The sequence below is a fragment of the Callospermophilus lateralis genome, unplaced genomic scaffold (genome assembly GCF_048772815.1).
Source record: "Callospermophilus lateralis isolate mCalLat2 unplaced genomic scaffold, mCalLat2.hap1 Scaffold_109, whole genome shotgun sequence".
Lineage (NCBI taxonomy): Eukaryota > Metazoa > Chordata > Mammalia > Rodentia > Sciuridae > Callospermophilus > Callospermophilus lateralis.
In genome coordinates, this window is record NW_027511135.1 from 2,686,103 (window position 1) to 2,830,281 (window position 144,179).

Consider the following 144,179-nt stretch of genomic DNA (forward strand, 5'->3'; position numbering starts at 1 on the left):
TTCCTTTTGAGTTCTTTCATAACCCCTATAGCTTGCACTCTGTGTTGCCATTATTGAATTGCTTTCTTGTCTCAATATGAGAATCCTTAATTTGAAAACTCAAAATCCAAAGTGTTCCAAATCCAAAAAATTTTGAGCATTGACATGATACCACCAGGGAAAATTCCACACCTGACTTCCTATGACAGGTTACATTCAAAACACAAGCACATTAAAAATATTAAATTACTTCCAGAAAGTATATGAAGTATATGTAAAATGTAAATTAATTTTTTGTTTAAATTTGGAGCCCATCCTGAAGCTCTTTCATTTATGTATATGCAAATATTCCAAAATCTGAAGAAAAACTGAATTCTGAAATACTGTTCCCAACCATTTTATAAAATATTCAACTTGTACTCAAAGTACTGATGGGCAGGGATTCCAGCCTATTCATCTTTGTATCCCCAGAGTCTACCATTGAGATAGGCACATGATGGTACCCAGGGAGTTTTTGTGAAAGGACAGAAAAGAGGGAGGGAAAAGAACAAAACACACCGATAACATAAATTTTTGAAGTGCTCACTACTCACATGTGAGTTAGTCCTCATCCCTGAGCCCTGTTTTTCACTTCATGGTCTCTCCTATTAATAACTTAATTATCTGGTTTGTATTGTTTTGTCAAGAATTTTCATGATGCAAGTCCAGATTTAAATGATTCATTTTCTTCTTAAATATACCCAAAAGGAATTTCTAGCCTTAGAGTATTAGAATATTGTAGTAAAAAATAGGAAAACATCTTTATGGGTCAGGTTTTTGGTCCCATAATTAAGGGTACAGATACTGAGAAAATTGTTGGAATGCAAGGTAAAGCTATTTAAAGTTGACTCAGGAGACCTGTGAGAACAGAGAAATTGAATGTCATATATTAGAAATTCCCTATTCTTCATATGTAGAAATCAGAGAATTAAAATTGATGTGACATAGATCATAACATCATAACCACCAATCTACTTAATTCAGTAACCAAAAAAAGTGATAAATTGAAGTCAAACCACAGAATGTTTTTCCAGAGAAATGTGCAAATACAAAATTTTAAAGTATGTGAGATTTAATGTATGGTGTTTTGGGGTTAGGCACTAAAAGGTCACATGACTTAGGATTCAGAACTCATTTTTACTGACTCATCTCTAGAAGAGATTATAACAAGTTTATCCATCTCACCTTAATCAGAAACTAGAAAAGGTAAAGAAATCAAGATAGCATTTATGTAAAATGCCATGCTGTTTTTAGAGGGTTGGAGGACACTTTGCAGTTGTTTATATCCCATAAGACTGTGTTTAACTCAGTTACAATAAGGTCGGGGCCTTCCAATATCAGAAAGGCTTTAAATCATCTCACATTTAGATCCCTTGGTACTACACTTCTATATACAAAAGAAATTCTCTGCTATCTCAGTTTATGAAGGGCTTTCTTGATAGGAAAAGATACATAATTGGTTATTAGTTGATTTTTACACATCTCTAGAGGAATAATTGAGAGTAAACTTGAAATATTTTCAATAATTGACCTCAATAATATGGTAGCATTCTTAGAGGTGCAGTGTACCTTGAGTGTGAGAACTATTTTTTTTTTTATCACTTTAGGTAAAAACATGATAATGATTATGGTTATAAAAGATAATAGATAATGTTTATTTGAATAATTGTGCTCCTGTGCTGTTTTAAATATGTAATCTAATCCTCTCAGTAACCCACCAAAGGAGTTACTGTTATTATTTCCAAATTTTAGAGGAGGAAAATGAGGTTTAGAGAACTTAGAAATACCTTACCCAGATGACAAAGCTAGTCAGTTAAGGATCTGAGATTTAATAAGCAATAAGTATGCGTTCAATTGACAGTATTCCAGTGGAATGAATCTGGAATACTGTCAATTTAATGCATACTCATTGCTTACTAAATTCTAGTTCAGTCATTTATGTTCTTTGGCTTTCCTATGTACATATATGTATATACCACAGTGAACCTCAGCAACCTGTATATCCATGACTGGGATCCTAATTAGAATATGATATATTGCATGCTTATATAAATATTTTAAAAATAGATTATAGATTATACTGTCATGTTCAACTAAAGAACAAATATTTTTTTAAAAAATTGACAGTATTTTTTTACAATGAAGTTTACTTAGTAAGATTTTATTTTCTCAAAGATGTCAATTACTGACTCAGCCATTTATATCTCTGTTGAGAGTCTTTGTCCATATTTTTGTCAACAAATGCAGATCATGATCTCCTTTCTGTGACTCTTGCCCAAATTCTTCTTGACCATAGGCCATCTTACTCAGTCTACTTGTTTTGCTATCATTTTGTCCTATAAATTCAGCTCCAAGAAGCAGATTTAAGAAAGCAGGTACTTAATGCTTTTGTCCAGAAAAATATGGCACAAAGGAAACTGAGCTAATGGTATATTATAATCAGTGAACATATAATTTAACATTTAGATCATGTGGCTATACTCTTTGACTTAATTTTCTCCTCTGTAACATTCTAATTTTTGCCTTCTCCTCTTGCTTTTGGAGCAAAAAGGAAAATGTGTATCTGCTCCTTCCACAGCAGCAAGCTTATTTCTTAACAGGCCAGACTCCACCTCTGCATGCCCTTGGCTTGCATGCATAAGTTATTAAATCATTGGTTTAATACATCTCCGTATCTTATAGCATGAAATATAAACATCCCAATTAAAAACTAAACCTCAAATTTATAGTACCTTTTGTTACATTTTCTGCTGACAAAGAATGTGACATTTTTTTTGTCCCTTTAGATATCTCTTATCTATTTTATGTCAGAAATAGCCTAAGGAGGCACCTTTTAAAGGCTAAAGTACTTTAAAAAATCTCTTCTGTGTCTGGATGAACTCTCATGGTTCCCATTTCAGCAGAACAAAATGGAAGAGGGGAACACTGACATGGAAGAAGATGCAAGCATCCCTGTTGGGTATATTGAGCTGCATAGTGCCCTTCAGAATATGACCCTTTATATCTATGGGTGAACCAGATTGCTTCTCTGATGATGGCTGTTGTAACTCCATGTACTGAGTCTACATTTCCAAATAAGAACAGTGATGGAGAGAGAAAAATGTTCATTTCAACATTTTTGTCTTACCACTAATTAACTTTTCCAGGAGCCCCACCCTGTTACTTGCACCATAAAATCAGCCCAAAAGGTGACTGGAGAATGCGAAAATTTTGCTTCATCCATTCTTACCTTGAACAAAAGTGGGGTTGTATTGATGAAGAAGAAAAAATGGTTATGGCTTAAGCAATTAGCACTGTTTCCTTCAAGGATAGTAAGTCTCCACTAAAATTTCAAGTTAACATTCACTGAATTACAATTAGAACAATAATGAGGAATTAGTATCATCTGTCTATAGCTGAACTTAAGAATTTACATTTTGAAGTATAATTTAACATATAAAGAAAAATTAATATTTTACACCCTCTAAAAAATATTTGGACATTTTTACTTTCCAAAGCACGACTTAAGAACAACAACAATAAAAACATTTTTGATTTTGAAAATGTTCTTTGAAAATTTTAGTGTTTTGTTTTGTTTACCACTAAAGCATTTCCTCATCTGAAGACTCCCATTATTTAAAATGGGATCAGATAAGGAGAAGTAGCCATGGCACTATAGAAGCTTTCACTCAAAACTCATTCATAATGAAATACTTAGGTGGAAGATGTACGGACAGTATTGTTCTCTCTCATTTAGTTCTCTGGCAGAGTGTTCAGGCAGAACACCTGGGTGTGTTCCAGGTAAGTCTGTTACACATGTATTGGGAATTTTCTGACATACATATTATTAACTCCATTTTGACACTAAAGATGTAAAAGTTATAACAAAATTCAGTGGAGTGTCAGCCATCTTCCTAAAACCATTTATTCTAGCTTTCATTCTGCTTATGTCACAATTCAGCAAATGTGAGGGCACATGATTAAACAGAAGAGGCAGCTGCCAGAATAAAGAAATTTGGGAACTAGAGGAATGATCTCCCCCGCAGACATGCCATTTTAGACTTGTTGAGAGGGAGGACTGCTAAGACATGTATGTTAAGTGCCTCCTCTTTTGTTCATAAAAAATGGAGTTAGGAATGGAGTTAGTTTCAAATTAATATTCTGTAAGCTGCTGATATCTTGAAGCCAAAAAGTTAATCAACTTACTTATAATAATAGGCATTTTAGGATATATTTGGAACCCAATACAGATAAATTCTGGTAAGAGAAAAAAGTATGGAAGAGCATAGAGAAATGGGACACTGCAGCTTGAACCCCAATCCACTTGCTACGTATGCTCAAATTGGGATCCTCAAAGCAAATGGCAAGAGGCTAAGACCCATTCTACCTACTAAACACCTTGTTTTAAAATAAACTGGGATGCGCTGTCTTAATCAAAATGGAAATCAGTTCTTATTTTTTGATTGGTATAGATTAGGAATTCTTTACTATTTATGAAATTGTGTTATACATAAGAATCATTATCAACTAGAAATAACCTAAATAACTTTGAAAAGAGTAATCTTTTGATTCACAAAACTCCACTGTAACTTAAAGCCCTAAGAAATTTAGGTACATAATATATATATAGTTGTTAACTGTAGTTACCATGATGTGCAATAGAAGTCTTTAACTTGTTCTTCTTATCTAACTGAAATTGTGTCTTGTAGCTAATGTAACCCCAATCTTCCCATCTAAAAGCCTCTGAAAATCAATGTTTTATTCTGTTTCTATGAGTTTAGCTTTTTTTTTTTTAAGATTACGCATGTAAGTGAGAACATTCAGTATCTGTCTTTAAGTAAGTGACATGACGTATTTCGGTTAACATGTTGTCCATCAGCTTCATTCACGTTGTCTCAAATGACAAAAATTCCTTTTGTTTTAGAACTGACTAGTGGTCCTTGAAATACATTTCACATTTACTTTATTAGTTCATCCATTGTTGGACATACAGGTTGATTCCCTATCTTGACTATAATGAATAATGCTGCACTGAACATAAGTACAGGGGTCCCGTCAACATCCTGATTGCATTTCCTCTGTGCATATATATATACACACCCAGTGGTGGCATTGCTGGTTTATATGTTGGTTCTATTTTTAAATTTTTGAGGAACTTTTCCACAAATGGCTGCACTAATCTGCTTGTCCACCAATAATGTACAAGGGTTACCTTCCTTTCAAACTCTAATCAACACTTATTATCTCTAGACTTTTTCATTAAAAAGGTAGCAAACCTAACAGTTGTGAGGTAATATCTCGTAGTAGTTTTAATTTGCAGTTCCTTGATGATTACACCTTTTGGCCATTTATGTATCTTCCTTTAAGAAATTACTATTTTAAAATCACTTTATATTTTCTTAACCTTTGAGTTATTTGTGTTCCTTACATATTTTGGATACTTACCCCTTATTAAGTACTTTGTTTGCAGATATGTTTTCCCATTCTGTAAGTTGACTCTTCACTCTTTTGGTGATTAAATAGATAATGTAGAGGCTTTTTAGTTAGACACAATCCATTTGACTATTTTTCTCTTCTGGCCTATGATTTTGGGGATATATCTAAAAAGAATCATTGCACAGACCAGTGTTACGGATCTTTGTTCCTATGTTTTATTCTAGCAGTTTTTAGTTTCAAGTCTGACACTTAAATCTCTTACCATTTTGAGTTGAATTTTGTAAATGGTGGAAGATAAGGGTCTAAATTCATTCTTCCACGTGTGGATACCTAGTTTTCCCAGCACTGCTTATTAAAGAGACTGCTGTTTCTCCATTATGTGCTCTTGGCAACTTTGTGGAAAATTAATTGATCATAGATGAGTGGGCTTTATTCTAGGGTCTCTATTATATTCCACTGATCAGTTGTCTATATTCTAGTGCCATACTATTTTGATTACTGTGGCTTCATAGTGTATTTTGAAAACATGTAGTGTAAGACCTCCTGCTTTGTTCTTTTTGTTCAAGATGGCTTTGGCATTCAGAGTCTTTTATGATTTCATTAAAATTTTAGATGTTTTTTTCTATTTCTGTGAAAAGTATCCCTGAAATTTTTATTTGAATTGCACTGAATTTGTAGATTGGTTTCAGTGTTATGGACATTTTAATGTTAATTCTTTCAATCCATAAATATAGTATATTTTTCCATTTGTTTCTGTCTATAATTTCTTTCATGAACGTTTTATAAAATTAAATCTAAAGAGTTTTTGCCTCCTTCATTAAATTTATTTCTAAGTACTTTGGGAAGTTTTATAGTTATTATGAATGATGTTTTCTTTTTTATTAGTACATTATGGTTTTACATAATGTTAGGGTTCATTTTTACAAAATCATGCAAGCATAAAATATAATTTGCTCTACCTCAGTACCTGGTACTTTCCCTTTTCCTCCCTTCTTTCTTTCCCTTGTTTCTCTTACTCTATTCTACTGGTCTTCCTTTAATTTATTTATACTTTTTTTTAAAAAATTAGTGCTTTATAGATATAAAGGTGAAGTTCACTGTGGTATATTCATATATGTACAGAGCAAAAATTGGTGAATTTCATTCCACTGTTCCTCTCTTTTCCCCTCCTTTGTCCCTTCCACTTATATCCTTCCTATGTTCCACTGATCTCCCTTCAATATTCATGGGACCCTCCTACCCGTTTTTCTCCCATCATTTTGATCTATATTCTGTAAATAAAATTATTCCACCCTTAACTTCCTGAATGATTTCACTTAGGTATAATGTTCTCCAGTTTCATCCATTCAGCAGCAGATACCATAATTTAATTTTTTATAGCTGAGTAAAACTCTACTGTGAATATATATCACATTTCCTTTGTCCATTTATCTGTCAATGGATACCTGGACTGGCTATTATGAGTTATGCTGCTATAAACATTGATGTGACTACATCACTATAACATACAGAATAAATACCGAGGTGTGGAATAGCTGAGTCACATGGTGGTTTGATTCCTCCTAGTTTGATAAATTGCCACACTGATTTCCAAAGTGGTTGTACTAATTTGCAGTCCTACCAACAATATATTAATGTACCTTTTATCCCACAACCTTGTCAGCATTTATTATTATTTGTATTTTTGATAACTGCCATTCTTACTGTAGTGAGGTAAACTCACAATATAGTTTTAATCTGCATTTCCCTGATTACTAGGGATGTTGAACATTTATATATATATAAATTTATATATATATATATATATATATATATATATATATATATATATATATATTATATATATATAATAATTTGTATTTCTTTTTTTGAGAAATCTATGTTGTATTCTTTTTCCCATTTATTTATTGGAACTTTATTTGGAGGGGTGTTAATATTTTGAGTTCTCTATATATTCTGATTATTAGTTTCCTGAGGAGCAGCTGGCAAAGACCTTCTTCCACCCTTTAGGTTCTCTCATTACCTTCTTAATTGTTTCCTTTTTTGTGCAAAACCTTTTCAATATGATGCCATCCAACTTATTGATTCTTGATTTTTATGTCTTGAACTCAAGGGATCCTGTTAAGGAAGTCATTGTCTGTGTCTCTATGATGGAATGTTGACCCTGTAAGTTTTCTAGCAGTTGCATAGTTTCTGGTCTAACTCCTATGTCTTTGATCCACTTTCAGTTCACTTTTGTGCAGGATGAGAGACAGAGGTCAACTTTAATTCTTCTACATATGTATATCCAGTTTTCCAAGAACTGTTTGTTTAAAAAGGCTATCTTTTCTCCAGTGTATGTTTTGGGCAACTTTATTAAGTATCAGAAGTCTGTAATTATGTGGAATTGTTTCTGTGTTTACTTTTCCATTGGTATTCATGTCTGCTTTGGTGCTGATACCATGCTTTTTTTGTTACTATAGCTCTGTAGTATAATTTGAGATGTGGTATTGTGATGCCTCCAGCATCACTCTACCTGCTGAGGATTGCTTTGGCTATTCTGTGTCTATACCTCATCCAAATACATTTTAGAACTTTTTTTTTCCTGCAAAGAATGTCATTGGTATTTTGATGGTGATTGCATTGAATCTGTATAATGCTTTTGGTATTATGGCCATTTTGACAATTTTAATTCTATCTAAGAAAATGGGAGGTCTTTCCATCTTTTGAGATAATTAGTTTCTTTCTTCAGTATTTAATAATTTTCATTGTAGAAGTATTCCATTTTTTTAATTTGGTAGAATTCAGCAGTGAAGAAATCAGCTTCTGGAATGATTTTTGATGGGAAACTTACCTAGTTTAGTCTCCCTATTTATTATTAGCCTATTCTGATTTTTTTTATTTCTTCATAAAAATTCATTCTTAGTGTTTTTTTGTGTCTGGGGATTTATCTGTTTCTTCTAGATTAAAAAATTTGTTGGTGTATAAATGTTCATGTAATTTCTTATGATTCTTTGTATTTTTGTGGTATTAGTTATAATGTTTCCTCTTTCATTTTTTTTAATTTATTTGAGTTTTTACTCTTTTTTTCTTAGCCTGCCAAAAGGTTTGTTGTTTTTATTTTATAAAAATATGAATTCTTAATTTCATTGATCTTTTCTGTTGTTTTTTTGTCTTTGTTTCTTTTATGTTCATTTTGATACTTATGTTTTTCTTCCTTTTACTGTGGGTTTAGTTTATTCTTTTTATGAGTCTTTGAGGTATGAAGTTATCTTGTATATTTGAAATATTTTTTAATAAAAACATTAATTGCTACATACTTTCTCTTAGAGCTTTTAATACATCCCATTTTTTGTTTATTGTGTTTTCATTTTATTTGCCTAAAGATATATTTTAATGTCTTCTTTTTAGATTTATAATTAAGGAACCTCCTTAATTTCCATTATGATGAATTTTCTAGTTTCTTACCATTCTAGTGGGAAAATATACTTGATATGATTTTAATCTTAAATTTGTTACAACTTGTTTTGTTGGCTAAAGTATGATCTTTCCTAGAGAAAGCTTTGTATTCACTTCAGAAGAATGAATGTTCTGTTGCTGTTGGATTGAATGTTTTAAGTCAGTCTGTTAGGTACATTTACTGTATAGTTCAAGTCCAGTGTTTTCATATTTATTTTGAATTTGGATTATTTATCCATTGTTTAAAGTTGGATATTGATATCTCTTACTAATACTATATTTGATTCTATCTCTTTACAACTCTTAAATTTGCTTTATATATATATATATATACTTAGGTGCTTCAATGGTGGATGCAAATGTACTTACAGTTCTGAATAACTTACCCTTTATCTTTATGTAATGACCTTCTTTGTCTAATTTTACAGGTTTGATTTAAAATATTTTTGGTTGAGTTTTTATGTAGCCATATTATCCATCTTTTGGTTTCCATTTGGATGTTATATCTTTTACATCCCTTCACTTTCTGTGTATATATGTACTTAAAGGTAAAGTCAGTCTCCTCTAGACAGCATTTACTTGGTCTTTGTTTGTTTGTTTGTTGTTTGTTTTATTTATGTAGTCTGTCTGACTTCTGATTGGAGACTTTAATGTATTTATATTCAGCATAATTACTGATAGTAAGAACTTAGTGCTTCCATTTTGTTCTTATCTGGTTGTTTTATAGGTCCTTTGTTCCTTTCTTCCTCTCTTACTGTCTCTTGTGTGATTAGATATGAGGTGGTTATAAAAAGTCATACAGTATTATAGTTTATAAAATAAGCTGTTTTAACCTGAAAATAACTTATCTTTGGTCTTATAAAAATTCTGAAATTTTATTCCAATTTCCACAATTTGTATTTTTGGTGTCATAGTTTATATTTTCTATACTCTGTATCCATTAACAAGTTATTGTAGATATTATTATTTTAAATATTCTTCTCTTAACCTTTATATTGAACATATAATCAATTCACATGTCACCTTTATAGCATTAGAATATTCTGAATTTGACTGTGTACTTTTATACCACTGAGTTTTATACTTTCATATTACTAGATAACATCCTTTTCTTTTAGCTTAAAGAATTTCCTTTAGCATTGATTGTAAGAAAATTCAGATGATGATGAACTCTTTTCTTTGCCAAATAAAGTGTTCTTGGTTGGAATTTGTTTTTTTTTCCTTTAGTACATTGAATATACTCCTGGCTTATATTGGTTCTGCATATATGTGATAAGCTTCTCTTGCAGCTTTCAAAATCCTCTTTGTCTTTATTTTTAACCGTTTGATTAAAGTTTGTCTTGGTGCACTTTTGTTTGGAATCAGTGAGAATGCAGACTTGTCCTTCCTGCACCTGGATGTTTATATACTTGCCTAAATTTGGAGAGATTTTTAGCTATTAATTATTTGCATATGCTTTCTGTTTATTTGTCCTTCTCTTCCTCTTTTCTCACTCCTTTGACTTGATTTACTCTGTTGATAATATCCCATAATCATACTCAACTTCTTCATTTATTTGCTTTCTCTTTTTATATTTACAGTAAATTTTTCTTTTGTCTGATGAGTTCTATTAACATTATCAACTGCATTTTTATTTCATTCATTTTATTTTTCAGCTTCAATTTTTCTTTATTTTTTAAAAAACAATTTCAGTTTATCTGCTTGATTTTTCATTTTGGTCATTCATTGTTTCTTGATTTTGTTGAACTATTTATCTGAGCTTCTTTAAAATAATTATCTTGAATTCTTCATCACACATCTTGTAAATCTTCACTTCTTTGGGATAAGCTACTGGGACATTATTATGTCTTTTTTTAGGGATATGTCTCCTTAATTTTTCACATTTTTATTGCCTTACATTGTTATCTGTGCATTTGATAGAACAGTCATCTCTAACTTTAACAGCCAATTTTGGTGTGGGAAGGCCTTCCCCTTTGTGATATGGAGTAGGAGGATACTTATTGGGTGGGGCAGTGGTTCCAACACCAGTGACAGCACAGCTTTGTAGTCTTGCAGCTCTGCTGATGAGATCAGTCTTCATGAATATTCTGAGATCCTTATTGAGTGGCATCTTTTGTGGTGATGTCTACTATGGTAATTCCAAACACTTTTCTTCCACCAGGAAAGTCTGCTGAGGTTTTCTCAAGGTTTTCTCAGCACAAGAATGAGGAGTAGAAAGCATCCATAGACCTGAGCCTTGAAACATAGGGACATATTGAGAGACTGTTACTGAACCTCAGCCAGTGATGGCACTGGTTCTTGGTACACACTGCTGCATTGGTAACAGTATGCAAGGCATGAATAGTTGTGAAACAGGAAACTGAGAATGGGAGCACAGTCATGGTCAGAGTTGTAGTGTTCCAGGGTTAATGCAGGGCATAGTTCTGTATGCTATCTGAGCTAATATCCAAAACATAGGCACATTCAAAGACCATGGCTCTGGATCCCAGAGTGCAAACTCTCTTGCTATAGGAGGGACTTTGTCTAAGATGTGAGAGATTGCATTGTAGCTACAGAGAACATATCTGGAGTATCCATACTCACAGGTAGTCTGCGGATTGTAGTTGGAATAGGTGATGGCTCAGTTCTGAAGTGGCATAATAGTGGCTACTTTTATGGGAAGATGTGTGTGCAGAGGGGAGTTAGGTCCTATTATAAGCTTTAAAGAAACTATTTATTTTCAATGATAAAGGTATATTTGTTTATCAGACCACCTTGTTGAAGTGTAAATTCCCCTGAATCTAAAAGAATGTTCTTTCATTTCTGTACTATCAGAGTGAATATATTTGGTAAATGTTTCTAACACATTTCTTTCTTTTATCCCATTGGTAATGGACTTTTAATGAACAAATGAAATGCATAAGAAAACAATGTCCCTGGTTATGATCAGTAGACTCGATGTTCTAATTAGTCTACTTCTCAGAAGCCCAGTTTTCTTGCCTGTAGAATGTTGATAAGCATTCTGTTTACCTCACAGGGCTTCTGGCATATTTCTTAATTAGTAAGCAAATAATAAAGCTACCTTCTGCTTTTGCACTGATACTGCTATTGTTTCATGTTATGCTTACCATTGTCCACTTTTTTAGGCCTTCCTTTTATTTTCCTTATATTTAGGCCAAATAAATTTTATAAGGTGCAATTATGTTTCTTTTCATGTCTATGTACCTGATTTGGTATAATGCTCCTCCTCTAGGCCTTGCATACACTTAGCATGAGACCACATCTAGTCACTTAATGATCATAACTCTACCTGCTCTGGAAGTGAATTTTTCATCCAAACATGGCCCTAAAATCCTACTCCCAAATATTCTCATATTACCATTGGCAGAAGAATCATGTATTGGAAATCTTTGAGAAAATATTGACTTCAACATTCAATATTGTTATGTATAATGCTCTATGCCAAGTATTCTCAGATAATCTGAGTAATTAATTACAAGTTGAGTATTCCTTATCCAAAATTCTTGGGACCAGAAATATTTCCTATTTCAGATGTTTTCAGATTTCCAAGTATTTGCATATACTCAATGAGATATCTTCGGGATGGAACCCAAGTCTAAACACAGAATCGATTTGTTTCATATATACCCTATGCAATTATAAAAGTAATTTTACACAGTATTTGTGGTGCACCTACATTTTGAGTACAACAAGAAATAAAGTCAGGTATGGAATTTTCTACTTGTGGTTATTATGTGGACACTCAAAAGTTCTGGATTTTAGAACATTTTGGATTAAGGGATTTGGGGTTTTAGGGATGCTCAATGTGTTTGGCAGTTCAGAGAAAAACTTGAAGCTTTATAAATTGTCAAGGGAATAATAAGTCATCAGTCATTCATTATGATTATAAAATCTTTGAAAATAAGAAATTTTATTCTTTGTTCTCCTCTCCTCCACCAATCAAAGGGAGAAGAAGACAGAAAATGTTAAATAAATCTGAAACTTGTACTTTTTCTCAAAATATTTTTTTGGCATCTTAATGAGCTATTCTACACTCACATTTTTTTTTGTGGACCACGATAAATTTAATTAAGCCAGAACTTCTCAAAATACCAATTTTGAAAATTACATATGTTATAAGACTATCAACTGGACTTGAATTAATGATTTTATTTTCCTTTAGAATGCTTTTTTTAATTTATTTTTATTAATAGTGAATTATACATAGTATTGGGGTACATTTTTACTTAATCTTGTAAGCAGAGAATATAATTTTCTCAACTTCAGTCCCCAATACGTTCCTTTTCCTTTCCTTCCTTTCTCCCCATTTTCCTTCTGGTCTTTGTTCTGTTTATATTTTTTAAAATTAGTGATTCATAGATATAAATCAATGTGGAATTCACTGTGGTGTATTCATGTATGTACATAGCATAATTTCATTCCACCCTTCCTCTTTTTCCTGTCCCTTCTCCTTCCCCATCAATACCTATTTTTTAATATATTTTGTTATTTATTTGTAGGTACAAGCCAGTTACGATGTGACACGCTATGAAAATATTTTCTCCTTGTTCTGGGTTCTGGAGCAGCTTCTTCAAATGGAAACCAAAGACCACACTGCCAATATAAGGCATGATGACCCGGAAGTCAAGAGATTTCTTCAGATCCATGATGAAACTATCTTCCAGCTCTCTGATGCATTTCCTCTGTTTACTTTTTATTTATGGAGACTGGGCATTCTCTTGAACTCAGCAGAGATAGAAATTGTTGAAAATAACTCAATTCCCTAATGAATTGAGTTATTTTCAACAATTTACAAATATCAGAATATCTTGTGCATAAATATTTTCAAGAATATTTTAAATGAATGTTTTTAAATTGTTATCTAAATGTAATCATTAATTCAATTTAAAGGTTCGTCTTCAATTGTGGCTAAATAGATTATGAGTCATCTTTCTATATTAAAATCAGTCTGTTCAGGTGAGACTACTTGCCTCATTCCCATGTAATTGTATCTTATGTCACTCAATATTGTCTAGCTATATTATTCTCAAAAATGGACCTTTAATTATCTTTCTCATAACAAATATTTAAATTGCGAAAGATTTTCATGTAATAGATTCTAAAAGATAATGAAGGAGATCTTAGAATTTTGTGGCTTTATCAATACAAAGTGTTTAAAACAGTTGGTTATAAATGCAGTTTTTAAAACATATTTTTTTACATAACTGTGCTTACATCTCTTGTGTCACCATAGAGGGTACTTAAAAAGAAGGAGGAAATTTTTTAATATTTGGAAAACTCGGAGCATTTAATTTTATATAATGAACATATTCGTCAAGTCTTTTTGAAAGTATTATTTAGTTCCTTAAAATATGCATTGTTTTTTTCTCAAAAAATACATGCTTTGATTGTTGATTGTATTACAAAATTTCTATGATTATTTAAATGTAGTTAATTGTATATAATTGTTATCGATGCTTCTATAAATTCTAATATCCAACCAGAAAATACACTTTATACTTTTATATAAGTGTTGGTTGAATTTTTCAGTTATGCAATTTAATTGACTTCATTTCAATTATTAAAAGTACAACCACCAAGCTTAATAGCACACATTATATACTTTCTTATTGTGCAATTTGAAGTACACCAAATATAAACTTGCTTTATTAATTATATGTGATTTTTATTTTAATTGTCATTTTTAAATGCCATGAGTACTAAAAAAAACCTTGCTAATTCCTTCTACAATATATATAAAATATCATCTGCCAGAGTTATAGGGGGAGATGGGTTCTAGATTTCTTAACAAAATAAAGACTTGGACAGAGGCTATGGCTCAGTGGTAGTCCACTTGCCTAGCATGCACAAAGCCCTAACACACTGTGTTAGATTTCTTGCTACAAGTCAAGCTTTGGTCTCTTCCACATGTGCTTATTCTCAGATCTAGGCTGACAGAGAAGCAGCTATTTAGAGGAAGCTCTTCTTATGGCAGTGACAGTTGAGCAAGATGAAAAAGGCTGGGCTGAGAAATATCACATTGTCACTTGCACCCACACTTGTTGGCCCAAGTACATCAAATAACCAAGCCCAAAGAAAAGGAATAGCAAAGTACACTCCACATGTAGTGGGAGAAAAAGCAAAGCTATGTGGCTAAAGGCATGAATACAGAGAGAGTGGAGATTAGAGACCGATAATTTATTCTAACACAAGTACCAGTTGAACACAAAAATTCTAAATCCTGGATGAGGTCTTTCTATATTTGGATCCTACAAAAACCTCTTAAGGTTTCCATCAGTCACTTCATTTGGTAAAATTACACAAAACCCACTTCCTGTGACGTGTCCATCTTCTCTCTTCCATATTTATTTAACAAGATTCCTAAGTAGCTGTGCATCATAGTGGCCCTTTTCCCACTGCACCCAACCAACATAATGATCAGCTATGAAACTATGAAACTTTTGTGACTAGAATAAATTTTTAATTCCAGTAGGATTCAAGCTTTCAAGGTCTGAAAGTTAAACTACAAATCTTATTTATTATAGAAGATTCGAGATGTTAGGATCATTTTTTTTAAAGAGAGAGAGAGAGAGGGAGAGAATTTTAATATTTATTTTTTAGTTATTGGCATACACAACATCTTTGTTTGTATGTGGTGCTGAGGATGGAACCCGGGCTGCACGCATGCCAGGCGAGTGAGCTACCGCTTGAGCCACATCCTCAGCCCCAAGGATCATTTTTACTATATAAAATAGAATGATATTTTATCACCATTTTGATTTCTTTTTATGTAAGCACTTAACTTCAGGCAAGAATATGATACCCAACCTTTCATTATCTTCTGTTTCAATCAATTTCAGAGTTAAATGTGCAATAAATTTAGTGTTGAGGTCTAAATATGCTGTTAAAAAAGAAAATAAAATGAGATATTTGTTTTTGAATGTTTCAGTAAAGGAGAGAAAAATGAAAGAAAGAAGGGAGGGAGGGAAAGAGAAGAAAGGTAAGTAAGGCAACCTAGAATTATAGTAGTTAATAATATTATAGTAATTTAGATTTGGCTAATTTCTAATTTTAGAATTAAGGTTTGGGGGATATAAAGAATGGAGACAGTAGGAATTAGGCAGTATTGAGACTGGATAAGGCTGGGAAATAAAGACCATAAAATAATACTAAAAATGGAGGAAATGATAAAAAATGATAATAATTGCTAATACTAACAGTTTTTCTTATATATGATAATAAATTAATAGTACATGATTAATTAAATTATGAGGTATTTACATTAAATAAATATGTAATAAAATTTTTATAAATGAATAATAATAATAAATGATACATATATAATAATAATATATAATACTAGTGAGGCACTAACTTAAGCATTTTATTTTACTTGTTCTTTTTAGATATGCATATAGTAGAGTATATTTTAGCATATTATATATACATGGAGTATAACTTATTCTACTTAGGGTCCCATTCTTGTGGTTGTTCATGATACAGTTTCACTGGTCATATATTCATATATGAACATAAGAAAGTTATGTCCGTTTCATTCTACTAACTTTCCCATTCCCATCCCCACCTCCCTTCCTTTCATTCCCTTTGTCTAATCCAATGAGCTTTTATTTTCCACATCCCCCTTATTGTGTGATAACATCCAATTATCATTTTACATATAACAATTTATTTAGTCCTCCCAACAACCATATGAGGTAGATATTATTATTTCCATTTAAGATATGAGGAATTCAAATAAAAGAATGTTAAACAACTTGGTCAAGTCCACACAAACAGAAAGTAGCAGAGTTAATTTTTATCCTCAGGAATTCCATCTTCCTAGTCCAAAGTCCTACTAAGCTACACTGCTTGTTAGGTGCAAAATATCCTGGTACTTCATGAAATTTTTTTCACAAATGAAATTTCTTTGCAGTTGTGCTTATAGTAGTATATGCCCTCAAGTATGACTCTTATGGCACAACAGTTGAAATTCCTAGCTTATTATTAGTTTATTTTGTTATCTTCAAACCCTGTAGACCAGCTATCCTATCTAACACTGTTTTGAGGAACAGCAAATTTGGCTTCTTCTGAGTTGTAGTTTCTTGTTAATCAAGATTCTAGCTAAGTTACAGATAGTTTCCAAACAATAATGTTCTAAATGAGTGTGAAAGTGTAGAACATAGCCTCAATGCTCAGTGAAACAGGAAAATAAAACAAAAATGATTGTTTTCTTCTTGAGTCTATAAGTAGATGCAATTATTTCACAAACTGTTAAAATTTTAAGTGTATTTTTTGGTGTTATATAGCAAAAGGAAGTATGTTTCTATAAAGGAGGGGAAAAGCCATACTCATTTCTAAATTTTCAAGTATATGTATATATTCTATGAAGGCCATGTTGTAGGGGAAAAATATTAATGGCTCTGGCTTATGGTAACTAGTTTCATTTATTTCTCAAATATTAGGCACCAACTTTTTGTGCAAACCAATTATTTACATAAATTTTTAAAAATGCCAAGCTTTATCTTTTGTCAGGTTCCTAAAATTGTTTTAACAGTCAATATACAAAGCAAACATCCAAATTTGCTAAATGAGAAAATTGTGGTGATGTTTAACTAGTAATAAAAAAAGTGTAGAAAATTGTGATTATTATTAAAATTGAATTCATTTCTTTTCAAATTTTTGTAGAATTAGACAATACTAAATGTATTTGGGCAGTGAATAGGCTAGTCTTTTAAGTATATTCTAAGTAGACAGACACAGAAAATTGCCAGAGGAAATGTCATGAGCCCCTGTTTTGCATATAAAAGGAGTTTTAAGGATGTATTACTAATAAGAAACAAAGCTTGTGAGAAGAAAATGTTGTAACATTTAGACATTGAAATAACTCAGTTTTATAATTGATATGTATATACACTGAATTTGTAAAATTTTCTTTTGATATTTTAACATAAATTTGAACCAGCTGCTTATATGGTTTGTGAACTTTTACTTTATTTCAGTTAGTATTTGTAAGTATTCCATAGCCAGCCCAGGGGGCAAGAATATTACCTGGCAATTATACTAACCGTAGTTGTCTCTGAGCAAGTGTGATCTCCAGGCCAGCAGTATTAGCATAATTTGGGAACTTCTACGATACATATTTTAAACCTTCACCAAGACATACTGCATAATCAGAAATGCTGTTGTTCAGTGATCTGTTTTATCAAATCTTACAGGTGCTTCCAATGTCTACCAATGTGTTCTCATTGTTTTTGCTAAACAGAAGGATTGAATATACATGTAAAATTATTCAGAAAATGGAAATTCAATCACCTCAAGTTACTTAACTGGATTGTTTAACCTTCCCTGGGTATGCCTAAAAAAAGGATTTTTTAGAAACTGATTATTCATGATTCACTTAAAAATAAGTGAATTTATAAATTTGTAAATATATCAGTTGACTGTAATAGCACTTTAAAAAATTAACAAGTTTGTACTTAGATATTAATTCCCTTATTGAAATACATAATGATTTCCCATCAGTAGTACTTCTAAAAATTATTGTAATCTGTGTTTAAGAGATGTTATAGCTTTTTCATAGACCTGGCATAGAGTACTGAACATGAAGAGACATTCAGACTTGATGTTACTTTACCCTAATAATATCAAATTCCTCTTATTCTAGGAAATAATTATATATATGGTAATTTTAACTTAGTTGTAAACATATTTCTCAACCCTACAGATGAAATTCTAGCTTTCTTAAATCTTTCTGGAACATAGTAAGATAGAAATAATTAATAAATGATGCTTAATTTAATTTTACTCCTGTGTTTAACTTAACTCTCCTACTTTGGGCCTTTGCCATGCCATGTGAACTTCAGAGTTTAAGCATAGCACCCCTGACACCTTATGAGGGGACAGGGCTGCTGTTAGATTTAACAACTGCTAAGACATGATCATGAATGATTAATCACTCAGGGACATGAGAAATGCTAGACACTCAACCATCAAGGAAAGGGATAGACTTCTCTCACTCAACATTCAGAATTCATTTTGTAAGAGCACCAAATCCCCTGAAACAAAGTTTAAAATTTTTGGGAAAAGTCTCCTTTCTTCTGTTTTACCTGTGTTTCCTTTGGAGGGCTTGGGGGTTTTTGTTGTTTTTATTTTTAATGAGAATACTATTATTTTTATTTTATTATTTTTTTAAATTTATTCTCTTTAGTTGTGATACATCAGGATACACCCTGACATAATCACAAAGGCAGGGAACCAAGCCATTCCACTTCAGGTTCCTGTTTGACTTTTAAGAGATGGCATCATAAGCAGCATTGGCACTGTTGTGCTTTTTTGCCCTCACCTGCCTGGAGGACATAGAGCAGACCCTGGAGTTACCCGGCACAGTGTTCCCTCCAGGAGAGCTCCAGAACCCGACTCTCCTGGGAAGATGACCTTTACAATGTGGAAGTGAAGTCTGCCACTGCAGATTACACATTTATCTTTCAACTTAATAAAATCTAGAAGAAGACATGAGCATATCTGAGAGAATGCAGCCCTCCAATTGTAAAAACACAAAACAAAAAATAGAACTGGAAATATCTAGAAATGCAAGAATGGCTCCAATTCCAAATGAATATGAGGATACTATTCCCAATGGAAACACAAAAAATAAAACTCTGGTCACTATGATCTTGGCATTTTCCTTTTAATTCGAATGTCTTTTCATATATGCCACAAGCTATGCACCTTTGCACCCTCTCTTGATTAAGGCAGATAGATAGTAACACCTAACATTTATTGAGTATGTGCTTGGAGCTCTACTAAGTAATATTGATTACTTAATCCATCTAACAACCTGACAAGTATATTATTATCTCCAAATAGATGAGGATGCAAGCACAGAGCCATTCAAGTAATTTGCCTAAGGTCATGGAACTGGTCAGAGCCAGGATTGAGTTAGGCAGTAAGCAACAATGTCAACAAGCTCTCTGCACTCCTGACACTCAGCTACAAACAGCTTATCTTAATTTGGCAGTAGAAACAGTATAAAAAATAAAATAATCTGACAGTAAAACTCCAGTTTGCACTCTTCACAAAATGTTCTTTTTAGATATACGCAGCATGTGCTTGCAATAATTATAGTGGTGGGAAATTTGCACAAGATTAAGTAAAATTGAATAATGGAAACATTCCTTTACATTTGGGAAAATAAAATAAGTGCAGTTAAGATGCAAAGATTTCCAACTGGTGGCATGTATTTAAATGAAATAGCTGTAAGTTTACTCTAGTGTTTGATTGTTTTTCAAGTCAGTGTAACACTTTCTGAGGATAAAGCAAGTTAAATCTTTCAAAATGCAAGGATCAAAATCAGACATCCATACGTGGATTAGAGTTAATTCCCAATTCTTAGACATGAAAATAAATAATACATTTGAAGCGTAGCTTCTCTAAACTGGCCCCAAAATCATACCTTTTTTCTTACAAGAAAATTTATCTCTATTTCATGATTAGAACTGATCAGCATGATCCTATTGACATTACTTGATATTTTAAACCATCTTATGAAATAAGAAAATGTCTTCATATCTCCTTGGACCATCAGGAAAAACATATAAAGAAGTGATTAATTAAAAACATATCTACGATACGTTCCCAAAAGTTTCATTTAAGTAGCCCTTGTTTACTCCAGTTCTTTAAATCTGAAAAAAAGAGATATGAACACCTTTACTTGTTCTCTGCCTTGTCAACTGGCAATATATTACACAATCTTTGGGAAACCTGTGCTTACCACTAAAACAATGGTGAATCCTAAAAGAGAGCATGTTGTAGAAGGTACAAATAAAATAATGCAGGTGGGGGTATAGCAGAAGACAGAGGGCCATTATTGACTAGGTAATCTTGTATCTTAGGACAAGGAACTCAATACCATTGTTATCTCATTATAATAACATCTATCTTTCACTTTTAAAGTGTGAAGAACAAAAAGTATCTGTACTTCTGCTAAGAGAATGTGTTTCTTTTGAATACATGCATAAATGATTAGACTAAAATTGTAAAATGTAACTATGCATTTTTATTAAATATCCTTAGCCAACATTAAAAGTCAACATTTTTTGGTCTCTTTCCTAATTTATCTTTATGGAGGTATTTCAGAGAAAATGTCTATACACCTAATAAGATCTAAAAGAAAATAGTAACAGGATTTAAAAATGAAGAAATGAGTCTCTCATATGAGTAAACCCTCCACTTTGTCATCATTAAAATTTTTAAAAAGGCTAATCTTATCATAGGATTCTTTATGTAAGTGAAATCAAGTGATATATGTGAAAAGCACTTGTGAACTTTAAACATACCACTAAGAAAAAGAGCTGACATATAGTGTTTTTCTGTGCAAGGGACCATTTCAAGACCTTTAAATATATTACCTCATTTGAGCCTCATGATACTCTATACAGTAGGCCATGTTATTATTTCTATTAGTCATACTTTATCAATGAAGAACAGTTTCAGAGAGGTTATGTGACTTGTCCAGAGTCACAGAGATAATTACAGATGTAGTAGTAAATTTGTTTATTCATATTCTATTCTACTCCAAATATTCTACATTAAGTCTAAATTAACTTAGAGCTAAACCAAACTGAAATTCCATTTCTGCCTGAAGCTCTTCCCATTCAGCTTATATTTAATAGTGAGAATGATGATTATGATAATAAATGTTAGCTATAATTTTTAATTAAACATAATTGTTAGCAAATTTCATAACTTCCAATGTCATTTAACTCTGCTAATATGCCATAGATATATCAGTCTTTCAGGGGTCTGGAGTGAGATCTGAAATCAGTAATCTTTAGGAGACCCCTTTCCTACCAATTAAGAAGCTGTGAAGTAGATTCTGGGTGTTCAGCTGAAGAGTGGATATTAGTTTCTCTTCTTTGGGAAATAATAACCTAATATTCTTTTATTAATTTCATTCACCTACTATATAAAGTCATTTCTTATGGCTGAAAAAAAATCAAGATGCTGTTTTGGATAATATAGAGTTGAGAGCTGAGGAAAATTCTTGTCTGGAATTTGAATTCTGTACAGAATCAATGAAATCAGTTATGGCTCATTTATTATGAAGACAACATACTGATGAGACCATTGAGCAATCCTTGCTGCTAGACTCTATTTATGCCTTTTCCTAAACCTGATCCTCCAGCTTCCAGTAAAACCTATGATCTACCACATGCTCTTTAAGCAATAACATCACTTTTCTGCTTATGTTAACTACAGTTTCTTTAGCTTAGGATTGCTGATCCCTAAAATACCTAAAATTAAATTTTAGTACTCTTGCCATTGTTTGTTCCTATGAGTGCCTTCCAGAACATAGCTAGAACAAATTTTCAAGTATTTTCTCCTCTAGAGCTCCCAGACGTCCAGTGACACCCCAGCCACTTGCTAACAACTGCATTAATCAGAATAGATCTCCTGTGAACCATAATATTGTTAATAACCTTGTATTAAACATCACTACTCCTTGAAGCATAAGCTACCATGCACTAACTATCTCCCAATCTCGGCTGCCTAAACTGAACTTGAATTCTTTATACCCTTGGACCCTGTGAATTTTAAATACTGAAAGCATCACTAGCCATTCAGTAATGGGAAGACCAAGATACACCACCTCTGTCCCTTGGATTTGAAATCCAAGAATATATAAGAACTCTTAAAAGAAATCTTCCAATTTCTCCAGTAAGCTATTACCTATAATACTATTTGTATGTTTGAAAATTTCAAATTATTAACTGAAAAAAACCCTGGTACCATTCAGTTCATTGCCTGCATTTTATAGATGACAGACAAATACAGGAAAGATTAAGCAATGAGCCCAAGTCATACTTTTAGCTAATTGACTGATCAAGAGCTGCTTAAAAAATAATAATGTGAGGCTGTACATGGTGGCATATGTCTATAAACCCCAGCAACTCAAGAGGCTGAGACAGATATTGCAAGTTTCAAACTAGTCTCACACTGGTAAGTCCTGTGTTTCTGGCACATATAAGTGGCTGTGTTGACTGTGTTACTATACTAATTTGTAAACATTATTGGTTTCTCACATGGGAGTTAGAAATGTTGGAGCATATTCTCAATGGTGATCCACTTTGCACACTGTAAATGATCTGCACAAAAGTAAGTTGGTGGGTGTAACTCTGAAGCACCCACCACCACTTCCATTCTAGGACCTCTGCTTTCCTTTCCTTCACAGAATCCATACTGAACACAATATCCATATCTAGAAATGTAACCATTGTGTTTTCTTATTTAGCTGGCTTATTTCCTGATTTCCTTGGTGAAGAATGAGCTGAAATTCTGAAAGTGTTTTTCCTTGGGAAAAAAATAACTGAGTTGTGAGTAATTACAAGTAAAATAACAGCACAAAGTGCATTAAGTTCATCATACATTAGGCTGAGTTTGTGTCCTGATATAAAAACCTCATTTCCATGTATAAAATAAATTTTTGTACTAAAGCACATTCTATTTTTTATTTATTCTCTTTAAAATTAGCTTTGTGTTTCAATTCATTTTTATATATAGACTATCAATACAATATATAGACTGCAGGACTTCCAATCTTTTCCACCCTTGACAATTTGCTGTTGTTTTAATTTTTAATTAGGTCACTAAAGGACAGCTCTGCATCAGGAGTTGTACAGCTATCTGTGACAAAAGTGTCATGTTATTTCTTTTTCTTTTGTACCTAAAAGGAAGTACTGTTTTGAGAAAAGAATGGTTGAGATTTTATGTATTGTTCAGACATAAAGGGAAGAAGGACATAAGATTTTTATATTGGGTATATATAATTTTGAATGTTGTGTAAGGAAATAAATGAAAACATATTACTTTCATATTTTATTTTCTATGAGATGCATTTAGTTGTAAGAGAGAAGGATCAGGTAGTGATGAGCATAATATTGATTGCTCCATATTCTAGTATTCTATACACAGGGAACTACATTAGGTTCCCACTTCCATTTATTACTCAAGAGAAGTTAAAAAGGGAATTATGAAAATACAGAGTAATAATACTTTATATCTCTTTTCACAGTCACTGTTTTCTGTGGCTGTTACAAACTTGGTATCATTCAAAGAACAGATGACTCCTTTCTGCTCATGAATACTTCTGCTGATAGCATAGAGGGTAGTTCATAGCAACTTTAAATGTCATCACAAAGGGATTACATGCAAATATTTTTTTTTACCTATACTTTCTTCTCATAATGAGGCAAATGACGCACAGGAGAAATTTGATCAATTATGGAAGAATGATGCCAGAACTTATTAGTAGTCTGAAGAACTACCATCAAGTCAGGCTGCTACTCAAAGAGAATGCAGAAAATCCATTAGAATGTCAAAAGACATAAATCATAGAGGTTAGCTTACAAGCAGAGTACACTTCTGAACAGATGATTACATAACAACAACTACCCTTGACTCCTGATGCCAGAAAGTGTAACATGATTTCACTTTCACCAGCGTCATCCTTGGAAATAAAATTACTGACATGCTAATAATTATGAAAATAATGAAATGGACAGAGATAATGCAAAAACAAAAGTATATTACAATGCAAAAATTAATGCCTAAAAAGTTAAATGGTAAGAAGGCAAGAAGTGATGTAGTTGGTAATACAGAGGTCTTCCCTGAAACTTTTACTTTATAGTGGAGTAAACATTTTAAATATTTCCAGATATAACTGACCTTTATTCATCTTCTTGTAGCACCATGTACCTGCCAAATATTATGTTATAACTCTGTCAGTATGAAAATTTATTTATAATTAAAATTATTTACTTCTAAGTGAGTACAGGGAAATGATTCTCCAGTTAATCCAGGTATCACTGGCAAGAAAGCAATACAATATACCTAAATAAATTGAATTTGCAATCATATTTTAATATTTATTTTATGAGCAATATCTAGAAACCATTTTCAACTACCTTATTCAGAATTTACAGAGAGTGGATTATCAAGTCTAAGATATTTTCACAGATCTGTGCCTTTATCCTGAATATTTCTCCCCCTCACACACACACAGTCACCAAGGCTTTTATACACTCAATGGTCATCTTCTTTACAAAATACCCCTCCTTAGTATAAATCACGTCTTCCTCCTTGCTTACATTGTGCTCACACTGATTTTTATCTTAGCATGTGCATGTCTACATTCCTCTGACAAAGTGACAGATATTGTATGTCTCTGGTTTTCCATCTCAGAATGTGTACAGATATTTGTCTTCTGCATGCTTAACTTATCCAATGAACATTCCTGCAGAAAATCACATAAGAAAACCTAACTGAATGATTAAAATTCATTGTTATCAATTTCAATTTAGCCACAACACTGAATCTCTTCTGTTCTTCTCATTACTTTGGTTTCATCACTTCAAGGCATCTCTCAAACTACCTCTTCTTTCCTCAGACCTCTGACTTCTCACTTTCCTCTTTCTTAGAAGATAACCTTTCCCCTGCCATCTTAGTCCGTTTGTGCTTCTGTAACAGAATACCACAGACTGGGTAATTTATAATGAGCTTATTATTCTTCAGGCTAGGAAATCCATGATCAAGGGACCACATCTGGTAGAGCCTTCTTGCTGTGTCATAACACAGTAGAAGTCATCGTGCAGGTGAGACAGAAAGGACTGAACTCACCTTCATAACAAACCCATTCTTGTGACAACATGAACTCAATTCTGTGATAATAATATGAATCTATTAATGAGGACAGAGCCCTTATGACCTAACCATCTCTTAAAGATACCACCTCTCAACATTTTCATATTAGGGATTAAGTTTCAAACATAGAAACATTGGGGGACACATTCAAGCCATGACATCCCACCCCTAGGCCCTACATTTGTGTTTCCACATACAAAATATATTAATTCCATCCCATAATTCTCAGAAGTCTTAACTTCTTCCTGCATCAACTCAAATTTTTTAACTCCAGAAAAATTTAAACTCATCTGAACAAGATATGGTTAAGACTCAAGCCATGATTCCTCCTGCAGCAAATTGCCCCCCAGATAGAGTCTGTGAAATTAAAGAAGATAGAGACTTCCAAAGTACAATGGTGGGAGAGACATAGGATAGACATTGCAATTCCCAAAGAGAGAAACAGGCAAGAAGAAAGGGATAACTTGTTCCAAGTAAGTCCGAAACCCAAGAAGAAAAAGATTTATAAATCTTAAGATGCCAGAATAGTCTCTAACTCCATGTCCTGTATCTTGGACACACTGGGGTGGGGGTTGGACTTCCAAAGGTCTCAGATTGCCCCTCTGCCATGGCTTTGCTGGGCCTATCCACAGAGCAGCTATCATGAGTTGGAGTTTTGTGCCTGCAACTCTCCCAAGCTAGGGTTTCACACGGAGAGCATGACTGTAAGTTTTGGAGTCTCAAGGGCTACCCCAAACCCAGAGCTCCACTAGGCATTGCCCTAATGTGGACTCTCTGCAGTGACTCCAACCCTGTGATAAGTCTCTGCCTAGGGTCTCATACTGTCTGTGACATCCTCTGAAAAACAGGAAGAGGTTGGTATGAACCCATAAATCTTACATTTTGCCTGTTTTCAGAATTAACATCAAATAGACATGACCATGGTTTACAGATTGTACCTCCTGGAAGCAGTGGGTCAAGCCACAACTGGGCCTGCTTGAGCCATGGCTGAAGTGACTGAAACGCACTGCACTAGCAGTGGGCAGAACCCTGAGGCTTAGGTCAGTGAATGCTGAGGTCCTACAAGCATTTATCCAGAAACCTTGCTTTCAAGGTCCTGGCCTACCTTGAGAATCTCTGAAATGCCTTTAAGTTCATTTCTTTTGCCTTGATGAACATAGCCTAGCTTCCTTCTATCCATATTAACCTCTTTAGCAAGTAGTTAGTATTCTCACCTAAACATGCTTTTTTATTCCTTACATAGCAATAATGAGAGTTTTCCAAAAATTATTGTTCTATTTCCCTTTTAATTATGAATTCCAACCTTAAATCATTTTTCTCTTCTCTTGTTTTACTATAAGAGGTTAAAAGAAGCCATTCAGCACCTTGACTATTTTGATACTTGGATATTTCTTCTGCATATATCCTAATCTATAGCTCTTAAGTTCTCCTTTTCTCAAAGTCTGAGGTTACAGACACAGTTCTGTAAAATATTTTGCTGCTGTAAAACAAACTTGGCCTTTTCTCTAGTTTCAAACACCTGTAACTCATTTCTGCAAGAGACCTCTTCACAATTAATAGCTATATTTCTACTCAAAGTCTTTTCACAATCAACTAAGTAATCCATAAGAAGATCAGGCTCTATCTAAGGCTCTTCTCTTCTGGATACTCACCACAGTTGCTCCCCATGTTCCATTCATGACAATCGAGGTTTTTTTGTAGCCTATTCATCCAGAATCTTCCTACTGATCACACAGTTCCACAACTGCTTCCACAATCTCAGATGTCTGTTATATAACAACAGCTATACTTCTTGAAACCAATTTTCTGTCTTAGTACTTTTTTGTGCTTGTATAATGGAATACCACAGACTTGGGGATTTAAATTGAACAGAAAATTATTTGGCTTATGATTCTGGAGGCTGAGAAGTCTAAGACTGAGGGGTTGCATCTGATGGGATCTTCTTACTATGTCAAAACATGGCAAAAAGTATTAAAAGGGGAAGAAAAGGCCAAAATCACTTTTATGTGTAATTCAATCTCATGATAATGAAACCACTCCAGAGATAATATTAATCCACTCTTCAGAATTCACATGAGCAGAGCCTTCATGAGTTAATTACCTCTTGAAGGTCTCACTTCTAAATATTTTTGCAATAAGGATTAAGTTTTAACACATACTCTTTGGGGGACATGTTCAAATCAGCACCAACTTTATATACACATTAGAAAAAATTAGAATTCTATTAATTTTCTGTTACCAAACATATACCTGCATACTATATACAACTATGTTCACCTCTTTATCAATTTTACCATAAAAAATATGTGCCTTCCTTCTATCAAAGTGATGAATTTACCTATATTTTGGGTCATATCCTCTCTACATCAAAAAAAGTGGCTCATCAGTCTTTTTTTAAACTGTCCCAACCTTCCATACTACAAACAGATAAGCAAACAAAATATTTTCTTGAAACCCACATCTTCTTCCAGATGATAATTTCAATTTTGTCTTTTTCATCATAATTATCTATTTATTTCATAATAGTTATCTGTTTAATTATCTTTTCCCCACATTCTCTTTAATTTATTCTGGTAAATGTTAACTCTCTTATAGGGTTCTTATGGTAATAAAATGAGGAAATGAGATCAATATCACAATTAGATTATTATTATTCACCAATTGCTCTTTGGGAGCATTTAACAGACTGACCATCTTCCTCTTGAAACTCTCATTTTGGATACATGATCTGTGTTCTTTGGATTGGCCCCCTCCCTCTCTGACACATCTTTCTCTTCTTAAATTCACCTGCTCACCTGATAGTTCAATGTGAAATTCTTTGCTCTAAAACTCTAGGTGCCTGAGGAATGATTCTCTTATTAAGACTTTACACAGGTTCTGTATAACATCTCTTTTGCTACGGATACTTTGGAAATTATTGGATTCACTGTAATAAAGGCCAATATAGGTTTGCTCTCATGTAGTCTGATCCAGCTGAAAAGCCTTCTTTTGCTGAGGTGCCATTTTAAAAATAACATCCTAAAAGCCAACAGAAATGTATTGCTTATTTTCCCCCACATTTAAAAATACTAACTGTGCTTCTTCCTTCCTGATTAAGGGGACAAAGTATAAGAACTTGCCTTGCAATTGAATATGAATCCTACTGTGTACTATGTTTTAGTATATTCAGAAAGTTCTCCAAGGTGGAAAATCCTTGTATGAAACAGGCTGTGCACTGGTTACCAATTTCTCTGAGTCCTATGAAACCCAGCATACACAAACTCAAAAAGTTACGTGAAATAAGTTTAATCACTTAAAGATAAGCAGTAAGGGACAACAAAACCCTACAATTCATCATGAGCTGGTCCCGAAGACTCAAAATTCCACCTGGGGCAGGTGGAGTCTCAACCATAAATCCCACTTGTGCAACAGAGGAGAGATCCCACAAAAAAAGACCACCATGAACTTTGTACTCCATGACATTGTGATAGCTTGGCTAAGAATTCAAAGACAATCTATTTCCAAAGGGCACTGAAAAAGACTTAGGTCATCTGGTCAGATTCTCACTATCTCAGGTTATTATATTCCTTGTGTATTTTACAGTTATTCTTGAGAACTACAAGAAAGAAAGGGGGAAAGGCTAGGGAACTGGGTTGGACCAAGAGAATTATCCTAAACTCAGTATTTTTATGGAATGTATTGCATACATGTAATACATGCATACATGAATTGTTAAAAGAATCTAGAATACCTATCTCCAATTTCTTTTCTCATGAGGTCATCAATATATTGAATCTGCATAATGCTCTAAAAAATTGTGAGTAAATCAAGTTCTCTCTAGAATAAATAATGACACAGATTTATATACTTAATACAGCTCTAAGACAAAATAATAAAGATGCACCACTGTTAATACCAGGTGAAAGCCGTTTCTGTTAGTCTCTGGTTATTAATGTAAGAAAAAGGCATATATAATAGGAATAGCTACACTCCATGTACTATGCCAAGCTCTGTAGATTTATTTTATTAATTGGGTTGGAATCAGGGAACTTGTTTCAATCCCTGTAGCTTCAAAAGCCTACTCTCATCTCCCCATCAACAAAACAAAACAAAACAAAACAAAACAAACAAAAAATCTCAGTAACTTATCACTGTGCTTTGTGTGCTTGTGTTTTTCACTAAGACTCAGATAAGACTCTTCTTCCCAGTATATTTCTACCAATAATTGCATTTCAATCATCTGGATCCTTTTAGGAAATTGATTTAGAGTTAGAAATCAATTTTATAAATTCATGATAAATTCAATGCCATAATTTTCATAATTTATTGGACTTATCTATTCTAATTAAAGGAATTTAATGACATCTTTACTTCTTTCATCATAAGCCATCTTTGTACACAAGTTTCAGTCAGATTACTGAGCAAACAATTAAAATATTTGGATCATTCTAGCTATAGGGCAACAAGCACTGATGATAATAGGAAAGGACATAAAAAATTTTGTTTCCCTTGAAAAGAACATATTATAAGGATGTAGAAGCAAGGCATCATTGGCTTGAATAGACTGGTAAAAAAAGTTCTGTTTTGCAGGCAAAACAGTCCATGAGGTTTTAGTGTTTGAGGTTCTCTGGAATGAATCTCTTTTGATTCTATGGTGCTTCTCTTTTCTATGCAATCTGTTGTTACAAAGAAATCTGACAAAGATTTGGATTCAATCTAAGCTGAGATTCAGCAACCCAGAACAGATAGGATGTCTTATTATTTGCTATGACAATTCTGCTGTAGTAACAATAGCAACAACAAGAAGTGCTTTGGTCACTAGCATATTAAGATCTGGAGTCTCTTACTATACCTCAAACTAGGAATTTAAGTCTGAACTCTTACCATTTTCTGTCATCAAGCTCTCTAGTGCAGTTGGAAGCAGCAAGCCTTCCTTCTTTTCCTATAATCCTTGGTTCTTCCTATTTATTTTATATAAATAGGTACATGCTTCCCCATGACTTGACTACAAATCCTATTTCACTTTATAGAATTTAAATAACTGATTCATATGCAAAGCCTTTAACCACTAGAGTTCCCAATTCTGCAGTAACTAGATCTTCAATGCCTTCAAGCCCAATCAACTTAAATGACCCATCTACTGATTTTCATTTCCTTAAGAGCCTAGTACCTCTCCAAGAGCCAAATATTATATTAGTCAGGATCCTTAGTTGCAAACATTAGAAACTATTCTAGCTTATTTAAGGAGAAAATAATTTTAAGGGCTATTATGGAACTTATATAAATTGGAAAGGGCTAGAGGGCATGATTCTGAAACTAACCTCTCAGAAGCAATGACAACATATTGCAGGAGCTACTCTGGAAGAGATACTAGCTAGTTTAGTGTTACTACAACAAAATACTTGAATCTGGATACTTTATGAAGTAGAGAAGTTTATCTAGCTCAAGATTATAATAGCTAGAAGGTTCAAACAGCATGTGTGTCCTGGCAAAGGTCCTATGTCTGAGTCTTGACATGACAGAGAAGCAGAAAGGGAACCAGCCACATGCAGATTGGGCACATATACAAAACAGTGAGTCAATACAGCCAAACTCACTTTATAAGGATTCAATCTCTTGGGAACTCATCTGATCTAATCACAGCTTTAGTAATCTCTTCATGAGGGCAGTGCCCCTGTGATCTAATCATCTCCCACCAGACCTCACCTCATAAAGATCCACCACCTTGAAAAACTGTCACACCAAGACCATATTTCCAGCACGTGGGTCTTTAGGTGAATGGTGGTTAGTGCAAGATGTGGGTGGGTTGGAGAGCAATCATATCTAAACCATATTTCATACCCACTTACTAATGCAAATCTTATGTGGGTTCCAGTGACTAAAAAAAATCTAGGTCACATTCTATCATCTAAAACTGCAAAAAAAGTCTGGCATAAATTTATTGGACATTGCCTTAAGAAGACAGACTAATGTGAAGAATCACAAGGGAAAACAGTTAACTACCACTAGTGATGAGTGTCACTACATGATGAGTGTCACTACATGTTAAGAACACCTGATTAATATTACCCAACTTGAGATAGTCATTATTAGCATTCACCAATTATTTTTTGATTTCCTTCTTCTCCTAGATAGTAATGGAAAACTTTTTTTCTTTTTAGAAGTCAACAGAGGTCATATGACTTCCCTCCACTGATGGAATGGAAATGGAAATGACAGGTGTCATTATAGGACAGGAGAGTTTTTGAGCTGATATGTATTTCCAAGTCTCTCTTTTCCTGCTGCAGTGAACACTGAAACCCCAAAGGGAGATGGCAGCATCATAACTGGGAGGATCTCTAGCTGCCCAGGAACCTGAATATGTACTTTGAAAAGGAGCTCTTTGCTAAAGCAATGGACATACAGAAGAAGCAAAAGAAAATACCTTTGATTCTAACTCCTTCAACTTTGTCTGTGGCATAATCTAGCCAATGCTGACAGGCATATACCTCTCTCCTGACTGTACATTTTATACTGTATGTACCTAACAGCTTGCAAGGCATGGCATTGGGAAGTCACAAAAACACTCCAAATTCAGTGTTCTAAAATTGATTCTGCACTTGTTCACGAATTGTTCTCCCATTGTTTCTTTCTTCAGAAAAGCATCCAACAGATGAGTCTATTTAATCTAAGAACCTAAGGATCTTTCCTGATTCTTCCTATTTTCTTGTTACCCATCTGCTGTCAATATACAAGTGTTATGGCTTTTATTTTCTTTCTACTTCTATAGTCCCAGCTTGGTCCCATAGCTTAGTCCAAAAAACTATCCATTGTATGATTTATTGACATAGTCTCATACCTAGTCACACACATTTATCTCTGCCGTCCAACAAGCCTCTACATTACAAACAGCATGGTCCTTGGGGGTTTTATTCGTTTTGTTCTTTTTTTTTTAAATGTAGGGTCATTCCATAACTTTCATCTTTAAAATTCACTAATTGCTTTTCATTTCTCTTAGTGTAAAGCTAATATTGCTGAGTGACACTTTAAGACTCTACATATTGTAACTTTTTGTTCATCTTATCTTCATGCTCATCTCCAAAAACGCTGCCGTCCAGTTCTTAGGACAAGCCATCCTCTTTTCTACCTCAGAGCTTGTGTTCCTGCTATTCTTTCTGCTACCTGGAGCCTCTTCTTTAATCCACCGCTACATTCACAGCAACCACACTCACCTCTATATTGCTCCACACACCTACTCTGCTTTCTACTGCCCATGCATTCTTTATATCTCTGGTTACAGTTTAAAGTCATCATCTCAGGACACATGCCTTAATTCCTCAGTCATCTGACCTGTTATAGACTCCCAACATACTTCATTCTCACCCTCTTCTTTTTGTAACTTTTATGGTGTTCATCTTCCCAGATTATGTTTAAATTTCATGATGAAGAAAATATTGAGTTTTCCTCCATAGTTTCTTCAATCCTAGCACATAATAGGTAATAAGTCACATTTTTTTTCAAAGAGGGCTTGAAGATGAATGAATGAATGAATGGCTCCTGCAAGAAATGCACATCTTTAAAATACTTCCATTTTTTTTTAAATTTCTTCTGCTAACTTAATTCCACATTCAGCTGCCATTGCTGCTGCTGCTGCTCCTCCTCCTCCTCTTCCTCCTCCTTCTCCTTCTACTCCTCCTCCTCCTTCTACTCCTCCTTCTCCTCCTCCACCTCCTTCTTTTCTAATGTAGATTTTAAAATTATCTTCTTTTCTGGAAGTAGTGAAACGTTCCTGTAATCCCAGCTACTTGGGAGGCTGTGGTAGGAGGATCACAGTTTCAAGGCCAGCCAGGATTCCTTAGTGAGAATGGAGACCCTGTCTCAATAAAAATTTAAAAGTTTGTGAATGTAGCTCAGAGGTAGAGCACTTGCTTATAATGTGTGAGGCTCTGGGTTCAATCCCCAGAATGGCAGAAAGAAAAGCAAAATTATCACATTTGTTGTTTACATCATGCTATCTGTCCATCTGTTCTTTATTGTGTTTGATTGTCGTACTTATGTTCAGCTTCCATATTGCATTGAATTGTTTTAGTGTCAGTCTTCTCAATTGTTTGGAAACTAGGGATTAGTTTGTTTATTTCTCATAACCCATACTGGCATGGACTACAGGCACTGTTTTTGGAGTCTAGCATTTGCAGAAATGTCCCCCATCTCTGGGACAGTACAGAAAGAAAAAGAAATATAATAATCTAGTTTTTCCCCCTCCAAATGGAAGGAAATTCTATTTTGGAATACAAATGTTTATAGCTTGTTCTATGTAAATATTTTAATTCCTATCCAGAAAGCACTTCAGTAAATTACTGAAATATTAAAACTTGGGTTCTAAATAACATCTCTTTAAAAATGTCTAATATTTAATATGACTAATAATATTTCATAACAAATATTCTGTTATTTAAATCTATTCCAGTAGCATAATAATGTTATAAAAACAATCCAAGTAATGAACTAGAAAGAACAGAACAATTTTCATATAGATTAAGTCATGAACAAATGTATCTGAAGTATAGTTCATTGGTAGGATCTGGGAAAGGATGTTTAAAATCACATTCCAAGAGTAATTTATGAGTGTTCCAGGATATTTGGTCTCTAATCAATAAATCATGAGCCAATGGGGTTTCTTAATGAGCACCATGTCTGGAATAGATAGTAGCAATTTGGCAGGTCCCACAGGTGATTTTTTAAAGTGAATCAAAATTCTCCACAGGTCTTGTCTACTTTCCATCAGTTTCTTTGAAGGGTGCATGGTAGCTGTCATAATGTGTTCTCCTGTACTATGTTGAAAAATTGAAAAAACTGCTATAAAAATGCAAATTTGGGCACATTAGTGAATTTTCTCTTGAAGCTGCCTGGATATCATTCATTTGTGGTAAAAAGGTAGAAAGAGGAGTTCAAAAGCAGTAGCAGTATGGTCTTCCAGCACACTTTTAAATAGCAACTTTGTTTTAATTAAAGTTTGACCTGAACTGAACTTTTTTTTTCCTATGTGAAGAGATTTTTAGAAGACACATAGTATTTCAGGGCAAATATATGATTCAGAATTACTTGCATTACTGTGAAAATCAAAACTTGTCTACCATCATTGCCTAAGTCAAAGATCTCTCCAAGTAGAACTATTTACTGTTTGGCAAATTCTTACTCATTCTAATATAAACTAGAGGCTCTTTAAATCTCTCTTTAAGTGAGAGAAATGGGAACCTCATCAGCACGTATGTGTGCATGTGTGTTTGTGTGTGTGTGTGTGTGTGTGTGTGTGTGTTATTGTAGTTCACACTGGGGAAGATCCATTGTATATTTCTCCTGTTGGAAACTATGGGGTATGTGTCACAGTGCTCAGGAAGCATACTCTTCTAGATGGGATATAAGCTTCAACATCTGTTTTGGACCATAGGTCCTGGATGTTTTAAAACTTGGGCTTGCTGGTCCTGAAGGGACTACTTCTCTTAGAGCTAGCCAGTGCCTAGAGATTGTAAAGGACTGGTTTACAAGTCCAAGCACATCTTTTATCCCCAAACCAAGACATCCAGACCCTAAATCCCACCCACTCTTTTTATGTACTTTCTCAAGGCTCTCACACCATGGACCACCATCCACTCACCCTAATCGCCTCAGGACCAAGTACTAGACAACTTCTGGGGCCCCTGAAGTTATTCACATTAGCTAACCCTTACCCTGTTGGCCCTTGCTTGCCCATTCCTTCCTGTAGAAACCATAGTAAAGCCTGTTGCCCATGTTTTCCCAATGTTCCTGCTGTCTCCTAACTTACCCTGATGCCTCCTGTGTGTCCCACACATGCCCATGATGAACTGTGCACTGGATCCTCTTGAGATCTGTGAGTTTGAGAAACCGTCCTTTCAGTGGTAAATGTCTCCAAGGGCCTCAATACACCTACATCCAAAGAAAACCTAATTTTAAAATAATATCCCAGCTTGTACAATATTCCCAGGAATTCTAATTATTATCTTTTGGTCAAAGAAGGCATTTTCTCCCTTGGGATTTGAAAATGCCAACAAGTTTCCAAAGTATTTTTATTTGTCGTTCAAAACATTACAAAGCTCTTGACATATCATATTTCATACATTAGATTCAAGTGGGTTATGAACTCCCATTTTTACCCCAAATACAGATTGCAGAATCACATCGGTTACACATCCACATTTTTTTTATTGATTGTTCAAAACATTATAGAGCTCATGATATATCATCTTTCATACATTTGACTCAATTGGGTTATGAACTCCCATTTTTACCCCAAATACAAATTGCAGAATCACATCGGTTACACACTCACATTTTTAACATAATGGCATATTAGTGACTGTTGTATTCTGCTACCATTCCTATCCCCTACTATCCCCCCCTCCCCTCCCCTCCCCTCCCATCTTCTCTCTCTACCTCCTCTGCTGTTGTTCAATTCTCTCCCTTTTTCCCCTCCCCCTTGCCCCTCACAACCTCTTATAATTTTGACACATCCACATTTTTACATAATGCCCTATTAGTAACTGTTGTATTCTGCTACCTTTCCTATCCTCTACTATCCCTCCTCCTCTCCCCTCCCAATAAGTACCTATGCCCAAACCTCTCAAAGTTCTTTTAAATTCTCTCTCTCTCTCTCTTTTTCTTCCTTCCTTCCTTTCTTTCCTGTTTTTCCTTGGCTGAAATATTTTAACTTCATTGAGGTATAATTGATATAGAAACACTACACATACTATTGTGCAGAATTCAATGGGATGGGACATGTATGAACAATCTATTGTACCATTACCACATTCATGGTGATGAACACATCCAGCATCTCCCAAAGACTTTTTGTGCTTCTTTGCTTTTGTTTCATTGCATTTTAATAGATTTACTTTGTTTTTTAATAAGACCACATCACATGAGATCTACCTTTTTAAATTTTGAAGTTTGCAATACTGTATTGTTAATTACAGGCACTATGTTTGCAACATATTTGTAATTAAAAAGGATGCAATGATATTTTCAAAATAAAATAATTGAGAGATGTGACCTCCCAGTAGAAACTTTGAAAGAGAAACAGCATGTTTTCCTGAATAAAGATCTAAGATTCAAAATAAACTGGTAAAAGAAAAACTTATAAATATAAAAATACCATTGTTATAGAAACTCAACTAAAGAAATCAAAAGCCCCCTAGCAGAATAAGCTCATAAAGGCTTTAGATGTATTGAAAGTTTAATTTCATTCTTACTTATTAAATCAGATAGTAAACCCTATGATACTTTTATAATTTAACTGATGGCAGAATAAGTATGGGATTTTTAATTGAGACATAATATTTGTACATGATTACAAGATACAGTAAAATAATTTAATATATGTATAAAATGTATGATGATCAAATCAGGGTAATATGCACTTTCATCTCCTAAAACATTAATCATTTCTATGCATTAGGAAATTTCATATTCTAGTTATTTTGAAATAACTACTTGAAATTACTATAATATCACAGATAGTTGTAGATTACAGTTACCCAAACATGATATTGAAATCCAGAACTAATTTCTACTAATTTTTACTCTCTAATTTTATTTTGTTACTCATTGTGTAACCTCAGTACATCTCCCTTCCTTTCTGCCCTTCCCAGTCTCTAGTGACCACTATTCCATTCTGAGATTGATTTTACAGATTCCACAAGAATAAACACATGTGGTATTTGTCTTTCTGTGTCTGACTTATTTCATTTAACACAGTGACTTCCAGTTCCATCCATTTTGCTTCACATGATAGAATCTCATTCAATACTGAGGCTGAATTGTATTCCATTATGAAATGTACAGCATTTTTAATACATGCATTCATTGATTGACAGCTCACTTGATTCCATATCATGTGTATTGTGAATTGTGCTGCAATAAACTCAGAATGCAGACATTTCTTTGACATAATGGTTACATTTTCTTTCAATATATACGCAGTGTTGTGGTTTAGATACGTGGTATCTCCCCAAAAGCTCATGTATGAGACAATGCAAGAATGCTTGGAGGTACAATGATTGGATTGGAAGAGCTGAAGCTAATCAGTGGGTTAATCCTCTGATAGGGAATAACTGAGTGGTAACTGTGGGCAGGCAAGGTGTGGCTAGAAGTAGGTTTCTAGGAGTATGTGCATTTGGGGTTATACTTTGTCTCTGATTAGAAGAGCTCTCTCTGCTTCCTGAAAGCCATGTCCTAAGCTGCTTTCCTCTTCCACACCCTTCCACCATGATCTGCCTCACCTTGGGCCCAGAATAACACAGTCAGTTGTTTATGGACGGAGACCTCTGGAACTGTGAGACAAGTAATTTTTTTTCTCCTCTAAAATTGTTCTTGTTAGAAATTTTGGTCACAGCAGTGAAAAAACTGGCTAAAACACCCAGTGGTGAGACTGCTGGATCATATGGTAGCTCTATTCTTAGCTTGTTAGAAAATCACCTTACACCACAATGGCTGTGCTAATTTACATTCCCACCAGCAGTTTCTATTTCTGCTTTATCCATATCCTCCCAGCATTTATTTATTTATTTGTTTATATTTTGTCATTTGATAAGTCACTGACCTTTTTAACTGATTTAAGAATGACATTAGAGAGCAGCATCATCGATATCTTTCACTTGGTCACAGCTCAGAAGAAAACCATCTCAACTCTTGAGCACCTAGCAGCAAATAAGATGTAGAGAAGAAGGAATTGTAACATATGAGTTTACAAAAGGATGGAGAAGTTGAAATACACTGGAAGGTGAGCCCCAGGCAGTCAGGGGTCTCATGGGAGGTTAGATGAAATTTTAAAAAAATAAAAGAAAGTAAAAGAGTGCTAAGGAACTTTTGATAGCTTTGCCATTTTAAGTCCTAACCTTGTCATTAAATTATGCTTACACGTTTCTTAATTCATCATTTGAATTTTTCTTTTTTCATTATACAACCATCTGCTTTTGTTAAAAGACACATGTACCAATTAGTACATTTTGGTTTGCTAATCTAATGTACGTTGCCTCCACTTAAAGGAAAAAAAATAGTAAAGTCAAAATATGATTTATGATAAAAAAATCTTTCCAGAATTATCTCTAAGATAGATTAAAGACGCTGGTGATCTGAAAGGAGCAGGAAACTCAGTACCCAGAAGACTAATCTCAAGAGCTCTTGAATGCAGACGTCCATAGCAGTGTCTACCCTCATGTAGACTCCTTTTCCAATTCCTTGGTGAAGATCTGACTTGATTAGTACCTCATAAGCACTTGATATTCTACATCTGATCTGCCCCACTGCTTTGGTTTGAATATATGTGATTTTCCAAATTTGTATTGAAACTTAATCCCCAATGTGATGGTGTTAAGAGATGATTAGACCATGAGTTCTCTGCCTTCATGAATGGGATTAGTATCTTTATGAAAGAAATATGAGGGAGCTATTTGATCCCTCTGACATGTGAAGACACATAGAAGACACGAGCTATGAGAAATAGGCACTCTCCAGATGCCAAATCTGCTGGCATCCCATCTCAGACTTCCCAGCCTACAGAACTGACCTGTTGTTTCTTAATTTCCCAGTATATGTTATTTTGCTATAGCGGCCTAAATGGATTAATATACTCGCCTGAACTTTACTGTCAACACATAAACTGGAGGAACCCATAAGTCAGATTATGTCACGCCTCTGCTCACTGTCTTCCAGGGGCCCATATGCACTAGAATAAAAGCATAATCTTTATATTGTCTGCAGAGTGCTCTACTATCTGGATGTCCATTGTCTGTCTGACCTTATCTCTTTTACTCTTTTTTTCACTGCTCTGCTGCACTGACCTGCTTACTGCTCTAGAACTTAACCAGACATATTTCTATGCAGGGCTGCTCTTCTTGTTGCTTACTCCCCTGAAGATGCTCCTCACTGGTCCTCTCTGATCACCGAAGGATGCCAAAGATGCATAGGTATTACTATGTGACACACAATCAAAAATTCAAATGGGTAAAGTGAGTTTACTCATGTTACAAAAATTTTGCAGCATTTCCCTAAAAAGTGTGTTTAATTCATTTAATGTGTTTGGATATAAGACTTAAAATTTTAAATTTCTGCACTAGTTATCATTTATTAAGCATCAAAATTACCAGGCACCGTGCTTGGAACTGAGAGAGATAAAAAGACAAAGGGGACCTAATCTCACATCTTGTACCTTCCTGCTCATGTTCATGTGAAATGACAAAATGTCTTATTCCTTAAAACTACTTAATTATCACAAGTTGATTAAAATTAAATGCAAATGCTTCGTGAAGATATTTGCCAACATTAAGAAATTTAGGAGGAAGCAGGATTGTTTAAAACAGAATTAACCTGCATTAGAATGGCTCTTGGTTTTTCCCTTTTTAGTTAGCTGCAAAGAAACTCCACTGCCCCAGCTGCCTTCTCTAACCTTAGTGATTTCCTTGAGGGCACATTGAACTTCTTTATTTTCCCAGTCACGTTCTGTGCTAGGTTAATTTAATTCATCATAGTATCGGGTACCTACCTGGCACATGTGCATCATTTATGAAATTTTGTTTCTCCCCCGTCAGTCAAATCCACACTTACTTTTTAACATCCGATTCACATTTCCTCATTGAATTATTTCCTGAATTCCTCTGCTTGTCATTCATTCAGCTTGCCTTTACATGTTTTAGTACTCTGTGAAATCAATTAACTAGGTATTAGTTGGGCACTTCCTCTGTGGCAGGCCCATTTCTAGAGGCTGAGAATGCAAATGTAAATGAAACAGAAAGGAAAAAAAAATACCTTCCTGCATAAAATGTACAGCCTGGCCAGTGAATGTGTGCAATAAATAAATAAATGTGCTGTTCTAAAAGCTTTGAAAAATAAAGTTGTGCATTGCTTTAGTGTCCACCCCTGACTCCCCACTTCCTATAGAAAGGATAGGCACTTGGGAAGGGTTCTGGGTTGAACATTTGAACTGAGACTGGATGGATACTCATTTCAGAGAGAGAGAAGGCACTTGCAAAGTCCCTGAAGCAGGGACATGTTTAGAAGCTCTAAGGATAGCAAAGAAGGTTAACATATCATGAACACCAAGATGAGGGAGAGCAACTGGGCTGACAGAGTAAAATCCTGCAGTCTTCTATACTAGGACCTTACTCTGGGAAGGATTCTGGAATCTAAATATGTTGGGAAGCCATCCAAGGATTTGGGACATGATAATTGTGTGATCTAAATGTCCATTTGCAATGCACCTGGCTGTTTTGTAGAGACTAGACTGTAGGGGTCAGGAATGGAAACAGAGAAGTGTTAGGAGTGTATCAGTCCTGCTGAGAGATGATGGTAGCACTCATTCTCTGTATAGTCACTTAGAGTTTTTTACTGTAAGCTGATTCATGACAGAACTTGATTTATTCATTTCCTACTGCCAATATCTAGCAAATGCCTGACATGGTAGATAAATGTCTGTACAGTAAGTGCTTATTGAGAAAAGGAAGGAAGGAAGAAAACACATAGAAGAAAGGATTATAAAATAAATAAATAATGAGTTTTAAGATCCTTGAAACTAGTGAAAAGAATCTCAGATGAGGAAGCTCTCTTTCCAAATAGAATTTTAAAGAGAGAGGAGAGAAAAAGCTTCATCATGCTTTCAGTGAAAGGCACAGATGTGTTTTTCTATTTAAAAACTGAAAATGCTGGAACCTACTCATGCCAACATTAAATGAATTGTCAGCCATAGAGAAGACTTAATTTGCAGACTGACCAACAGGTTTTAAAGGTTATGGGAAGTAGGAAGAATGGCTTACATTTAGGGGGAAGTGAAAATGTCTTTAAACAGGAAAGAAGTAATTATCTCTGCCATCTCTCTTCATGAGTGGCACTGTGCTCTCCTAGAAAGTCAAGGTCATTGAGCAGATGGTTTTATTATTGGGATAGAGGAAAGCAAAATAAACCTCTTTTGTGAAATCAGTTTTATTTGGAAAGAAAATTTTCATTTTCACAGATGTACTTAAAGTTGGCATAAAAAATGAGAACATGTTGAATTTGAATCAATTGCTCTGATTCCTTATGTTTTCTACTAACTGTTAGTCAAATGATCTTCTGCTGTATTTGGCAAAATAACAATAAAGAATAAGCTTTAATCTTAAATTCAATGATTAATCACCCAAGAAGCTTCTGAAAAGAGATTGTGTTTGGAACTTAATTTAATGACGTTAATTCAATTCCTGTTAAGAAATTGAACATTTGAATAATCATGTTCACTCACAAACCAATGCTTTTGATAGGAAATCAGTCAAAATCAAGTATCACTGTGTCTGACTGGCTTGACCATATTGTAAAATTACAAAACAAACCATGTAAATTATCTTGCCTAGAAAAATTGTAAAAATGTCCTGTTCTAGACAGCTATTACGTCTCTTAGAAATTTGGGCTACCACCAGCCACATTGAGGGAGAGGCTTAAAGTACACAGAGATGTCTTAGTGTGCAATAAATATCAAGGAAACTTCTGCTTGGAACATCCTTTACTTCTGACACCCATACCACAGTATTATTTTTGCAGAGCCTATGGGATTGGATTTAATCTTAGGGCATTCATTGGTAAATAGTAAATCCATTTTTTAGTCCTTCAGAAGAAAAATATTGGAAGTCGTGGTGATTCCTAATTATATACTCCACATCCAATTTGTTCATTAATTGTCATGAGCTTTATCTACAAGGTATATTCAGAATCTTTCTCTTCTCATCCTTCATTGCCAGCATTATCTCTTTCCTAGATGACTGCAAAGGCTTCCTAACTACCTCCCTGCTCACTCCTAAGCCCCCTCAGCAGCCCGGGGAAAGACTGTGCTAAATTGTTGAGAGCCACAGCCGAAGGGGCCCCAGCAAACTTTCAGACTGCCAGCTGATGATTGGCTCACAGCGGCCCCAGCAACATCTAGCTGATTGGCTCCTCTGCGGTGATGCTCATTGGAGATGCTCATTGAGCTGTTTCCCCGCCCTTTCAGACTACCAGCTAATAATTGGCTCACAGCGGCCCCAGCAACATCTAGTTGATTGGCTCCTTTGCGGTGATGCTCATTTTGCTGTTTCCCTGCCCTTTCAGGCCATGGAGCTGCTCATTGGGGGACTTTTTTGGCCCCGCCCACACAACCCAGCCAATTGGCCTCAAGAGCAGGAGGATTGTGGGAGGTAGAGAGGCTGGTGGTTGAGGGAGTGGCTTGTGGGAAGCCTGTGGTGGCAGTTGGGCTCTGAGGGTTTTTCCTGAGGAGCGGTTTTGTTTGGCATGTGTGTTTCTAAAAATAAAGTTAGTTTCTTTTGACAAGTGGCTCCTGAATTGTGCCCAGCCAGACTATGGCAATAAATCATAAGTTCAATGACATCTTTACTCTCCTTAAATTCCCAGGTTTTACATTAAAGTCAAAGTCAAAGTCAATAGAATGTAAACATTATATGATCTCTGTTCTTTCTGGCCTCATCTATAGCTTTCCCTTTAATTCCTCTACAACTTAGTTTTATGACTCAAAAATGTCTTTGTGTATGGTATATTTTGCTCAGACTCCACATTAAGTAGAATCCTATTCTGTCAATTTATTGGTCATGAATCAGCCAATACAATTTTCCTAGACATAATAAATAGATTTTGGCTTATTTTAATACTTATGTCACAATAATATTTTATGTCCTGTTGTTTTAAGATAAATTGTGGGGGGCATTGGTATTCTTTAATCATACTTGCCTCACCATCCAAATAATGTATAAAATTTATTGCAGTTCTTTGTGAACTTTGGGACAGATTTTGAATTCCTCAAAGAATGGCTTGTTCTTGCCATTCTTCTGCCAAATTAATTTGTAAATTAAAGTAAAAGAGATCATGTAAGGCTATTTTTGAGAGTAATATTTCTATTCTGAAATCCATGAACCAGAAATTTTGCCATCTCTGTAGGCTTAGTACTTGTTTTAGTTTCTAAGTTTCTTCTATTGATATATTTTTCCCCAGTTAACATTGGTGGAAATTAAATGGTTCATTGCTTTGGGGAAAATTTTGTCTTTGCTCAGTAGTTTAAATTTAAGGCACTTTTACCATTTCTCTTTGCTTTGCTTCCATTTGACAAGCTTCAGGCAGAATTTAAACTAGGAATCCAATATTCCTAAATATTTTAGTAACAATATAGAAAGGGACTTTATGTGAAAAATTTCCCTGAAACATACAGCTCAGTTTAGTTCTGAGTTCCCAGCACATTCATAAAAATTTTAAGTAGACTTTTCACAACATAAGACTTCAAAAAATTAGGAAATTTTCTAGGATAAGTTGTGGAAACTTGGAATTCTATTAGAGTGTAAACTGAACACCAATAGGCAATCACTGATTCAAAAAATGGTGAAATTTAATACACTATTACCATGTTTTACAAAGGAATAATATGTAAAGATTGTTAATGATTTTTGCCACGATCAAGTAAAGCCTCTTCTTATTTAAATTATTACTTCAACTTTCAAGAAATTTGTTATAAGAATTTCTCATGAAGATTACAGAAATACTGAAAAGGATAGATAGGCTTCCAAGAGGTGAGAAAGAGGCACTAGCATTAGCTCAGAGAGCCTGAGGTGTCGATTTGCTTTGGAACACTTGGAGGACTGTTTCAGCATGCCAGTGACCAGCTGTCCACATTGTCACAAAGGGTAAACCTAGAGACAGGGTTTGGGCTAAAATCCCAATTAAACCTGAGAATATGTGTCCAAATGTATCAGCCTGTGAGTGATTCACAGTTATAAAGTTTATACTAGTTCACCTGTGAGATAAAAAAAAAAAAGTTAATTCCCAGAAAAGTTAAATTGGTTTGAGCATTGGGATGTTGTAAAAGTTCTTAGGATGCTTCTATTACACGGTCCAGCCTGAGAATCACCTGTGTGAGGCAAAAGGAGTCTATGAACTATGCTTTGTTGGGCCATCTTAAGAATTGAGAAAATAAGTTATGGACATAGAAAGCATGCCTTCTTTTCTCTAATGATGCTTGTTTCCAAACCTCTATTTTGTGATTCTAGAAGAATAAATGTGTTATTTGGGTTCAGAATTTAGACATGGATTTGAGGCAGTGATCACTGCTCTCCTTAAAGGATTGCTAATTATAAAACCAAACCCAGCCTCCTAAAACAACAGTAGAACAGAAACAGGATGATCTTTAGATTTCTAAATAGCTCTGACTACCATAAGAATAATCATATTTTTATTGTAAAGCCAACAGCCCCTGGTTGAGCCCTCAGAGCACACTTCTTTATTTTCACTTGCCTTTGGAAGTGAACTAGAAGTATCAGAAGTGAAAAATGGGACAGCAAGAGATAATTACAAAAGCATAAAACCACAAATATCAACAAAGTTAAATTTTTTGCTTATGCAATAGCCAGCTTATTTCCAAAGCCTATTCCATTCAACCCACTGCTTTGAACACCAACATTTTACTTCTCCTGCACAAGTTGCAACACCTGGCTAGTTTTTGCATTTCCTAATCTTGAGAGTCAACTGCATAGTCTATTCACACAGGCATCTCTTCCAGTTTTACTTTACATCTCTAGTTAAGTTACAGATCAGAAGTTTCTACCCTTTAATTTACAGATAAAGAAGAATAGCAGGGGGGGAGGGGCAAGAGAAGGAAAAGGGGAAGAAGAAAGGGGAAGGAGAAAAAAAATCCTAATTTATTTTTTTAAAACTATGCATTATATATGGTTTGTCTATATATTAACAATATCTTTAAAACAACTATAAATCTTGAATATTATATTCTAGATGATGAGACTACAGCTCAGGGACATGAAGTACCCTCCCAAGGATGTACAGATATAAGACTCAGGCTAAAATTCCCATGTAAGTCTATCCTACTTCACAGAGTTACTTTCTTTGCCCGCCTTTCTAAGTCTTGTTTCTGGGCAAAAGAACTCATATTACTCCAGAGTTAAACTCAATCCAGTGCATACTAGTATCATGGAAATGCAGACAGCTACCTGTCCTAATAGTGCAATGTACAGTTTCCACAAGCCTAACTCCTCAAAGATTTATTCCATAAATGACCTATTTTGTAGGTGAGAACTTATATCCCCAGTTGCAATCATTGCAATATGAACAGTAATTATAGCCAATATCCACTAATTCATTATGAGCTAAGCACTGATCTGATCCATTTTTGTAAATTAACATATTCAATCTTTACAGTGTTCTATCAGGTCAGTAATTATTTTCCTATTACAGATGATATAACTAAAACAGACAAAATTGCCAAAGGTCACATAAATGACAATTTATAAAACAGGAATTTGAGCCCAGACAATCAATAACCATTACAATGGAAAGAAGTAACAATAGCCTTAGTGTAATAAAGATTACATATGCTAGTGAATAGCTTTTCCCTAACACTTGCCATATGCCTGCCTGTGGAAGGAATGATCTAAATGATTTAAGATAGAGAAAAAAATTATCTTGAAATTTCAAGAAAATGACTCACCTAGAAATTTGGAATATATAAGAAGTGTATGAGTAAGTGCTTCAAAAAACTAAATATCTGCATATCTTTAACAAGGATGGATTAGTATGGTGGTTTAGATGTGAGGTTTCCACAAAAGCTCATGTGTGAGACAAGTTTAGAGATGAAATGATTGGTTTATGAGCCTTAACCTAATCAGTGCATTAATGCACTTTAATGAGTATTAACTGTAGGTGGGTAGGGTGTGTTTGAATGGGGTAGGTCCCTGGGGCTTGCCTTTAGGGTATATGTCTCTAGTGAATAGGGATCTCTCTGCTTCCTGATTGGTAAGTACTGATCTGCTTTCCTCCTCCATACTATTCTGCCCTGATATTCTGACTGGTGTTAGGCCCAGAACAATGGAGTAAATCATATATGGATTGAGACATGTGAAACCCTGAGCCCCAAATAAACTTTTCTTCTTCTATATTGTTCTTGTCAGATCTTTTGATCACAGTAATAATCAAGTTGACTAAAACAACTTGAGAAAGGGATGTTAAGATTACAATATCTGCTTGGGTTGTGGCTCAGAGGTAGAGTGCTCACCTAGCATGCATGAGACACTGGGTTCTATTCTCAACACCATATAAAATAAAATAAATATTTTGTGTCCACCTATAACCAAAAAAATAAATATTAAAGGAAACAGTGCCAAAAGGTTAAAAAATTACAATATCACTGTAACTACTGTTATGCCTTTCAATTTGACATGAGTTAAACTGAACACTTAGTTGTGCCTTTAATGAATAAAAGGCAGATTGAACCACTTATTTCTTCCAGTTTTGAAAATGGTGTATGTATTTGGTTACAGAGAAAACAAGCTAGCTCCCCAGATGGTTGAAGAGAACAACCTGAAAACTTAAAATAGAAAAAAAAATGAGATATTAGTTTTACAATTCTTATAATATAATGTTATAAATAATATGCTTCCAGAGTATTTTGAATAGAAAGAACCTCTTAAAATTATTCTTTCAATTAAGTCCCCATTCTCACCTATTCCTCTTTCCATGGAAACTTTGTTTCAATTTTCTAGTTCACTTAATACACTATGACTTTCATTATTCATTGATAAAACTGAAACTGAAACTGAAAACCTTAACTGTTTTAGAGTATCTAGAAATATCCAAGAAATGCCAAGCAATTTTAGGGAAAGAGAGAATAAAAAAGCATGATATGAGTGTCTATGTCTTTTAGATAAGTAAATTATCTGGATTTAGAAGGAAAAGAGAGAATCATGAATATAAGGAGAAAATAAATTAATTTTAAAAATAAATCTATGTTATTATTTTTAGGAACTGCTGTATGTAATATCTTCCTTACCAGAGGCTAAAGAGAGGTAGAGAAAAGGATGGGAAAAGAGAAGATGAAGATCAAAGTGTACAAAGTTTCAGTTAGACTGAAGGAATAAGTTTTAGTGATATATTCCACTGTATGGTGACAATAATAATGTGTAATGTATTTGATAATTGCTGAAATCAAATTTTAAGATTTTCACCACCAAAAAAAAATAGGTGAGGTGATGGATATGTTAATTAGCTTGAGTGACTCTGTACATATGTAGATCAAAACATCAGAATGTATCCCCCCAAAAAAACCAATATTGTCAGTTTACAAAAAGGTTCATTCGCCATAGCATGCCTGTAATCTCAGCATGTCTGGAGTCTGAGGCAGGAAGATTGCAAGTCGGAGGTCTGCCTGGGCAATTTTTTTACTTAGTAAGGCCTTGTTTCAAAATAAAAGTTAAAAAGAGGTTGGAAGTGTAGTTTTGTGGTAGATACCTCTGGGTTAAATCCCGAGCATGCCCTCTACACACACACCCACCCACCCACCCACACACACATACACACATTAATATTGCAAAAGTAATCACCATAATTATTTTTATTCTTTGAGAACTGATTTCCATTCAATACTTTGCAGGAAAACAATTGGTGCAAATGATTTTCTTATATAATAATTTATTTTCATTAGGAGACTAGTGCCAATTCAGTTTGTATGTGTCAACAATATCCAAACCGTTTCTCACTATGTTACCCTTTAGGATCTCTAAAGTGATGATAGAAACTTTTTCAAGCAAGGACTGAGATATAATTGGAAAATTATAAAACTCTCCTTACCTAAAACATACTGAGACTAGGTCAAAGAACAGATAGTCAGCATAGATAATAAATGATCAGACTAGAAAGAAGGAGGATAATTGAAAGAAATTAGAGCACTCCCCATGCCCCTCTCAAGGTTAAAAAGAAACCCTGGGGAATCTCCTTCCAACTCAAGGAGCTGCTAATAAGTACCTCCTGGGCAGCCTTTTCATGACTTTTGGTCACATAGGTAAGATAGGAAGAAACCTGACATCTATAAAGGAATAAGATGCACCCCCTCCCATGGACACCAGCTTTGTGTTGACAGCTTTTCTTAGGAGACATATTCTCTCTCTCTCTCTCTCTCTCTCTCTCTCTCTCTCTCTCTCTCTCTCTCTCTCCCCTCCCTTCCTCCCTCCCTCCCTCTCTGTTTTCTTAAATAAAATTTGATTTCTATGATTGCCTCAGTGTTTCTCCAGTGTTTAATCTTCAACACCAAGGAACTAGGACCCCATCCTGATTTCCAAGATCAGTATCAATATTATCACACCAAAAGAGTTGTGGTGTCATAAGTAGATCATGATTGAAAAAGCTGCAGACAGAGACCCTGCTCAGAGAAGCAATAGAGGGAAGCTCAAAGTCAACAGGGGATTAAAAAACATGGACACAAGATATATCCAAAATAATCCTCTAGTTCCCATAGTAATAACAAACATTTAACAGTTCAGCAACTAATCCAAATAGATAAATCACCATACTCAATACCTCTTTAACTCAGATCTTATTAACCAATATTTTGTATCTAAATTTAAACAATGACAAAGAGTAAGGCTAATATAAGTCTAATATAATTCTAAATAAATCCTAGTGAAAAAAATCCCCTCAATGGGCATGTGAGACATGACATGACTGAGCAGAGAATCAGTGAACTCGAGGACAGGTCAATAAAAACTTCTCCCTAAATAATGCAAAGACAAAGAATTTTAAAAGGAAGGAAACAAGTACTGAACATCAGAGAACTGTGGGACAATACCAATAGGAGTAACATACACTTAATTGAAATACCTGAGACCATTCTGAAAGTTTGACAAGCACCAATCACAGACCCAGAACATTCAGAGAACACTAAGCTTTATATACAAAAAAATAAAAAGACAACTTCTAGGCATGCATATTCAAAATGCAGGCAACTAAGGCAAAGAAAAAGAAATCCAAAAGGAAGACCATGGGGGAAAACCCCAAACCAGAGGAATAAGTGTAAGAATTAAAGGAGATTGCTCATCACAGACCATGAAATCAAGGAGAGAGTGAAGTCAAAGATGGTGAAAATCCATCAACTGTTATGGGTCAGGCTATATGGGCAATGACCAAACAGACTCCATTTTACCCTGAGACTCTGTATCATGTAAGAAATGCTTCTCCCATGAGAAAGCCCCACCTCTGCACCCATTAATTGTTACCTAGCATAGCAATTCTTATACAATGTAAAATTGTTCTCTTTGCTTTCCATTTGTCTTGGGCAATGCTCCTTGTCAGAGATTAATTGTGTAGACATTGGTAACCATTTTCTCTAACTTGTACTCAACTAGGGTCATTTGAACCACTTCCTTTCTGCTTGCTTGCTGCTATGGCAACCTGGAAAGTTCTGTGGTAAATACCAATGTACCCATTGCATTGTCTCGTTAACTGCCCAAATCAGCTTCTGCTTGCTTACATTGGCTAACCCCCCCAAATGTCCCTTTTGTGGTTTTTTTGCTTAAATATAAGGCCAACTGAAGGCGGGCGCACCACTCTGACTATCTTGTTCTTTAGAGAGCAGAGTATGCACCGCTGGCCAGCAATTATTTTAGAGTTATTTGAGGGTCTTGGTCTTGGTATAACACAACTAGAATTCTACATTTCAAAAGTAAAGAAGAAATGAAGAAAAACAAACATGATAGAATTTATCACTAGCCAATCTTCAAGAAATATTAAAAAAAAAACTTCAGAAAGAAAATGATAAAGGTCAGAAATTTGTTTTTGCATATTGAAAGTGAAAGCACATGGCACACAAATGAGAAAGGCAGGGAGCAAACCTCCAATCAGCAAGTTCTTCTTTATTCAGGGTCAATTGGCCAAACATCTGATATGCTCATTTTCAGGGGTAAAATAGCTGCTGGCCACCATGAGGTTCTGGACTTTATATACAACCTTAGCACAGCCAGGCTATGGGAGGAGACAGTTACTTTGGCAGGCCTTTTTGATGGACAGGGGTCAGGGCAAGGCCATGGGAGGAGTTTTGGTAGCAGGATGATTTAGCGTGGGGCAGGCGGACATGCAGGTAACTATATCCTTCATTCCAGACTCTGAAAGGGGTGTAATGAATTGGGGGTGTTAATATTATGTCAGACTTCTTCCTGATGTAAAGGGGAAAAGTAGTGGGACCCTCTTTCAAAATTCTGGGAGAGGACACAAGGATTCCAGCAGTTGAAGCTGAAGAGGGGTGTTTATGGAAGGAGCTTTAAAGTAACTGCAGACAATCCTTCCTTGTTGTGGTTTCAGGAACTCAGATTGTGAATGCAGAAAAATGGTTTTGAGATGGTCCTGGGAGCAGGTTTGAGCCAACTGGGTCACCTTATTAGGAAGCTGTTTCTGTATAAAATTAAGAATACAGGGAAGAAAAGCTACTATGAGGAGAATGAATATTAAGAGGGAGAAACCAGGAGGACCACCAGGAATCAGGCAGCTCTTGCCTTTATTGTTTCAGGTCTGGTGTGGCTGTTAAAATGATCTGTAAGGAACATATGAAGAAGAAAGAAATTTGGATGGGGGTCAGGTCAATGGATGTCCCTTGAAGCTAGAGATCCCCAGTGAGGTCTAGTGTTTGAGGAGGAGAAAGGTGAAGGAAGAGTAAATATGATAAATTTGTCTCTGAGTGTTGTCAAGAAAAGGTGGAAGGACATCTGAGAAAATGACATTAGGAATTTTGGGCAAGAGGATCAGCAGCTCCAGTTATATGTGAAAAGGGAGTAACTAAAAAATCAGGAGTGTCAGAACAAGAGCAGAGGGGGCTTTTGTTGGGAGACAAGTGGCAGAGTTTAATGCAGATTCTTGCTGGAAAGTAGTTAGGGCATCCAGTAGTTATGCATGCAGTAATTTGACTCTGGTTGAGGGAAGGATGAGAAATAAATGATGACGAGATCTGGGAGAGAGTGGTAAAAACAGCAATGGACTGATATAATGAGAATTTTCTGGCTTCAGGGTTAAGGAGTGCTGCTGTTACTAAAACCTTGAGGTACTGGGCCAGCCTTGATAAACTAAGTCTAATTGTTTGCAAAGGAATGAAATGTGGTGGTGGGTATCTCCTGCCTTATGGTAAAGAACTCCCAAAGCTTATCTGTGTTTTGAGTGGAGGGACAGAAAAGGGCTTATTAGGGTTTGGTAAATAAAGAGTTGAAGATTTTAGAAGAGTATTCTCAAGGGTAGAAATGGTAAAGGGAAAGAAACAGGAAGATGGAAGGGGATCTGCAAGATTCCCCTTCTTATAGGCCTCATGAAGAGGTTTGTCTATGAGGGAGAATTTTGATATCCAGATATGAAAATAGTTTAAAAGGCCTAAGAGGGACAGCATGTCTCATTTGGTGGATGGTAAGGGAATGTCCTTTAAAACCTGGAGTCTCTCTGGGGAATGGTGCTAGAGGTGGGGGTTAATAGGATGCCTTAATATTGTACTTGAGGGGAGCAGAGCTGGGCTTTAGATTGAGAAACCTGGTACCCTGAGCATTCCAGGGAGTTATGGAGGGTGGTAGTGTGATGGGTAGAATGTCACAGTTATGGGCTACAGAGTAGAAAGTCATCTACATCTATAAATTTAAGGTGGCCAGGTCACATTGGAGAGCCTAGCCAAAGCAGTGGGATCTGTCTCTGAAACCTTGTAGGAGAATGGTCAGGTCAGCTTCTGTGGAACAATTAGTGTCTAGGTCAGTCCAGGTAAATGCCAAAGTGAGCAAGAAGCAGGATGGAGGAAGATAGTGAAAAAAAGCATCTTTTTGGTCTAATACTGATAAAAGTGTGGTGGAGACTGGAATGTGAGATAAATGCGTGTAGGATTTGGGTACTTTGAAGTGTGTAGGGACTACTGCCTCATTGATTTTTCTGAGGTCCTGTACTAGTTGGAATTGACCATAAGGTTTCCTATCCCCAAGATTGGGGGAGTTATGGAGAAAGTGGGTTGTGATGAGGGGTTTTACCTGTAGTAAACAGGAAATGATGGGCTTTAAACCTTTGAGGGATTAGGGGGTTAAATGATATTGGGAAAGAATTACATAGTGGGTAGGGTCTCTTAGTTGGATATGAAACAGGGAATGGTGTCTTGCCATTTTAGGTTGAGAAGTTTCCCAGACTGTGGGGTTAATCCCAGCAAGCATAGGACAATCAGGAGGCCTAGGGAGCATAGAGATCAATAGAGTCCAGGCCAGAGTATATTAAAAAGATGGTAGTAGACTTTAAATAGGGAATATTGGAGGCTTTTAATTTGTGAAGGAGATCTTATCCCAATAGGGGAACAGGGCAACTTGGCACAAGTATAAAGAATGGGATAATAAAAGAGATCTAAATGTCCAAAAAGTGGGGGGGGGGATGTTTGCAGTGGATACGTAGGGGTCCCTGAGCCTCTCATAATTGGGGTATTTGATTTGAAAGTATATTCATGCCATTGACTTAAAAGTGAAAGTGCTGTCCCACTGTCGACCACAAATGAAACTGTACAGCTGTTCACTATCCCTTTAACCTGGGGCTCCTTGGATGTGAGGTGGCAGGGACAATGAAGTCCAGACCCCCTCATTCCAGCAAATTGGTGAATGGGATTTGGTAATTGGGCAGCTGTACTGATGGAGGAATGTCCTTGCCTGGGGACAATCCACCTTCCAGTGTCTCCATTGTCCACAGTTGGAAGGAGGGCTTCGGGTTAAGGCAGGTTTTGCCCAATATCCATTTTACCATATCAGATGCAGGACCCAGGAAGTAGATTAGAGGGTCTGGTGGGGCCCTGAGCCACAGGGATATTGGGTGAAGTCATGACCTGTAGGGACTTTCCTTGGACTCTGGATGATGGAGGCCAGGAGTTGATATTCAGCTTTAAGATGTTTGTCTCTTTCCTTTTTGGTGTCATCTTCCCTGTTAGGAACTTTGAAAGCAGTGTCTAAAAGCTGTTGTTGAGGTGTCTCGGGGCCCTTTGCTTACTAAGTTTTTTACGAATGTCAAGTGAAGACCCACTGATCTAGATTTGTATATTTGGTAACAGCATCCGTGAACCAGGTCAAAAAGAGGACTGGGTTTTCATCAGGTTCCTGGGTAATTTCCTTTTACTTTGTCCCAGTTAACCTGGGTATGAGAATTTTTTTGCCATGCCTCCAAGGAGACAAGTAATCATGTGCTGGAGTCTGACTCCAGCATCTTGAGGCTGATATGTCCAGTTAGGTTCAACTGCATGGATGGCAGCCTTAGCTGTAGGGTGAATATGGGGGTTTGGCTATGTAGGAGATACGCATGGTCCCTGACCACCTACCAAATGTGGGTATGTTCATCATTGGTTAGGGTATAAGTTAATATATAAATATATAGTAATGTCTGCCCAAGCAAAGTGATAAGCTTAAATTAGAAGAGTGAACGTCTTCCTATATTTAGCAGGGTTTTTAGAAAATGATCCCAATCTGTCTTCTATTTGGGACATATCTGTTATGGAGATGGGAGCATGGACCTAGACCATACCTTCAGCCCCAATATCTCCTGGAGAGGGAATATGTGTTTTTCTGGGAGAATTTTAGGCCATGCCTGGGGAGAGGATGGCAAGGGATAGGGGGAACTTGTGTGTGGGGTCTGACGAGATGGATCTGGAAGGGGAGCTATGGGACTCTGCCTGGTGGAGTCAGATGTGGGAGAAGTGGGACTTTGTGGAGGGGAACTAGATGAGGGAGCAGTGGAGCTCTGGGGAGAAGAGCTCAATGTGGGGGCTGTGGAGCCCTACATCTGTGAGGAGGGGGTTTATTTGTTATTTATAGGGCTGTAAATGGGAAAGAAAGTTGTGAGTCCATAATTAGTAATTGAAAGTAGAACAAGGGGTGGGAAAAGGCCTGGAGATAGGGGACCTTAGATCATTTGCCATTCTGTATTAAATATTTCTCCAAAGCTGGAGAATTTATCAAGAGTTCTGTACTTGGGCCCTGGATGCTGAATCTATTTTATACTGTGGCCAAATCGGAGTGCTGAGCCTAATGAGGCATTCAATGTTGATGTCGGTTTGGGAGTAGAGGTTCTTAAAATTGGTAAAGAGACAGCCCACAGGGGTGTCTTTGGGAACTGGGAAACTCCCATATTTGGAGCAGCTCCGTGGAAGTGACAGCTGAGATCAGAGCATCCTCCACCCTCTTAAGTTACAGCCATGCCAGTCACAGTACTGACCTTTTCCCACTGGGGACTGGGGAACCATCTTAACCCCATTCCCAGTGATGGGGAACCCCTGGGATCCTGTCTAGCCAAAAGGCGGGGTCTCGGGGCAGGATACCTATCTGCTGGAAACCAGAGGGAAGCCTTACCTCTCTGGAGAATTAGAAGGCCAGTAGGTGTTGGATATAAGAACAAATGGCAAAGAGGTCTCTGAATTGGGGGCAGGGTGTTGTGGAGGGGAAGGGCTGAGGCCAGGGTGAGGGGAGGGAGAACTGTCAGTCTGGGAATTCAGCTTTAGTTATGTGAGGGGTGGCTGAGTGTGACCCCGACTTCAGAGGGCCACAGGGGTGCACAAGTGGTCATGGTCACTCCCCAGGCTTCATCAGTTGTTAGACTGGACTGTGGGGAAAGGGTAACTTTGTAAATCAATTATTTGTTTCTCACAAATACATTTATGATTAATCCTGTAGCAGATAAGTATATCAAACAACATTTATGGCTTCCTTGTTGAAGAAAAATCCTAGAAACAAGGGATACATACATTTACATTTAATTAGTTGCTTAACTACCTAGAAAAATCCGAGGGTTAAAGACATCCTTTATTCTCACTTGTTTACCCAAAATAAACTGAACCTTTTAAACCACGGGAACCAAAGGCACTTGGATCCATTTTTAAAATTTTAATTTAGATTGAGAGCTGACCTTTGCAAATTGGTCTCTGAACAAAGCAGAGTGTAAAAAAAACCTCTATAGTTGGATAAAATAGATCTGATCACAAAAAAATATATTATTAACCTAGGCACAATGGATTAAAATCATGAGCTAAACAAATATAGAATAAAAAAAATAGTTCTAGAAAAAAATGACACTGCTCTTAATTATTCTAGTAAAGCAGCATGAGACTGAGAGAAAGGGGGCGGGGGAGAGAAGTGTGGGAGCAAGCCCTGTGTCGGAGCCAGGGAGAAGTTAAACTGAACTTTTCCAGCTAGTTGCACCTTTATAATTTTTTTCAGAAGGGAAACATTTTCCTGCTGCTTTGAGCTGAAAGGGGTCTGTGGCAAAAGCCTGGTTGGGGTGGGGTGGGAACAGGTTATGAAGTCATCTGGGTCGGGGATGGTGGGTGCTCCTGAGGGAAACAGAAAGACATGAGCATCTAAGCCTGTTAACATAACTATGGGTTAATTAAAAAAGTTAAGTCAAGCTGACCCCATTTCTGCCCAGACTTCACCCCTCTCCTCCTCCTGCCTCCTGCAAGAGCCCATTAGACCAGAGACTTATACCTTCACCCCCCTGCACCCAGAGGTTAGCCTACTACTTTCTGAGTATGTATAAGGGCCAGTTCCAGGAGCTGGTGGCAATGTGTCTGCTCCTCCTGCCCTCTTCCTTTGTGGTGCTTGAGGTTGTGAAGCTTGCTATCCACCTACAGTAGCAAGGGCTAAGCCTACCCCCATGCATAACCCAGGCTTTGACTTATAAAAAAGTTTGCTTCAGAGGAAGTCTGCTGCTGTTCTCTCTGCGCAGAGGCAGACTGTCAGATTTTCTGACAATAAACTTGTGTCTGCCTAGCTTGGGTGTGTTTTGAGTGATTTAGTCCTGCGCCAGTTTCCTAAAAAGTACTGGAATGAGATTAAAACAAAATAAATTGCCAGAGTTCACCCACAGAAACAAAACTGAAGCATGTCAAGTCAGATATTCCCAACATCTGGGTGAAGGGGGAAGCCAATCCACCTATTGTGATGCAAGATGATTTTGTGGCACCCTGCAGGTCCCAGGGCAGCATGCAGACCTGGGCTGAGGCCCCATATTGTGCTTCCACCCCTGGCCTAAACCCCAGGGGTGGGAGGTGGAGACCACTAGAGTAGCCTGAGCCATGAGGCTGTGGCAGCAAAGAGGGGCTGTGGGGGACAGGAAGCAGGGAAGAATGTGGAGGGAGGAGGATGCCAGAGGGAGCCCATGCTCAGGTGGGGGCTGGAGCCTGTGCACCAAGTTCCCCTGGTGATCAATGATTTGGGTTTCTTGGGTCATTGGTGAGCCCAGTGCTCCTGTGCTGGCAAGAGAGCCAAGGGGCCGCAGTCTCAACAGGGTGGCAGTAGACTCTGGGCTCTGGTGTCAGCCACAGTGACTCTGCAGGCTTTTGGGGTGGGCGACAGGGAAGTGAGGCCTTTCATATTCTCCCAAACACATACCTAATGGTGGGTAACATGCGTGCCAGGCAGAAGGTGGCCTCTGATCTGGAGGTTTCATGGATACCACAAGAAAAACTGGAGGTTTGTTGGAATGAGGAGGGGTAAAAAGGCCCCAAACCCCTCCTGCCAAGCATCCCCTATCCAGATCAGAGAACCCAATGAAAGCACTTGGCACATAAATGAGGGAGGCAGGCAGCAGACCTCGGATAAGCAAGCTCTTCTTTATTCAGCGGCAGGGTCAAATGGCCAAACACCTGATGTGGCTAATTTTCAGGGGTAAAATGGCTGCAGGCCACCACGAGGCTCTTGGCTTTATAAGCAGCCTTATTGCAGCTAGGTCATAGGAGGCCTTAGTTACATCTGGCAGGCCCTTTTGATGGGCAGGGGACAGAGCCAGGTTGTGGGAGAAGTTTTGGTGGCAGGATTGTTTAGGGTGGGGCGGGAGGAAAGGTAGGTAGTCGTGTGCTTCAGAAAGAAAAGCACTGAAGAAGAGATATAAAGGTAAAATAAAATCTTTTGTCATTATTAGCTGATCTAAAAGACAACTTTTAAAACAATTATAATAAGAAGTTGGATGATAAAAAAAATGGGTTAAATGAATGACAGCAATGTTACAGGGGAAGTAGGAAGAAATGGGAAATAATTTCTTATGTGATACCTGAATTAAGATGATTAAAGATATAAGGTAGAAATGTAAACTGTAAACTCTAGGACAGTCAACAATTTAAAAAAATAATAGAATTGATGAGTTAAGAGATACAATGAAATAATATAAAATACCCAATTAAAATCAGAAAGGTCAGAATAAGAAGTGGAAATAGCCCAATTAATACAAATGTTTAAAATCGAATAGATATGAATCCAACTATTTAAATTGTCATATAAAATATGTATAGTCTAATTAAACTAATTGAAAGACAGATGTTGTCAGGATGGATCAAAAACAATGTGACTCAACTATGTTTATTAAATTCTACTTTTATACAAATATTCTAATAGTCTAAAAGCACAGAATTTGAAAAAATATAAGATTGTAACAGTAATTAAGAGGAAACTGGGACAGTGATATTAATATTAAGAATAAAAGGAATTCAGATCAAGATAACTTTCAGAGATAAACAGGGGCATTACATAATGATAACAATTCTATTCTTCAAGAAGACACAATAGCCCTAAATGTGTATGCAATTAACAAAAGAACATGAAGATACATGAGGCAAAGTGGTAGAATGTGATGGTGAAATAGACAAATCCATTTTAAGTGGAGGCTTCAATACCTTTTTCTACAATTAATACCTCAAACAGGCAGAAATTCAATAAGGACATAGATGACTTTTGTAGCATGACCAGTTAATTTGATCTAATTAAAATATACACGATACTTCATTCAAGAACAGCAGAATATGTTTCCTTTTAAGATTATATGAAGCATCCATTAAGACAGACCACATTGTGGACCATAGAACACACCTTAACAAATTTAAAAGTATAGAAATAATGCAAAGCTTGTTCTCAGATAACAACAGAATTAAAATAGGAATGAAGTATAGAAAGATAGCTGTAAAATTTCCAAATGCTTGGGAATTTATAAATACATTTCTACACCTGTGGGTCAAAGGAGAAGTATCAAGAGAAATTTTAAAATAATATGAACTAAATGAAAATGAAAGCAACTTATCAAAAATCTGTGAGATGCAACAAAAACAATTCATAAAAGAAGTTTTATAGCCTGAAATACTTACATTAGAAAATAACAAATATCTAAAAAATCATAACCTGAGATTTTAGTTTAGAAAACTAAATTTAAAAGAGTAGCAGAAAGAGAATAAATTTAGAGTAGACAGTAATAAAATTAAAATAGAAAATCAACAGGAATGATAGTTTCTAAAATTTGATTATTGAGAATATCAACAAAATTGATAAAAGTCTAGACACTCTAACAAAGGTGGTGTGAGGATGGAGGGGAAGACACAAAATACCAATATCAGAAGTGAAAAAGAGATCAACACTATTGATAATAAGAAAATACTGCAAAAATTATGTTCTCATAAATTTGAGAATGTAAATAAAATGAATCAATTCCTTGAAAGATAGAAATTAATAAATGTGTACCAATAAATTATTTCTCCACAGGAGAAATAGATAACCTAAATAGCTCTATACCTAATATAGAAATTTCAAAACCACCTAAAAATAAATCACTAGACCCAGATATTTTCACTTATAAATTCTTACACACACACACACACACACACACACACACGAAAGAAAGAATGCCAATTCTTCACAACTTTTTCCAGAAAATAGAAGCAGAGAGAACACTTTGCAATCCATTCTCAGAACCATAATTATTTTAATAGCTAAAAAAAGATATTATGAAGAAAGAAAACAACAAAACAATGACTCTCATGAGCATAAATGCAAAAATCTTCAGCAAAATATCGACAGATAGAAAAAGAATAATACATCAAAAACTATGGAATTTATTCTTGGTATCTACAGGTAATTTAGCATTTGATGATAATGTAATGTACCATCTAAGCAAGAAAAATAAGAAAATGAGATGATGATATTGATTTATGCTGAGAAAGCATTTAATGCAGTGTGAATATATTCATGATAAAACCCCCAATATTTGGGAATGCAAGGGAAATGTTTTTCATCTTGATTTGTTTTTTAAAAAGGAATAGCTACATCTAACGTCATAATTAATGATAGCAGACAGAATGCTTTACCCCTAAGATCAGGAAAAAGACAAAGATCTAATCTTATGTTAAACATATACTGATTGTCCTAATGTAGGACAAAAAAAGGAGATGTGCACAAATTGGATTAAATATGAGAAGATTGCCAGAACTGAAATCCCAAAAGAATCTGAAAAACAAGAAACTTAAAACATTTCCTGGGCAGACAATAGAGGATGGCCGCGAAGGGAGTGCAGTAACTCCGAGTACTGCGTCACTGTGAGGGAAAATGATGAGTTAGAATGGCTAAAAGCTATCTGGTTAGTAATTTCCAGCAAAATTGGGGTGCTCCAAAACCTAGTGGAAGGATTTTCATCGCACGAGGATCAGCTTCAGGGGCTCAAAAGCGAGCGATTTGTCCGTACGGAGCGCTTATTGTTCGGCAGATCGCCCTGCGGCTGGAGTCTGCGGAGCGCACTGGGAAACGACGGGCTGGTGGCGCAGAGATACAGCGATGCTGATTCTGCGGGCTCCTGCCAGCTAGGCATTTGCTGAGCTCGGAGCTGAATTCTGGGTTGGAGACGGGGAAGGAAACGGTCCAGTTCGGTTCTCCACACCGGTCAGACCACGGAGGAAGCCAGCGGCCACCATCTTGGAGAGCTGACGTCACCATCCTTGTTTTTGACTGATTGCAGCTCTTTCAGCTATAGAACAGGTAATTTCAGGATGACAATTGTCTGAGTCTCGCAGACAAATTGCTCAGACTTAGTGCTAAATAACATGCGGAAACTGCTTCTTGGAGCCTGCTCCTATCAGAACACGCACCGAGCCCGGAGCGGCGGAGCTCCGGCTACCGGAGCTGCTCTGGCCCAGGGCTATAGAACCCGCGGAAACTGCTTCTTGGAGCCTGCTCCTGTCGGAGCATGCACCAAGTCCGGAGAGGCCGAATTCTGGCTCCCGGAACTGCTCTGGCCCAGGGATAAAGAACCCGCGGAAACTGTCTCTCGGTCCGGGTCCTGCTGAATACTGTGAAGGCCAGAGGGGCGGAGCAGAGCCGCCGCCAGAGCCCGGAACAGGCCCAGCAACCTGCCGGCGTGGTGTCGCGTCGCCCCGGCTAGAGCAGGGGCCGAACAGAGCCGCCGCCAGAGCCCGGAACAGGCACAGCGACCCGCCGGCGTGGTGTCGCGTCGCTCCGGCTAGAGCAGGGGCCGAACAGGGCCGCCGCCAGAGCCCGGAACAGGCACAGCGACCCGCCGGCGTGGTGTCGCGTCGCTCTGGCTAGAGCAGGGGCCAAACAGAGCCGCCGCCGGGGCCCGGAGCAGGCCCAGCGACCCGCCGGCGTGGTGTCACGTCGCTCCGGCTGGAGCGGGGGTCGATCAGAGCCGCCACCTGCGCCCGGAACAGGTCCAGCGACCCGCCGGCGTGGTGTCGCGTCGCTCCGGCTAGAGCGGGGGCCGAACAGAGCCGCCACCTGCGCCCGGAGCAGGTCCAGAGACCCGCCGGCGTGGTGTCGCATCGCTCCGGCTCGAGCAGGGGCCGAACAGAGCCGCTGCCAGAGCCCGGAATAGGCCCAGCGATCCGCCGGCGTGGTTGTCAAGAATCCCCAAATGGAGTAGGGGGAAAGCAGATCCTCCACCCGCGTCCGCAAGGTAGGCAGGCCTGTGACAGTCGGGCAGAACAGCCCCAGCGGCCTGCCGGCGTGGTAGACACGTCACACCACTTGGGGGAGGGGCAGAGCAGAATCGCTCCCCGAGCCTGGATCAGGCCCAGCGGCCCGCCAGCGTGGCAGTCACATCACTCCATTTGGAGTAGGGGCAGAGCAGAGCCGCAGCCCGCGCCCAGAACAGGCACAGCGACCTGCCGGGGTGGTAGTCACGACAACCCAATTGGAGAAGGGGCAGAGCAGAGCCGCCGCCCACGCCTGCAAGGTAGTCAGATCCGCGACTAACTGGTGGAACAGGCCCAGGGGTTCACGGACGTGGTGACGTGGTAGACACGTCACACCAATAGGAGGAAGGGCAGAGCAGAGCCGCTGCCCGTGCCTCCAAGGTAGGCAGACCTGCGACCGACCGGCAGAACAGTCCCAGCGGCCCACCAGCGTGGTAGACAGATCACCCCAATTGGAGGAGGAGCAGAGCTGCCGCCCGCCCCTGCAAGGGAGACTTTTCAACTATACAAGAGCAATATAAATATATAGGGGGAAAATTTCAAAAACACAATAGTTTCACTAAGCAGAAAGAAACACGAGCAATATGAAAAGACAAGGAAAGAAAGGACCACAAGCAATGCAGGTCAACTCAACTTTAGAAGAGGTAATAGCTGCAACAGATGGAATGTCAGATAAAGAATTCAGGATATACATGCTGCAAATGATCTGGAGTCTCAAGGAAGACATTAGACAGCAAAATCAGACAATGAAAGATCATTTCGACCACTTCGACAATGTATTACATAAACAAATCCAAGAAGCAAAAGATCAACTATACAGGGAGATAGAGGTAATAAAAAACAAACAAACAGAAATCCTAGAAATGCAGGAAGCAATAAACCAACTTAAAAACTCAATTGAGAATACTACCAGCAGAGTAGAACACTTAGAAGATAGAACATCAGACAATGAAGACAAAGTATTTCAACTTGAAAAGAACATAGATAGCTCAGCAAAACTGTTAAGAAACCATGAGCAGAACATCCAAGAAATATGGGATAATATAAAGAGACCAAACTTAAGAGTCATTGGGATACAGGAAGGTATAGAGGTCCAAACCAAAGGAATGAACCACCTATTCAATGAAATAATACGAGAAAACTTCCCAGACTTGAAGAATGAGACAGAATCCCAAATCCTAGAAGCATACAGGACGCCGAATGTGCAAAATCATAAGAGATCCACACCTAGACACATTATAATGAAGATGCCCAACATACAGAATAAGGAGAGAATTTTAAAAGCTACAAGAGAAAGGAAGCAGATTACATTTAGGGGTAAACCAATCAGGATAACAGCTGATCTTTCAACACAGACTCTGAAAGCTAGAAGATCCTGGAATCACATATTTCAAAAACTGAAAGAAAATGGGTTCCAACCAAGAATCATGTATCCAGCGAAATTAAGCTTCAGGATGGAAGATGAAATTAAAACCTTCCACGATAAACAAAAGTTAAAAGAATTTGCAGCTAGAAAACCATGTCTTCAAAACATCCTCGGCAAAACATTACAGGAAGAGGAAATGGAAAATAACAATGAATACCAACAGTGGGAGGTAGGACAGTAAAGGGGGGGAAAATAATCAAAAAAGGAAAACAAACCATGTTTAGTAACATAAATAAACAATTATGGCTGGAAGAACAACCCATATCTCAATAATAACCCTAAATGTTAATGGCTTAAACTCACCAATCAAGAGACACAGACTAGTAGAATGGATCACAAAACAAGACCCAACAATATGCTGCCTACAGGAGACGCATTTGATAGGAAAAGACATACATAGACTGAAGGTGAAAGGTTGGGAAAAATCATATCACTCATATGGACTTCGGAAACAAGCAGGAGTGTCCATACTCATATCAAATAAAATAGATTTCAAGCCAAAGTTAATCAAAAGGGATAAAGAGGGACACTACATACTGCTCAAGGGAACCATACACCAACAAGACATAACTATCATAAATATATATGCCCCAAACAATGGTGCAGCTATGTTCATCAAACAAACTCTTCTTAAGTTTAAGAGTCTAATAGACCAACATACAATAATCATGGGAGACTTCAACACACCTCTCTCACCACTAGACAGATCTTCCAAACAAAAGTTGAATAAGGAAACTATAGAACTCAATAACACAATTAATAACCTAGACTTAATTGATATATATAGAATATACCACCCAACATCAAGCAGTTACACTTTTTTCTCAGCAGCACATGGATCCTTCCAAAAATAGATCATATATTATGTCACAGGGCAACTCTTAGACAATATAAAGGAGTGGAGATAATACCATGCATCTTATCTGATCATAATGGAATGAAACTGAAAATCAACGATAAAAGAAGGAAGGAAAAAACATGCATCACTTGGAGAATGAACAATTGGTTACTAAATGATCAATGGGTTATAGAAGACATCAAGGAGGAAATTAAAAAATTCTTAGAGATAAATGAAAGCACAGACACAACATATCGGAATCTATGGGACACATTAAAAGCAGTTCTAAGAGGAAAATTCATTGCTTGGAGTTCATTCCTTAAAAAAAGAAAAAACCAACAAATAAATGATCTCATACTCCATCTCAAAATCCTAGAAAAAGAAGAGCAAAACAACAGCAAAAGAAGTAGAAGGCAAGAAATTATTAAAATCAGAGCTGAAATTAATGAAATCGAAACAAAAGAAACAATTCAAAAGATTGACAAAACTAAAAGTTGGTTCTTTGAAAAAATAAATAAAATCGACAGACCCTTAGCCATGCTAACGAAGAGAAGAAGAGAGAGAAATCAAATTACTAGCATACGGGATGAAAAAGGCAATATCACAACAGACACTTCAGAAATACAGAAGATAATCAGAAACTATTTTGAATCCTTATACTCCAATAAAATAGAAGATAGTGAAGGCATCGATAAATTTCTTAAGTCATATGATCTGCCCAGATTAAGGCAGGAGGATATAGACAACCTAAACAGACCAATATCAATTGAGGAAATAGAAGAAACCATCAAAAGACTACCAACTAAGAAAAGCCCAGGACCGGATGGGTATACAGCAGAGTTTTACAAAACCTTTAAAGAGGAACTAACACCAATACTTTTCAAGCTATTTCAGGAAATAGAAAAAGAGGGAGAACTTCCAAATTCTTTCTACGAGGCCAACATCACCCTGATTCCTAAACCAGACAAAGACACTTCAAAGAAAGAAAACTACAGACCAATATCTCTAATGAACCTAGATGCAAAAATCCTCAATAAAATTTTGGCAAATCGGATTCAAAAACATATCAAAAAAATTGTGCACCATGATCAAGTAGGATTCATCCCTGGGATGCAAGGCTGGTTCAATATACGGAAATCAATTAATGTTATTCACCACATCAATAGACTTAAAAATAAGAACCATATGATCATCTCGATAGATGCAGAAAAAGCATTCGACAAAGTACAGCATCCCTTTATGTTCAAAACGCTAGAAAAACTAGGGATAACAGGAACTTACCTCAACATTGTAAAAGCAATCTATGCTAAACCTCAGGCTAGCATCATTCTGAATGGAGAAAAATTGAAGGCATTCCCTCTAAAATCTGGAACAAGACAGGGATGCCCTCTCTCACCACTTCTGTTCAACATAGTTATCGAATCACTGGCCAGAGCAATTAGACAGACGAAAGAAATTAAAGGCATAAAAATAGGAAAAGAAGAACTTAAATTATCACTATTTGCAGATGACATGATTCTATACCTAGCAGACCCAAAAGGGTCTACAAAGAAACTATTAGAGCTAATAAATGAATTCAGTAAAGTGGCAGGATATAAAATCAACACACATAAATCAAAGGCATTCCTGTATATCAGCGACAAATCCTCTGAAATGGAAATGAGGACAACCACTCCATTCACAATATCCCCCCCAAAAATAAAATACTTAGGAATCAACCTAACAAAAGAGGTGAAAGACTTATACAATGAAAACTACAGAACCCTAAAGAGAGAAATAGAAGAGGATCTTAGAAGATGGAAAAATATACCCTGTTCATGGATAGGCAGAACTAACATCATCAAAATGACAATATTACCAAAAGTTCTCTATAGGTTTAATGCAATACCAATCAAAATCCCAATGGCATTTCTTATAGAAATAGAGAAAGTAATCATGAAATTCATATGGAAAAATAAAAGACCCAGAATAGCAAAAACAATGCTAAGCAGGAAGGGTGAATCAGGCGGTATAGCGATACCAGACTTCAAACTATACTACAGAGCAATAGTAACAAAAACAGCATGGTACTGGTACCAAAACAGGCGGGTGGACCAATGGTACAGAATAGAGGACACAGAAACCAACCCACAAAACTACAACTATCTTATATTTGATAAAGGGGCTAAAAGCATGCAATGGAGGAAGGATAGCATCTTCAACAAATGGTGCTGGGAAAACTGGAAATCCATATGCAACAAAATGAAACTGAATCCCTTTCTCTCGCCATGCACTAAAGTTAACTCAAAATGGATCAAGGAGCTTGATATCAAATCAGAGACACGGCGTCTGATAGAAGAAAAAGTCGGCTACGATCTACATACTGTGGGGTCGGGCTCCAAATTCCTCAATAGGACACCCATAGCACAACAGTTAATGACTAGAATCAACAAATGGGACTTACTCAAACTAAAAAGTTTTTTCTCAGCAAAAGAAACAACAAGAGAGGTAAATAGGGAGCCTACATCATGGGAACAAATCTTTACTCCTCACACTTCAGATAGAGCCCTAATATCCAGAGTATATAAAGAACTCAAAAAATTAGACAACAAGATAACAAATAACCCAATCAACAAATGGGCCAAAGACATGAACAGACACTTCTCAGAGGAGGACATACAATCAATCAACAAGTACATGAAAAAATGCTCACCATCCCTAGCAGTCAGAGAAATGCAAATCAAAACCACCCTAAGATACCATCTCACTCCAGTAAGATTGGCAGCCATTAGGAAGTCAAACAACAACAAGTGCTGGCGAGGATGTGGGGAAAAGGGTACACTTGTTCATTGTTGGTGGGACTGCAAATTGGTGCAGCCAATCTGGAAAGCAGTATGGAGATTTCTTGGAAAGTTGGGAATGGAACCACCATTTGACCCAGCTATTCCCCTTCTCGGTCTATTCCCTAAAGACCTAAATAGAGCATGCTACAGGGACACTGCTACATCGATGTTCATAGCAGCACAATTCACAATAGCAAGACTGTGGAACCAACCTAGATGCCCTTCAATAGACGAATGGATAAAAAAAATGTGGCATTTATACACAATGGAATATTACTCTGCATTAAGAAATGACAAAATCATAGAATTTGGAGGGAAATGGATGGCATTAGAGCAGATTATGCTGAGTGAAGCCAGCCAATCCCTAAAAAACAAATGCCAAATGTCTTCTTTGATATAAGGAGAGTAACTAAGAACAGAGTAGGGACGAAGAGCATGAGAAGAAGATTAACATTAAACAGGGACGAGAGGTGGGAGGGAAAGGGAGGGAGAAGGGAAATTGCATGGAAATGGAAGGAGACCCTCAGGGTTATACAAAATTACATACAAGAGGTAACGAGGGGAAAGGGAAAAATAATACAAGGGGGAGATATGAACTGCAGTAGAGTGGGTAGAGAGAGAAGAGGGGAGGGGAGGGGAGGGGAGGGGGTAGTAACGGATAGGAAAGGCAGCAGAATACAACAGACCCTAGTATGGCAATATATAAATCAATGGAAGTGTAACTGATGTGATTCTGCAATTTGTAAACGGAGTAAAAATGGGAGTTCATAACCCACTTGAATCAAAGTGTGAAATATGATATATCAAGAACTATGTAATGTTTTGAACAACCAACAATAAAAAATATATATATATAAAAAAAAGAAATATATTCAAATAAAAGGATTTTGACTTAAAAAAAAAAAAAAAAAAAAAAAAAAAAAACATTTCCTGGAACTAATGAAGAAGTATAGTAAAGTTACAAGATTTAGCACCAATATACAAAACTCAATAGTTTTCTTATATTTCAGCAACTGAAATTTGAAACTTCACTATTTACAATAGCACCAAAAAAAAAAAAAAAAACTAAGTACTTAAGTATAAATGTAACAACATAGGTACAAAATCCATCCGTAGAAAACCACAAAATATTCATGAAAAAAGTAAAGAGTATCTAAATAAATGGAAGATTTCTTGTTCTTGAATTGGAGGATTCATTCTTAAGACAGTTCCTTCCAACTTGATGTCCTTATTCAACACAATCACAATCAAAATTTAAGCAAGCTGTAGATAACAAATTGATCCTGAAATTTATATGGAAAAGCAAAGGATAAAAACAAAACTGGAGGACTCATGCTATCCACATTTTAAGACTTTTATGAAGTTGCACTAATAGAGAAAATGTAAAAGTAAAGCAGATGTAGGGTAGGCTCATCATTGTTGTAGTTATGAGCACAATTAGCACTAGCACATATATTTTCGTTTCTAATACCATATACCAAAAACAAAACAAAACAAAAAAGGGCTCCTATGACTGATTCAAGAAATGGATCAAGAGATATACTAAATGTAGCTAGGCTATATTGTAATGTTATAAAGTAGTGCTAGAAAATAAAACATACAAACAATAGCAAGTCAAAACAAGCAAAAAACCCCAACAACAATGATGCTGCCAGGTTAAAAAGATACACGAGCTAACTTGTACTTTCAAAGGTCACAGCTAAGAAAACTTGAGCACCAACTTAAAAATCTCACATTAGAAAATATTCCAAAATATAAAATAAGTATTTACAAGTCCATACTGACATAAGTGATTGAGTAAATAAATAAATTAGAAGACTATTTGAATCACACATGTAAAAGAATTTCAAATAATTCACATAGATAGTACCCATTTAATAAAGTAGAGTAAGTAGAATAAATTCTTCATTCCTAAAGTGTTACTGCACATAGTGACTTCCTTCAAAAGAATACTTCGGATTATGGAGGTGAAGATAGGGGTAATTTTACAGTGATGTCCTGTGATCATCACTTCCTCAGCCAGGTAGGTGTTCAAGGTCCACATCAACAGTGATAAGCCATACTAATAGTGTGTATGTATCCTTGAAATAGTGTGATAAATATGGCTATTTACTTTACTTCTTTTTCTCTTCTCCCAAACCACCATAGCAAGTAACCAGCCATCACAACTACATGTAGTGTGATATCCTGAATGAGATCCTAGAATAGAAAAAGAACATTCAGTAAAAACTAAGGAAACCTGAATAAAACATAAGCTTTAGTTCATAACAGCATAACAGTATTGGTTCATTAACCAGACAAATTAAAAACTACAGTAATATAAGGTGTTAATAACAGAGAAATCTGAATGTGGAGTAAATAAGAACTCTTTGTACTCTATTGTTTCTTTGTGAATGTCAAACAATTCTGAAATTAAAACGTATATATTTTTAAAAGAGCTAAAACAATGTTTACCACTTTAATTTCTATTTTTCCATACTTATCTTCCTTTTTCTTTATTTTTCTCTTTCTTTCTTTTGGTGTGTCCCCACCCCCACCTCTCAGTACAGGAAATGGGAACAGTGGAATTAATCTGACCAAATTTTCATGAATGCAGCATGGTGGGTCCCTGCATCGGATTTGTCCACAGGACACTAAATACATAGTCCTAATAGAAGAGATAAATTGTAACACAATAATAATGAAGATTTTAATGTCTAAATAAATAAATTATAAAATAAAATAAATGGATTGAAGAAGGATTGATGGAATGATGGAAGGGGAGGGAGAAAGGGGGCAATCCTGGGACTGAATTGGAGCAGGTTGTATTCCACATTTTTGTGATTATGTCAGGGTTTAACCAAATGTTGTACATAACTAAAAAGAATTTAAGAAAAAATGTTAAAAAAGAATTTACTCAAATCTTCAGTTTGAAAAAAGGCGGGCATTCATTCTATGGCCAAATGAAAGTGTAGTTTCAAAAAGCATAAATCATGATATTGAACATACAAATGTAGGGGCTGGTTGTAATAACTCTACTTATCTCCACATATTTTAAATGCTCAACACATTGACAAAGAAGTTAGATCAAATAGCAAGAAACACAGGTACAGCTGGATAAAGCTCAATGCAAAGAGAACTTGTATGCTAGTATTTTGTTGAAAAGTTTTGCATCTATCTTCATTAAGGATACCAACCTATAATTTTCTTTTGTTGTTGTTGTATCATTGTATGGTTTTGGTGTCACAGTAATAAGAATTACATAGAATGTGTTTGGAAGAATTCTCTCCTTGTCAATTTTTTGAAATAATTTCAGATGAATTGATATCAGTTCTTTAAATATTTGGTATAACTCAGCAGTGAAGCCATTTGGTCCTAAATTTCTCTTTGATGTGTGATTTTTATTATTGATGTAATCCCATTACCTATTATTGGCCTATTCAGGTTGTTCTATTTCTTCATTATTAAATTTTGATAAGATGTATGTGTATAGGACTTTGTGAATTTCTTCCAGCTTATAAATTTGTTGTTCATAATCACCTCTAATGTTCTTTTGTATTTCTGTGGTGTCAGATGTAATGTCTCCTTTTTATCTCTTATTTTATTTGAGTCTTCTTTCCTTTTTCTTCATTAGCATGGCTAAGGGTTGGTCAAGTTTGCTTATATATTCAAAGAATCAGTTCTTCATTTTATTGAATTTTTGTATTTTTTTCTTTTTCAGGCTTTATCTCATTTCTTTATGTCCCTTTATTATTTCTTTCCTTCTACTTATTTGAGATTTAGGTTTTTTTCCAGTTTCTTGAAATGTAATGATGAGGTTTTTGTTTTGTTTTGTTTTGTTTTGAGATCTTTCTCCTGATTTGATGTATGAGTTGATCACTATAAACTTACTTCTTGATACTGCTTTTGGAGTATCACAGAAGTTTTGGTATATTGTATCTCTATTGTCACTTATTTTAATAGGTTTTTTAGTGGTCTTTATTTCTTCATTGATACATTGATTTTTCAAAAAAACCCTTTTTAATTTCCATAAATTAATACATTTTTTGAAGTTTTTCTTGTAGTTGATTCCCAATTTTATTACATTATGGTCAAAAAAGATACTTGATATGACTTAAACCTTTTAAACTTTTTAAGACTTGGTTTGTGGCCCATTATATGATCTGTTCTGGAGAAGGTGCTATGTGTTAATGAGTGTCTGTTCTGCAACTTTTGGGTGGAATGTCCCATAGATATCTATTATGTCCATTTGATCTAGGGTAAATTTCACTTGATTCTTCTTTGGCTTATATAGACTCTCTGTCTGAATAATATGTTTATTACTAAAAGTGAGATATTAAAATATCCATTATTATTGTATTACAATTTATCTCTTCTATTAGGACTATTAATATTTGCTTTGCATGGTTGGGTGCTCCAATAGTGGGTGCTTATTTATTAGAATTAGTATTTAGTCTTGCTGAATTGATCCCTTATTTATGATATATGACTTTTTTTTACTATTTCTAATTTAAAGCCTCTCACCAGCTGCCCATGCTGATGAGATGTGCTGGGTTCAAAAGAGTTGGCTGCAACATTAAACTAAGAAAATTGTGAAGAAATCACACAACACATGGACATGAGCTTCTCAGATGGAGAGTGGGACTGCTCTGCAAACTTAAGGGTCAGTTTCCACACTGGACAGCACTAGAAAGAAAGCATGCACCCTGAATCTCTTTATTTTTATAGGAAGGACACACAAAAAAGCTGTGGTGGAATGTTCTTCACCAAATAAGGCAGGGGATAGGGTTTCAAAAGGTGGAGTCTTGATTTGTGATGTCTTATGGTCAGCAGATTGATTGGCATCTTGGCAAGACACACCCATCTCAGGTGCTGTGTGGGATCACAGGTAGAGCGAGAGGAAAGGTGCGCTTGTGTCACACAGCCCAATCAATGTGCAATGCCAGACCTGTCCCCTCATATTGCTCAAATGCGCAGAGCTCAAACACAGAGCCCATATATGGCTCATGGTAAAAGACTATTTTACCTATTATAAGTCTTACTACTTCTTCTTTCTTCGGTATTTCATGTCCATGAAATATCTTATTGCATCCCTTCACTTTCTGTCTATGCAGCCTTAGAGAAGAAGTAAATTTCTTATAAGCAACACATAGTCAAGTCTTATTTTGGATTCACTCAGTCACTCATGTCCCTTAAGTGTAGCATTTAATTCATTTATATTCAAGACATTATTGATAGGTAAGATTTTTTTTGTTTTAATATTTATTTATTTTAGTTCTCGGCGGACACAACATCTTTGTTTGTATGGGGTGCTGAGGATCGAACCTGGGCCGCACGCATGCCAGGCGAGCGCGCTACCACTTGAGCCACATCCCCAGCCCCAGGTAAGATTTTTCTACAGCCATTTTGTAGCTTTTTTTTCTATTATTATTATTATTATTATTACTACCAGATATTGAACTCAGGGGCACTCAACCACTGAGACATATCCCTAGCCCTATTTTGTATTTTATTTGGAGACAAGTGTCTCACTAAGCTTCTTAGGGCCTCGCTAAGTTGCTGAGGCTGGCTTGAACTTGCAATCCTCCTGCCTCTGCCTTCCAAGCCACTGGGATTACAGGTGTGTGCCCGTGTCCTGCCTTGTTGCTTGTTTCCTAGTTTTATTGTAATTCCTCTCTTTTATTTTTCTCATTTTTTACACTTCCTTTATGAGTAAGTGATTTACTTTATTAGTGTGTTTTGATTCTTTGCTTGTTATTTTGGTTTGTCTAGTATAGATTTTTGCTTTGTGGTTACCATGAGGCTTAAAAAATTAATTTTGATTATAAAAACTATTTTGAAATGATAGCCAACTTACCATGGTTGTAAAAATAAGGAAAAATAAAGAAAATTTACTAATTAAAAACTATACTTGAACTCTATTTCTCCTCACATTTTGAATTCTTGATGTTCACTTTCATATCTTTCTATATTGCCTATTAGTTGACCTATTAATGAAGTCAGTATTATTTTTAATTGTTTTTCTTTCTAATCCCCATTATAAAGAAATAAATTATTTAGTAACATTTGTACAATATTAGAACATTCTTAATTCAACTTCTTTATTATTCTTACCAATGGTTTTTATACTTTTTGATGTTTTTCTCCTTATTCATAAGCATCTCTTTTTATAAGTTTAAATAATTGCATTTATTGTAGAACAGATGTGAAGATATATTTTCTCAACTTTTATGTATCTGGAAATGTTTTCATTTATTCTTCATTTATAAAGGATAGCTTTGTTGGATACACTATTCTTGATTGAGAGGTTTTCTTTATTCAATACTTGAAAAACTCATCCTAATTTCTTTTAGGCCGAAAGATTTTTTTCTTCATGAAAAGTCTGCTGTGAGGTAGATCAGAACACCCTTCTGTGTTATTACTTTTTCTCTGGCTGTATTGAGAATCTACTTATTCTTCACCATTAACAGCTTTATTATACTATGTCTTGGAGTAGACAAGTCAAATCTCACTGACAGGCGATCATTGACTTTTCTGTGCCTGGATATTTACATCCTTCTCTAGATTTGGGAAGTTTGCTATTATGATCTCCTTGACTAAGCTTTCTGCCCCTTTGATAGTCACAATCCAAAATGAAATATGTGTTAGCTTAATTCTGTCCCAAATTTCCTGTAGGCTTTCTTCATTCATTCTGAATATTTATTCTTCCTTTTCCTATGTGGTTTCTAATAACCATTCTTTAAACCAATTTGATTTATTTTATTTGATCAATTTGGCTCTTTATATTTTTCTAGCACATTTAAAAAATTTTTTCCTAATGTATATTTCAATTCAAGAATGTGACTGATTTTTTAAAGAAAATTTTCTACCTCTGTACTAAATTGCTATATTAATGATTAATTAACATTAATCACATTACTAATGATTTTTAAATTAATGATTAATTTAAAAATTAATGATTTTTAATTTTTATTAAAAATTAATGTTTTTTTCCCCTGTGAGAAAGGAATGAGAGGGCTAAGAATGAAAGGAAATTAAAGAGAAAGGAAAAGAAGGAAACAAATATTATTATGCTCCAGAAACCAGATGTGCCTTAAGCCACTGTCACCTATGAAATTTTTCAATTATGTAAATCATATTAATTAATCAATGATTTTAAATTAATGATTAATTTTTAGAATTAATGATTTTTAATTTTATTAAAATTAATGATTTTAATTAACAATTAATTAAAATTATTTATTAATGATTAATGATTTCCCCCCCTCTGTGTTTCTTGAGGCTCATTAACTTTCCTTAAAACAGTTGCATTAAAGATTCTTCATTTGAGAATTCATTCATACTGGCTAAGATCTCTGATCACTTTCTGACTTTTAGTTGAGGTCATAGTTTTATGATAACACTTGATGCTTGATGTACAACATTGTCGGTCCATTGAAGGACTGGGTATTTACTCCAGTCAGTATCAGGCTTTGTTTGTGTGTTTCCATCAATTCTAAGGAGGGTTCTTATTTTCTGTGAGCCTGTGGTCACTTCTGGTATTTGAATACTAGATGGTGCCTTAAGTTCAGGTTTGTCATGAATCTTCTATTGGTGTCTTATTGTTTCAGAACTAGAGGGTAATCCAAGCCCAGGTTTATCTCAATCCAGAGTTGTATTGTATAGCATTAGCCACAAGAGTACCTATAGAAGGTAGTTTATCATCCTAGACATCTCTCTGGGGCTTTATTCTGTCCAACTCTGGCCAGAATTACTATGGAGAGATGAGATTCAGGTTGGTGCTCTTCTTGTGGCTACCAATGCTTCAAATTTATGTCACACCCTGAGGCCCCATCCTACTAAAACTAACACAATACTGTAGTAGAATGACAGTTCACATTTTCATGCACTTCGTACTGCTAAGGTAGACATATGGTCCAAGATACTGCAACCAGGCATACATGATACTGACCCAAATTGAAGTATAATATAATGGATTATGTATTTCTGCCTGACTCCAGAACTGTTCCAGAGGCTCTATCCACAGGGATTTGCCTGAGCATGGGGATAATTAGGATCTACTCAGTGATAGGTTTTGCAGGCCTGACACTGAGTTCCAAGGCAAAGTACTAGACTAACTACTTGTTCCTACCCTTGGCAAATGGAGCCTTGTTCCATGCTATGATACCCACAGTTTGTGTATTGTTGGTGAAGGTAGTCCCTTGGCCATTAAAGTTTATACTAAGCTGGCTCATGTCTGAGTCTCATAGCTATAAGGACCTGCACGGTTTCAAAAGTGTATTCAGACCCATGTCACAACTGCCATTGATGTAAGGTGAAACAAGTGTCTATTCAACTAGGTTGCATGTCTCTTTCCCGTGGTGGTACAAGTCTAGAGGCTTCTTCTGTGAGCACTGGCCTATGATAGCTATGCTACCTGGGATGGGTGACAGATGGTGGAGACTGTTGACCACTAAGGCTGATACTAGGCTGAATCATACAGTCTCACTGCTGTAAGAATCTGCAGCCTGTAAGTTGGGGTATGAGTAGGGTAAAGGGTTGCTTCCAGACTGTGCAGTTCCCTACAGCTGTGACTCAAGACTATGCTAAAACTCAAGTCTGACCACTGTCTTGTGTGTTGTGACTTGATGTTGGTGCAGGTTTAGGGGCACATTCTGTGGACTCTGGCTTATTTATTCATAGAGGCCTTTGGTTTTTACCTGGTACTGGTTCTCACAGCAATGGTCCTGGCACTGATCTCCGAGATAAAGTCCTCTGCTAGCTTTGGAGCCTGGATCCCCAGAGGATATAATCTTGCTCCTCCCTCTGCTTCCTAAGGTTAGAGGAGGTGGTGGAGGGAGTTAAGTCACCTGGCTAATGCAGTTTTGGTGGATTAGTTGGTAGGTATTGGACTTGGAGTAAGAGTCATGAGGGTCTGCCTGGTAGTAAGATTTCACAGTGGTTGGTCTGGTGATAGGTTTCAAGTGGAAAACCTGACCTTAATCCCCTCTTCTTTTTCCAGACAGGAGGCATCTCCCTCTATACTATTTGGAGTTGGGTTAGGGACCTTGCTGGCACCTCTTCCCTTCCTGCCTTCTTCAGTGCATCTTTTTTTTAATTATTATTATGCTAATACTAGGCACTATGGTATCTTACCTGGCTTCCTTTGCTCTTCTGAAAGTAGTTTGGAGTGAGAATAGCTATTCAAACTTGTTTGTCTATAGGAGATGATTTATGGGAGTTCCTTAACTACCAATACACCAAGCATTTTTAACACTAAGTAAAATTGCTAATTCTTGATTTTTTTTTGTAAACTCTTTCCAAGACCAATATTCAAACAAAATCACTATTAACCATATTTGTAATTATTCAAAAGACAGCACATGTGTTAAAATTTAGGAATGTAAAGCATGAATTTGTTTTATAGGATACACTATAGAGTAAATTAGGCTGAAGCTGACAACTAAAGCATGTGTTTAAATGTAAGGCACACTAAGAGACTGCTGAATTATAGTTTAGTAATTAAATTTCTTATGGAAACACTTTTATCCTCTCTACCATAAGAATCTTATCATTTGCAAGTAACCAACTAGAGAAATGCAATTTAATGATTTACATAATTGAAAAATCTCATAGGTGCTACTGGCTTGAGGCACATCTGGTTTCTGGAGCATAATAATATTGGTTCCCTTCTTTCCCTTTCCCTTGAATTTTCTTTCATTTTAGCCTTCTCTCATAGTCCTTTCTCTCATCTTCTTTCCCCTTTCCTCCCTTTTCTTCCTCTTTTCCTCTTCTATTTTCTCTTCTTCTCTTTTTATCCTTTATTCTCCTCTCTCCTCTCACCTTTTCTCCTTTCTTCTCCTCCCCTCTTCTTTTTTCTCCTGTTTCTGTCCCCACTCTTGACTTTAATTTCTTCTGTGTCAGCTTTATTCTTAGGAAGTCACTCTCTCTATAATGAAAATTTGAACACAAGGAATAGGGAACTTGATTCTGAAAACTAAGCAAACTTAATAGAAAGAGAAGTACTTTTGATACCTTGGCATAAGTTTTAAGGGGAGATGCTAGTTTATAGGGGTGGGGTCACTCAATGATCTCTAAGCCAATTAAGGAACTCTTAAAGTTGTGTGCTGTGCTTGAAAAAACTGGTTTACATAACACTCCTGTGAGTGTTATGAGAAAACAGAACCAAATGCTCCCAAATAAGGAGATCAGGGACGGGTAGCTGGTACAATGGTAGCAATGATTATCAAAATTTTATGTGTATTGAACTAAACTGAGAGCACTGTTACCACTGCATATACTAATTTAGTAGTCAATAATGGGGCCCCAAATTCTAAACTTAAGCTTCCAGACAATGTTGATCCTCCTGGTTTGGACACCATAGTTTGAAAACCATTGTTATGTGGTAAAGGATACCAGGTAGGGAAACACAATAGACAACAGTAGCTCAACCACCCAGTTAGACTTTGGATGAATTGCATTATCAAAATTTTAGAAGCCTCTCCATGATAAAATTTAAATTTTGGATGAAGGCAGGATCATTCCTTCACAATTCTACATGTAACAAAAGAAATCTTAAAATCTCATGTAAAATGAAGAAAGACCAGCGTGATTTGGGACTAGGTTTGCACTGAGAATTATGTTACTTGCATAAAAATTGTAGATTATAAAATATCCTATGTTATACAAGAAGATACATTCTACTGAATCTACTAATACACTTTTATGAGGAAAATACTGCTTTAGTTTATCTATATATTTTGTTATGTGTTCCTAGATTCTATATATGTATATATACATACGTATATTTAAATTATGAAAAAATAATTCTATACCACAATATACAATTGTAAAGTCAAAATTTTCAAGCCAAAGATGATTCATAGTATTTTAAATCATAGTATATAAAAATGTTCTCATACACAATAAAATTCAAATGATTTGCCTGGTACCAAATGATTTAAAATCAATCAAATTACTAAGTAGAGGAGGTCTTAAGGTCCATGCAGTGTCAGAGCGCCCTCCTGTGGCTATTTCATCTGGGTTGCTTGCATTTACCAATTTGCTTGCTAGTTAATGAACCCATTAAATAGATGACCTCATGATTAGATACAATAAAGTCCTCAGTCACCACCAAAACTGTAAAACAGCTGCAATTGAGAAAGCAAATTATGAGATCTGTGTAAAATCTTAAGACTGTTATTTCTTCTGATACCATTCAGCATAAAAGTTCAGTTGTAGTTGAAATGCAGTTGTTTTTGTCCACATTCAGTTTGCTAAAAGAAAGAAGTTACAAAGAAATGAGTCAACATAGGAATATATAGATTATGACCTATTAGGGACTAGAAGAATTCACCCAATTCAAATAAATTCTACATCTTTTGTTATTGATAATTGATTCAATGTTACACAAATAAATATATTTATATTTTAAGTAATAATAAAACAATCAGATTTACCAAGAAGTGAATACATGCTTATAGAAAAACAAAAGCTCCAAATTATTTTTAAAATGGTAAATAATTATTCCTCTGTGGAATAAAACTAGGTGATAGGTATTATTAAGCACTGGCATTATGAAGAAGATTATAAACCAACATTTGTGCTAGAGGCAGAGATGGTGGTAAATTACACTGATTCAGGCCCTTAGAGTCACACAGTTTAGAGGCTATCTGGCCAGGCAGACAGAGGACAAATAATTACAAGCTTAACCACTATCATATGGGAAATACAGCTGTTTCCCAAAGAGAATTAATCTCTTTGGGAAATTAAGAATTAACCTCTTTGGGAATTAAGAGCATAGCAATGCTTCTTAGCTTTTTAAAATTAAATTATATCTCTTGCATTATCTTCTTATATCTCTGTTTTACAATTAATATTTTCCACAAATTAACTGTTAATTACATGAATATTTGTTTATCTTTAATGAACATATTAATTGAAACTCAATTCTACTTACTTAAATAGGTTTTATTCTAAAATCCATCTTGTGTGTATGAATATGGGCAGTCAAAGGACTACTTCTAAGACACAACATCTTCTTCAGGGCTCAGGTATTTTAATGGCCAAGTCAAGCCTCAGCACCAAAAACTTAATAGCACATGCAGCAAGTTACCATTGCTATCAACCTTGAGAACCACAGAGATTTTCACATCTAGTAAAATAATATTTACCTGGCTGTAGAATATATTTACTCTTATGCATATATGTTTAAACATAAAAAGTTCCAGTTGCTGTTAATATAATTCTAATACATCTAGAATTGTTCAGGACAGTTTACGAAGATCTGTTTCATTTACCATTAAAGGAAACTTGGCCTTTATTACCTGTTTCAAGGGAACTACTATCCTTCAAAAGAATAGCTCTTTAAAAGAGTTATTTTTCTATCACCAAGTATATCCATGCATATGCTTTATGAAGAAAATATTCATGACTTTGGAGAAAAAAATATGTGATAGATTGGCTTTCTGCAAGAAAATGGCTTTTGTTAATAGATTAGTTAACTCCAAATGCTCAAAGATCACATGACACAGAGAAGGGCATCCAATACACAGTCACAATGTCTATGCTCCGGTGTCTATCTTGAGCTCTTTGTTATATTTCTCTTTCATGTTCCCCACCACTTACTAATCCTAAAATTTGATTAGAGTTTTTAAAAACATATTAATAAGAATTTTTTTCTATTTTTTGAACTCCAAGAATGATCAGCAAAGAGATAGAAAATGTCTCTCAGAATGCAGGAAAACAATTTACAAAGGGAAAGGAATTTTACTTTATTTGTAAGCCTATCAGTTTCATGGGCACTGGAAAAAAGTAATCTGGCTCAGAAACAAAGGATTTTATTACTCACACTAGTAGCAGTAGCCAGAGTATCAGCTTTAATCATGCTCATATGTCTTCTTATATAGGATGTAAAGAGGATCAAGTCATCCTGGTGAGACTAGAGATGATACTGGTATTCCAAGTCCTGGTCCAAGTCCCATTCCCCCAGTGCTGAAGATTCAACACCCAAGAAATGCTGAGGCAATAGCAAAAAGTTTTCTTTAAAGGATAGAACACACACACACACACACACACACACACAGAGAGAGAGAGAGAGAGAGAGAGAGAGAGAGAGAGAGAGAGAGACTCCTCCATGGAGGAGGTCCAAAGCTGGTGCCCGAGGGAGTGGGGATGTCCTGACCCTTTTACAGATTTCAGATTTCCTTTGTTTTCATGTCCCTCTTCCCATTCTGCCTACATGACCCAAAAAGGTGGAGTGATCTAAGGATAGGAACCAAGCCACCCAGGGGTACAGGCAGAAAGGGAGGCACCCAGCGGCTACTTATTAACAATTCCTTGAATGGAAAATCAATCCCATTGAAGCAGGTAATTTTGGCAACAGGTGGAGGTGGGAGAGGTGCAATTTCTAATAATGCAAGTATTAGCATTATTTTTCTTTGAATCAGATCCCATCTTCCTGACCCAATCATTCATTACCTATACTGACTGACCTTTTTGCCCTGGCCTCAATCACCCCCTCTGATAACAGAACCCTTACTCTTATAAAGAAAAATGTATGATAACCACTAGGGCTGCTTAAGCCTCGGGATAGAGGAAGCCACATGGAGCAAACAGTTTGGGTTTTCCTATTAGGAATGTTTTGGGTCAGTTGAGGGGTCCATGGAAAAAGTCTGGTTTGGAAGCAATAGGTTGTAAAGTCATCTGGGAGGTGGGTGCTTCTATCAGAGAAACAAGAAGATATGGGCTGGGGATGTGGCTTAAGTGGTAGCACGCTCACCTGGCATGCGTGCGGCCTGGGTTCGATCCTCAGCACCACATACAAATAAAGATGTTGTGTCCGCCAAAAACTAAAAAATGACTATTAAAATTCTCTCTCTCTCTCTCTCTCTCTCTCTCTCTCTCTCTTAAAAAAAGAAGATATAAGTACTGGAATAAGATTAATACAAGAACAAATGCTGTAGCATGTGAACATGCTGATGACAGAAACTAGTAATATTTTACCAGAAGGTGCAAGAGCTGAGAAGTTGTTCCCATAATAAGACTGGTGAAGAAATGACTTCTATTTGAGAGCGTAAATCTTTAAGCATATTAGTAACATTGCCAGAGTTATCAGGAATGTAAACACAACACTTAGTTTTTATAATGTCACAGATGTTCTCATAAGATGTAGTTAAACTGTCTAATATCATATGATTTTTGTAAAATGCTTTTTCATTGGCATAACCTCTGTGTTTGTTGGAGATCTCTTTGTTTCTGTTACTTAGTGATGAACCCAGCCTAATTTCATTTTAAGATTGGGAGCCATATTGTCATAAAGTCATGAAAAGTTAATTTGTGTTTTACTATAAATTACTGCAATTTCTAAACTTGAAATTTCTGCCCATGCCTTGAACTCACCTATGCATGGCTTTCCCTGACCAGAAAACTACCCTCTCTGAAATCTCAGGAGCACCTCATAAATTCTGATGTTAGGATCTGAATTTATGCCCTCCCTTGAAATAGCATGCCATGTAGATCATTAACCTACTATCTGCCTTTGTATTATGCTTGTCAAAATCCTGTTAGCTGTAAGTTCTCAAGACACCCCCCTTTGCAACTTTTTGGGCTATAAAACCTTGTTACTGGGATGCTGGGTGGCTGGTTTCTAGCCCACATTAAGAGAGACAGCCGCTGATCAGCTCTTTTTGTGTCCACAAATACAAGCTTGCTTTAATTTGACCTAAAATTGGAGTTGGTGGTCTTTTATTTGCATCGGGGTTTTCAAAACTTAGGGCTAGAAAATCATACTAGCAAACAGATCAAGTGTATCTATGTAGGAAGTTAGGAAGATTTGTAGGACTTAAATTGACTTTTGACTAAAAAAAAACCTTCTGACTCTGATAGTGTCTTGTTTTAGAGGGGGAAAGAAGGGGTACTGGGGTTTGAATTCACGGGCACTCAACCACTGAATTACACCCCTATTCCTATCACTATTTTTATTTTATTTAGAGACTGAGTCTCATTGAGTTTTTTATCATCTCAGTTTTGCTGAGGCTGGCTTTGAACTCACAATACTCCTGCCTCAACTTCCCAAGACGCTGATATGCAACATGACACCTGGCTGATAGTCTCTTTTGATATTTATCAGGCAATCCTGTCTAAGAATCCCCCTTTTGTAGCCTCCAGTCTTGCTTACTCTTGGTGGGGCTAACACAAGTGTACATAGTAAGATAAATATTTTTTTCTTTTAAATGTCCAGATATGATGTACATTTGTTATTACTTGTTATGATAGATGTTTAAGACTAAGCTGGTCAAATTGACCTTGTTTCTATTTATGGTTAGGACTCAGGTGATTTTCCTCAGGGAACTTGAGAGCAGCCTATTAGCTTCTTTAGTGCCATCTGCCAGGATGGATCAGGGCCTCATTGACAATGTGGCTTCCCTTGGAAGCATCAGGGACATCTCCCTCTCTAACAACCCTCCTCTTTGCAGCATGTGCACTAGTTAGCTTTCTGTTTTATATGGTCTCATTAATCCCAAATTGAGAAGTCATGTGGTCCAAAGTTGCAAAGCCCTCAGAGAAGTCCCCTTGTTCCCTGGGTTTAAGATGATTCAGAGGACAAGAGCCAAATATTGGCTATTATCTTTATTGGCCCTTTTACTTTCTTAACTTTAGTCTCTAAGCTTTGGTCTTAAACATCCAGCAAGCCAGTTTTACCAGTCTTAAAGTAAGAGTGCTGGGTTTTAAATTTAATGTCTATAACTTTATAGTTATTTACTCCTTCAATTTAATTGGAGTCAGTTTTAGTCCTGGAAGTTAATGTTATATCCTGTCTGTCATATAGATGATGACCTATAATCTCAAATTAACTTGTTATATTAGAAGTTACACTTCTATAAGGCACTAACAGATAATAGTTATAAAATTTATAAGGGAAATACAAAATGAAATTAAGAGTAAGAAAACATTTAGTTTGTCTAATAACTATGAACCAAGAAACATAATTTGTATCATTTCAATTACTTTAGTTTGAAGAATACCAGCTTGATAAAGTGTTCTTCTAGACCTTATACTTTAAAGACTTGTATACTTGGAAGATAAAATACATCTATTATGCCAAGAAAACAGTAACCACACCACAATTACACTGATGTTCTTATATTAACCAAATTTAGCTTCTAAAGAAAAATATAGACTCTGTAATGTAGTGTAATACTCGAAAATAACAGTTGTTATTTAATCAGAGTTGTAAAAATCCTAATCCCCTTTAGACTAGTTTCTTTAAATAATAAAACATAACAGGCACAATAAATTATCTTGATAGATAAGAGAAGATTAATGTTTTAAGAAATCCTTGTTGCTTTAACACATACATTAAACTTTGGTTTATATGAGTGCATTAATATTTAACCTTAAGAAAAGCCTTGAAAATTTTTAACTGATTGTGAGACTTATATATAACCAATTTAGTTACACATAAACTTTTTGAAATTTACCCTCCATAAACCTTCTGTAACTTAGACATCCTACAACTTTTTACTTTACCACAGAAAAGAACTTCTCATCCAGAAACATTTCTTTTTCCACCTACTTTTCATATTAAAATATATTTCCATACCTAGAACCTTCTTTTGTCTTTCCTAGTTATTAACCCCTTTTATTAATTCACACTCTGAAAGAACTCTTATAAAATTTCTGCATTTAGATAAATTACTCTTATAAGATAAAATACTTTGTTTTTATAGTACTTTAGTTGAAACCCAATTGAAACATTTGTACTCTTTGTATATAGAGTTACCCCTGACAGAATCTTAATTCCTAGTAATCTTGTTTTTAGTGAAGACACAGAAATAGAAAAATCTCAAGCTTTGTTCATTTGCCCATTTATGAAAACACACATAATGTTTAAACATATTACCTTATGGAATTTAAGAAGTTAAAAGTACTTGATTTTATATTTAGCAGTTGATGTTTTAGCACTTTAACTTTGTAAATTAATAATTTATCTCCTTCAGAAACACATTTATTATTAATTCCATTGATGTTAAATCTTATTTTCTCACTTCTAACTGTAAAAACCAAGTATCAGACAAGTGTAGTTAACCAAGTATCTTCTCTGTTGAAAAAAAAATTCTGGAAGCAATGAATATTACATTCCAGACATTTTATAGAATCCAACACTTTGTTAATTGGTCACCTGGAAAAATGTGTGAGTTAATAAGTTTAAAGACATCTTTATTCTCATTTGTTTATCTAATTTAAATTGAATACTTTTCTATTTTTTTAAAGTCATGTGAACTAAAAGGTATTTGGATACATTTTCTTTTAAATTTTGATTTATAAGCACTCATTTATATATATGCCAATTTTGATACCATGTACATAATATATGAACATAAGCACATACATAGACACTATACAATACACAGGTGTGCACACATATACACATAATAGACAAGAAACAGAGATCTTGTAGCTATTTGTATGTAGATCTCCACAAGTAGAAGACAATGCTACAGATGTTTTATTAAAGCCAAAGCTACAGATATTTATTAAAGCCTCTATTACATTTCACTTGTTAAAGTAGTGTTTATCAGACTTTCACATTATAACTTAAATGTAGGGCAGGCCTATACAAGTGGAAATGCCAAGTGTAAAGTGTGACAGCCATGGTGGACATTTAAATCAAAGGGTCAGGTAACCACTGTCCTTGATGACTATCAGATCTATTCCCATTTATGTCCTTAGGATTTTGTGAGGGAGAATTTCTAATGTATATGAGAGCTAACTCTTGCAAACAGTATAAAAATCTCTGTAGTTACATAAAACTAATCAGAAAAATATATTGATTTAAGCATGCAAGACCAGTGTGACCAATATGAATTTACCATAAAATCATGAGTTCAAAAAATAGAGTTAAAAATAAAACAAAACAAAACAGGAGTCCTAAAAAAAAAAAAAAAAAAAAAAAAACACCTGACATGGCTGTAATTACTCTAGTAAAGAATAGTTTTATCAATCAGAATGCACTTTTTGGCTCAGATTAGAATCAGTTCAGATATTTAAAGACTGAGAGAGTCCTGAACTCCTTAGGTAAAGATTCTCAAAGTAAAGAAGACTTGTATATAAGAGATCATTCTATTTTTCATCCCTGTGCTGTAGTGCTTAGGGAGAAACTTGTTAAGAAAGCTGGATGGTAGAGTATGAGAGCAGATAAGATAGTCAGCCATTTAGGTCCCACAGTGAATTGAATTTAAAAGTGACACTTTTTTTCCCTTTGGTCTCAACTGGTTCTCTGAAAGCCTTTTAAGTCTTGCAAGCTTTGCAAGCCCTGGAAGCTTCTGCAATTTACAAATCAAATGCAAGCCTTGGAGAGAGAGCAAGCTGCTTTTTTGAGCAAAACTTCATGCATATGGCATTTTAAACTTTTTTTTTTCATTTTCTTAGTTGGTAATCAGGCCAGAATTGAATGCAGAAAATTATGAGATATTATCTCCCATTACATTTGAGCAAGAGGCTCTCCTTTGAACAAAACATGAAACAAAAGAATGAAAGAGTTCAGTTCCCATAGGTACCTGCTCCAAGGGACTGTTCCTTTGGCTAGGGGACATCTCCCCAGTGCTGGAGCATCTAATGGCCAGCAGTCTCCACCCCTCCTTATTTGTATGCCCTCTGGATTCAACAGCTGCTTCACCATTGTGGTCATAACTCATGTGCTTTTATATGGGCAGCCATGAAAATGATGTAAGCCTCCAGATTATCTACCCTTACTATGTGACTGTAAGCCCTGGGAGAATATGGAACCCATTTTTGAAGTGAATCTTGACCTGTCTATGTCGAGCCTTCCATTAGTTAATAAATTTTGTGGGGAAATATGGCCTCACTTAGAATGGTTGATCATAGCTGAACATAATTTACATTTTTGGTGCAATTTGGGTTCTTTAAATAAGGTGTGAGAAGTCCTCAGACTTGCATATAGGAACCTCAGACTACCTTCTTCCTACAGGCTGAGCTGTAGAGTCGCATTAAAATTTATTTCCCTCTGATAGCCATGATTCTCTATCAGATAGAGAGTCCATATTGAGACCATGTTTGGCAGCAGAAAGAAACTAGGGGTAAAGTCTGGAATAAAAATTTAGTCTTGCCATGGGCCAAAGAAATCTTCAGTGGACTGTGGAAATAAATCTCCCTTTTGCAGTCAAAGAAACTCACAGAAGCACACAGAAACAGAGAAACAACAATGGGAATACATACAAGCTTGTAAAGATTTCATATGCAAACAAAGGGAACACTGGCATTTCCTTTCAAAGCAATCCATATCCCTCTCTCAACCCTAGAGACTGATCAGCCAGGGGAGAGGGTACTTGGGAGAAGCAGGCATGGGGAGAGTGCATTATGGCTTATTTGGATGTACATGTGTTATTGGGGTTTTGGCTCACTACTACTTGATTGACCAGATGCCACAGGATACCCAAAAAGGGTGGTCAGGAGAGGAGTTGGGGAAGAAACCTTTGAGGTGTAGTAAGGAGTTGCCCCAGCCAGAGTGTCACTGTTATTCCAACCCTTTGTTCATCTCCACACATCCAAAGGCAGATAGAAATTAGAGACACCTAATGTGCTCCAAGCCTGGATAGGATAGTGAGAAATGATGTTGCAGAACCCAACATGCCCCACCTCCAGGGCCCGTGAATTGGAGCCTCCTAGGCCATGAATTCTGTCACACAAATCTTGTAGAATGGGGACTTGCATTTAATTAGCCATGGGTGCCAATTATTGTCCTCCAGAAAGACGCACCTCAGAAAGATGTGGGGTGCATGAGAAAGAGCTTACCTCAGTGACGATCCTCAGTGAGCCCCTGTCTGAGATCAGTGATGATACCTGTGTTCCGAGTCCTGGTCTCAGTCCGGTTCGCCAGTGATGAAAATTCAACACCCGAGAACTGCTGAGGCAAGAGCAAAAAGTTTTATTTTAAGGATTAAAGTGTGGGGCAGGGGCAGATTCAGAGACACAGAGAGACTTCTCCTCAGAGGAGGGGAGCCAAAGCTGCTGCCTGAGGGAGTGGGGATGTACTGTCCCTTTTATCAATTTCAGATTCCTTGGTTCTCATGCCCCCTCCTCCCATTCTGCCTACTGACCCAAAAAGGTGGAGTGACCTAAGGGCAGAAGAAAACCACCCAGGGGCTACTACCTATTAGCAACTCCTAGCACTGAAGAACAATTCCCTAGAGGTAGGTAAGTTTGGCAACAGGTTTTAGGAAGGAGAAGTGATGTGCAAGTATTCACATTTTTTTTTCCTTTGAATCAGACCCCATCTTCCTAACCCAGTCATTCATTACCTACACTGACTAACCTTTTGCCTCAACCTTACTAATACACACCACAGATTACATTATAGGAGAAAAACCCTGAGCATAGGAAACCTGGATTTTTTTTCTAATGAACAGCTAGCAGCCCATGCCTTCTCATGGAGAGTGAAAATATCTTTTTTTCTCAAGGCTATATGCAGGCATCTCTTCCTTCAACACAAAGATATTTTTCTGCCTTCCAAAGTGGTTTATAAAGCAAACATCCTTGAAAAGATAACAGTTCAAAACAGTGGAAGAACAGACTAACAAGACCTGCAAGGAAAAAAAAATCCCTGAAAATAAAAATTCTCTATCTTCTCTTCTTAGAGTGCATGCGTATAACATATGTAATATGTAATATTTTATGCTTTTACTTTGTGTTTATATTTATGTTTATATCATATAGGTATTAACATATTCTATATTAATATGTGCATATGTATCATATTTTATCATATCTATTATACATTAAATATATATTTAATTAAATCTCTGGTTAGTAAATAGTTCATTCAATTAAAAAAGTATTTATTAAGTCTCATTCTAATAGTTAGCCTAACTGTGCCTAGTTCTCTCACATATAAGACTAAGATAATAAGAGGACACATTAATTGTCCTATTTTAAAGTTTATATGAGACAATGTATTTAAGGCATCCAAAATTTTAGGTGGTTTATATGTATTAGTGCAAAAAATGCTAGCTCTTTTCATTTTATTCTTGTTACTGTTCATATTTTATCTTGTTTTCAAAATCATATGTTGTAACTACCTATTCACTAGGCAATTATTAAGGGCTATCAATATATCCAGATAATGTGCTTGAAAGTCTATACATGTATATTCACATTCATAGAAAATCCTTTGTGTGTTACAAATATATTCGATCTGTAATTATATTTACTTTTAAATACCTAGTCCACTTTTCTTCTGCATGTATAAAAGTCTGTATATTTTATTATTATTGACTGAAGTAGACTCATGCTGAAATGTAGAATCAAATTAAAATAGAAGAAAGATACTAGACTATGACAATTCCCTCTAGGAACAAGTCCTGAAGCAGCATAATAATTCTCTCTTTTGTAGATAGAATCCTTTTAATAAACTGGGAGCCATCAGAATATGCAGGATATGGAAAAAAGAAATAGATGAAGTTTGAAAAGGAAACTGAAAGAAAGAATTTTTATTAAAAGAACTATGATTTTCCCTTCAAAGAGCATTCATAGAGAGCCTGTTAAAAGGGAGTGAAATGGTTTCCTCCTGTGGGAGAACATCAGGGGATTCTTTTTTGGTTTTCAGATTCTCTTCCACCAAGAATCTTCTTTTTAATAGAAGGACCAAGTCCTGCTGCCAAACATATGCTGCTATAAATGGCAACTTGCCAGTTTTTCAGTGGTTTCTGATCATCTCTTATTTCCCAAAGAATGAAAACTTAGTGGGAAAGAGAAGCTCAGGAATAGTGAACTGGTACAATCGGTACTTTGTGTACAGGACCAGGGTTGGGGTAGGCAAGAGGAAATTAGAGATGGAGAAGGTTGTAGGGTAGAGAATATAGGATTTATTCTTATGCTAAATGTTCTTCCAGATACTTTTCTCTCTTGGTGATTAAAATTATCCTCATTAGTGTAAGCCTCAAGTGAAGTTAAACAATAAAACTGCTTGCTAAATCTACAGAGGCAAAGTCAAAGTGGTTACTAATTCTCCTAGGTTACTTATCCTCTTTTTGTACAAACAGCACCAAACAACAAAAATAAATAAATGTGCATCCGTCTGTATATAATGAAAAGCATGCCAATACAATCACCTAGTAATTATTATCCCAGGAGTTTAATTAAAAGATAATTACTCATTTTATTACTATGTTGCCTTAATTCTCTTGCAAAAGATGTCAAGTCCATACATAGAGTCAATTATAGGCTATTACATGTCATGGAACATTATTTTAAAAATATTATGTATATATTTTATCATATTGTAACATTTATACATAGTAAAATGGTTACCATATGCAAGCAAATTTACATGAGCACCATCTCACATAGGTTTTTTTTTAATTTTTATTTTTTAGTTTTTGAGGATGGGAAAGGTTGGTAGGAACACCTAAAGTGTATTCTCTGAGCAAATCGCAGTATGCAACACAATATTATTAACTATCTACTCTATATTGTTTGGTAGGTCTCTGGACTCACTTCTTTACATAATTGCAACTCCATACCCTTTGGCTGACATTCCCCACTCCTTTGCCACAGTAATTATTTTTCTCCTGTCTGTTTCTGTGTATTCAGTTATTTTTTTAACTCCATATAAATAAGATGATATAGTACTTTTCTTTCTGCAACTGGCATATTTTGCTTAAAGTAATGTCCTAATGCTTCATTTCTATTTCCACAAAAAAGGCAGAATCTTCTTTATATAAGATTAAATAATATTCCTCTGTGTGTGTGTGTGTGTGTGTGTGTGTTTTATTCCCTTTGTCAGAAACACACTCACCTGTCTAAACTCAAAGAGTGGACTAAAGACACAAGATACAGCAAAAATCAAGGCTTTACTTTAATGATGTTCTTGCAAGATCAGGTGCCTGTGATCAAGACCAACAGATTGGGTACACCCAGCATGTTATCCTCTAGAGCACAAGGTCCCTCCCCCAGTTCCTCATTGGCTGAGTCCTGTGGAATGCACGATCTTACCAAATGTAGTCTAGGTTTTATTGTCTCCTCTGAGTTATTTAAATAAATATACCTTTAGTTGTTCCCTTCTCCTTTTGTTCTCTTATAGTGGGAAAGTTCCCTTGGATGAGTGCCTTTTGGCACATACACAGTTTATTTTTGTTGGGAGGGTGGCTTTCTTCTCACCTCCTGTTTGTCAAGGGGCTGTGAATTTTTATGCATTTTTATACATGTGAATTTTTATAAGTGTTAACTGTTGTAACTTTTCATGCTGCTCTCCTCTGCAGCTGCCTTTCTTACATCCCAAATAATTACATTTAAGGATAAATACTGTATATTGAAAATGGACCACTGGACTTTATAAGTCTCACACGTTCACCTATAGATGGACACTTAGGTTGTTATCATACATGGCCATTATGAATAATGCTGCAATGAACATAGGAGTACAAATATCTCCATGAGGTACTCATTTTATTTTATTTGCACATGAACCCAAAAGAGAGATTGCTGGCTTACAGAATAACTTTATTTTTATTTTTTAAAGAAATTTCTTTACTGTTTTGCATAATAGCTAGACCAATTTATATTTCCACTAACAGTACACAAGGGTCCCTTCCTCTTTTTGATTATATCTATCCTAATGGGTGTGAGGTAAGAGCTCATTGTGGTTTTGATAGACATTTCCCAGGTGATTAATAATATTGAACACGTTTGTATGAACCTATATGTTGTTGGCCATTTATATATCTTCTTTTTAAAATATTAGATCTTTTTAAAACATTTAGATCCTCTGCTCGCCTTTTAATCAGGTTGTTTTAAACCTTTGTTCAGTTCTGTTTTGCTTTATTCTTGAACTGTGCAAACTCCCCATATGTTCTGGATATCAGGCCCTTATCAGATGCATGGTTTGAGAATATTCTCTCCAAATCCACAGGCTCCATTTCATTTGATTCTCTGTTTCCTAAGCTGTGTGTTGAGTCTTTTTGGCTGCTGTCCCACTTGTTAATTTTTGCTTTTGTTGCCTGAGTTTAGTTGTGATAGCCAAAAATTCATTGCCAAGGTCATCTCAAGGAGATTTCCCCTGTGTCTCCTGTAGGAAACTTATGACTTCAGATCTTAGGTTTAGGTCTTTTTCTATTTCAAGTTGATTTCAGAGTGTGGTGGAAGATAGGGGTTCAATTTCATTCTTGTGCCTGTGGAGATTCAGTTTTCCCAACACTATTTATTTAAAACTATTCTTGTTGTGTCTCTTGGATGACCTTGTTAAAAATTATTTAACTTAATATGCTTATGTTTGATTCTTCAGTCTTTTGAGTGACTTTCTGATTATATGTCATGGATTTATTAGTGTGTTTTTCAATTATCTTTAATAAATAATGTTTTTAATTGAAATAAATTCCCCATGTCTCCCAATTATTCCATTCCATTCACATTTATATACTTTTCAGAATGACATTTATTTCTACGATTGAAAGCATCAAAATATGTTGATAACTTTGATTAACAGTCAACTCTGATGTTTTTATTTTGTGGTTTAATCGGAGAATCTCAAGGAGATGATTTCTGTTTTTTGATATTCACATGAAAAAGATATACTGCAATAGATGTCACTGGTAGGATTTCACTGCAAATCTACTTGGTTCCAACCTTTTAAATATGTCATTAATAGGAAAAAAAATGTCAAGGGAGACTCAAAGAAAACTGCAAACAAAGAAATAGTCTCCTCTTCCACTCAACCCTGAGTCCCATCATATTGTCTACACAAAGCAGCAAGAGAGAGCCTTAAAATTGGCAAATCCCTATATGATACAAATTTCATCAGTGAAAAATTGTCTACCTGACAATTTGCATTAACAGTGTTACTTGGTATGTGGAAGTGAGGGACTCCCTGTTCCAAAGAGCAAGTTATTTTTCTTCTGGGATGGGAGAATTTAGTTGGACATGTGCATTCACTGAAACATCATATGTTAGAGAACTTGACTGGATGGAACATAAAGACCCCACCTACTTATCTCTAATAATGTTTATAAAAATAAATGTACAGCAAGTAGTTATCATAACCTCAATGTATATGTACAATTGATTCTCAAAAGGATCTTGGGGTTATAGGTTCTTTCAGTATATATTAGTAATATATACTGATTAAAGATAGAGATAAGTAGGGAGTCACATGTCACATGACTCTTTCTTGTCAAAAATCACTAACAAGAGATGTTTCAATATTCAATATGGATATGCAAATTTATTTTAAAAGGGTTCTCGGCCCACAGACTGAAGAACAACTCTCATAATCTTATTATTTCTTATATGATCTAATAAAAGGATAGTTATGGCTGGCACTGTAGCTCAATGGTACAATTTTTTTTTAGCATGTGCAAGACCCTGCATTCAATCCCCTGTGTTGCAAAAAGATGAGAAGGAGAGAGGGAGATTGAGAAAGATTTATGTGGCTAAGGTAGGCTTTGGTGATTTCCCCATCCACTCTATTTTACCAAAATAATCATGCCAAGATAAAAATATTAAAAAATAAAAAGCTATAAGTTTCAATTTTTGTTTTAGAAAAAATGGAAATAAAACAAGCAAGCCAACAAATAAGAAAAAAACTCACCAACTCATACAAGATAACAAGTTCACTATATGTCATTTACATGTATAAATATGTGGATGAATTGTTTTCCTATTAATAAATTAATGATTTTCCACCTTTTCTATGAAATTTTGACTGTGTGAAAAAATCTACTAACTATGGTTATAGAAGGAAAGAGGAGATGCCAGGGAATAAAATGGAGCAAATTTTATTCCATACATATATGATTATGTCAAAATATATCCCACCATTATATAAACTATAGTGCACTAATAAAAACATTTTTAAAAGATAACAATGGTTAGTATAAGAGGAATTTGGGATGTATGTTATCCTTTTGTTTGCTTGCTTGTTGTTTTAATCTAAATTAGTAAAATTGAAAATAATGTTACTCATGCAACTAAGTCCAGAATCACAAAGATTCTTTTTCCCTTTAAAAGTAGCAAAAACATCAAAAAGAATAAAATATTTAAAAAGCAAATTTAAAGCCTGTTCATTTTGCAGCATTTAAATTTGTTCCACATCTACTAAGGGATTACTTTAGCTAGTCTCATACAGTTTGGATATACCAGATATATTAGGATAGGTACATGTTGTGATATTCTCCATCTCAAAATCTCAGTGGCTTACAATATATGTATTTTTCCTTCAATATAAAGTTCACTGCAGATTGTATCTAGGGTACTGAGCTCAGTGTAATGGCTGTTGTTCAGGCTGTTTTAAACCCTGCACTGCTCATTAACATGTGACCCAGACTCTGGCCTCAGGGGTAAGAGCAGAGCTGGAGAATCTGAGGGGACTTTTCCCTAATGCTTCAGCTCACCTGCCCAGAACGAGCCACTGTTCTCCTCACCACAAAGGGACTGGAAAATGCAGGGGAATTGATGAAATCCTTGATGAACATCACTGTCTTTGTTACATTAATTTATTAAATGTTTGAAAACCAGCTCTAAGAAAAAGTTCAAGGTTTCCCATGTTGACCCTCCCAAATATCATTGCACAGAGTTCACATGTAAAAATTTCTGTGAGGTAGAGTAAGATTTTGATTATATAGATTGTTGATTTTTAATAGAGAAAAACAAAAAAGAACTTCATCAGAATTAGTGAATTAAGTTCACCAGTGCTATGTTCAAGTTCTAGTTTTTGTTGTCTTTTCTTTTTTAACTAATTATTCTTGTATGAGAGAAAATACAAGCATTTCCTTCTAGATTGCAAGAGGAGCAACACACTTTCTCTCTTTCCCTCTCTCTCTTCCTTCCCACTTCTCCTATCCCTCCTTTGTTCCTCTCTCTTTCTTCCTTCATTTAACTCCCTCTCTCTGCCCACCTCTCTGGGAAGATGCTTAAAGACAAAAACAAACCATGCAGTGATATTTCTCCTTTCTGTTATTCTTTTATTTAAAATTTACAGGGGTTGGGGATGTAGCTCAGATGTAGCTAGCCCTGGCTGAGCACCACACAAAAAATAATAAATAAATGAATAAAATTTGCTTCTGCTTTCTATTTGAAAAATATATTCCCAAATCTAAGTAAATATTTTTTTGTCTTTACACTATAGAAAAAAATTCCACTGTTTTAGATTTCCCCAATTGTGTTTTATATTAAGGACACTCACTGATCTCAAAAGGAACACAACTTATTGAACCCAAATGAGAAATTATAAAAACATTTTAGAACAATTATAAGATAGCTGGAGCCCACTATGAAAGAAATGAGTGAAATTATTTCATCAAAGTACCTCTGAAATTTTCTGACTTTGTTTTTATTTTTAGGGTACTCTAGTATCCATTCAGATTCCTGGTACATTAATCTGATTTTGAACCTGATTTATAATCAGGTTCATGGGAGGCTTAATGGTGAATTAACTACTTTCTCTAAAACTAAATTTGTTTCATTTTAATAAAATTATACTTAGTCTTGTTGTGACTAGGAATCAAGACAATGTTTAAATGTTGCCTTTCATTAAATATCATAGATTGTTAAGCTTTTGTATTTTTAATTATTATACTGAAAGTATACAGTATAATCCATTCCACTGATAGCTTTTCAAGTATATTAAAAGTTCTTTCCTACTCTACATAGATCAGTCTCCATAATTAATTGAGCTGTGGCTCCCAAAAGATAAATATACCAGGAATCTGTGAGTGTGATCTTATTTAGAAAAAAGACCATTGAAAATGTAATTAGATTAAAGATCTCAAGATCATATCATCCTATATTCAATGATGGATGCCCTTTTACAAATCAAAGAGGACCTAGAGATAAGCACAGAGGAAACGGCCTTGTGAAGACAGGCATAGAGTGGAGCTACTCTTCCACAAGTCAAGAAATGTTCGGAGGCACCAGAATCTGTAGGAAGCAAAAGAAAGATTCTTCCTTAGAGTCTTTGGAAGCACCATATCCCTTTTGATCTCTTATTTTGAGACTTCTGGCATAAAACTGTGAGGGAATAAATTTTTGTTATCAAGTTGAAGGTAATGTATTATGCAGGAAAGAACTTTATGAAGAAAATTGTTTGAGAAAGATGTTCTCTGTTAAAATCATGCATTTTGGAAGAATGTGCATATCTTGGAGTTAAAAAAAAAGACACCAGCTTATAACCCTGGCAATTAACTGCTAAATGAGTTTTAAATTGTCTGTTGTGTGTTTTATGTTAACATGCTTCAAGAATTCTATGCTAGTGTCCCTTTTTGTCTCTCTACTGAGCAACTGTGTCTTCTTTGGGAAAAAATAAAACATAAAAAGTTCCATGACAACAGTTATTCATAAATAAATTTGATTCATAAATTAGACAATTCAAAAACTCAGCAGTAGTTTTGTGCAAAAAAAAAAGAAGGTAATTGGCTAGGAGTCACTTTCCCCAACTAAAGTTCCGCTTGATATGACACCAAAAAACTCTTCATGTTATGGCCATAACAAGAGCATCACACTTTTTATCATTCCAAGTATCTTTAATGCCTTTTCAAAAATATGAGACAAGTTAAGAACTCATCAAAAAGAAGTATCTTTCCCACTATTTGAAAATGTAGGGTAAATAAAACTGACATTAACTTAGTTACCAAACTCAGACAAACTAAGTAGAATGGGTTTTTTACCTATGTGGTATGTTTATTATTTTTAGAGCTAGGAGGTAAGAAAGATATAAAAGATTCCACTCAGGATTTTCACATAGTAGATTCCCACTTGCCTCATTTGTAGAACAGAGGTAATAATAATATATATCTTATAAGACTGGGATAAAAATCAGATAACTTAAGTATTTTGAGGGAGGTTTGGTGGCACACATCTGTAATCTCAGCAGTTTAGAAAGCTGAGGCAAGAAGATCACAAGTTCAAGGTCAACCTCAGCAATTTAGCAAGGCCCTAAGCAACTTAGCACAACCCTAAGCAACCCTATCTCAAATAAATAAATAGATATATAATAGATTGATAGATCGATAGAATGATCAAAAAAGGGGCTGAGGGATGTGGCTTTGTGGTTAAGTGCCCCTGGATTCAACCCTGGTGACACACACAAACACATACACACACAAAAGAATCAGGTATCTTGAGTTTTTTAAATACTGCCCCAAGGTTAGAACTTAAAATTGTTATATCCTATTTTTAGCCTCTAGGTTCAAGGTAGTCACTCAGAATTTTCCAGATTTTTGTTTGTTATGAAATTCTAAAGAAGTTTTTCTTATGAGTTTTCAGAAAACATAGCAGATAAGAAACAGCAAATTAATAGGTGGTAGAAGGTGTAATTAGCCATAGTTACCTTAGAGAGGTTCTTGATAGCCTGCTATTTGAGGAAAGGCACAGAACTAAGCAGTGATAAAGAACTGTATTCCTCTCCAATCCAATAATGGATGTTTATACTTTTCGCATTGAAAGTATGGTGTTGTTAGATAATAGCTTGAAAAACATTTTAAATCTCTTTAGATAAAACCTCAGAAGTTAACTCCATTAAAAGTTTCAAAAGAAAAAATAACTTTCTCATAAAGTATATTTTATTAAGAATATAGTTACTTTGTCATCCATCCCTCTTTAGATTAAATGGATAGTCGTCTATATTTATCAACTAAAAAAAATCACATTAAAATTACCTTGTTATTCAAAGTTACAGAGAAAGACAAATCACATATCATTAGTCATACAAGACTTTCTCAAATCACATGTCATTAGTCATACAAGACTTTCTCAAAATAGTGCAGAAAATTACTGTAGTGCATATTTATTCATCTGTCCACTAGCAGTATTATTTTTAGGAATTGAAAACTCTCTATCAGTTCAGTTATCTGCAGAATTGGGCATTTTGGTGATAGGATCATATTATGCCCCAGTGAAGATAGTGATACTAAAAGATTCAGTAAATTCCAATGTTAAAATCTATTTTCATTCTACTCGTAAGACATGTTGTCATTTTGGAGATGTCTTACAGTAATCTTGGGGTTGCTCATCTTTTGATTTCTCTTTTCATTTCCTCAGAGTATAAATAGCTGAAGGACAGAGGCTGACGGTGGAGTCTTGTCTCGTGAGCACTGGGGTTTCATGTCCTGCATTGTAACCATCAGTAAATTCTATTTACTGACCAATTGTCTGACTGTCTTTGGTGATTTTGAACAGATTACATAATGTGGGTCCCTGTGTTTCCATCTGTAAATGGCAGCCAACTTGCTTTATAGAAAGGTGTTAGAACCCTAACATTCACAGGTGGTAGAGACAAGGAAGTAAGGGTAGGGAGACAAAGAGTGACCCACCTGTAAAGTGTGGACAAATGAAGGTCTGGGAAGCAGTACCTTGTTGAAAACAGAAAAAGAAAGGAAAAAGAAGAATGAACAACTGGTCTCTCAGTAGCATTTAAAACTCCCCCAAAGCATTCCTTGTTCTTGTACTGCTCCTGTTCTTTTTTGAGTCACTGTGAAACCTTGACTGTTCTCCTAACCTCTTGGCCTAATTCTCTGCATTACTCTCATCCCCACCTTCTTTTTTTTTAAGCCTCTGATCTTCTGTTTTTTTCTCTTGAAAATTCACTATTCTCTTTGATGTTTTGAAAAACTGAAACAGGATATTAATGCCTTATTAATGTATATTAACCTTCCCATTTTGAACTGTTTCACAAGAACAACATGTTATCATGACATTTTGATAAAATGATAAGTGACAAGATTGGTAAATTGGAACACATAAAATGAATAGCTACTCTTCATCAAATGATGCCATAAAAGAGCATGAAAATAAAAGCCACAAAGTGGAAGAGCTGATGATATTCATGCAATATTAAAGTTTCTAGAAACCAATAAAACAAAGATAATTAACTAGCACAACAGGAAAAGAATTGAAAGGATCCTTCAAAACATGAATTTCTAATGGCCTAAAAGCACAAGAAAAGTTACTACACCTCATTAGAAATCAGGTAAACTCAAATTATAATGATTTTGAAATAGCACCAATCACGGAGTTGGAAGAATATAATGCTAAGTGAAGTAAGCCAAATCCCAAAAAACCAAAGGCCAAATGTTTTCTTTGATATGAGGATGCTGACTCATAATGGAGATGTGGGGGGAGCATGGGAGAAATGGAGGAACTTTAGATAGGGCAAAGGGGAGGGAGAGAACGGGAGAGGGCAAGGGGGTAGGAATGATGGTGAAATGAGATAGACATTGCCCTAAGCACATGTGTTAAGACACAAATGGTGTGAAAATACTTTGTGTACAGTGACTTTAAGAAATGTGCTCTGTATGTGTAATATGAAATGAATTTCATTCTATCATCGTGAATAACAAATTAGAATAAGTAAATAATTTAATTTAAAAAGAAAAAATAGCACCAATCATTTGCCAGGTTAGTAAACATCAAAACATTTAATACACTAAGTGTAGGTAATATGTAGTAACATAAGAATTCTTGGAACCTGATTAATGGAGTTTTAAGTGCTTAGTTCTTTTTTGGAAAGCTGTTTTAGTTTCTAAGTAAGTTAAAGATTTTCATTCCTGGTGTCCATCAATTCTATTTCTAAATATAAACTGTTGCATATCTACATAAGAAATAATATCTGAGTTTTTTGTCCACATCACATGCTGTAGACTTAAGTTGGAAACAACCTGTGTTAGTCAGCTTTTTGTTGCTGTGTCCAAAATACCTGACAAGCACAACTAAGAAAAAGAAAGATTTACTTTGACTCATAGTTTTAGAGGTCAATGGTTAGCCATCAGCAATGCTTTGGGACTGATGTGAGGTAGAACATTATGGCAGAAAGACATAGCAGAGGAAAGCAGTTCAGTTCATGGCAACCAGGAAGGAGAGAGGTGGGGAAGAAAGGAGCCATGTACGTGAGACATGTGTCCCACAAAGGCACACTGCCATGCTCCTCCTGCCTACAGGTTCCACTTCCTCCTGGTAGTCCATTCAAATTATTAATCTATCAAATGAATGATTCCACTGAAAATGTTAGAGTCCTCAAGAGCCAATCATTTTGTAAAAGCCCCACTTCTTAACATTGCTTCATTGGGGATCAAGCCTTCAAATATGAGAATGTTTATCTAATCCCTCATGAAGTCCATCAATAAATATTCAGTGTCCACTAAGTTCCAGGATCTAAACTAGGTTTTGAACTACAAGGTGACTGAACCCCTCATGCTTCTTACCATGAGGAATTTTCAGTTATTAGTTTTGTGCCTGACTTGCCTTGTAAAAGTCTCTCCCATCTCCATCCCCTTTTTAGGCTTTATTATTCTCATATGAACTAGAGCTCAATTTCCCTAACTGGAGAGCAGGGTTTTCTGCCTCCTATTTTCACTAGTCTGGCTTAACCATCCTAGATTGGTCCTAACCAACCAGACTGAACATTGAAATCTGATTACTGTATTCTTTGATAAAAGTGATTCTCTGATCTGCTTCTTCTCCCCAGAATATTAAGTGCAAAATCTATACACATTGATTCCTACTCATCATTCAAAGCACATATAAAATGTTACCTCTTCCATAAAATCTTTCTAGTATGCAAGACACCCTTTGGTCATTTTGGAATCACTAGAGTGGGGGGTAAGAAACTATATTATAGTTATTTTAAATGAATAATAACAGCTGTTTCTAAGCCCTAGATTTAATCACCATGTCCCTTCTACAAGGAATAGCCTTATCTTCAAATACTTAACTTCTTTAATGGTAATTTCACATAGTTCATTTTCATAATCTATTTGTAATTCAGTAGAATTTACATCTAGTAAGGGCATTTCATCAATATTAAAGTTCAAGGAACATACCTACAATTTCAAGTGCTGTGAACAGAAAAATGAAAAAAATCCAATGTCTCAAAAACTTCTATGTAAGTTTATATTAATACTTCTGCAAACTGATAAAGAAGATAAAAGCTCATTCAAATAACTTCTTTTTTTATCAATTTGATCTTTAAAAAGATAACATAGCTATAAAACATGCTCCTTTCTGCTTCACAGACATACAGAGGAATATACCAGAATTTTTAAAAATTAAATTACTCATTGCTCTGGAAAGTTTCCTTCAAATCTTTCCAACAGAAACAGTTTAAAGATCTATTATTTAATAATAGAATGCCCCCCTACTATTTTCTTTTTAACATTAGAAGCTGTAAAAATTTGGTTTAAATTCATTAATATAAAGATGCTTTAAAAAGAAATTCCCAAGTATTTGTTTTTTCTCTTTATCACACAAATAATATCTTTCTAACATTATAACTATGCAAATTTTCATATGAGGGTATTTTTTGAAGAATTTTTATTTAAAAATTTGTATGCAATAAAGCCTCAAAAACATAACTGTCAATGATTTCACTGATTTTTTAACCACACCCCCCTAATAACGCACCCAAGGAAGGAAGAACATTGGTGAAACAAATCTCACTTGCCTTAAAGATGACCAAAAGGTCCAGTGCACATAGCAAACTCCTCTCTAGGAATTCTGCATTTAGTGCTTTTGAGGTTTGAAGAGCAAGGAATTATCACATCTTAACCCTAATTCTGAACAACCATATTTCTTTATAAGATGTGATTCTGCAACTTGTATTTGGGGTAAAAATGGGAGTTCATAACCCACTTGAATCAAAAGCATGAAAGATGATGTCATGAGCTTTGTAATGATGTGAACAACCAATTAAAAAATAAACAAATAAATCTAAAAAAAAAGATATGAGTATATGGATAATACTAAGTGTGCATAGGATGCTGCCTGACATAGGAGTGTGACACAGGACTTGTCAGAGATGTTTCTGTAGACCACCACAGAATATGGAAATTGGTGGCAGTTTAACCCTGTGGTAGTCAGTTTCCCCATCATGTGAAATGGAAAAAATAATAAAAATAATTTGTCACCTTTTGAATAAAAAATAATGAAGATAATTACTAGAGGAAACATCTGGTTTTCTCATAATCATTGCAGCAATAGTAACAGAACAAAAAAAATGTTCTTATTATGTGGAGGGAGGTTGAATGCAGTGGTTAGAAAATATTATACTATTATCTAGTAACACATTAAGAAAGGAAACTATGTTCGTATTTCATAAAACTGTGAGTGATGTTGTGTCTGTGAAAAAATGAAACAGAATAGAATTGCTAAATCAACTCTGAAGAGTACCTTTCCTTGAAGCCAATCCATGAATTCATCCCCACAGGACCTGGCTTAACCAAACCATGTTTCACTCTGAGAACTGCTCATCAGAGTTGAATTGAATGAGTAATCTTTCCTGTTATGTGCTGGTTATCTAACTAAATAAGAACTGAACAAACACTTGATTAACAGAGCACAGAGACTTCCAGTAACTATATGTATGTTGTGCTTTCTGCCCTCATAAATTTACTAGGATAGCTGAAAAATATCCCTCAGTTCACTATTCTCTGTATGTCATGTAGGAATATGAGTAATACCTCTACCTGAAATATTTCTACTTGTGTTGTATGCTAGTCCAGTGGTTTCAGTTTAACTTCCCTACTGGTGAAATGAGTAGGGAAGTTAAACTGACTTCCCACATAACCATGGGGATTCATTTTCTGTGGACAGGGAATACCAACAGAAATTATAAACATGGCACCTTGGTAAAGCTGATAAGTTGCTATATTGCCAAAGGGCCTTGAAGCCATAAACAGGCCACAAGCAGAGCATTCATCTCAGGGTAGCCACCTTTAAGTTATCACCAAAGGTAGGCTGAGTTCCCTGGAATCTTAGGTGTGGGAAGGGATACATGATCTAGACTTGCAAGTCTGAAATCTGTAGGAAAGCCAGCTGTCACTATGGCACAGGGAAAATGTTAATGAGGGGCTTTCAGAGAATTTACTTATAATTTAAAAAGCAAAATTTATTTAGATGGGGACAAATTAGCATTTGTAAGAAGCTGCTTGGTCTCTGTTATTTCCATAAATTACAGTCATGATTGGATTTTGGAGTTGGAGGGCTTGTTATTTGATAAGGTAAGCAGTGTGTATAAAGCACGAATGAAAGCAATGTCGATGGGGATGACACCATCATCTTAATAACCTTTGCCTATAGCAGTAAATAGGGTCAAATTTCAGGAAAACATGTGCATACATCTGAGAAGGAGAGAACTAACGGAAGCAATTCATAAACTAGGTAACAACTGGTCCATGATTAAAGGAAACAAAGTCACCAAGCTTTTTGCAATCCTTATACAAATTTTCCAGCTCTTTGTGTTCTCTTCCAGGCCTCTGTAAAAGCCTCCATTATCCTTTTCATACACTTTTGTTTCCCTTTAGCTTTCTCTCTAGTTTTAAGGCAACAATTATTAGCAACAGGACCACCTAGTGACTGAGTTATTAATATCTTTTTGAAACTGTTTCAACTTCCAGCACTATTTTCTTGATTAATATTTCTGCTAAACAGACTTGGGTAGATAGCACGCTGGTAGATTCTAAACCCTCACTTTCTTCTTTCCCTAATAAACTGATTGGATTATGTTGGGAACATCTTAAAATTGTACTGAGGCTCTTTTTACAAGTCTTTCTGATCTTTTAGGCTGCAAATACCAAGAGAGCACAGAATTGCTCAAGCCAATGGTGCACCATGTTGGGAGAAGTGAATTAAGTTCCAACTGATCAGGTTGATGCTTACTTTTCTTTTCTAGTGGGCAAGATGATTGCTTCTCTAAATCTCAGTCCTCTTTGGTAAAATTAGAGTTAATATCTGCTAGGCTCACAATATGGCCATAAAGGTCAAATTAATAGAGAAAGCCAAAACGGTCCCCAAACCAATTGCATAGGTTGCCCTCCCCATGTCACCTGCCTTTAATCAGAGCACTTCTAAAGCCTCTCTCTCTCTCTCTCTCTGGCTTTTCAGTTCCCTTGCCTGCCTTTGAGCCTCTTGAAAATACAAGTGATGGTGACTCCTTTGTTGGAGTAAGCTGTACATAAATAACCTCTATTCTTAATCAAGTGATGTCTATCTATTTTTATACCCTAGCATATCATTGAATTCACTCCGATAAAACATGACAGTATCATTTTTTTTTCCTCAGAGATATCCATTTATTCATTCACTGACTTACTGGTAATATTTATTAGGCATCTCCTATACAATAACATTGTGATGGCCCACCCAGGGTTTCAAAGATTAATTTATGTAGAAACATTAATGAGCCCTTGTGCAACTCATAATTTTGCTTGAAAGATATGATTGAGCATATTGAAGAGTAAGTAAAGGCAAAGTCAGAAATTCAAGAAATACTGAAAATATTATGTATATAGATGTCTAATCAGTGCTATCAGCAATAAATATGCTAATTCCAAAAGATGGCTGCCATTTATATTTGACTGGGGTGTAGGAAGACTTCAAGTTGGAAACTAGGTTTGAATGGGACTTTCAGGAAGATTATAAATTTAGGGTTAGGGTAAAATAAGGACAATATAGACAGTAATGCATAAGAGAGGAACATGCAAAACCTAAGGTAGAAGATAATGATTGCAAGAATAATCTTATAGATTAAATGGGATGCTGGGAAGTGGTAAAAATTTTAAAATATAAAACAATTCACGAGCCCGGCACTGTGGCATGTGCCTGTAATCCCAGCAACTCAAGGCAGGCTGAGACATGAGAATTAGAAATTGAACTTAGAAGGACCCAATATCAAAATCAAAATAAAAAGGATTAGGGATGTGCCTCAGTACCTAAGCATCCCTGGGTTCAATCCCTGGCATAAAAAAAAATATTCACAATATGGAGGCACTATTAGATGTTTGTGATCAGGGGACTAATACTTCTTGATATAATTCCAAATTGAGAAAGACTTCACTCCAAATTCATGCTGACTTCTTAGTATGTGTTGAGAAATATTCCACTATAGTTTTAGTTTTACTTGTAATAATTTATAAAAATATCAGTTTGATGTAACTAACTTTAAAATATTTTTAATTAGCTGGACATAATGATTCTACACCTTTAACCCCAGCAACTCAGGAGGCTGTGGCAGAAGGATCAAAAGTTTGAAGCCAATATTAGCAACTTAATGAAACCCTATTTATAAATAATAAAGAGGACTGGAGATACAGCTCAGTCGTAAAGTACCCCTAGGTTCACATCCTTGGTACCAAACACATACACAACAACAACAACAACAACAACAATAAACACAATATTTAAAATTATCAAGGAAATTCTAAATACCAAAATCATGGTCTCTATTTCTTGGGAAATTTTCTTTGAATATTTCCTCAGTTAAGCATGCAGAGAGACAGACTTGGGAGAGCATAAATACATTATAAGATTTTTTTTGTGTGTGTGGTGCTGGGTATTGAACCCAGGGCCTTGTGTATATGAGGCAAGCACTCTACCAACTGAGCTATATCCCCAGCCCTAAATACATTATGAATATTTATTCTATTATTTAATTCTTACCAGGTTTTATATGAAAACCTTTTGTCAGCAAAATTTCCATTAAAATTTTTGTCATAGTGAGTATTATAAACTAATATACTGTAAAGATCTCTGGTAGATAATATCACAAGTGACAAACCTAAACAAACATAGGAAACCAGCACAAAAGCCTGCAAACAAACAAAGCAAAGTGTTAGTAGAGAGTACTTGCTGCTTTCCTGGAATAGAAATGGAACTATTTTCAATGTAAATCTTAACTTGCTGGTAGGTATATTTTAAGGAAAAGACTTTATAAAGCAATCTGAATCTTGGTCAAAGAGAAAAAGAGAACAGGGCAGAAGCATCTTCTAGGAATATTCACCTGCCCACTCACCTCTGAGCACTAGGGACAGTTCTTTCCTAGCCATGATCCCCTTCCCTTATTTTCATTCTCTACCACTATAGCTGAATTGCTCCCAGGCTTGTTCTATTTGATATCAGAGTCTCTATTTTGAGGCATTTTTATCTTTTCAAACTTCAAAACTGATTTTTAAAGGCATTCATATTGTATGTTCAAGGTTTGATTGCAGTGAAATATCAAGTGTACCTATCAGGCTGCTCTCTACATTCAATTTGAGATGGGTAGAAAATCCACAGTATCTTATTGCTGTGGAGAACTGATTTTATTTTCCTTCTCCTCTGATTTATCTTCCTTTCTTGAGCCCAGACATATGCTGAAGATAAATAACTCATTTAATTCTGCAACTCAAAATTTATAGGATGATTCTATAACTATTAGGAGATAAGTTGAGAAGTGAAATTTAATTGTTGAACCACAATACTAATGTTGTTGGAGCTAATATCCAAAAAAATTCAGGGTTTATGAATATTTGGTGACCTATAGAGGAGGAAGAAGAAGAAGTCCTGCAAAGGAAAAATATTTTCTTTTTGACTAAAGAAGGGAGAATATATGGAATATTCCAAGAGTCTATAAAATGTTGGTGTTGGGTCAACTCACAAGCTGAGAGCGAATTACAACTGGAAAACTACTTCAGATCATATCTGAACATATTAGTCCCATGGAGAATACATGACCTGAAAAACCCTGGTCAAACCCACCTAAAATATTGAGTATCCCAGTGTATGTTATTGAAATCTCCATAAGCTTGACTGGCAAGAATAAGTTTTGGTTTTAAGGGACTATGTCATCTTCCTTTGAATGTTTACTCATGAATGTTTGAAGTAAAAGACATAAATTTTGCAGTGAGTATTTTCTATTGGTTATTAAATATCAATAAATGGAATATTTCTATTCCATGGGGAGAAATAATGGTTGACAGATATTGTGGTTTAGATATGTGATGTCCCCAGAAACTCATATGTGAGGCAATGGAAGAAGGTTTACAGGTGAAATGGTTTGGTTATGACAGCCTTAACCCAATCAGTGAATTAATTCCCTGATAGGAATGAACTGGTTTGTAACTGAAATCAGGTGGGGTGTGACTTGAGGAGGCAAAGCATTGGGGGCTAGCTTTTGGGTTTATACTTTGTTCTGGTTAGAAGAACTGTCTCTCTCCCTGATTCCTGGTGCCACGTTTTCAGCTGCTTTGTTCCACCACATTCTTCCTCCAGGGTGTTTCTGCTTCACTTCAGGCCCCAAAGAATGAAGTCAGCCATCTATGGACTGAGACCTCTGAAACTGTGGGTGCCAAACAAACTTTTCCTCCTTAAATTTGTTCTTGTCAGGTCTTTTGATCATAGCAACAAAAAAAGTGGTCTAAAACAACAGGAGAGGAGTAATAATAGAGAAATAATATCATGTAGTTGGGGAAATACACAAGTTACATGTCACAAATGCAATGAAAGATTTTGCTTTCAAAAATCAAATGCTAGTATAATTAAAACATTTCATGGATAAAATGGTTGCAAATATACACAGAAAAACTATAGGAAAAGAAATTAATAAAATATAGCAATAGTAATGCAAGAATAGGTTAAAAGTTGAAAAGACTGAACTACATATTCTCTCAGATGATCTATAATGAAAAGAGAAAAAAAAAAGCATTGCTAATGAGAGGGGAAAGGTCATCAGAGTGGAGCGTCAATCACAGATTAGTCAAAGAGAAGTTAGAAAGTAAAACTTGTCAAGTCATAGGAGATAAATAGTTCCAGAAGGAAGACCTCAGAAGTAAGACACCTGAGGAGAAAAAGATAAAAGGAACATAAAATCAAGCAGGGATATTCACAGGTAGAAAATTATGTATGAACAGGAGAGTCCATGATGAACTTTGAAAACTGGGAATGATTTTACCTGCAGTTAGCAGAAGTTGAGCAGCCAAGTTATCAGGCACTTTTATTAACAATACTCTTCACATCCTAGGTGCTTATCTTTATGATACAAATTGAAAAACAGGATAATATAAATTTATCATCAAGGTGTTGATTCAGAGGCCAGAAGAAGTCATAACTTCCTGTATGAAAAGAAAAATGGAAGATATATGGGATTGTAGAATCCCAAGGTTGAAAGCATCTGAAAGATATTAATTGCTTAAATATCATCTATAGATTATCTTCCAAACGTTTGCTTTCTGTTTGACCCCCTTTATTCATTTGTGGGAGTTCATTACCTCATAAGGCAGTCCATTCTGGTCACAGGACTCTGTCAGATAGATCTTTGTATTGCTCTGGAGTCAGTCTCTCTCTCTCTCTCTCTCTCTCTCTCTCTCTCTCTCTCTCTCTCTCTCTCTCTCTATCTCATTGGTCCAAACTTCAGAACCATTTGAAAATTCTAAAGTTATCTTCTACATTGGGTCAGCTAATGTGTCAAAAGTATTCTTCAGACTAAATAAAGACACGTCTCACTGTTGCTCATAAAATGTGGTTTTAATGCTCCACTATGAATAGGAGTGCTCTACTCTGAGCATGCTCCACTTAAAGTAAAGGGCTCGCATAATCTAATTAGCATCTGGAAATTACTATTTTGTCCATGTGGTGTAAATCAATTGAGTTTTGTAATGAGCTATATCATAATGTTAATACTTATTGACTTAAGTTAGAAATTTGTCTGCTAAATCATATATTTACTTGATTCTACATATATAGTATATGTAAATAGTTTTATTTTATCTCAATTTTGGGATCTTAGAGTAATAACTGCCGATGCCTTATTTTTTTTTTTTTGAGAGAGAGAGAGAGAGAAAGAGAGAGAATTTTTTTAAATATTTATTTTTTAGTTTTCGTTGGACACAACATCTTTGTTTGTATGTGGTGCTGAGGATCGAACCCGGGCCGCATGCATGCCAGGCGAGCGCGCTACCGCTTGAGCCACATCCCCAGCCCCCGATGCCTTATTTTTCTGCTTGTCAAGATTCTTCCTGCCTCTCCCCCTTTTTGCTTCTTATTTCATTGATTACACATTTTGATTGGCAGTGAATCTTCAACTTGTCACTTTAGTTAGTAGTATAAATTTGATCAATATAGGCAGAACACAGACCCATAGACTATGTCACTAAAGGTTTCACATGGGTTTGGGATCCAAATATTTCTAGGTGTATAATCAACTAAAACACATTTATTCTCTTTGTCTTCAAAAATACCTTGAGAAACTGTCAAATATATTGCTTCGACCTTTCATCTACACTATTATTAAGTCTATATAAAAGTTACATGAGGTGACAAGTATTCTTATTGAAGATATACAGGGTCCTAGAAATGATGGTCTTTCTTTTTTTTTCTTTTTCATGCCCCAAGTTATTTTTTTAACCTATTTTTTAAAATAAAGATAAAAGTAATACATTCTTATTATAAAGATAAAATTCATGGAATTATGAAAAGTGAAAATCTTCATTCTTACCAGAGTCCAGCCACAACTCAATAGGTAAACCTCTAATAGTTTGGCATATATGTTTTCAAATATTTTGTTTTGTATTGATATTCAAATGTACACATAGATATCTGGTTATACCCTAGATCTATAGGTATGATTACAGATATAAATAATATATAGATACTGTTATGGGCCAGGCTATATGGGCAATGACCAAACAAGTATTATACAATGTAAAATTATTCTCTTTGGTTTCCCTTTTCCTTGGGCAACATACCTTGTCAGAGATTGATTTCTAGAGTTAGTAACCATTTTCTAACTTGTACTGAACTAGGGTTGTTTTGATCCACTTCCCTTCTGCTTGCTTGCTGCTTTGTCAACCTAGAAAGTCCCTGTGGGAAATATCAATGTACCCATGGCATTGTCTCACTAATTGCCCAGTTCAGTTTCTGTACCTGCTTGCTTGTAGCTACATCAACCCAGATGTGGTTTTTCCAGTTTTTGCCTTAAATATCCTAAAATGCTCAGGCTTGGGGCTGTTCCTTGCAGAGACAATTATGGGTCCTGTAGGGAGCAGTCGCTACCAGCCAACTAAATAAAGACTCTTCAATTTGGACAAAACTAGGACTTGGTTTGTTTTCTGAGCAACCTGCCCCACAACAATACTTTATACCTTCCTTCGATTGTATGTCTATGATACAAACCCACAAATGTATGCAATGCATCTATCCTGATTGTTGACTTGGCTTTTTTAGTTTATTAAATTTGATCCAGGTGAGGTGGTGTATACCTGTAATCTCAGTGACTTGGTAAGGCTGAGGCAGGAGGATCAAAAGTTTGAGGTTAGCCTGGGCAACTTAGAGAAACCCTCTGCAACTTAGCAAGACCCTGTTTCAAGACATAAAAGGGGTTGGAAATATTACTCATTGGTAAAGTGCACCTGCATTCAATCTTCAGGATCAAAAAACAAACAGATGAACAAGTTGCCCAATTTGTTTTCATAGAAAATATAAATCATATTGATGTTTGTATTAAGTCTAGATATTTTCTTATGCTTTTCCATAGTTATTTGCCACTCTTCTCTGCCCTCTTTTGTATCCTGCCAGGCTGGTCACCACTATTTGACTGTCAGTTCAGTAGAGATAAAAGAAAGCAGCAGCAAGAGTGGAGAGGAGGTGAGTTTTCTTTCCTCTTATAGTAGGCCTTGAATAAAAAGTCATATGAACAAAAGTCCCAGCTCCACTGAAGACAGCTCTCTCCTTTTTTTTTCTTCTGGATACAACCCCATATTCCTTGTTAGGCACAGAACTGGTGACTTATCCCGCTGTTACCAGCACCACTTTTCCTGCCCCTTGCCAATACATTTTCAAATTCTTGCTTTATTAAATTCTGCTTAAATTATAAAAATTTAACAAGTAATTGATTTCTGACCAGAATTCTGGTGTCAACACATACTGATGATTTTTAAATTGTCTGTAATATTTTATTACATCAAAAATATTCCATTGAACTTCCTTGTACATATATTTGTATAAAACTTGGGAGATTACTTCTGTAGGAAAATGTTCTAGAGGGTGAATTTACAGACATCTGTTTTAATTTTTTTTTCTTTTACTAACAATTTTGCCATAAAATATAAATTTTTACTTACAATAACACCCTATGAGGATTGGTGGGATTACTGAGTTCCCCTGTAGATTATGCAGTCCATGTGAAGTAGTTAGTAGTTCATTCGAGAATTTTCTGTGGTTTGAAATAAAAATCATCAATCACAGTTTTCAGAACCCACCTCTCCTTTCTTAAGAAAAATTGAGGAGTACATTTTCCAAGCTTTTATTTCCATTCTATCTCCTCTTCTCAGGATTTCTCCTATAGTAGTGTGTGGAGGCCATCTGAAGGTGCTCCCCATGCTGGGAGGCAGTCCTTCTAGATCCTCTTCAGTACTGCTGGGAGCCATCAGCCAAGTAGGTATGACAATTTCCTTGCCAGCGTACCCCTATGTTTCTTTAGTGGAAGGACTCATGGAAATAGGACATTTTGCAGGACATTGCATGTAAGGTGACCTTGCTCAAGGACCAGGGAGGATCCGTGTTTAGGGTGTTCCCCCTTTAGAATAGGGCGGTTTAGCATAATAGGACATTAGGGTGTTCCCCCTTTAAAATAGGGCATATCCTGCTGCTGAGTTCCTCTTGAGTTCTTAGGGTCAGACAGTATATTTTGGGAGACAGAAGCCCATGTGGAGTGGATTTGGGCAGAGTGTGGATTTGGGCAGAGAACGTGGATTCCCCCAGAACGTGTTTGTAGACGGCCGGTGTGAGTTCGGGAATAAAGAATTGCTGTTTGAATCTACAAGCTGTGTGGTGGCTCGTGATTTGTGCCCAGCCAGAGACTGCGGCAAGTGCACCATTCTTAAAGCTGTTTAGAGCCTAGAAACAAAAACTTTGCTAATGTAATGTCCTTAAGAATGGTTATGGGAGCAAAGTAAATGGAGAATTTTATCCTCTGCTAATCGGTTAACATTGTTTACCTATCTAGTGCACTGATCGCTACTTTACACTAAGCCCTAGTCAGATGTGGACCTTTTAAATTTAGCAAACCTTTGTTTGGTTTCTTAAACCAAATCTTAGCTTTGCTCATCCTCTTCTAATATCTTTATTTTTTATATTTAACACTGGTTATACTTCCATTCAAACTAACCCTTTTACTTTCTCTTTTGGTATTATTTTTATTAAATATACACATTTCAATTATGCAATCCAATGAATTCTGACAACAGTATATATAAATGCATATATTTATATATTGTTTTCATTCCAACTAGCATATATGCTTTTCTCATTTTGAAAAATGTTTTATCCCTATATTAATAGTTTTTTTTTCCAGATTGACTCTAGGCATGGTATAGTTTTATGAGCCTTTACATTTAGGTGTGGTCCATATTATTCATCTTCAAATTATTACATTGTAAAAATAATAGAGTAAAAATTGCTTTACAGTTTTTTTTCTGTTGACATTCATTATACTAAAAACCTTATTGACTGTATATGTATGGACTGAAATCTCTATTGCAAATCAATCCAATAGTCAGGTGCAATGGCACACGCCTGTAATCCCAGCAGCTGGGGAGGCAGAGGCAGGAGGATCCCAAGCTCAAAGCCAGCCTCAGCAAAAGTGAGGCATTAAGTAACTCAGTGAGACACTGTCTCTAAATAAAATACAAAATAGGCTGAGGATGTGGTTCAGTGGTTGAGTGCCCCTGAGTTCAATCTCCAGTATACCTACCCCCTCAAAAAAACCCAGATCAATCAAATAGTTGTTTATCCTTATGCCACTTTCTCCCACTGTCTTCAACACTGTTCTTTAAAGCAAAATTTCAAGTGAAACCTTTACAGTGCACCACATTTTTATTCAAAATTGATTTGGCTGTTTTAGATCTTTTGACTACCCACATCAATTCCAAAATCTGCTTTTCAATTTCCATAAAAACTCCTGCTGTGACTTTGATTAGGATTGTATTAAGTCCATAATTCATTTTAAAGAAAATGTCTATTTAAACAGAATTAAATTCCCCAGATATGGGACATTTGATATCTCTTTATTTACTTAAATATCTCAAAATTTCTCTCAGCAAAGTACAATATTTTTCAGTGGTGTGATCTTACATATTTTTTATTATTATTAAATATTTTGTATGCTATTGTAAATGGAATTAATTAAAATTATTTTCCAATTATTTATTTTCAATAGGAGGAATATTGTAGTTGTTAATATGTTGATTATTCATCTTAAAACCTGTGTTGGCAGTTCACAGATTTTGATAACCTTTCTCTTCAGGTTAAGGCTTTTGCTCTGTAAGAGATTGAGGAGATGTGTGGGAATGGAGGTTTTGCAATGAACAATGTCTCCTCAACCATACAAAATTATAGCTTTCTCAGAATATTTTCTGATCTTTCCTGTGTGCAATGTGATAGGCTTTCTAAAAGAAAAGCCTAAAAGGGAATGGTATTTCCTATGGTGCCAAACAGTTGGTGGTGTCTGTCCTGAGGTAAGTAGATTCTTCTGGTTTCCCTTCAAGTACCTAATTCAAGACTGTCTCAATGCTTGCATTGCTTTTTTTCAGAATCTATGAGTTTTCATTTTTTAAAAAAAAATCAGTTGTGGAATTTTCAGCCATGGTTTCTTCATATTCCCCCAATTCTTTTTCCATGACTCAACTTTTTATATATGACATTTATTGAAGCTCTGTTAGTTTTTCTTGCTTTTCTTTGTGCTTAATTTTAGGTAACTTCCAATTGCCATGAATTAAAGTTCTTTGATCATCCCTCTGTAATATCTAATTTGCTGTAAAGACTGTGCAATGGAATTTTTTAAAGTTTAAATAATGTATTTTTCTACTCCAAAAGTTGGACGTAGTTATTTTTAAAATAAATTTATGTCTTCATTGTGTTTCTTTTTTTCTTTTTAAACTTTGAACCTTTTTAAAATTGGATATTTTTGAACATCTAGTTTCCTAATTCTATTATCACTGTCACTTTGACTTCCACTGCATAATTTTTCTTCATATAAGTAATATTTTCCAGCTTCATTGCATATTTGGTGATTTTTGCATTGATGGACATTGTGAATATCATGGTGGTGAATATCTGGATTATGTTTTATTCCTTTAAATATTGTGAAGTTTAAAATCAAATGAGCTTCCTTTATTCTTGAGAAATTAGTTTTAAAGAAGTGTTAGGCAATTATACAGAAGGCTTTTTCCAGGGCTGAGTTTAGCTCTAGAGTTAGAATATGTCCCTTCTAGCATTCTGCTGAATGTCACAGGAGTTCAGTGAGGTGAATCGATTCTGGCTGGTGGGAAATAAAATGGCTACTTGACAAGTTCAACCTCCTGAAACTGATCAGCTTGTAGTTCCTTTATATTTCCTTGCCTCACCTTGAGGAGTTTCACCATATGCCTTTCCAATTTAATATTCACAAAAGATTCTCTCTCTAGTGCTCTCTTTCTCTCTCTCTCTCTCTCTCTCTCTCTCTCTCTCTGTGTGTGTGTGTGTGTGTGTGTGTGTGTGTGTTTGTGTATGTGTGTGTGTGTTGCTGGGGATTGAACCAAGTCCTTGTGATGTGAGGCAAGGACTCTACCAGCTGAGCTATATCCCAGTCCTCACAGATTGTTGAGGAGGCCTGTGTAGTTCTCTGGAGCTCTGTCTCTGTAATATTTTTATTTTGTAACACTTTGTTCTAGTTGCTGAAAGCATCCCAAACTCTGATCTCTGTCTTCTAAACTCTGACCATGATGTTCCACTTTTGTACCTCCACCCTGTACTGTGGTCTCCAGGTATTTTTCTAAGCAGAAAGCTAGGCCAATCAACTTGTTTTTTTCTCTTCCTGGAGAGATCCATTTCCTGAACTACTTATTGTTCCATGTATAAAAACATGTTTCCCATATTTAGTTCAGTTTTCTAGTCATTTATGGCAGGAAGGAAAGTTTGTTAGTAGTTACTATCATATCATATTTCATCTATAATTGTTTAAGTCTTTATGAGTTCTCACATTTGCCTCATCCGTGGATCTCTTTTTATTAACTTTCTTCTCTGTTCATCAAATTTCCTATATCTTTTTTATCCCCTCTAGTTTACTTTCAATTGAGCACTGGAAATGACATATAGAGACTAGATTCTGTTATTTACTTCTTGAAAATGATGAATTTTGTTGTAGCAAGCATTTCAATTACTAGTTGATGACCTTTATGTTGTGCAAGCTTGGTTGTAGGCTTTGTAAGTTGGACCTATTCAGGATTTGCTTTCATGATCAGAGTGTGCCCTGAGTCCTGAAGCTTTCATGAAAAGCCTAAGTGTATTCTAAACCTCTTTAATTTGGGGAGATTAAACTCCAAACTCTGCCTCACCTTCAGTAGAAAGCAGTTTACATCTTTGTTTAATATTTTTAGACTTCCAGATATTTTCTCTCTCAGTTCCATGGTGAAGGATATGGAAAATAGACCCCAAGGAACTTCTTTTACTGTCTGCTTCCCACCCTGCCCTGCCCTACATGAGCCTGCCACCAAAACTCCTCCCATGACCTGGCCCTGCCAGACAAATGGGCCTGCCCAAAAGTAACTAACTCCTCCCATGACCTGGCTCTGGTAAGGCCCTGTAATCCAGACCCTCTGGGTGGCCCACGGCCATTTTCCTCCAAAGATGTGCCTCTCAGGTACTGAATAAATAAAGCATCACTGGTTCATGAAATATTCCTCCCTTTTCTTTTGCTTTTAGTGTCCTTTTTCATGTGCTTTCTCTTGGAGTCTCACAGATTATGGAGAATGGGTGGAAAGACTGTATGAAGCATACCTGTCTCTGATTCTCCTTTTCTGGAATAGTGCCTACTTACCTTATTTTCCGTTCTCTTTGACAGTCTTGAAATCCAGTCTTGAAATCCAAATTCTGACTCTTCAATCCAGGAAGACTACAACTTGGTGCTTGGATATTATCTTTGCTTTGCTATGGTAATGGGTGGGTGCACCAAAGGAAAAATAAATAAATATGGGTGTTCCAAGGGTGATGTGACACCTAATTTCTTCATACTTTAAGTTCTTGTAAATATTTTCGGCTAGTGTTTTCTTTACAGTTTATTATTATTAAAGGCAGTAGGGTTAATGTATCAAATAATTCACCATTATCAGAAGCCAGAACTTGGTATAGGACTTTTCAAAAAGGTAAAATATCTTAGAATTTTTAGTAGTCAAGTAAAAATTTGGACATTTATGTGAACATCACAGTAAATTTTTCTAAATAATTAATGAGGGTTTGCCACAGTCTGGCATCGGAAAACTGACCTTTAGGCGTCAGCCTCCTGTCTTAGGTTGATACCACTGCAACTGGATCATACCCGTCACTGACTACAGGTACAGCATACAGCCATACTTGTGGATAGGTCTATGCACCAGTGTGTGGGGGGGGTGAGGTTGTTTGCCTCACCTCTGTTGGCCCCCAAATTTGACCTTGGTGCCAGTGGGGGAGTGAGGTTAATGTGGCTTAAGGACCGTGCCTGGTAGGTTGTCCAATTCAACATATGGTTCTTACCCGTTATCGGAAAACTGACCTTTAGGCATCAGCCTCCTGTCTTAGGTTGATACCACTGCAATTGGATCATACCCGTCACTGACTACCAGTCCAGCACATAGCCATTGGCCCCCAAATTTTAGACCCTCACTAGCAGAAGGGAAGAGGATACAGAAATGCCACGTCACCTAGCCAATTGACAGCTCCTTTGGAAAAATTGCATCACTGGTGACACCATCAGCAAAGATATGTCAGCAATGCCACAATTAACATGTGGTGCGCTGGCAAGGAAATAAAAAATTGCATCACTGGTGACACCATCAGCAAAGATATGCCAGCATTACCACAATTCGCTGCACCAAACGATAGTTACATAGTCCAGGCAAGTTCTGCAAGCAGTTCAAAGTGGAGGAATCTATCAATATGTCCATTTCCTCCCAAAATCCGTTTCCTCCCAAAGTAAGTTGACTCCTTGGTTGAGCATTACTTGTTGAGTTATATTCACTGATGCATCAGTTTACACAGTTTACTGTGACAGCTATCATAGAAGCTGTAGTTTGGTTTTATCTTTGTCTTCACTGGCACTGGGATGAAGATAGGAAATCTGGCAATGATGCTAAAGAGACATTATCCTGAAAAGAATTATTAAATATAATGAAAAGGAAAGATGAAAGTAAACAAACAGATCTGTTAACTTCCTTTAAAAACAATCCTTAACAGCTGTTTACCTGATTTAAATTAAGCCATTTAAATCACGTGAATTAAAAATAAATAATTTGGATCCATTTTTTCATGAGCGGTCCTCATATGAAATATGGACATATGCACACACAGACATACAACACAAAACACAAGAGTACAACACATAAGACAATAATAAAAGCCTGTAGCTTTACCTAGGTGAAATCTCCATTGCAATGTTTAAAAACTCCACAGTCAAAAATTAAAACTGATCAGAAAAGCATTAACCTAGGTTTGTATGAGCTCAAAAAATAAAAATAGAACCTTATGATGTGGAAAAATGCAATAATAAAATAGATATTGAAAAAAGCATCTTTGTTAATCACTGTTGCAGATGTAAGAATGGCCAAGCTGGAGTTCTGGATATCTGCTGTTATGGATTTGAGTCAAATCATCTTCTTTTTGATCTGTAGAAATTGTTTTAGTTAGTCTCTCTGGAATCCAAATCGGCTGCTGTTCTCCCTGTGGAAACACACAAACAGAGCCCCGACTTCAGACAATCACTGGGTCAGGACCTTTCCATTGTCCTGTTAGAATATCTTTCCAAAGTACTTTAGGCTTATGTACATTTTTTGGATATATATGTCTTTCCACAGCACTAAGCCCTGATGAATCCAAATTTAAAAAGTTTAGAGTAAAAAGCATTATTTTAAGTTTATCTTTGGGGGATATATACCCCTTTCCAATTCCCTCTTTTTGCTTTAATAAGTAGGTTTTAATAGTTTGATGAGCTCTTTCAACTATGCCTTGTCCCTGTGGATTGTATGGGATTCCTGTTATATGAGTAATACCAAATGATGAGCAAAATTGTTTAAAAGAGGTAGAGGTATAGCCAGGACCATTATCGGTTTTTAACTGTTTAGGAATGCCCACAGTGGCAAAATTTTGTAAGCAATGAGCTATAACATCTTTAGTTTTTTCTCCGGCATGAAGGGAGCTCATCAAAAATCCGGAAGAGGTATTGACTGTAACATGTAAATATTTAAATTTTCCAAATTCTGGCAAGTGTGTGACGTCCATCTGCCAAATATGGTTAGGTATCAGTCCTCTAGGATTGACTCCAAGATTAACTTGTGGTAAAAAGGTCACACAATTTTGACATTGTTTTATTATATGTCTGGCTTGTTCCTTAGTTATTTTAAAATGCTTTTGTAATGTATTAGCATTAACATGGAATCTTTTATGAAAATTTGTAGCTTCTTCTAGTGTAGAGAAAATATGTATGTCATTTGTAGTTTTATCTGCTAAATCATTGCCCAAACTAAGGGCTCCAGGCAATCCTGTATGTGCCCTAATATGTCCTATAAAGAATGGATCTTTTATGTCCCAGATTAGACTTTGTATAGTGAAAAACAAAGAGAAAACAGTAGAAGAAGGGGAAATCCTACCAGCATCTTCAAGAGATACTATAGCATTAACTACATACTGACTATCATAAAATAAATTAAATACAGAATCTTTAAACATCAAAAAGGCTTGTAAAACTGCATTAAGCTCTACCTTTTGAGCTGATTGTTTGGGTACTAAAAATGTAAAAGTTTGATCAGGGGTAACTATTGCTGCTGTACCATTATTTGACCCATCAGTGAATATATTTGGAGCATTCATGATAGGGTTTTTTCTTGTCATTTTTGGAAAAACTACAGGATGCTTAGACCAAAAAGACAACAAAGGATTAGATGGTAAGTGATTATCAAATGTAACATTAGATTTATACATGATTATTGCCCAAGTATTTAACTCATTAGCTAACTCATCAATTTGATCCATAGTATATGGAGTAATAATTTTATTGGGAGAAATTCCAAACACTCCCTTCGCTGCTTTTATTCCTTTGAGTATTAATTGTCCTACAGCCTCAGGATACCTAGTAAGAATAGTGTTAGGAGAATAAGATAAATGTATCCACAATAATGGACCTTCTTGCCAAAATACTCCTGTAGGAGTATTTTTTGTTGGTAGTGCAATAAATAATAAAGGCAAACTTATATCAATTCTATCCAAATGTACTTTTTCCATATATGTTTCAATAATTTTTAATGCCTTTCTTGCTTTAGGAGTTAACATGCGAGGTGAGTTTGGATCTGATGGACCTTTTAGAATATCAAATAAATGTCCCAACTCTCCTGTAGGTATGCCTAGATAAGGCCTTATACAATTTATGTCTCCCAATAACTTTTGAAAGTCATTAAGTGATTTGAATTGATCTACTCATATTTGAATTTTTGATGGATGGACCATGGTTGAGGATAATAGAACTCCTAAATAATTAATTGGAAAATTTAATTGTACTTTATATATTGCTATCTCTAGATTATGTTTTTTTAATAAGTTTGTAAGTGTGGCATAGCATTCCAGCAATATGTTTTTATCTTTATGTGCCAATAATACATCATCCATATAGTGAAATATTTGTAGTTCAGGATTTTGATTTCTAAGTGGCTGGATTGCTTTGTTAACATATATTTGACACATAGTTGGACTGTTAGCCACCCCTTGAGGGAGTACTTTCCATTCATATCTCTGATCAGGACCTTCATGATTTAATGCAGGGATAGTAAATGCAAAACGTGGACTATCCTCGGGATGAATTGAAATTGAAAAAAAAAAACAACAATCTTTAATATCTATGGCTAAAACATGCCAGGTTTTTGGCAACGCATACAGTTGAGGAATCCCTGATTGAGCAGGTCCCATAATAACCATCTCATTATTAATGTCTCTTAAATCTTGCAATGATCTCCATTTCCAGATTTTTTTTGATGACAAAAATGGGAGTATTATGGGGAGATATGGAAGGTTGTATATGTCCTTCCGCTAATTGTTGTTTGACCAAATCATGGGCTACTTTTATCCTTTCTTTAGTCAGGGGCCACTGAGGAACCCACACTGGTCTTTCTGATTTCCAAGTAATTTTGATTGTCTCAATGGCCCTTTCTGAAAATCCAACCCATGTCTGTCTGTTTCTTGATCTATTTGAATTGGTGCTGCTTTACCTTGTCCTTGTTTTCCTAATCCTTTTTCTTTCCTAAAACCTTGTCTAGCCCTAGTAGTGGGTGCATTAGGATTGATGTTATTTGTTAACGTCAAACCTAATTGATCTAGGACATCTTGTCCCCATAAATTTATAGGAAGATGATCCAATACATATGGCTGTATAGTTCCTTCACATCCTTCAGGATCCTTCCAATCTAATATCATTGCACTTCTTTGGGGATTAGTCGCCACTCCTAGGCCTCGAAGCGTTTGAGTGGCTTGTTGTAATGGCCAATGTTTTGGCCATTCCTGACTAGATATGATGCTAAGGTCAGCACCTGTGTCCAGCAGCCCATTAAACTCGTGTCCTTGAATATTTAGTTTTAGCATTGGGCGAGAATCTAAATATAAAGACAACATAGCCCAATCTACACCTGTGGAGCCTAATCCCCTGGAACCTCTTTCTACACTATGACTAGGAAATTTATTATGTAGGCTGGGTATTATTAACAACTGTGCTATTCTATCTCCAGGTGAAATTACTGATATACCTCTTGGAGAACTAGCTATAATTTTTATTTCACCTACTTAATCGGGATCAATTACCCCAGTACTTATCATAACTCCTTTTAATGTAGATGAACTACGTCCCAATAATAAGCCTACTGTCCCTTGGGGAAGAGGTCCTTTTATTCCTGTGGGAATGATTTGAACTCCCATCTCTGGAGTTGGTACTGCTCTGGCAGAGGCGCAGATGTCCAACCCTGCGCTCCCTCGGGTTTGTCTGATGAGGGATTTAATGGACAATGTGTCCTGGGCACTACCCTGATGGTGTTGCTGGGTTCCTCCACTTCCCCGTATATTTGTGGTTGTGGGCCCCGGAGCATTGGGCCCCCCTGTCCGTTTTTTGGCAATGGAGCCTGATGCCTATCTCCACGATATCGTGGGTAAATACCTGGTCCTTGTCCGTTTTTTGATAAGGGAGTACCCTCTTTGGTGGTTTGAGAACAGCATTCATTAGCCCAAAGTCTCCCTCTACAGCATCGTGGGCAAATACCCAGTATTCTATTTCTTTGATACCTAGTTTTGTTAAACCCTCCTCCTATGGGGCAACTCCTTTTAAAATGTCCTGTTTGTTCACAACTATAGCATGTTTTTGGCCTGGCATCTAAAGCCTGTTTTACTGCAGCTGCCAAGACTTGCCCTGGTTCATTAATATCTCTACATAATTTAATATATGTGTTTAAATCTTCATGTCTCCAAGTTCTAATAACCTCTCTGCAGCAATGATTTGCTTGGTCATATGCCAGTTGTTTTATTAATGGCATTGCTTGTTCCGTATCCCCCAAAATTTTGGCAGCTGTTTGAATTAGCCTATCTACAAAGTCAGCATAAGGTTCATTAGCTATCTGTATTACCTTAGATAGCTGACCTTGTAAATCTCCATGTCCTTGTAAAGTCTTCCATTCCCTAACTGCGTCTGCAGCAATTTGTGCATATATAGCAGGATCATATTCAGTTTGTTGCCGCTGACCCTCATAAGGTCCTTTTCCTAACAACATTTCTAGATTTCTTTGAAGGTAACCGGCTGCTGCATTTCGCCTAGCTGTCTCCGCGCAAAATTCCTCATTGGCAACCTTCCATAACAAATATTGTCCTCCATTTAGCACAGATTTACACATGCTAGCCCAATCTGCTGGCGTCATGTCCAAGTTAGTAATGGACTTGACCATGCTTACCGTGAAGGGAGCTTGGGGACCATAGGTTGTTACAGCCTCCTTTAACTGCTTCACTGTTTTAAAATCTAAAGCACGGTGAATTCGCTGCCCTCCTACCTGTTCAAGTACAGGGCATGCTAATCTTTGAGGTCCTGTCTCAGGATCCCAATTATCAACTACGGGGATTGAGGGCCACTCAGCTGTCTCTATCAGTGGGGCTGTTGGTTGAATTACGCCCTCTTGTGATAAAACGGAGTTAGTAACAGCCTCTTGTTGTGGCCTTTTTCCTAACAACCCCTTTTCCTTAAATTTTCTTCTTCTGTCTGACTAGCTCGAGAGACCTTCTCTTTTGCTTGATCTAAAACGTCTTTCTCCATGTTCTGAACCTCTAACAATTTACTTAACATCTTTTCAGTTTGTTTTAATCTACTATAAAGATAATGCAACCCAATAAGATAACACATAACAAAACCGAAACTGAATGAAATAAAAACAGAATAAAAAATCATTGTATCAATTTTCTCTTCCTCAGGGCCGACAAACTTCAAACCTTTAGTCAACCATTTTTTCCAGTTTGCCTGAGAAATTTCTAGGGATAGGCAGCTTGAAACAAAAACAAAATAAATCAAAAGAAGAACACATTGTTTTTTGAAATGGTCACCCATTCTCTCGCCTTCCCTCAGGGGCGAACAATTTCAGTTACCCGCAAGCTTCAGGCGTTCCGTGTACGAGCCACCAGATGCTGCAGTCTGGCTGGGCACAAATCACGAGCCACTCACAGCTTTGTAGATTCAAACAGCAATTCTTTATTCCCGATCTCACACCGGCCTTCTACAAACACGTTCTGGGGAAATCCACGTTCTCTGCCCAAATCCACACCTCCACTGGGCTTCTGTCTCCCAAAAATATTCTGAATCTCGTGAGAACTCAAGGGGAACTCAGGCAGCAGGATACGCCCTATTCCCAGCAGGAATCACCTTAAACTGGGAACACCCTAAACACGGATCTGCCTTGGTCCTTGAGCAAGGTCACCCTCCAGGAGTCCTTCCACTAAAAAACATGGGGGTACGCTGGCAAGGAAATTGTCATTCCTACTTGGCTAATGTCTCCCAGCAAGGGTTAACCAATGAAAATCAAGAGTCAAACCTTTGATATAAGTGGTTTTCAATTATATTACCCATGATAAAAATGGAAACTCAGCACTTTTAGTTTCAAAGTACATATATTATTCTTATAATTACAATGTACTTAAAACTATACATTATCATTCTAGCTTTTCTCAGAAAAGCTTATGTAAAACTCAACAAATTTAAATAACTTTCAAGGAATTTTATTGAATGTTTTCAGCAGGGACTAAAGCACTGCACACAGATGTTGCATATTTGGGGGAGAATGGTGGCCCTCTGGTTAGAGGCACAAAATGCTGTAGTGAGGACATTCTGTCACTGAATGTATTTAATATGAGAAAACCTGTACTTTTCAATTAACTCAAAGTCCTCATTTACCTAGTATGATATAGTAGGAAAGGTTTTATTAAAATACATTTAATAGTCTAAAAGAGATGAGAAAGGGTACGCAATTTAATGGAGAAAGAGCTGCTTTTAAGCACAGTTTTTCAGTTTAAAAGTACACATTTAAAAACCAAGCAATTGAAAGACTAATTAGAAATCATTCTTATCTTCCCACTGAAGCATGAACAATAACGTAAGTGTGGTTTAGGATCTTATGAGCTTATTTCTTATTTTAGTGTTTAGCATTTTCAAGTTGCTCTTCTCCAATACCTCCATGCTTGCTATTAGTGTTACATACAGAAAGCTGTGATTATTACTTTTTGTACCTGTCCCCTCTGATCACCCGTCTTACCTTCATTGTCCCTGTACTCAGCATGGTACCTTAGATGTGATAGGTATACCCAAGATCTGATTGTATATATTTTTATTTTCAATGACTAGTATTCTACCATTTCTCTGACTTATATTTTTATTACTTTTGCAAAAGAAAACTTAACAAAATTTTGTTGTAACCAAAAGTTCAGAGAAATTTGGCACTGCAGAAGGTAGGCTACATAAGTTTGGTATGGGAAATTTCAAGTGTGGTCAGAATTGAAGTTAGAGATTTTTTCTAAGAATGGCTTTCCATCAGTCTCCCATTAGCTGAGTGATTTTGTTGAGTTTTGGAGTGTAGCACTAAGCCTTGCCACCTCAGCAGCCTGATTTTCCAGCTCTTAGTTCAGGCAGATCATCTAAACTTACTCCTGTACTATATTAGAAATTTGATTTCTGAAATACATAACTTTTGCAGGGCTAGATCACCCTCCTTATTTTTATGTAGTCTTCCCGTGAAGGATATATAAATGATTAAGATCTGAAATTTATTTTCTAGAAATAAAATATTAAAAGGAGTTACTTGTATTATAAAATGTGACCTATAAAAAGAAGTTATAATATTGATCATGATACTAGTACAAATAAATATGAAATAATAAATACAACCACTACCATTTATAGGGCACTTGTTATAGAGCAGCCTCTTTTCTAAATGCCGTATTTCCAAATAGACTTGTTTATACAACAGAAATGTATGTTTTCAGAACAAGACAGGATCTGTTGGGTCTCTTTTGTCAAAACAACTGTGATTGCAAAATTTCATTCTACTTGACCTCTTTTATACATATTAAAACATAATTTTTAATTTCTAGATTCCTTGTGAGGAACACACCACACTATTCTGCAATGGTACAGTGACTCTCTTATCTTTCTTATATAGTTTTGGTAAGAATCAAGAATGGTAATAATAATATTAGCTGTTGCTAATTTATAGCATTAAATGTGTGCCAGGCACTGTTTTATGCATTACAGATGCTGACCCTTTTACAGGACAATAAAATCTTGTTAGGTAGGTGTTACTGTAATCCTCATTTTTTTTTTCAGACACAACAATGAAACATGAAGATATTAACTACATAAAGATATTAGTTTATTTCTTATTTTAGTGTTAGCTTTTTCAAGTTGCTCTTCTCCCCCAATACCTCACAGGCTGTAGGTGGCAGAGAAAGAGCTCACCAGGGAGTTGCTTTCTGAGTAACAGACACTAGTTTTTACTATAGAAATATCATTTTTGTTTTTTGTTTTTGCTTAATTTCTTTGGAGATATCATTCATTCAACAAAATTGGCTTGTTACACAGATAACTACATATCTATAACTTAAATCTACATGTGGTTTATAGGGGAGATGTGGAACAACATATGAAATGCTTTAAAACAGAAAGATAAACTGAGGAAGTAGTATAATATAATGTGGGGATATGAAAAAACAGAATGAAGGTATGCTTTTTAGGAAAAAGTCTTAAAGATAATATTCTCTGAGTTTCTCATGTCCTTTTAACACATTCGAATCACATGTTTTAGGTAGAGTGTTTTCAGTTCCTGAAAATAACTCCAGGAATTGTTCAGATGTTATCCAGTGCTTTAATTCCTATTTTCATAACCATATTAAAAATTCTGAAAATAGTAAACACTACAATACAGTAGTCCCCCCTTAACTATGGTTTTCATCACAGTTTCAGCTACCTGCAAAAACCATGGCCTAAAAATATTAAATGAAAAATTCTACAATTAAATAATTCATAAAACTTAAATAACTTTCATTATAGTATATTGTTATAATATCTATTTTATTATTAGTTATTAATCTCTTTTATTGTATAATTTATAAATTAAACTTTATCATAGTGTTAGATTCTTGTTGCTGTGACAAAATAAGAAAATCAACTCAGAGGAGGAAAAATTCCTTTTGGATCACAGTTTGAGAGGTTTCAGTTCATGGTCAGCTGACTCCACTGCTCTGGACCTGTGGTAAGGCAGAAATATCATGGCCACAGCTGAACAAAGCTGCTTATACCTCTGGCAGCTAGGATCAGAGAGAGAAAGTAAGGAAGGGGTCAGGGGACAAGTTACACCCTTGCAGAGCACAACTCACATGACCTACTTTCTCCAACTAGGCCCACCATCTATAGTTTCAACCATTTCCTAATAGTTAAATTACCAACCCATCATTGAATAAATTGATTAATGAGATCAGAGTCTAAGTTTATGATACAATTACTTCCCCAAAGCTCTGACCATTGCTACACTGGGAAACAAGACTTCAACACATGAGCCTTTGGGGACATTCCAAATCCATACCAGAATACATAGGTGTGTATAGGAAAAAGGCATGCATACGGTTTAATACTATCCACAGTTTCAGGTTTCTTGGAATATATCCTCTGTGGATAAAGGAAGACTACTGTATATTTTATCAGAACTTAATGATTTTTGGAAGCTATCATTAATGAGATGACAAATGTGGCATTAAAACAGCTTCATATAGTTAGCAATATATAATTGTTTAACATTAACTTTAAGAAAGAGAATGATTTTCTGTCTCCTCTTTAGTGAAAAAGATATTAAAGAACCAAAGACATAAATAATATTTTTATAGGTTAAAGAAAGGAAACAAAGGATAATATCAGAGAAGAGAAATTTATATTAGAGAAAAAAATGGAAGCCTTATTTAAAATGCCAAACAGGAAAACAGAACACAGAACATTTAAAGTATATTATAAGAACTGCAATTATCAGAGCAATCTTCAAATATGTAAAGCCGACTTGAAAATAGAAATGAATAAGTTTTGGAGATAAATTTTTATTGTACAAATAATCTTTCGCCAGATTTGACAGACAACTTTTCTGAAGTTTAAATCTTCTTAGGTGTCCATCATTATTAATCAATTCATTAATTACCTCATTTATCCATCTATTCAATAATTACATGTTCAGGGGCAACTGTGGATGAAAGATGACTGACCTAATCAAGGATTGATGAATATGAATATATTAATAATGTCAATAGAACAAAGAGAATAAGATAAATCTTATAGATAGAAAGTCTTTTTAAATATATATTTGAAAACTAGTTTCATAGTATTTTTTATTAAGGAACATTTACAAGCAGTGATATTCATAGATCTTAAATTTTTAACTAATTGAGACATTTTTACAACTCAATGATAATGATGCATAATTTGAATATAGTATTATTCTCCTTTTTGGGTGTAAAGTTTGATGAGTTTTGACAGATGCATAACAACCTCCATAACTGGGATGAAGAACTTTTCTCTTACCTCAAAGTGCTCCCTGGTGCTGTCTTTTCATAATCAAATAGCTCTGCATCCCTGACAAACACTGGTAGGTATATTGTCCATTCCTATGGTGTTGTCTCTTCCAGCACTTCATCTAAGTGGAATTACATGAAATTGAAAGTCATTTCCTCCAACTTCCTTCAGTTACCATAGTTCATTTGCATTTTATCCCTACTATTGTTGGTAATGCTGGTTTGGGCTTCTGATTGCTGAGCGTACCACAAATTGTTAGTCCAAGAACCCATCAAAGGACATTTGGGTTCCTTCCAATTTTAAGTGATTAAGAATAATAATATTATAAACATTTAAGCACAGGCTTTTGAATAAATATAAATTATTATTTCTCCAAGCTAGCCTCCTAGGAGAGGGGTTGCTCAGTCATGTGAGAAGTTTAATTTCAAAAGAGGCTGCCACACTGCTTTCCATTCAACACCATTTTGCATTTCCCTGAAGATATATGGAGGTTCTAGTTGTTCATATCTTGTAGGAACTTAGTTTTGTTGGGTTTTCTACACCTTTATAATAGGTGTATTCTGGTGTCTTATTGCAGGTTTCATTTCTATCTCTCTAGTGACTATGGGCATTGAATATCTTCTGTTTCTTGCTATCCACTTATTTTGTTTGATGAATTATCTGTTCAAATCCATTTTTAAATAACTGGAATTGTTTCTTATTCTTGACATTTGAAAAGTATTTATACATTCTTCAATTAAGTACACTATGAGACATGTAATTTGAAAGTGTTTTCTCCCAATAAGTCTCTTATCTTTTTGTTTTTTTTTAACAGTACCATTCATCAAACAAATTTTTCTGAAATCTCATTTGTTATTATTATTTTACTTATAATTTTATCATTATGTCCAACACATCTTTATCTAGCTTGAGGAACCTGTAGAACATTGGGGTAAGAAAAATAAAGCAGGCACAGGAGGATAAAAAATGGCTGATCCCACATGTGTGTGAAATTTAAAAAAGTCAAACTTAGAAGTAGAGCATAGAATGGTGATTACCAGGAGCTGGAGTCAGGGTGAAAGGGAAAGGGGGTATGTTGGTCAAACGTACACACTTTAAGATAGGAGAAATAAGTTTTTGATATCCATTGCAAGGCATGTGATTACAGTTAATAAATGTAATATATACTTCAAAATTGCTGAGAGTAGACTTTAAATGCTCATATGACAAAATGAAATTATGTGTGGTGATGAAAATGTTAATTTCATAATGTACATAAATAAGAAAACATCACCTCCTACTCCAAAATGTATACAATTACTACTTGTTGACTAAAAAGAAAATAATGACAATGCATTTTATAACATGAAGTCAAGAACATTAATTGATAATTATTCTTAATAAAGGTAACTGATAGATATTTAAAAGATTTTATGTTTTTTTCCTAGAATTTTCATAGTTTTAGATATTTATAAGTTTGTGTGTCACTTTAAGTTGATTTATATATGGTGTGTGAGGTATAGATTGAGGTTATTATTCTTTTTACATATAGATATTTCATTGCATATAAATATATAATTGCTCCAGATTATTTGACAAGACCGTTCTTTCACCATTGGTTTTCTTCTTTTATTAAGTCAGTTGACACATTTATGTGTTTTTGTACATCTGTCTCTATTGACTTTTATTGATGTAGGTGTTCACACTACATGGTCTTTATTACTATAGATTTATAGTCATTGTGACAGAGAAGTTGTGTGAAGCTTTCCAATTTTTGTTCTTCATCAAACTCCTTAAACTCTTCTTATTGCCTTTCTGACTATGTTTTTTAATCAACTTATCAATACCTCCACAGAATTATTGGAATTTTTGTTGAGACTGTGTTAAAACATATGTCAATTTTAGTATAATTATTATTTTAATTATACCCACATATTAAGGTTTTTCATTTTGATATCTTTCATAAACATTTTAGAGTTTCAACATTCAGATTATGCCTGTATTTTGTTAGATTTACATTCAAGTATTTTATTATTTTGTTCTTGTAAATGATGCTTATTTTAGTCCTAGTTTCTAATTGCCCAAAGCTACAATGTAGAAATGTTTGTTTTTGTATTGACCTTGTATTCTGTGACCTCATTCAATTCGCTTAACAGTTCTAAGATATATTTTGGTAGGTTCTTGTGATAATCTGTATTTTTAATAATGTCTTTAAAATAGAAATATTTTATGTTTTTCTGTCCTATCTGTATACCCTTTTTCCCCCCTCAACCTATTTCACTACCTATGATTTCTATTATGATGTTGAGTAGAAGTGATGAGAAGAGAATCCTTGTCCAGTTCTTGATATTTGGGTGAAAGTCTTCAGGCTTTGCTCATTAAGTATGGAGGTTCTCTTAGACAGAATAATAAAAAACCTTTTCTCTCATATTCATAGTTTGTTGAAACTATTATCATGAATAGGTATTGATACACATTCTTGACTTTCTGCATGTATTGATAAGATCATGCAGTTCTTCTTCTCCAGTGGTTAATATGGTGGATTATATTGATCAATTTTTAGTATTGACAATCTTGAGATAAACCCCATTTCATTGAGATTTATTAATTTTGTGTTAAATTTTGCTGAATTTAATCAGTAACATTTTGACGAGTTTGCATGTCTGTCTTAACGTTGGCTTGTAATTTCTTTCCTTACAGTGTCTCTGTTTGGTATTAGGGTTATGTTGGCCTCCCAAGATGATTTTAGAACACTTATCTCCTTTCTATTTTGTATAATTATGCAAATTCATGTACTTTTCCATGGAAATCATCTAGAACAGAGGTTTTGTTATTGTTGTTGTTAGAAGATTTTAAACTACCAATTCAATTTCTGTTTAGGTACTCTATTTCTCTTGTGTTAGATTTGACAATTTTTATATTTCAATTTATTGATCTGTTAATCTACATTTTTAAAATTATTATGCATAGAATTATTCATAGTACTCTCTGGTTATCCATTTAAGAAAAAAAATAAATGGAATTACATTAGACTAAAAAGCTTCTGTACAGCAAAGGAAACAATCATCAAAGTGAAGAGACAACCAAGACAATGGGAGAAAATATTTGGAAACTATACACTGACTAAGAGATTGATGTCTAGAATAAAAGAGAAACTCAACTCTTTAGCATAAAGCAACAGCAAGAACAAAACCACCCAAATAATCTGATTTTAAAATGGAAAAAAAGATCTACTAAATTGCTTGGGTACCATGGTGCATACTTGTAATCCCAGCAATTTGGAAGCCTACAGGAGGAGTATTAAAAATTCAAAGCCAGTCTCAGCAATTTAGCCAGGCCCCAAGCAACTTATGGAGACTCTTTCTCAGGAAAGCCTGGGCATGTGGCTTAGTGGTTAAGGACCCTTTGATTCAATTCTTGGCACCAAAAAAGAAAAGAAAAGAAAGAAAAGAAAGAAAGAAAGATCTGAATTGATATTTCTCAAAAAAGATAAAAGACATAAAAATGCCAATGAGGTATAAGAAAATATGTTTAATATCACTAATCACCAAGAAAATGCAAATCAAAGCTACAATTTGACTTCACCTTGTTCTAATTTGAATGACTGTAATGAAAACAAAAACAAAAACATAAGGCAAATTCTGATATAGATATAAAAGAGGAGGAACTTATAGACTGTTGATGAGAATGATGAGAGAAAGAGAGAGAGAGAGAGAGAGAGAGAGGAGAAAAAGATTCTATTTTAATTTTAATTCAATTTAAAAAATATTAATTACCCAAGAATCCTACTTTGATCCAAGTGTTACTTAGGATTATTAATTTCCAATAATTTCAAAAATCTTGATTGTTTTGTTATTAATACAATTTACTTCTATTTTGATTAGATGGTCAGGAAGATACTCTGTATAATATCAATTCTTTTGAATTTGTTAAAACTTGTGTTATGATCCAGGATACAGTTTTTTGTTGATGAATTATTGATGTTGTTATAGATTGGATTTGTAGTGTCCCCTTAAAGCTCATGAGTGAGAAAATGCAAGAATTTTCAGAGGTGAAATGATTAGAATATAAGTGGCATGACTAATCAATGGGTTAATCTATTGAATGGATTAACTGTCTGGTAAATGTAGGCCAGTGGGATGTGGCTGGAGGATGTTAGTCACTGGGCACATTCCTTGGAGCTTTATATTGTGTCCCTGACTAATAGAGCTCTCTCTGCTTCCTGGCTGCCATGTCCTGAGCTGCTTTCCTCTGGGAGGCCTTTTCACCATGATGTTCTGCCTCACCTCTGGTCCAGAGCTATGATAACTGACCTTGGGTTGAACTTCTGAAACTATGAGTTAAAATAAACTCTTCCTCCTCTAAGTTGTTCTTGTCAACTACATTGGTCACAGTGACAAAAAAGCTGACCAAAACACATATGTGCTAGTAAACAATAGTTACTTTTATGATGTTGCGTAGATTATTCTATGAATGTCTATTAAATTAGGATTCTCTATTTTAATTACTAAGATAGCATGGAAATCTCTAATTTTGTTTTAATTCATCTATCTTTTTTGTTCTATTTAAACACAACTAAAAGAGAGACTGCTAGATTAATTACAAAACAAACAAACAAAACCCCATTTATGTCAACCAGATACCCACTTGAGATATAATTAAAAGACAAATGAAAAGGAAAAGGTTGGAAAATATATACCTTAGAAATGCTAATCAATGAAAAGATGGTGGATATAATAATAATCAGAGTAAATAATAGAACAAGGTCATTCACAGAGATTAAAAGGAATTATACAATAATAAAAGAACCAATTTACTAAGAAGATAAAACAATCCTAAATGTGTATATATCAGTAGCGGAGCTTCAAGATACATTGAACATTGTATTTTTACTATATTATTTATACAATACAATCAATCTATTTTAAGATACAGTTGGTTGACAGAAAATGAAAGGAGAAAACAGATAGAGAGGTACTACAAAATATCCATAAAGTTTTACTTAAGATGAATAAAACTCTAGATATCTGTTGCACAATATTCCCCCATAGTCAACTACTGTGTGTCATCATTCAAAACTGTGTTATGATGACAGATTTTATGTTGTGTTTTTACCACAATGAAGTAAAGATTTCATAGAGGGTGCAGTAGGATGATGAATTGTTGTATGTTATTGTATTCCCACTACCACAGTAAAGATAAAGAAGAGTTCCCTTGCCAGAGGAATTTTCGCCTACTGTTTTCAGTTGATCCTGCCTTGCAGAGCACCTTCAGTCCCTACTGCATTCCCCAGGCAATTTTTACTTTTTTTTACTTTTATTTTTTTGGCGGTGCTGGGGATTGAACTCAGGACCTTGTGCATAGGAGGAAAGCACTCTACCAACAGAGCTATATCCCCAGTGTCCCCCCTCCCTGCAAGCAATTTTTAGTCTTTTTCTGTTACACAAGTTTTTATATTCTGGTGCTTCAAATAAAGTGGTTCATAAAAAATTATCTTCTTTATTCAAATTGATGTCTACAAAGAATTTAATGCAATACTTGACTGTGTTTCTTGTATTTAGTACCTGTTGTTGTTTTTCTAGAAGAGCAATATGAACAGAAAATAATACAGAGATTAGAAAGAGTTTAAAATAATAAATCAATTCTAATTTCAAAACCCAGATACTCTAAAAAAATTAAATTACCAAAATTACCTTGATAAAAGATAGAAACCTTCAACAGACTAAAACACATTCTTATACCCACAGGAAGATACACATTAAATTTACAAGCAGCTGAAGATCTACTACTGAAAATTGTGCCAGACTCAGATCATTTCACGAAAGAGTTCTAACAAATGATGTTACTGAAGTATTCAGGAATACAGCAAAAGATGAGACACTTTCGGTTTTATTTCATGTATTTTTAAAACAAAGTGTTTTAATATACAGAAATTAAACAAATTTAATAAACGACCAAATATCTACCACTCAGATTAAACAAATATAAAACAACTTGCCTTGTAGGTATTCTGATGGTGGAAATGTATAGGGAAAACTTCCTCTGGTGAGCAAACTCCGGTGGGTAACAGGCACTCTGTTTCCCATGCTTGGAATACCCGGCAATTTCTCCTTAAGGTAGTGAGATAACTACACTGGCGCACTATCTAGCTTTTATGGTGATAACCTTGGAGAAAAGGGCTCTCTGTTTTAATTGGCATGGACTTGATCACAGTTATCTAGCACTTGGGATTAAAGGAATACTCAGTTATAATGTAGTCAGGTACTGACAAGTTATGTAACTTCTGCATCTTTGTGTCTCCTTTGATTTTTTTTACATTGCATCATTTGTTTAAATGTTTATATTCTTCCTTTACCTCTTGAGGTCAAAATTTTTCTTTCTTCTTTCATTCATGTTTATGTATTTTTTCTTTATATGAGTATGACAATATCCAATAAAAAATATTATGAATTTCCAAAAAAAATTCAACAGCTTTATCCTAATCCAATGATGTATTATTTCATAATGTTCTTTGATTAATGTTATGATTTCATTTTTATCCATATGATATATTTCTATGCAATACCTTTAAGTGACACGTATATCAATAATAAACTGTACTTGTTTTGCATTATATGCCTGGTATATTTTTTATTATTGTGTTTAATTTTTATAGTAACCCAATGAAATCTAAATTATTATTCTTGTTATTTCTATTATTTTTAGATGAGGAAAATGAGACACACATACACAGAAAGTGACTTCTTCAATGTCTCCCAGCCAGCCAAGTGGAAGGATTTGAATCTAGGACATGTGGCTCCATTTTCTGAGCTTAGGTACTTTACAACATTATCTCTCATTGTTAAACTTTCCATTGTTTCACATAATGTACCATTACCTTGGATTATAGTTTTTCACTTTTTAACAAAATATTTTCATAGTCAATAATTGAATTTATCACACACATATATATCAAAATATCCATAAATTCATTATAATCTTGTACCATATAATATTTAATTTTATCAATATTAACTTTTTTAATCTTCATAATGATATTGTTATTATTATTTTCATTTTACAGTTAAGAAATAGTGGTACAGAGAAGTTAAGTAATTTGCTCAAGGTTATATGCTTAATAAGTGGCACAGTCAGGCTGACACCCAGCAATGAATCTTTTCTCATTTATTGATCATTTCTTTCCTCTCACTCTGTATCTCTAGATGGTAAAGTATTACTCTGTGCTCCTATTCTTGGATATGTGTTTAGGTGAATATATATTGGTGACAGTTAATTTATCTCAGCACTTAAAATATTTTGCTCTATTTATTTTTGACATATATCAAAACAAATAAAATATCCATGCCCATTTAAGTTTTCTTCCTTTTTAGATCATCACTTTTCTCTATGGTAGCCTTTAAAATTACTGTTTTTATCTTCTATATTTGACAGATTAAACACAGACTATGTAGGATATGCAGTTTCCACCTTGGTAGTCTTGGATTCTTATTTGGAAAAATATTTATATTTTAAATATATTTCATATATTGTCATTGACATTGATTTCTCTGCCATCACTTTATACAAATGCATGTATGTGCACACACGCATGTACTACAAAATTACATTATAACATATTCATATGTAATATTGCAGCTCCTTTATGAGGAAGAGCCCCATCCTAACCCTGATTTTAAATAGTCAGTGCTTCTCATTTCTTGCCCCTTGTGGGTCACTTTTGTTATTTTTCTTCACAGAATTAAACTTTCCACTACCTGATCCCACTTAGAGATCCACATCCTCATAGGCCCACAGGATTTTCAGCATTTCCTGTGTCCTCTTCTTTGTCTACTAGCTGCTTACTTCATTAATTTTCTCCATCATTATTACGTGATCATGTCTGTGAAAATAGGAAACACTCCAGCATAAATTTTGAATGCCATTTAACTGAAAAGTTTCATCAATTTATTTTAAAAAGTCTGCTTATATCTTTAAAGTACACCCTTCTATTCTACTGAAAATAGCTTCCAATAACTTAAGAGTTTGGTCTAGGCAGATCATTTAAATACAGACATCTATTTTGAATTAATTCACTTGATCTGAATCTTGAGTCCTTCAGATTCATGATTACCAATATAAAATCTTTGTTTGTAAGTATGATAGTTCTTTTGTATTTCTCATTTTACTGAGTTTCAATTTAATGAAATCTCCTTATACCAATTCAGCCAAGACTACTAAATGTTATCACTTTATAGAGAAGTTTGGTTTGAATCAACTAAATGCTTAATTATAAAGAAAAAAAATTAGGACAATAAAATTCTGTAGGTTACTTTTATTAAAGTGCAATACCTTGGGAGGAAATATGTACTAATTACCAAAATAACTTTTTTAATGTATGTGAATAACTATGGATTTATTTTTTATTTTTTATTTGGCAGGGTAAAGGGGACATAGAAAAGAAGAGAGAACTTTACCTTTAATAATGTACAGCACTCACATAAATATTATTTAGGTCATTTAGTAATTCAAACACCTGGTTTAAGTGAGCAACCTTCTAGTTAAGAAGATTAGGGGGCTGAAATGTTTTTATGATAAAAAAAATCTGTATTTCAAGTAAAACTGAATATGACCTTTACTCTGCAAATATTGCTTTATTCTGTAAAATCTTGTATCCACACAAATCTAGATCACTTCTAGGCTGTGCAAGGAAGTGGAGAATAAAATAGCTTTTTTGCTTGAGAGAGTCCTCAATTTGACTTTCACCCAGTGTTAGAGGCATGCAGTTGTAATGTTTATGCCCAGTGAACTACTCTGCACCTCATTTACACTAATAAACACATGGAACCTGAATGTCTGAATATGATTTTCAACAATTCATAAGAGAAGAAAAGAAAGTGCTCCATTTTATTCTTTATCATTGATATGAACAGGAATCATTTTGTGCTAAGAAATATAATTTTTTCCCTGGTAATTCTTGCAATGTAGCATCTAGTCCAATTAAAAGGCTCTTCCTTTCCAATTAGTTTAAGAATCAGCACCCACACTTCACAGTGGTTTTCAGCTCTCAGTTATTAATAGCTCTCTTGACATCTTATTAAATTGGAGAGGATTTCAGACCTGAGATTAAATGGTATGTATGAATCTCTTTATGTTATTTGAAATATATATCATATCCACATAAGGTAATATTCCTATTATCTTTATTTTGTATAGCACCATGAAGTCTATGAATTATTCTTACCAGGCCCTCAGAGAGGGTCATTTTCCCCAAAGAAAGTAGCCAAATAAATAATCAAAAGCAAATCATCAAAGAAAAGGTTTAATCATGAAAAAAAACATTTTTCCCAAGGAAGATGAAGCAAATAGTCATCAGCTCTTTTCTACCAAAGTCTATGAAAATGGGAGGCCAAGTAAATCCTCAATTTATACAAAGCAGATTTTTACTCCAAGATTCCAATAAAGTAAATTAATTAAAAGAATTGTTTGTATTTGAATGATCAATTTAAGTCTGAACTCCAAGACATTGGAACCAATTTTCAGTTAGAATGGCCTATAAGATTGTTTTGAATGTAAGTAAACCTTGTAAAGTAAATTGATGAAACTTTCGGTCCAAATGTAATTGAAAACTCAAGTTCAAAGTGTTTCCTCCAATCACTATGGAACCTATATTAGTGTTGTTTTCATTGCTTTAGCAAAATATCTTAGGTTGCATATTTTAAAAAGGAAAGAGGCCATTTACCAGACAGTTATGGAGGCTGAAAGTGTAAGAACTTGTGACTCTATTTCTTTGACCTCTAATGAGGGCCCCTTGACTGCAACACATCCTAGGAGATGGTGAAATATTGGGAGTGCATGAGAGAGGAAGAGGTCACATGGTGAGAGAGGAAGAGATCACATGGTAAGACAGGAAAATAGAGAGTGGAGAGGGATCAGCCTTGCTGTTTTATAACACCTCTTTCATGAAAGCTAATCAAAGTCCAAAAGTATCTACCTGGGTCTCTTGAGCTGTGAGGTCCCAAGTGACCATCCACTAAGCTCTCCCTTTTAAAGATTCTACCACCTCTTAACATCACCACACGGAAGATCCAGCTTTCAACACATGAAAATTTGTGGGACACACACAAGCAATGTCAAAATCACAGTAGTACCCATATTTGAAACATATTTTTAAAATTTTGCTTTATTGAGGTATGATTCACACATAAAAAAATGTGCTCATTTTCAGTGTAGACTTTGTCGAGTTTTGACAAAAACCACCTCCATGTGACAATAAGTTATAGAATTTTTATCACCCCTAAAATTATTCTTTCATGCCCATTACCAGTCAATCCCCATCTGCTGTCCCCAGTTCAGCAATTGCTAACCTGCATGCTTGTTATTACTAGAGATTATGATGGTCTTTCCTGTATTTCCACTGGACCTGTATTGTATGTATCCATCTGTATAGAGCTTATTTTACTGCACATATTATTTTTTTAAATGAACTTTTTGTTTTAGGAAAATTTTGCACTAACACAAAAAATGCAAAAATTGTGCAGAATGTTTCACAAATCCCACAGCTTTCCTCTATTTCTGGAATCTTATATCAATATAGTGCATTTGACTTATTATTAACCAAAGTCCAAATTTTATGCAGGTATCCTTATTTTTTGCTTAACGTCCTTTTCTCTCTTCCACAATCTTATCCAGGATACTTCATCATACTTGGTCATCCTGTTTCTTAGGCTCCTCTTGGCTGTGCCAGTTTCTCAGATTTTCCTAGCTTGTGATGACCTTGATAGATTTAAAGAGTATGCTCAGATATTTTGTAGAACATTTCCCAGTGGGTTTTTATTTTAATAGTTTTAGTTGTAGGTGGACACAATGCATTTATTATTTATTTATTTATTTTTGGAACTGGGGATTGAACTCAGGGGTACTCCACCACTGAGCCATATCCCCAGATCTCTTTTGTATTTAATTTAGAGACAGAATCTCACTGAGTTACTTAGCACCTCACTTTTGCTGAGGCTGGCTTTGAACTTGCGATTCTCCTGTCTCAGCCTCCCAAGCCACTGGGATACTGGCCTGTGCCACTGTGCCTCCCTCCTTCATTTTATTTTTATGTGGTGCTGAGAATTGAACCCAGTTCCTCATTCATGCTAGCTGAATGCTCTTCCTCTGAGCCATAACCACAGTACTCCAGTTGGTTTTTGTCTGATGTTTTTTTCTCATGATTTCATTGGACCTAAGGATTTGGCAGAAAGATCACAGAGGTCAAGCACCATTTTCATTATATCATATCAAGGTTATTATGCTATGAACTTGACTTTCACTGTCAATGTTAACTGTGGGAGATTAACCTTGCACGTGTGTGACTGAGTTAATTCCCCTGCTGGGCTATGTGGCAGTCAGGCACCCATGCTGCTAGACTGCCTTGCTCTTCTAGGGTTCGAGTGACTGTCTTCTTGCCTGGGCATGTCTTGCTACAGCCCCATGGGTGAAGCTATGCTCACCTGTTCCTTTGTAATATAACCCCTTGCCCTGTTTAGGGTAGAATCTTCTAGGGAAGTGCCTTGTGTGTGTCCCCTTCTCTTACTGTGCCCTTGGGTGTGGCCTAATCAGTCTGCTGACAGTGGACATCATGAAGATAGACTCAGCCCACTGAAACTTGACCTCTTGCCTCATTTGAATAGCTTCTCCTCAATAAAAGGGGTCAGCGTGTTCTCTCTCTCTCTCTCATCTTGTGGACCTTTAAGGTCAGAGGAGCCACCACAGCAACCTCAAAGAAAAAGGTATTTGTGTCTCTTGTGTGGTTATTTTGTGCAGCCCAGTTTAGCCCAATTCACCTGGAGTGACCTCTGAGTCTTTTAGTCGCAAGAACAGAAACCCAGCAATTAACCTTATTCACCGTGCTGGGGCAGTGATGGTCAGGTTTCTTTAAGTTAAATATCCTCTTTTCTCCCCATTTTCAGGATGGCACTCTTGATAGGAAGTCTAAATGTTGAATACACTTAAAGCGGGGGGGGGAAGTTATTATATATCTCCTTCAGAGTAGAGTATGTATCAAATGTGATATCTAGAATACTTCAACATTAGAGATGTATTGTTCTTATCTGTTCATTTATGTAAGTATAGATTCTTGGACATTTATTTTATACTTTTGAGTTATAAGACAATGCTTCACTGGCCAAATCTTTCCAGCTTTGGCTACTTGGCACTCTTTTAATTGACCCCCTTTTCTCTTTCACATACTCCCCTCATAATGGTATTTTCTGTTTTTGTCTTGCTGTCTTTTTTTTAGCCTTTCCTTACTTTTTAGCACTATAAGATGCTTCAACTTATATTGTATATAGTCTGCTTAAGCCCCAGATCAGCCATAATAAGTGCTGATTACCTCAGAGAATAGTATTTGAAACTAAGACCTAGGAATGCTTGTTGCTAATAAAGTATTGTTATATTTTTATGGTCTGAGTTAATCAATATAAGTTATAGGTTATAGATTAGAAAATACAGATAAATGAAATGGTAATAGCCATAGTAACTACATCCTTATCATGCCCATGTGAAACTGTTGTATGAGCTATTTTTTAAATTTACATACGACAGCAGAATGCATTACAATTCTTATTATATATATATAGAGAGAGAGCACAATTTTTCATATCTCTTGTTGTATACACAATATATTCACACCAATTTGTGTCTTCATACATGGCATTGGATAGTAATGATCATCACATTCCACCATCAATAATTATCCCATGCCTCTTCCCTTCCCCTCCAACCCCTCTGCCCTATCTAGAGTTCATCTATTCATCCCTTGCTCCCACTCTCTATCCAACTATGAATCAGCCTCCTTATATTAAAGAAAACATTCAGCTTTTGTTTTTTTGGGATTGGCTAACTTTACTTAGCATTATCTTCTCTAACTCCATCCATTTATCTGTAAATGCCATTATTTTATTCTATTTTATTGCTGAGTAATATTTCATTATGTCAATATGCCACATTTTTTTAACCATTCGTCTATTGAAGGGCATCTAGGTTGGTTCCACAGTTTAGCTACTGGGAATTGTGCTTCTATAAACATTGATGTGGCTGGGTCCCTGTAGTATGCTGTTTTTAAGTTCTTTGGGTATAGACCAAAGAGAGGGAGAGCTGGGTCATATGGTGGTTCCATTCCCAATTTTCCAAGAAATCTACATACTGCTTTCCATATTGGCTGCACCAATTTGCAATTCCACCAGCAGTGTATGAGTGTACCTTTTCCCCCACATCCTCGCCAACATTTATTGTTGTTTATCTCCATAACAGTTGCCATTCTGATTGAGTGAGATAAATCTTAGAGAGGTTTTGATTTGCATTTCTCTAATTGCTAGTGATGATGAACATTTTTTCATGTATTTGTTGATTGATTGTTCAACATTTTCTGAGAAGTCTCTTTTCAGGTCCTTGGCCCATTTATTGATTGTGTTACTTTGTGTGTGTGTGTGTTTTTAGCTTTTTGAGTTCTTTATATACCTAGTGATTATTGCTCTATCAGATGTGTGAGGGGTAAAGATTTCCTCACAAGATGTAGGCTCTCTATTCACCTCCAAGATTGTTTGTATGAGCTATTTTTAAGATGATAAAAAATTGCTTTTCTTCACTTTGTACACCCACAAATGTAAAGTCCCCAGGATGTCGTTGTCTGTATTTGTTCTGCTAACTGTGTTCTCAGCCCCTGTACTCTGCTTGCTTGCAATTTGAAAAATTACGTAGGATGTGTTTTTTCTTGCTTAAAGACTTGGACAGCAAATATCTTGAGGCTGTTCTTTCAGAGAACCACTTGGACTCTGTCAGAAACAGTCCCTGGCAAGGAAAAAAATAGATAAAATAAAATTCTTTGATTTGTTTCAAATTCAGATTCAGTGTGTTTCCTGAGCAGTTGCCCCATAACAACATCATCACTTCTTGGTCTTCTGAGCTGGCAGAGCAAGAATATTCAGATGTTCACACTAATTCATGCAAGAACACATCTCTATATGTCTTAATCTACATATAAGTTAGACACTATATGAAGTCACACTGATGTCTGCAACTCTAATCCAATACCACATGATCATGTAGTTATCTATCAATGATTACCTGCAACTTTTCATTCCAACATTATATTCTTATTCCCAACACTCACTATCCATCAACTTAATTATTGACCTCTGTACGTATGTATGTGAACAGAAACATCTAACTATATATCCAAATACATGTATATAGATGTATATACTTTCTACCTATATTTCGGGGTTCAGTATTGTTAACCTGTACTCCTTTATCAAATCAAGTGCTATATACATTTACTTTAGTCTTTAGTTTCATGGTTTCCACTAATTTCTTAAGTTACTTAGTTCAGCAATTTTCTCCCTTATCCTCTTCACTGAAGGTGTGTCATGCATTTTTTTCATAGTCCACTATTTATCCTGGAACTCCTGGACCTTCCAGTTTTTTTGGGTTTTGCATATACTAAGGTTTGCTCTTTGTGCTATAGGGTTCTTTGGGTTTTATACATATATAATGTCAGTACTATGGCAAAACAAATAGTGTTTAACTGCCCTAAAATGTTTTCTGTGCTAATCTACTTAACCTTTTACCTTTCCAAACCTCTGGAAACCACTAATCTGTTTACATCTCTATAGTTTTCACTTTACTAAGATGAATGGCAAAATCATACATTATGTAGCCTTTTCAAACAGGCTTCTTCATTCACTTAGAAATACAGGTTTAACATTTACCCATGACTTTCATGGCCTGCTAAAGTATATTCCAACAATGGATGTACTACAATGTGTTTATGCACCTACCTTTTGAAAAATGCCTTAATTACTTCAGTTTTCATCATCAGTTGGATAAAACTAAAAACATTTTTTTGCATTCATAAGTTCTCAGATCACTAGGTAGAGGAATAATGAGTTTAATTGCTGGACCATATGGTAATACAATGTTTGCCTTTGTAAGAAACTGCCAAACTGTCTTCCAAAATGACCAGTATTTCGCATCTTCCAGCAATGCATGATAATTCTTGCTGCTTTTTAACTTCTCCAGCAATTTTCATTGTCAGTTTTTGAAAGTTTTTTAGATATTTTGATAGGTATGTAGAAATACTGTATTATTAATTATTTTACTTTTCAGTAAGACAAATTATTTTGAGAATTTTTTCATGTCTATTGGATATTAGTATATCTTCTTTAGTGAGGTCTTTATTCAGATATTTTGTCTCTCTTTAATTGGGTGGTTTTCTTATTGATTTTTTTTCGATATTTTATTCATAAATAAATCATCAGATCTGTTTTGAAAATTTTATTCTAGTTGCATCAATATAATAGTGTCTTTCACAATTAATTTTAATAAAGTCTAATTTGTTGTTTTTCTTTCATGAATTGTGATTTAATGTTATAACTAAAAAAAATTAAAGACAAAAACGATAGCAAATTTGACATTTCACAAATTAAGATCTACACAAAAAGATAGTAAACCCATAGATGATGATGTTCAACAGCGCTAATGAGCAGGAGGTAAGTGAATTAATATTTAGACAACACTAATGTCAAAAAATGATTAAATTACAATAGGAACTGTTGTGAGGATGAGGAGAAACTAAACCTCACAATGATAGGTAACAGACACGAGTGGTAGGAACATGAGGTTAAGGAAATAATTCTACAAACTGGGACCACTGTGCTGACCCCCACATGCTTTCTTTTAAAAAATTAATTGACCTGCAGCCTTGTCTCACTTAATTCAGTAGGGTAAAATACATTCCTCAGCAAACAACTTATTATCTGCATGAGAAATGCAGACCAGGAATGATGCTGATAAGAAAAGCATAAGTTACTTGGTGGGCAGGGGTATGGGGGGTGGGTGTTAACCCTTACACAGAGCACCTTTCCAGAACTCAGAGAGATAAGAATAATTCTCCCTGACCAAATAATCTTTAAGAGAAAGTTATCCAGAGTTGCCCTAGATCTTTACCATCTGTAGTAGGGACTTGGAAGTTTAAAGCAATCTTGATGTCAGTCAAAATTAAGTGGTGGACCTGTGTGGGACTCTAGGGAAACTTTCCTGGGACCTTCCAATAAAACTGGAGGGCAGGAGGGGGACTCTGTCCTTCTCCTCTACAAGAGTACCCACTCTCTCCCTTAAGAGTATCCTCCTTTCCCTTTTCCTATGCCTTCTAATAAACTTTGCTACTCTTTTACTTGGGTCTTAACCTGGAATTCCCTCAAGCAAGAAGACAAATATCTGGGGCAAGGAACTCTATGGCTGCCTTGTTTAGTCTCTTCTAGCATGTCTCCACTGTAGCAAAATCACTTTTGTTAAAAATGTAAAACAAGAAGCTGGGGATATAGCTCAGTTGGTGCAGTGCTTGCCTCACATGCACAAGGCCCTGGGTTCAATCACCAGCACCACACACACACACACACACACACACACACACACACATAAAACAATTACACTTTGAAAAACTCCATATCAATTATAAAATTATGCACAGGGACTACAGTTCAGTGAAAGCATTTGCCTGGCATGTGCAAGGCCTGAGTTTGATTCCAAGCATTGAAAAAAATATATATATATCTATATATATAGTTTATGAATGTGTGTATATATATATATATATATATATATATATATATATATATGGTTTATGAATGTAAATAAATATAGTTTATGAATGTAAATATACTTATATAAAATATACTAGTATATATATATATATATATATATATATATATATATATATATATTTTTTTTTTTTTTTTTTTTTAACCATACAACTTAGCTTACTTTGGGCAATTATTGGGCTCTATTCTAGCTTCAAATAGAAGCCATTAAGTAGTAGTGCTAGTGGAGTGACTTGAAATGATTTTTTTGAAGAAAAAAACTAACTGCTATAGAGAATTAATTTTCTGGGTAAGTGAAGGCAATAATAGCAGGAGGGAAAGCATTTAAGTGTCACTTGAGTGCTGATGTTGGTAATGGGGACAATGGATATGGAAAGAAATGTATGGTTCAGGATATACCTTGGGGGACAGTTAATGGGACTTGAGAAAAAATTAGGTGTGAGATGTGAAAACAGAGAAAGAGAAGTCAAAGATTAGTCTTAATATTTTGGTTTGAGTTGCTGTCATGCATTTAACTGAAACTGAAAAATTCTAGGGAATGAGAAAGTGCTTTGTAAATAAGAGTTACAGCTGATTGTATTAAATCTGAGATTTTATTACATATCTAACAAAAAATACAAGTACACTGTCAAATATGTCAACTATTTATCTGGTATACAAATCATAAATATTTCCCATAATATTTGATTTTTAAATTTGATTTGTTATAATTATGTATGATTATATAGCACAAATTATAACATATAATGTATAGGAAAGTGAGATGTGTTTTCTTTATACAAAAGAAAAATATAAACGTATATTTCTGTTAATTGTCATCTTAAAAAAGACATGTTCTGAATGCTTTAAAACTTCATACTAGAAAAATTTACAATGGCACTTAGCAAATTCTTTGCAGTCATTGTGTTTCTATCTAGCTGTATTGAAATTATACTCGAAATTTTCAAACTCTAAAGTATTTGTATACCAAAGCAAAATTCAAGAAGAGTCTGAAGGAACATAATTGCTCCTACTATTCACTCTGCCAATAGATGGATCCTAATCTGGATACTCCTTTTAAAAGAATTCCCAATTACCCGACATAGATGTTGTTGAATGACTTTATCTTCTTTGCTCAATGAGTTTTTGAATTTAAATGTTTCAGAAACTAAATAATTACATTTACATTTTGATATTAGTCATTTTCTTGAGATTAAAAAAAGCTAAGTTATTTCTCTTCCAGTTGCTATTTCAGATGTCAGAATCACACATATATATTTGAAGCATTTGAAGGGATATGAAGTGCACTATTGTCTCTTCTTTCTAAGCATTTAACTTAAAGTCACATTTTTTAGAATATCAGCTTTGTGTCAAATAGTATATTGGATATATAACTGATGGGAAATCAACTGATTTGAGAAAAAAACCCCAAATCATCTGACTTTGGAAAATTATAAGATGAAAACTGATCTGATTCCTGATCAGCAGTTGCCTTTTTACCAGCAATAATCTTGACATCATTAGCTCAGCATACCTATGGGAGGGTATAGGACAAAAATTTAAAAATATTCAGAAAGGAGAAAGGATGCAAGGTGAAAAAACAAAACAAAACTCTATATGTGCTTTTTAATATATATGCATATGCAAGAGACTCTAGCAAAGGTCACAGAAGTGTTGTATATGATTTATAGTAGAAATTCTCTTTCAGAAAGAAGTAAAAGGAAATTTGTAGAGGAGCTCTGTTTACTATAATGACACTCTCATCCTGAAATTTTTAGTATTTTCAGCAACTTTGGAAATAAGTGTAAGATGAAAATATCTTGTTTATAACTGAAAAATTATGCTATAGAGAACTTTGAAAGAATAAAAAAGTGTCACATAAGGTCAAGATAAAGAAAATAACTCATGGTTCTGTTCCTCTGTGGTTGACATATGAATACTATGTAGGGTTCCCACTCTTTTATCCAGGGTCATTAGTCTTCATGTTAGCTCCAACATGTTAAATGAAGTTAAACCTCTGCAGCTCAATATGCACAAACATGAATATGCTTAAATTTTCAATTACTAAACAAGTTTTCCTTGGGAATTACAGTAAGCACAAATTTAGGTAAATTAATACCTACTGATTTTCTTTATTGCTTTATCATTGCAGTTTTATTTTCCTTCTCATATTTGAAAATTTCAAACTGTATTAGCATAGATCTCCACCTTTAAGAAAGTGCAGATAAAGACTAAAAGAGGCAGAAGATAACAGTGTGATAGACATTAGAACTATTTCATAAAGTTTCACTCTCATTCTCCTAATGGAATTTCCTAGTAGGTATTGATTCTCTGAAGATTACACCTTTTGCGTAATCACAGTGTATTATCAAAAAAGAAAAAAAAAGTAAAGGCTTTTAAACATTTTTTTTCATAAGAAGCTCAGAGATTGAATATCAAAGACTTAAATGCCAGTTTAAAAAACACTGAACAAATCAGAAAACTTACAAATATTATTTTTCTATAAATATTCTCATCCAATTTACAAGTCCACACACATATATGCCGTTTATTTTATACATGCAAATGACTAGCAAGGCTGCACTGACTGAGCCCAGACACTGACCTGGG